Below are 144179 nucleotides of genomic sequence, written 5' to 3' on the forward strand. Positions count from 1 at the left end.
TCATTATTAAATTGATATTGGTAAGTGCTTTGTATCTTAACTATAGGATGATGTCTAAATACTAACTGTTATAAAAAGAACAAGGAGGAACAACAGGACAATTAACTTATAACTGTTTTTTTAAATCACAAAATTTAATTAGACTCCATTTACAAATGTTAATTTCATACAGCAAATGTGACTTAGAGAATGCTGGCACTTATCCAGGTAAGTCTGGAAGTAAAAACCACACTTGCTATTAAGGAATGATCATTTTTAGGTGGTTAGGGCTCTGAATTTTCCAGATCATTCCCATAAACTAGAACCCTGTTAAATTAAATACATTATTTAAAAGTTTTTTGTAATTTTTAAAATTTTTATTTCTTCTTGAAATATAGTTGATTTACAATGTTTCAGGTGTACAGCAAAGTGATTCGGGGATATATATATATATATATATATATATATATATATACACACACACACACACACACACACACATATATATTCCTTTTCAGATTCTTTTCCATTATAGGTTAATACATTACTTTTTAAACACAGGTTGACGTTCCTTTTTTGCTTTTAAAAGTGTCATTCAATAGACATTTACCCTTGATGTTTTAAAATAGTAATTCATTCATCATAAGATTCCAAAAATGGCTATTCATTTGATTTGTATATATAGGTTCTCAGACTTTAAAAACTTAGCTAAATGTACATTTGATAAATATTTTAATATTCCCTGTCATTTTAAGGACCTGAAATTTAAATTCAATAGAAAAGAATTAGAGCTACTTAACTGTAAAGATATTCTATATATTCATTCATTAATTGGACAAATATTTATTGAGCTTCTATTATGTCTGAGGTGCTTGGAAACAGTTAAAAACATGCCATCTTCCTTTATGAAGCTTGCAGACCTGTGGGGAAGATAGTCTCTGAATAACTCATTTCAATGGGTTTCAGAGACTGCCAACTCAGGCAAGTGACTTCTAAACTGTTGTGGAGAGATTATGTGGCCAGGAGTGGCTGGAGGGAGACCAGCTAGGAGGCTCTTGTGGAAGGCTAAGGTGGGGTAACAAAGTGGGTTGCAGGGAGAAAATATTGTTCCTCCTATGTAGATGAATAGACCAATGATGGCTCTCCCTCAGCCCACACATTAGACAGCCCCCGTCAATTGCAGCATCCCAGGTATCTTGAGGAAGGAGCACAGAAGGTGACAGTGGTGCCTTAGTTAATTCGTCCCCTTTCAGTATATTGCAATGTATTGCATTTCTGTATGCTTGGTTGCGTGAATTTACAAACTATATTTTCTGTTTTATCTACTTTAACGTGTCCTCCAAAAATGGACAAAGTAGATTTAAAAGATTCCTCTACAGAAATTTCAGCTGAAAAATAATAATAATTCAAGCCTAAGGAAATAAAAAAAGTAGAGCTGACACTTTCACCCCTAGAGAGAGCTCTTTGGTCAGCCACATTGCAAGGTAAAGCAATGACCATCTAATCAAATGTGATAAGAAGTCCATCAAAACAAGTTCAGAATTATCAAGTAGGGCCCATGGCTCACTTCCATAACCATGAATGATGACCTCCATCTAAGTGTATCTTTGTAGAGTAACAGTGAAAAAATAAATCTTTGTCAATTAGTGGTTAGGATTAAGAACTGAACAGCTTGATTTGATAAGTATAGCCGACAGTACACTGCCTCCATTGGGTCCCCGTGTCTCTGTGAGGTCTCTTTTCCAGTCATGACAGCCATTAAATTCAAGAGTCAAAATTAACCAAATTTGGAACCAGACTCGTGAATTGCTGTATGACAGAGTGTTAGAATAAGATTTTAAAAATAAAGTATATTGAATTAAACTTATCTCACTAAAATGTTAATATTTTAATAATAATTAGAACTATATTTTAGTAATAAAAAATATTAACAAATAAGTGTAAAATACTATTTAATTTTAAGTTTTGTGAATGTTTTTAATGCATATAATAAACAGGACAGTAATACAGGTGTATTACTGACAAGTATATACAAGTACATATTATGTTGCAGAAGTAAAATCAAGATGTTTTTAAGGATGAGGTACGTTATCAATGCCTTTTGAAGAGAACTTTTCCCAGAAGTGTGCTACTAGAGGCTCATACTAGTTATGGCTGTAAGGAGTTAGGAAAAGGAACAAATGCTACGAGTATTTAGAAGGTGGAGTGATAGGACTAGTGATTATTCCTTTGAAAATGCTCACTGGATCATGTCCATCACCGCCTCCCTATTAAAACCCTCAGCATAAAGAGGATAGAACCCAAGCAAGGCTCATGTCTTCTGGGAAGCCTCCTCTGATTCCCAGCCCAGTGCATGTGCCTCTGTTACCCTAGAGAGTCATACTGAGCCCTTTTCCTCACAGCACTTCTCTCCATCTATAAATCGTACATTCACTGGTGAGATCATTGTGGAATGTTGGTCTTTCCAAGCTCCATGAAAGACTCGCAGAATGCCTGGCACTTAGTAAATGTTTGTTCAAAGAATGCATCAATTGGATGTGAAGGGTGAAGGAGACACTAAGATACTCCCCCACCTCTCGCCTGAGCTGCTGTGACCACGATGGTACGGTTTCCCAAGATGGGTTCTATGGGGGAGAGGAGAGTTTGGGTTGGGGGAAGAAAGGATGAGTTCAGTTTTGGACATGTTACATTTGAATCAAAAACTTTGAGTATTTTATCTTAGAAGTACATATGTGCGTGTGTGTGTAGTTAGCTATAAACATATCAATAAATCTCTTATTAAAATTACCCCATTTGTGATTACAAAATAGCATTGGATGTCTAAAATACAACTGAATAAATAGTCCTTCAAAATCAAGCACACTGAAAATTACTGGGTTTTTCCTATTTTAAGAACAATTACTTCGAAAAGAAACATTTTAGTAAAGCGTGTGACTCTACTCAAGTAATGAATAGAGTTCTTCCCCTTTTATTGCTTCCCAGACGGAAGAGAAAAAACGAAGACAAAAACCAACCCTTCCTCCCCAAAGCTACCTTTTCAGCAGAGAAGACAAAAATTATATTTCTGCCCAGCAAGATTTTAGCATCAAATAGCCCCCTCCAACTTCCTGAGATGACCCTGCCCTCGTCCTGGCCTGAACTAGCTCACGCCATGCATCTGTGGCTTCAGATTTTTCTGCCTTCCGATCTTGTCATTCACTTTCTCATTTTCTCATCTATATCCCCACTTCCCTTGATGCCTTTCATCACTTGCTATCACTTTGATTTCTCTCACTCTTGGATGAAGATCCTTTCTCCAGCTATATTGCCTTCGGACATCCAAACTAATAAGAAACCAAAAGTAACCACATCGGATCAGGACTAAGGAACAGTCAGCCCTGTATTCTGTTTCCCACAGTATCTCTAAGGGTTTACAGAGGGTTTATAGGTCTCCCCTAGCCTAGACACCTGAGTATTTACTTTTGATCTGTCATTTATGAATTTATGTTATCCTTGCTTTGAATGAATACTTTCAAACATGCTTTTTACCTTTACTTGCCTGATTCCAAAGCCTACGCCCTTACCTTCTGTGCTATTTGTGAACATCTCTGTGCATTATTTTTAGGATGCAGACTCCCAGAAGTGACACCAATGGGATCTAAGTTCTTCCTATTTATTGTCAAATTATTTTCCGGTAATTAGTATTATTATTTATTAAATACCTGAGATAAGTTGTGACTTATTTCAAGTGTTTACACATATTAACAAACATATTTCATATAACTGTATAAGGTAGGTATTGTTTATTTCCATTTTAAAGATGAGGAAACTGAGGCACAGAGAAGTTAAGCAACTCATCAAAGGCCACAGGCCTAGTAGGCTGTGGAGCCAGAATTAGAACTCAGAAAATTTGGCTTCAGAGCCCAAATTTTCTTTTTTTTTTTTTTGCGGTACGCGGGCCTCTCACTGTTGTGGCCTCTCCCGCTGCGGAACACAGGCTCTGGACGTGCAGGCTCAGTGTCCATGGCTCACGGGCCCAGCCGCTCCGTGGCATGTGGGATCTTCCCGGACCGGGACACGAACCCGCGTCCCCTGCACCGGCAGGCGGACTCTCAACCACTGCGCCACCAGGGAAGCCCCGAGCCCACATTCTTAATCACTAAATTGCTACCTCACATAAAGTTGTGCTAACTTACACTGGCACCATTAAAAAGTATAGATGTGACATTCGATTTGGGAACACTTCTACTTTTTAATTAATACATTACTTATGTAGAGCCTAAACTGCACTTTCTCACTTTAACAGTAAGGTTTGGAGTTAACCTGAAGGGCTAACTATTCTCTAATAAATACCTTGTCTCCTTAGTCCCGTAGTAGGAAGGATGGGAGTAGAAGTGTGGGCTTGACAGCTGTTTCAGTATGGAGTGAGCATTAGAGAATACTTTGTGCCTATAAACGTGGGCTTTGAATATTCACTGTCTTGTGCTTATTTCTGCAAAGTGTGCAGAACAGTAACAGATACCATTTATTGTGCACTTATTATGTGCCAAGCATTGTGGTGAATACTCTGGAGACACAGAGTCATTCGATCATCAGATGGGTCTCATTACCTCATTTGGTAACATGCTAGGGAGATCCACTCAAGTTGACCTGCATAACAATGCATACATGTCGGGTAAATTAGACATTAAACTTCTGGGACTGATCACTGGCCCTGGTTCTTTAGTTGAGCTTAAACGAATGAAACTGTATTGCCATATACTCACAATACCTAACAAACCCTAGTCCCTGCTTCCCTAACTGTGACCCTACAAAGCTGACCTGGGCTGAAATCAGAAACGATAGACATTTTTTTACATTTTTTTAAGAAGCCTGCTCTGGGATTTTAATTTAAATTCAGTTTAGAATCAGTGGGAGTTGTTGACCTCCCCAGAGCCAGTTACAAATCTGATGAGGTAGAATGTCCATTGCAACGCTGGAAGAGGTGACAGCAGGCCCTGTCACAGTACTACCAAGGGGGTAGGAAACATGGCACCACGTATCTGCAAAAGGATAGGCCAGACAACTGGGGACTCTTTTCGTTGCAAATTTACTTTTTGCTGTGGCTGCTTTAACTAACTCTTATTGTCAAAATATTGTCATCTATGGATGAGATCCAAGGAACATCAAAGTTGGTAAAAAGGGTTAATCAGGCAAAGAAATGTGATTGCATCAGTCAAAAGAAGCACTAACAATTTTAAAGACCATCTGTTGTTTTAGGGCAGATCCTATAAATAGGAATAAAAGACTGATTTCAAAATAAGTAACTTAGTTTCTAATGAGGCAAGATTTTTTTCAGATGGCTGTACTACTTCTGTCACAAATAGGAAGTGCTCAGGACACTTATTCTGCAATAACCGCACCAATTGACATTTCTATGTTTCATCATTGTCAAAATTCAGACTATAAGCAGTTAAAAAGGAAAACAGCTATACATATTCAGAAGGTAGTTTTGATCCTATTTCAAAATTCATGCACAAGAAATCTACTGGTATTAGACCAGATATATTTAGACAGCTTTGAAAACCCATGGAGGAAAGCACCTTTTCTCTGTAAGCGCACAGCTGTCCTATTGGGCAACCCAGATGGAGAAGAGGTACAACTGGGTGAGTACAGGGTGAAGTGGGGATGAGAGCAGACGGGGCTCAAGTTCAGGCTGAATCTGCTTTGGGAAGTGGTTGATCTTTCTTCACAAAGCTGCCCCTCCTTCCTGGAACCATCCAGAAAGGGCCTATGGAGCTACTAGGAAACTCCCAGGTGACCTGAGGTCATTCAGTTCTCCTTTCACACTAGAGCTTCCTGCTCCCACTTCCCTTTCAGATACAGAATTTTTCTTTTCTCAGTTCCATAGGGCAGTCCACAGTATAACCCATTAAATGTGTCCTGACTACATGAATATCTTTTGGGGAAATCTAGCTACTCAATTGCAAAGGTCCACAGTAACATTAGATACGAACGACAATCCTCTTGGGGCTCAGAAACCTATTACAGAGCAAACTGACTCCTGAGGTCTCTGGCAATAGGGAAGTGGTCCCCATGTGAAGGCAGGGGGGCCTGGGATATGTCCTACCTCTTGGTCCTCCAAAGGCGGCTGTTCCAGCATCAGGGAACATTTTAGAGCCAGGCACAGAAAACTGGCTTTGGCGTCAGCTCTGGATGTAAGACTAGATATGCCAAATTAGAGCTGGATGGACTTGGAATACATTTCTTAACCTCTGAATCAGGGGTTAGGATGGTCTGCAACCTCTTAGGAATGGTGTGAGGATTAAACGAGAGACCATCTGTAACGTGCTTACCGCGTTGCTTGTCTCTCGGGAAGCACACAGTGAAGAGCAGAGTCATCATCACGACACCCCTTTCCCCCATTTGAGACCACAGCAATTGGGCTTAAGTGCTGGGCTACTGAAAGGACCGCTGAAAGGAAGTTTCACCTACCAGCAGTTTTGGAGGAAAAGCCGCACTGCAGTGACCAGGCACTCATCTTGAACACCACCCACACTCTCCTTCCCCGCAATCCTCAATCCTCCCCACGGCAGCTTCTTCACTTCAGCCTCCATGTTGATGTCTACACTTCAGTTCCAGGTTGTCAACTAAAAGCCAGATGAGGGGTGAAGATCTTTGCACACTCAAGGCCCAAGAGTGTCTACTTGCAAATGGTCGTAGCATCATGGTTAAGCCTGACCTTGGACTTTGAATTCAGGCCTGAATGGGAACCACTTCCCTCACGTCCCCTTTCACCACTTACTGTCTTAAGTGAACGTGGCCAACTTAGCCTCTTCAAACCTGCTTTCTTGTTTATACCAACAGGATAATACCGAATTGAGTAGCTGAAAGGATTACATGTAATAATATTTATATGCAAAGTGCTTAGCACAGTAATTGGCAAGGAGTGAAGTCCAACTCATCATTATTGAATCCAATTTTTAAAATGCTACTTAACTGCAGTCTTTGGTGCACAGAAACTAGCAAATAAGTTAAAACTGTAATCAAAAGATAAGCTTGCGATCAGATGCTCTCCAAACACTGGTGAATACACATGATGATAAAAAAGGTAAACATTTCAACTGGCTTATGGAGCTATGCTCACAATCTACCTACTTTGCCTGTTCAGATTTCCTACCTTAGTCATAAGAATTATCTCTGCCAGGCAAGGTGTACGCTACTTATAATTAGTAATTTCATCTTAAATTAGCTTCCTCTAGGAAGGAAGGGGGAGAAGAGTCAACTCTCTGGTGACCTGTAGAATATTACTATGAGCTGGGTCCTACTAACACTCTTTTTTACAAATCGGGAACCATGACTAAAGACGAAAGTTAAGCAGGCAAGGGACGCAGTGTTTGAGGCAGAATTTGATGGCAGGTCTGTCTGAACGAGGCTGCCCGTTATCTTCCCTTCTGTTTGCACCGCCTTTCAGTTTCTCAGGTTTATTCAAGAGCTGGCCTTCAGAGTAGAGTTCTCTGATAGCCATTCTTGAACTAACGAAGACCGTTTTCTGCCACTGGACGGAACGAGGATTTTCGTCAGTTACGAGGAGTTTGGTTGTATTCTCTCCTTTCCAGCGGTGACTAAAAAGCCATAGCCACTCGGTGACAGAGGCTACTCGGTCTGCCCCCTTGAAACGCTCCAGGTAGATTAATTTTTGACAGATGATTCACCTTCCCTTTCCTGTTTTGATGCAACACGGAGACGGAACCGTTCCTGTCAATAAAAGGCTCGAGTTTCCACCTCGCAAATTCGCGCTGTGCTGACAGTCTAATTGGCTGACGCGCAGGTGCGATTTCCTGTCGCCATTTTAAGGAAACACACTCCCCTGCAAGGAAGTGCCCAGTCAGTTCAAAGGGGCTGTGCCTGGAACAAAGAGTGAGCAAAAGAAAGGGAAATGGGCCCAGCTGTCCCAGGCCTCTCCATCCGGCGCCCTCGCTCCCCGCTGGCCCCCGACTTGGAGCGCCGGGCTCCCTGAACCCCGACGCGCCGAGCCCGGAGCGGAATCACGCGGGGCGGGCCAGAGTGCGCCCGCAGTTCAGCAAAACCACCCAATCCCCCAAACAGAGCGCCCCAGAACAGATCTCGGGGAGGGCTGGCGAGGTCTGCGGGTGCTGGATTCGGAAGACAGGAGGTGCCTCCCACTGCGGGTTGCGGACAAAGGGTTTCCAGAGGTGCAGCGTTCCCCGCTGCCCCAGCCGCTTCGGCTTCCTCCCCGCCGACCCCGGCCATTTCGGCGCCTTCCCGGGGGAGCCGACACACCGCTCCCTGTATACCCGCGGCTCCTGCGCAGCTAGCGGCTCGCGGGGCTGCGCGCCGACCAGCCACTCCCACGGCCATCCTCACGCGGCGCCTTTCCCACAATGCAGCTCCCCTCGCTCCCGCGCCCCGGCCCGGCCTTGGCGCTGACCCCAAAAGCGCCCCCCCAGTCCCGCAGGGCGCAGTCCTCCTCTCCTCCTTCCGCGCCCTCCAAGCCGCCCCCACCTCCTCCATCCCCGAGGGCTCTCCAGCCGCCGCCGCAGCTGGGCTCTGGGCTCGCTGCCAGGCCCCAGGGGGGCGTGGGGCAGGTGTCCAGGCTGCGCGCAGCCTCTGCTCCCGGTGCCACTGCCGGCGCGCCCCGCACACGCACGCCCGCAACCCCTCCCTCACTCCTCCCTTCTTCCCGGATGCTCAGTCTCCGCCGGCCGCGGTCGCTGCATCCTCGGCGGGCGGCGACAAGGAGGTAGCGAGGGGCGGCCGCCGGCAGAGGCACCATGTGACGGGCACCGCTGAGTGACACGCAGCTTCGGTTAAAGAGCGGGCGTGCAGGAGGGGAGGCGACGGCACGCTGGACGCGGAGGAATAGCCTGACTTTCCCAGCTAAACCGTCACGAGCCATGGATGCACAGGGGCGACGCGCCCCCCAATAGGAGAATGACTGCGATTCGAGACCCTCGGCGGCCGAGCATGTGGATGTAAGTGCGAGGCTGGCGAGCACCGTGTGGGTGGGGGTTGGTGGTGGGGGGAGATTCTGATGCAATCGGCCCCGAAAGGAGGAGAGACAGGAGAGCGCGGGCTGGGGCAGCCACGCCGCTCCGCCTGAAGGTCGCCGCCCTTCACCTTCCTCGGAAATCCGTCACGCCACGCTGAGCCTCCCTGCCCAGACCTCACTGACGGAGGCCACCTTTCCTCGGCTGAGACAGCCAGACCTTGACACAAAGGACATCGCACGGCCGGGGGAAAATCCCGGAAGGGCGGATACCTTGACGTCTCCTTTTGCTACTTTTCCTTTATTGCCCGAGGTAAGGTGATTTCGCGTTCCCGGGGAGAGCTGAGGCAGCGGCGGCGGGGAGGAAAGGGATGTTTTAGATGTGAGAGGAGGCGGTAATGCAGAAGTCATCCATGCGGCGAGAAAGGAAGGAGTGCGCGGCTGTGCCGGATGCGTTCGGATTTTTCTTTTAGGAAAAGTCCAGATCCCCTGTTCTCCTGACCGGTGCCGGGACCCCTTATTTCACCTTTGCATGGGCTCTGGCTTACTTTTGGAGTCTGTTTTCTTAGGGACAGATTGTGGCACCAGATCTGGTTCAGTCACACGGGGGTTAGGGACCACGAGGGTCTGGAGAGCCCGGCCGAGGTGAGGGCGCGACTGCATACCCGAGGAGTGTTTGAATGCCGGGCAGTTGCGGGGAATTTCCTGTGTCCGCAGGGCCCCGAGGAGGGCATGTGATGTCCTCGGGACTGTGTGTGCGGCCGTCTGGGTCTCGGGGACTGGCCGCGGGTCGGGGAGCGGAGGCGCGGAGCCCGAGTAAACGGAAACACGCTTGCCGGCCCTTCTCGAGCTCTGCCCCGCTCTCAGTATGAATAGGAGTGGGAGGATGCGGGTCGTGGGGTGGAGGTGAGGGGGTGATTGGTAAAGGATGCTGGCAGTGACTCACTGCCCTTTCCCGCCCCAAAGAAGTTCTTTCCCAAATGAAGAAGGAGAGAAAGAGAAGTGCCACTCTGAGAGCTGGGATCCGCTTCAGCTGGCGAACAAAAGGCCACCGCTTGCGCGGGGCGCGAACAGTCCTCGCCTGCACTCCCACCTCCTCCCTCCACCCCCGCATCTCGCTTGCTTCCCTAAACGTTGCCACAAAAGGCCTTTAACCTCGCCGCGGCCGTGCCCGGAGGAAGGTGTTCCTTCGCCCTGGTGCGCGTCCCCGCCCCGCACCGTAATCCGCCTTCCGGAGCATCGGGCTCCTCAGCACCCACTGGGACCTCCAGGTTACAGGGCTGCCTGGGCGCCGCTTCCCTGCGGAATCGCCCGGCCCTGGGTTTGGGCTGAACTGTAGTCAGAGAAGGTACAAGTGCATATGGCGGCAAAAGGAATTTCGCGGTAAGCGCGTCACGGAGTTTCGGGTGCCTTTCACAGGCTGCCTTCGGCTTAGGAAGGTGGTGCTACAATTTTGAGAGACCTTTGTGTCTCACTCTGCGGCGCGGACCCGGTTTTGGTTTGCGGCACTGGTTCTACGGTGAAAACCTAACTGCCACCAGGATCACATACTTCCGCATACGAATCCCTGGTGATGTATTTCATGAGTGAAAAAAGACCCGAGAGCTAGGAAACAGGATTTATTTGCATTTGGAAAGGAATCTGACATCTCTGCCGTGGGTTTAAAAATTTTTAATATAAGGGGGAGGAGAGAATAAATCTATGGTTTGCAGACTGCTGGGCCCAACAAGGCTGTAATTTGTCACCTTGATAGAAGAAACTGTGCAGCAACTCGTGCTTCTTCTGACGTCAGAAGGACAACTGAAATAAAACCTGAGCCAGGCGGCTGGCTGGCCTCATTGTTAAATATCTCTCGCTGGGTGGGTATTCCTGAAATCTATGCAAAACAGCCAAGTCAGGGCTCTGATCCATGGTGGGGCCCCCTGGATTTCGGTTTGGACCCCAATATCAAAATGGCTTTACCCTTCAGAGTTAATTCAGTGTTCACTATGTCACCTTAGGCATCGAGAAACTCACCTAGTTTGGCACGAGGTCTTAACCTTGACGTTTATTCACTTTTTTTTTTCCCTCCAACGTATTCAATGAGTTTTTCCTACTGAGGGTTTATGTGGCAGTTAGCAACTAGCAAGATAAAGTTCCTGCTTCTGTGAGACTTCCATTCTCCTGGGGGAAACAGACAATAAATGTACCTATAAATGAATTTTGGAGATTTGTTCCAGCAATGAAGAAATAAAACAGGATCATGTGATGGGGGAGGGTGCTTGAGACAGATGACCCTCTAGGAGGGCCTGTGTGAGAGGGGACATTTGTCCTGAGACTAAGAGGCCAGGAACCTGGTTATTGCTAGGCTGTCTTTTCCTCCCTCTGGGTGATACTTGAGGGCAAAGACCAGTCTAGTTCATTACTGTTCCCCTAATGCCCAGCACAGAGTAGCTGCTTAATAAATGCCTGTTGCATTGAGACCTTGGCCAAAACATCTTGTTCAGCGCTCCGTGCTACTGTTGACCATCCCTTTCTTTCTGTATCTCATTATTTGTTCCCCTGTTAAGTTGAAACGTCAGAGTCTTTTTCTCCTCTGCTTCTCCTTCTCTCTAACCTTCTCTCCGCTTCTGAGCAGTTACCAGGTGCTGCAAATGCTCCACAAATCTGTTTTTTCATCTCCATTCCCACTGCCCGGGTTCAGGTCTCTGTTATCTGCCCTAGACAGGGCAATTGCAGCGGTCGGTTGGGATACAAGAACGGTGAAACGGACATTGAGGTGCCCCGAAGAAACCAGTGCTCAGGGGAGCAGAGACAAGCACAGCACGTGGTAAAGAGTGAAGTAGCCGGCAAAGGAGGTGTGATGGGCTTCTAGTTGATCTCTGTACCAAGCTCTGCTTCCCTAATTCAATCTCGACACTTCCATGTGATCCGTGTTTTCAAAACTCATTTTTAAAACTCATCTTGCTTCTGAAAACCTTCAGTGGGTTCCAGTTGCCTACAATTTAAGTCTAAATTCCTTAGCTGGGCACTCGGGACCCTCCACAATCCTCACCTCTTTCTCCCAGTTCACCCTGTACCCTTCCTTTCACTTTTCTGCCTCAATATTGATGTTGATTCCAAACTGGAATGCCTACTGAAATGCTATATATTTGTGAAGGCTTAGCCTAAATGCCACTTTTCTACCTCATCAAATGTGTCCACTGATCACCTCACCTTTAAATAAAGATTTATCTTTCACTTTTTGCACCATCATCAGTCCAGGTGATGGAAGGTGGAGGATGAGGACGTACGTACACTTTGAATCAGTCCCAGGTCTCCAGCCTGGGGCCCTTGAGCAAGTTTTGTGTTTTTTTTTTAGCATTTCTGAGCCTCATTTCCCGCCCCACCCCCCATTTGTTAAACGTGGTGGTAGTGGTATGATGAGTTATTCAGAAGGTTTAATGAGGATAATCGTTGTGCAGTGCTTCGTACAATGTTAGCGATCCATATATATTGAATTAAAAGGGACTTCAGGTTTCTCGTCTATCAGAAGAGATGGGGGAAGCTGATCGGGAAAGTTCCCCTTACCTCTAATATTCAATGAATATTTAATCATTTGAAAATACTCTGAAAATAATACCTTAATGGAAACTACCTGAATGTTCTCAGTCCCTGGGAGAATGTGCACCTATGAAAGGTGGTGTGCGGGTTCGTGGAAGGAAGCACATTCCAAATAGCATCATAGGTTTCACAGAAGGACAACTTAGAACACTTACCCTAAATCGAGTCTTTTAAAAACAGTGAGGCGGATGGACCTAGAGTCTGTCATACAGAGTGAAGTAAATCAGAAAGAGAAAAATAAATACCGTATGCTAACACATATATATGGAATCTAAAAAAAAAAAGGTTCTGATGAACCTAGGGGCAGGACAAGAATAAAGATGCAGGCATAGAGAGTGGACTTGAGGACACGGGGAGGCGGAAGGGTAAGATGGGACGCAGTGAGAGAGTGGCATGGACATATATATACACTACCAAATGTAAAATAGATAGCTAGTGGGAAGCAGCTGCATAGCACAGGGAGATCAGCTCGGTGCTTTGTGACCACCTAGAGGGGTGGGATAGGGAGGGTGGGACGGAGACACAAGAGGGAGGGGATATGGGGATATATGTATATGTATAGCTGGAAAAACTAACACAACACTGTAAAACAATTATACTCCAATAAAGATGTTAAAAATAAATAATAAAAAATAAATAAAATAAGGGAAGGGTTAAGTATGATAAGAAAAAAAAAAACATTGTTACACTTATTTCTGGAAGTTGATCGCATTTTATTCATTGGTTTTTCTACTCACCTCCTGTGTGTTAAGGTTACTACTAAGCATAAAGGAGTTCAGTGATAGGGAAGCACCATGGTTTGGGGAAACTTTGCAAGCAGCCATGTTGCAATCAAGGAACTCTGCCTCAGGTGAAGCTACAGTGTGTCTTTGCCAATAACTAGCTGGGTCCACTGAGGCAACTCAGTTAACATTTTTTTTTTTAATTTTTTTTTTTTTGCGGTACGCGGGCCTCTCACTGTTGCGGCCTCCCGCGTTGCGGAGCACAGGCTCCGGATGCGCAGGCTCAGCGGCCATGGCTCACGGGCCCAGCCGCTCCTCGGCATGTGGGATCTTCCCGGACCGGGGCATGAACCCGCGTCCCCTGCATCGGCAGGCGGACTCTCAACCACTGCGCCACCAGGGAAGCCCCAGTTAACATTTTTAATGCCTCGTTTCCTCATCTGTCCAATGCTGATGATAGTGTCCAAGCTGCCAAACTCACAGAGTTGTGAAGGTACAGTGAGAACAGAGGTGAGAACATCCTTGAACAGGTTAAAAGAACCCAAGATGATAGTCATCTGGAGTTAAACACACTGCTAATTGGCAGTTTTAGGAGACGGGTAGAGATTAACGATTCTCAACGTGAGCGTCACATCAGACTCACCTCGAGTCTTTTAAAAGCTACCGATGCCCAGACTCCATTTCCAGAGATTCAGATTTAGTCACCCTGCGGCAGAGCCCAGACATAGGAACTTAAAAAAAAAACAAAAACAAAAACAATAACAACACCAGGGATAATTCTCATACGCAGTGGTTTAGATTTAAAAGCAAGCAAAACAAAAGCAGAAATTAAGTGAAGACTTCCATATATTGTGTGATAAGGTCTTGGTAATGTGAAATTATGAGCCTGACCGGCTTTCCCCCTGACTTGGCAAAGCTCACCAGTTGTTGACATCTTGGAGTCACAGCCTCAGGTTACAGTTTATAACCTGAATTTTCCCAGGCGTAGAAGCCCATCCAGTGATGCAGCCAGGGCCAAATAAAGATTTAATGTGTGGGTCTCAGTTTCCATGTCTTAGGAATGATGAAGATGATTGGAAAAGAAAGAGACAATGGAAAGGAAAAGGAAAGGGAGAGGTTATGGCCCAAGGTCTGGGAGGGGGAGGCTCTGAGTTGGGAGAGCAGCAGGACAGAGCACAGAGGAAAAGCTGGGCTTGGTTTATTGAACCGGTTTTGTTTATGTTGCAAACTGGTGGCTACAGAACCAAATGAAACCTGTGGGTAGATTTTGTGGGACCTCCATGTTCTCTTAAAATTGTTTGGAATTAGTTGTCAACGTTTAAGTACAGTATCAGAATTTCACTTAAAGCCTGGGGATCTCTGGCATTTCTTGAAAAGAAACCAAAAGATCTGTCTTACTTTTACTGAAATAGATGAGACACATGTTCTCCAGTTTCTTGTGCCCAATCTGCTTTGCTTATTCAGCTTACAAACTTGGGCTCCTGCTGCATTTGTTTTTAAACCCTTAGTATTGGATTGGCTAAAAAGTTCGTTCGGGTTTTTCCATACCATCTCACGGAAAAACCTGAATGAACTTTTTGGCCAACCCAATGTAATCTGTAGATCTTAATGTTGGCAGCACATTAGAATCCCCAACAGAGCATTTAAAATATCCATGCTTAGATTCCATCCTAGACCAAGTGAATCAGAAACTAGTGTGCGTTAGGGGGGCAGATTATCACTGTTATTTTTCTAAAGCTCCCAAGGTGATTTCTGTGTGTAGTCAGAACTGAGTACTCCTAGTCTAAGTCACCTATTCAAAAGACTTGTCCACAAGCCCATCTTCTTATCTCTGAAATGAAAGTGATTCATTAAGAAACAGTCTACAGAATCATAAATTCAGAGGATTTTAGAACTGGGAGAGATCTTTCAGAGTGCATCAGTTAATCTGAACTTCAGATTCTGTCTAAGACAAAGGTCCAAAGAGAAGAAAAAACTTGTTCAAGGACTATAACATCATTTGGTATTTAGTTATAGTGTGTTTTATTATATTTTCTCTTTTCAAATAAAGGCATATTTTTTAATGTTTATATTTATAAATGAACCTCCTTACATGCAGTTTGAAAGCACTTTGTGGTGCTTTCAAATTGTCATTATTTCTGTTTTTCCTGGAGTATTTTGTTGGGAGTTAGCTGTCATAACAGCTAGGACTTAAAAAAAATAAACTCCTGTTTATTGTTTTTAGTTCAACAGTAATCCTTGATCACAGATATTACTGTAGCAAAAACATACATGTGCAAAGAAAAAGAATTTCTCAAAGGCTGTAATATGCCAAGCTGTTTTTAAACTCTGTATGTAATTATTTAAATCCATGAATTTTCAGTTGATGAGAAAGATTTTTACTTTTGTGGTATTCACACTGCTCAAAGACACTCACTGTTTTAATTAAATCAAACTTTAGTTTTTGTAATGTAATATACAGTCCGTCCTCCTATATCCAGAGTTACAGATTAACTTCATTAACTTCTAGAGTTTATTAATATTTTCTGACTTTGAGAAATCAGAATAGTTTCAAAACATCTGAATATGGGTAGGTTAACTCCCCAACATCATAGGCTGGGCATGTTGATAACAGACATTTAAAAGATCATCTGGGTGAGTCAAAGATTTTAATGTAAAAAATAAAACTGTAAAAGTTATAGAAGAAAACATGGGAGGGAACTTCTTGGGGGATAAGGAGTGAAGGAGGCTTTTTTCCCTGTAGACTCTTTTGTACTTTATGAACGTTGTACTATGTACATGTATTACCTAGTCAAATATTTTCCAACAAAATGAAATAGTTAAATAAAAAAATTAAAATTAAGAAAATAAAAGATCATCTGGGAACCCGAACAGCCTTGTGGAGCGGTAGGAGCAGGTGCTGGGATACTGTGAATAAGACAGGACGCAGAGGGCAGTCTGTCTAGGGAAGTGAACAGCTCGTCTCTGCCCCGTGCAGAAATGGTCAGTCTTGATCCTCTGGTGAGCTTCCTTTAACATGGGGCTTCTCACCCTCGGCACTCTTGGCATCTGGGGCCAGATAAAGCTTTGTTGTGGGCAGCCACCCTGTGCACTGTGTGGTGTTTAGCAGCATCTCTCGCCACTAGAAGCCTGCGACACCCTCTCACTTCTGACAACAAAAAATTGTCTCCAGGCATGGTCAGATGGGCTCCAAAATGGTCCCCAGTTGAGAACCACTCCTTTAATACAACCCTTTCTCTGAACTTGTAGAAATCATGCCAAGAGTTCTCAAACATTCCAGGCATAGAGGCCAGGATGTTCACGATAAATACCTTCCATTCATATAGTACTTTACAGTTTTAAATGCACTTTCACGTAATTCTCACATGCCCAGATCAAATGTAAAAGAAACGAAGTGGCAGACTTCATGAAAACTGTGCTGTGGGGCTGTATGTGTTGCTTCCTTTAACTTCCCATTTTTGTTATGTTTTCCCGTGAAACTGTGTTTGTGAGGATTGCTGCTGTATTGTCTATAGACAGATTATCATAGCTTGCTTCTTCAATTTAGTCATCACCATTATTGTTAACATATTTACTGTCACCTTTGCTAGGGAGCTAAGAGGGCTATGGTTCCTGTCCTCGAGAAGCTGAAAATGTATAATAATTAGGGAACTGGATAACTCCATAAGGAGATCATGAAAATATATAAGAACTCTTGCTATAAGCCAATGTGTAATCTATACAAAAGCGCTGTAAGAATTCATCACAAGTAAATAATCAATCATGAGCTGGTCATTGGAGGAAGACCTCACAGAGAAGGTTGGCTTGAAATTAAAAAAAAAAAAAAAAAAGCATGCAAGCCAGCAAGATGGGCTTTGAAAGAAATGTTGTACCTAAATGAGCATGAGCTTGATGGGGAAGGGGTTTGCGGGAAGTATGTTAGGACCAAGATGGTGGAAGCAAAGCAGGAAACTGCTGATAAGTAGGTCCATCACAGGAATGGAAGGTTCAGAAGGAACATCGTGGGAGAGAAATTTAAAGAGAGAGGTAAGAGCAATCTGGGCCTTGAATTTGAGGTTCCAGGGATTCAGCTATTAGGAACAGTTATGATTGGCAAGTGGGGGGGGAAGAGGAATGTGCAAGACATGGGTTTTCAGGAAGAACCTGCGTCTTCCTGAAGTGGATAGGGCTCAGTAGGCAGCATGGTGGGAAGCGACTGGCCAGGCTAGGACTGGGGAGCCGGAAGGAACGAGAGGAAGGAAGGGACGGTATGAAAGAATGTTGATAGGACCTGGGGACTGATTAGATATCCGGGTTCCATGTCTGAGTGAGGAGGGGGACGAACATTATCGTGAACAGAAATAGAAAAGCTGATGTGTGAGGTCGGGTGATGTGTTCAGTGAGGCACGTGGAGTTGGAGGTCATGGCAAACATCCACGTGGGGAGGGCCGGCGGGCAGCTGGGGTCTGAAAAGAATTCGTGGAAATTTTTCTGAGCAGGAGGGAACCTGAGAGATTGCCTCTCCCCTGCAGCCTTCTCAGTTTACAGATGAAGAAACACATGCCATGTTAAGTGACGTGATCATTAGCAAGTAGTATTTATGAGGAAGATCCTATTTCAAAACGCAGAGGATTTCTAGTTTTGTAAAATGAAAAGGCCTGGGGGGAAAAAGATATGAAAGATGCCCTTGCAGGGTGGAGCCTGACACTTCAGGCTTGAAACTTACAAAGGAAAGAGCTTGGAGTGTGCAGAGGAAGAAGGGAGGGAGAAGGGCTGCCCACACTGAGGCTGGGAGGAGGACAGGTGCTGGCAAAGGAGGATGCGGCGAGGGGCAAGGTGGTGGAGGTCAGGAAACAGTGACCCTCCTGTGCAGGGAAGTGAAGGGATGGGGACCGAGAAAAGGCCACTTGCCTTGATTAGGAAGAGGTAGCAATAGTAGCAGTGACAGTCACCCTCGCTTACCAGAATCAGGCCGAGCATGGACCCAATTATGGAGTCTTTATAAGGACTCTGTAAGGTGGGTACTACTTTATCTCCATTTTACAGAAGAGGACACTGTGGTAAAGAGAAGTTAACCTACTTGCCCAGGGTCAACACAGCTCCTGAAGGGTGAAGCCCGGATTTGCCAGTGGATCCTGGGTTCAGGGGAATGATGAGGTCAGGGGCAAGTTGTTCAGACTGTTTGCAGTAAAGACAGGAGGGAGAGGTGACAGTTCAAGGTTACTTTCCAGCTATGAGGCTGAGCGTGACTGACAGAAGTCGGGGAAGCCAGTAGAGAGAAAGTGGGAGGCCAGGGCCTAGCAGAGCTGAGACATAAACACTGGATAAGTCATGAGTTGTTTGGGTTTTTTTTACAACTTTATTGGTGTATAATTGCTTTACAATGGTGTGTTAGTTCCTGCTTTATAACAAAGTGAATCAGTTATACATATACATATGTTCCCACATTTCTTCCCTCTTGCATCTCCCTCCCTCCCACCCTCCCTATCCCTCACCTCTAGGTGGTCACAAAGCACCGAGCTGATCTCCCTGTGCTATGTGGCTGCTCCCACTAGCTATCTACTTTACGTTTGGTAGTGTATATATGTCCATGCCACTCTCTCGCTTTGTCACAGCTTACCCTTCCCCCTCCCCATATCCTCAAGTCCATTCTCTAGTAGGTCTGTGTCTTTATTCCTATCTTACCCCTAGGTTCTTCATGACATTTTTTTCCCTTAAATTCCATATATATGTGTTAGCATACGGTATTTGTCTTTGTCTTTCTGACTTACTTCACTCTGTATGACAGACTCTAGGTACATCCACCTCACTACAAATAGCTCAATTTCGTTTCTTTTTATGGCTGAGTAATATTCCACTGTATATATGTGCCACATCTTCTTTATCCATTCATCCGATGATGGACACTTAGGTTGTTTCCATCTCCTTGCTATTGTAAATAGAGGTGCAATGAATATTTTGGTACATGACTCTTTTTGAATTATGGTCTTCTCAGGGTATATGCCCAGTAGTGGGATTGCTGGGTCATATGGTAGTTCTATTTGTAGTTTTTTAAGGAACCTCCATACTGTTCTCCATAGTGGCTGTACCAATTCACATTCCCACCAGCAGTGCAAGAGTGTTCCCTTTTCTCCACACCCTCTCCAGCATTTATTGTTTCTAGATTTTTTGATGATGGCCATTCTGACTGGTGTGAGATGATATCTCATTGTAGTTTTGATTTGCATTTCTCTGATGATTAATGATGTTGAGCATTCTTTCATGTGTTTGTTGGCAGTCTGTATATCTTTTTTGGAGAAATGTCTATTTAGGCCTTCTGCCCATTTTTGGATTCTGTTGTTTGTTTTTTTGTTATTGAGATGCATGAGCTGCTTAAAACTTTTGGAGATTAATCCTTTGTCAGTTGCTTCATTTGCAAATACTTTCTCCCATTCTGAGGGTTGTCTTTTGGTCTTGTTTATGGTTTCCTTTGCTGTGCAAAAGCTTTGAAGTTTCATTAGGTCCCATTTGTTTATTTTTGTTTTTATTTCCATTTCTCAAGGAGGTGGGTCAAAAAGGATCTTGCTGTGATTTATGTCATAGAGTGTTCTGCCTATGTTTTCCTCTAAGAGTTTGATAGTGTCTGGCCTTACATTTAAGTCTTTAATCCATTTTGAGCTTATTTTTGTGTATGGTGTTAGGGAATGATCAAACCTCATACTTTTACATGTACCTGTCCAGTTTTCCCAGTGCCACTTATTGAAGAGGCTGTCCTTTCTCTGCTGTACATTCCTGCCTCCTTTATCAAAGATAAGGTGACCATACGTGCGTGGGGTTATCTCTGGGCTTCTATCCTGTTCCATTGATCTATCTTTCTGTTGTTGTGCCAGTACCATACTGTCTTGATTACTGTAGCTTTGTAGTATAGTCTGAAGTCAGGGAGCCTGATTCCTCCAGCTCCATTTTTCGTTCTCAAGATTGCTTTGGTTATTCGGGGTCTTTTGTGTTTCCAAACAAATGGAGAATTTTTTTGTTCTAGTTCTGTGAAAAATGCCACTGGTAATTTGATAGGGATTGCATTGAATCTGTAGATTGCTTTGGGTAGTAGAGTCATTTTCACAATGTTGATTCTTCCAATCCAAGAACATGGTATATCTCTCCATCTATTTGTATCATCTTTAATTTCTTTCATCAGTGTCTTATAATTTTCTGCATACAGGTCTTTTGTTTCCTTAGGTAGGTTTATTCCTAGATATTTTATTCTTTTTGTTGCAGTGGTAAATGGGAGTGTTTTCTTGATTTCACTTTCAGATTTTTCATCATTAGTGTACAGGAATGTCAGAGATTTCTGTGCATTAATTTTGTATCCTGCTACTTTACCATATTCATTGATTAGCTCTAGTAGTTTTCTGGTAGCATCTTTAGGATTCTCTATGTATAGTATCATGTCATCTGCAAACAGTGACAGCTTTACTTTTTCTTTTCCGATTTGGATTCCTTTTATTTCCTTTTCTTCTCTGATTGCTATGGCTAAAACTTCCAAAGCTATGTTGAATAACAGTGGTGAGAGTGGGCAACCTTGTCTTCTTCCTGATCTTAGTGGAAATGCTTTCAGTTTTTCACCATTGAGGATGATGTTGGCTGTGGGTTTGTCATATATGGCCTTTATTATGTTAAGGAGAGTTCCCTCTATGCCTACTTTCTGCAGGGTTTTTAATCATAAATGGGTGTTGAATTTTGTTGAAAGCTTTCTCTGCATCTATTGAGATGATCATATGTTTTTTCTCCTTCAATTTGTTAATATGGTGTATCACGTTGATTGATTTGCATATATTGTAGAATCCTTGCATTCCTGGAATAAACCCCACTTGATCATGGTGTATGATCCTTTTAATGTGCCATTGAATTCTGTTTGCTAGTATTTTGTTGAGGATTTTTGCATCTATGTTCATCAGTGATATTGGCCTGCAGTTTTCTTTCTCTGTGACATTCTTGTCTGGTTTTGGTATCAGGGTGATGGTGGCCTCGTAGAATGAATTTGGGAGTGTTCCTCCCTCTGCTATATTTTGGAAGAGTTTGAGAAGGATAGGTGTTAGCTCTTCCCTAAATGTTTGATAGAATTCACCTGTGAAGCCATCTGGTCCTGAGCTTTTGTTTGTTGGAAGATTTTTAATCACAGTTTCAATTTCAGTGCTTGTGATTGGCCTGTTCATATTTTCTATTTCTTCCTGATTCAGTCTTGGCAGGTTGTGCATTTCTAAGAATTTGTCCATTTCTTCCAGGTTATCCATTTTATTGGCATAGAGTTGCTTGCAGTAATCTCTCATGATGTTTTGTATTTCTGCAGTGTCAGTTGTTACTTTTCCTTTTTCATTTCTAATTCTATTGATTAGAGTCTTCTCCCTTTTTTTCTTGATGAGTCTGGCTCATGGTTTATCAATTTTATCTTCTCAAAGAACCAGCTTTTAGTTGTATTGATCTTTGCTATTGTTTCCTTCATTTCTTTTTCATTTATTTCTGATCTGATTTTTATGATTTCTTTCCTTCTGCTAACTTTGGGGTTTTGTTGTTCTTTCTCTAATTGCTTTAGGTTGTTTATTCGAGATGTTTCCTGTTTCTTAAGGTAGGATTGTATTGCTATAAACTTCCCTCTTAGAACTGCTTTTGCTGCATCCCATAGGCTTTGGGTCATCGTGTCTCCATTGTCATTTGTTCCCAGGTATTTTTTGATTTCCTCTTTGATTTCTTCAGTGGTCACTTCATTATTAAGTAGTGTATTGTTTAGCCTCCATGTGTTTGTATTTTTTACAGATCTTTTCCTGTAATTGATACCTAGTCTCATAGCATTGTGGTCGGAAAAGATACTTGATGCAATTTCAATTTTCTTAAATTTTCCAAGGCTTGACTTGTGACCCAAGATATGATCTATCCTGGAGAATGTTCCATGAGCACTTGAGAAAAATGTGTCTTCTGTTGTTTTTGGATGGAATGTCCTATAAATATCAATTACGACCATCTTGTTGAATGTATCATTTAAAGCTTGTGTTTCCTTATTTATTTTCATTTTGGATGATCTGTCCATGGGTGAAAGTGGGGTGTTAAAGTCCCCTACTATGAATGTGCTACTGTCAATTTCCCCTTTTATGGCTGTTAGTATTTGCCTTATGTATTGAGGTGCTCCTGTGTTGGGTGCATAAATATTTACAATTATTATATCTTCTTCTTGGATTGATCCCTTGATCATTATGTAGTGTCCTTCTTTGTCTCTTCCAGTAGTCTTTATTTTAAAGTCTATTTTGTCTGATGTGAGAATTGCTACTCCAGCTTTCTTTTGGTTTCCATTTGCATGGAATATCTTTTTCCATCCCCTTACTTTCAGTTTGTATGTGTCTCCAGGTCTGAAGTGGGTCTCTCGTAGAAAGCATATATATGGGTCTTGTTTTTGTATCCATTCAGCCAATCTGTGTCTTTTGGTGGGAGCATTTAGTCCATTTACATTTAAGGTAATTATCAATATGTATGTTCCTATTCCCATTTTCTTAATTGTTTTGGGTTCGTTATTGTAGGTCTTTCCTTCTCTTGTGTTTCTTGCCTAGAGAAGTTCCTTTAGCATTTGTTGTAAAGCTGGTTTGGTGGTGTTGAACTCTCTCAGCTTTTGCTTGTCTGTAAAGGTTTTAATTTCGCCATCAAATCTGAATGAGATCCTTGCTGGGTAGAGTAATCTTGGTTGCAGGTTTTTCTCCTTCATCACTTAAAATATGTCCTGCCACTCCCTTCTGGCTTGTAGAGTTTCTGCTGAAAGATCAGCTGTTAACCTTATGGGGATTCCCTTGTGTGTTATTTGTTGTTTTTCCCTTGCTGCTTTTAATATGCTTTCTTTGTATTTAATTTTTGACAGTTTGATTAATATGTGTCTTGGCGTGTTTCTCCTTGGATTTATCCTGTATGGGACTCTCTGTGCTTCCCGGACTTGATTAACTATTTCCTTTCCCATATTCGGGAAGTTTTCAACTATAATCTCTTCAAATATTTTCTCAGTCCCTTTCTTTTTCTCTTCTTCTTCTGGAACCCCTATAATTCGAATGTTGGTGCGTTTAATGTTGTCCCAGAGGTCTCTGAGACTGTCCTCAGTTCTTTTCATTCTTTTTTCTTTATTCTGCTCTGCAGTAGTTATTTCCACTATTTTATCTTCCAGGTCACTTATCTGTTCTCCTGCCTCAGTTATTCTGCTATTGATCCCATCTAGAGTATTTTTAATTTCATTTATTGTGTTGTTCATCATTGCTTGTTTCATCTTTAGTTCTTCTAGGTCCTTGTTAAATGTTTCTTGCATTTTGTCCATTCTGTTTTCAAGATTTTGGATCATCTTTACTATCATTATTCTGAATTCTTTTTCAGGTAGACTGCCTATTTCCTCTTCATTTGTTAGGTCTGGTGGGTTTTTATCTTGCTTCTTCATCTGCAGTGTGTTTTTCTGTCTTCTCATTTTGCTTTTCTTACTGTGTTTGGGGTCTCCTTTTTGCAGGCTGCAGGTTCGTAGTTCCCGTTGTTTTTGGTGTCTGTCCCCAGTGGCTAAGGTTGGTTCAGTGGGTTGTGTAGGCTTCCTGGTGGAGGGGACTAGTACCTGTGTTCTGGTGGATGAGGCTGGATCTTGTCTCTCTGGTGGGCAGGTCCACATCTGGTGGTGTGTTTTGGGGTGTCTGTGGACTTACTATGATTTTAGGCAGCCTCTCTGCTAATGGGTGGGATTGTGTTCCTGTCTCGCTAGTTGTTTGCATAGGGTGTCCAGCACTGTAGCTTGCTGGTCGTTGAGTGAAGCTGGGTGCTGGTGTTGAGATGGAGATCTCTGGGAGATTTTCACCGTTTGATATTATGTGGAGCTGGGAGGTCTCTTGTGCACCAGTGTCCTGAAGAAGAAAGAAAAAAAGAAAGAGAGAGAGAGAGAGAGAGCGAGAGGGAGGGAGAGAGGGAGGGAGGAAGGAAAGAAAGAAAGAAAGAAGATAAAGTAAAATATAATAAAGTAAGATAAAATAAAATAATTAAAATAAAAAATAATTATTAAGAAAAAAATGTGTTTTTTTTAAAAGAAGAAAAAAAACGGATAGAACCCTAGGACAAATGGTGGAAGCAAAGCTATACAGACAAAATCTCACACAGAAGCATTCACATACACACTCACAAAAAGGAAAAGGGGAAAAAATAATAAATCTTGCTCTCAAAGTCCACCTCAGTTTGGGATGATTCGTTGTCTATTCATGTATTCCACAGATGCAGGGTACATCAAGTTGATTGTGGAGATTTAATCCGCTGCTTCTGAGGCTGCTGGGAGAGATTTCCCTTTCTCTTCTTGGTTCTCACAGCTCCCAGGGCTCAGCTTTGGATTTGGCCCCGCCTCTGCATGTAGGTCGCCGGAGGGCGTCTGTTCTTCGCTCAGACAGGACGGGGTTAAAGGGGCAGCTGCTTCGGGGACTCTGGCTCACTCAGGCCGGAGGGAGAGGGAGGGGCACAGAGTGCGGGCCGGGCTTGCGGCGGCAGAGGCCTGCGTGACGTTGCACCAGCTTGAGGCGCGCCGTGCGTTCTCCTGGGGAAGTTGTTCCTGGATCACGGAACCCTGGCAGTGGCGGGCTGCACAGGCTCCCCGGAAGTGGGGTGTGGAGAGTGACCTGTGCTCGCACACGGGCTTCTTGGTGGCGGCAGCAGCAGCCTTAGCATCTCATGACCGTCTCTGGGGTCCGCGCTTTTAGCGCGGCTTGCGCCTGTCTCTGGAGCTCCTTTAAGCAGCGCTCTTAATCCCCTCTCCTCGCGCACCAGGAAACAAAGAGGGAAAGAAAAGTCTCTTGCCTCTTCGGCAGGTCCAGACTTTTCCCCGGACTCCCTCCCGGCTAGCCGTGGCGCACTAACCCCTTCAGGCTGTGTTCACGCCGCCAGCCCCAGTCCTCTCCCTGCGCTCTGACCGAAGCCCGAGCATCAGCTCCTAGCCCCGCCCGCCCCAGCGGGTGAGCAGACAAGCCTCTTGGGCTGGTGAGTGCCGGTCGGCTCTGATCCTCTGTGCGAGAATCGCTCCGCTTTGCCCTCCGCACCCTGTTGCTGTGCTCTGCTCCGTGGCCCCAAAGCTCCCCCCTCTGCCTCCCGCAGTCTCCGCCCGCGAAGGGGCTTCCTAGTGTGTGGAAACATTTCCTCCTTCACAGCTCCCTCCCACTGGTGCAGGTTCCGTCCCAATCCTTTTGTCTATTCTTTTTTCTTTCACCCTACCCAGGTACGTGGGGGAGTTTCTTGCCTTTTGGGAGGTCTGAGGTCTTCTGCCAGCGTTCAGTAGGTGTTCTTTAGGAGTTGTTCCACATGTAGATGTATTTCTGGTGTATCTGTGGGGAGGAAGGTGATCTCCGCGTCTTACTCTTCCGCCATCTTCCCCTCGTCCCCCAAGTCATGAGTTTTGTGTAAGAAGAGAGAAAACACCTTTTCTTATGAGAGTGCTTACTGGGTCCCAGCCTTTCACTACTGAAGGCCATTCCCCGCCTCCCGAGGACCCCAGGTTTTCAAAGATTATCAATTTTAAGCTTTTATTTTAGTTGAAGTATAACTGATGTGGAATGCAACATCTGGATCTTAAGTATACTGTTCAGTGAGTTTTGACTACAACTTGAAAATATTAATTCACTTCCCACTTTTTTTACTCAAAGATATATAACATTGCCAGTCAGAATCTAGGATTATCACATTAAGGCAATCTTGCCAAAAGCAAGGACTCTTGACATTTTAGTTAACCTGTTTAGCCTGTGTGAGGCTCTTTGAAATACAGTGAAGAGCCCGGTGCGCCAAGGACCTCAAGTGTGTAAATAGGCTCAGTTGGTTATGGGAAGAGATGGCAGGAAGACCAGGACCGTCATTGGCCTTATGCCTAACACATTCTCAAAACCACTCGCCTAGCTGTCATCATTGATTTTCAGGAGCTGAGCTGCGAGAGGTGTGATCTTATTCTTCAGAATAAAAAAAAATAATAGTGATTCATAACAATTTTGAAATTAAGTGTGTGTGACAGGATATTTAATGTCATAAAGGAATTCTTGTTACATTTTAGGTGTGATCGTGATATGGTGATATTGTTTTAAAAATAGATCTGACCTTTTAGAGATATGTGCTGAAATAGTTACAAATGATAGGATATCTGGGATCTTTTGTTAAATAATTCTATGTGATGGTGGGGGTAAAACTTCAACAAGACTGGTCTGAAATGATCCTTGTTGAAGTTGCTACGTGGACACCCATTATTCTATTCTGTCCACTTTTATATGTGTTTAAAATTTTCATAATAAAAAATTTTAGAGGGAGGAAAAAATAAAATTAAGAATATCAGTCAGGGTTTAGCTGTATATTAACAGAGATCCTTCTATGTATGTTAAGCAAAAGGGATTGAATATGGGGAATTAAGGCCTGTAAAATTGTTAGGAAAGATGGCAGACCAGGCTTTAGGCTGGGTCTCTAGGAAGAATCGCCAGGAACACCACCACTCATCTGGCTTTAGGGGCAGCTCTTGTGCCTCCATCAGGAAGCCAGGAAGCCGGTTTCTCATTGTTGGAACATATGCTCCAGGAGCACGTCACTTAGGCTAAATCTGATGATCAGGAATTCATAGCCACAGTTGTTGGCTCCAGTGCTGTCTGTGGCACCTGCTAGAATTGTACCAGCAAAATGGGTGCCTGGACCCCACCACTTTGCTCTCTGATTGGTGGAATCTAAATCTTCTCTAGACCCCTAGCTGCAAAGGAATGTGGGAAATGTAGTTTGCACCTCTCTATCCTCTAGATACAGAACTGGACTAGAAAGACGTGGGAACAAATATTGAGTGGGCCAATCCATCACACAGTGTCTTAGCGATTGAAATTGTATTTTTGTTTATTTATCCCCAAAAGTAATTTTGGACAACGTTTGAGTTATAGTGTATTCTTTGGTTTGGTTTTCTCTCTACAATTTTTTAATCAGCTTTTGCTAAACCAATATAACCTCTTATTACTCAAGAACATGTACCTTGCTCCCTCTGCTGTAGCTAGATTCATCTGAGTGGGTGTTCTGTGCACATTTGGCCTCCATGTCTTTGCCTGTGCTGTTTCCAGTGCAAGGAATGCCTTCCCTACCCCAGTCTAAATCCTACCTATTTTTAGACATAGTTCAAGTCCTAACTCTTTATAAAACCTTACCTCATTTCTGCAGGTTCCAATTTCCTTCCTCCCTCCCCCCACCTCCCTCCCTCCCTTCTTTCCTTCCTTACTTCCTTCTTTCCTTCCCTCCTTCCTTCCTGTATGTACATATGTATGTATGTATGTCTCTGAAATCTTTCTGGACTTATTCTTTGTTCTGTTGTACAGTTTGGTCTCTATCACGCAAATGTTTTATGATACACTGTCATTTTATATGGGAAGGTCTTGCTTGTTTCAGTAGGTTGTAAGCAACGTAAGAAAGACCAAACCAGTTTTCTCTGTGTATCCTCTCCTTTGATGCATATCACCATGAAGAGTAGAGAAGAAGTTTCTGTATTTTACATTGGTACTATTAGTAAAACGTACCAGTAAGCATGGCAAGATAATAATGCTTCTTAAGAATACCTCACAAGATTGCAGTGAAGGATCAGAAATATTCTATTTGTAACCTATTATAAATGTTGGGAGATAGTAATTGTGGTTGGGTTAGCATCAAGATCTTCACATGATGACCCCATTCGGTCTTTTAATTAACTGTATAGTCTGATAATTGCTTCAGTCTTTCAGTGAAACTATAATTCTTTTGTTTCTTAAACTCAACCTGCACTTCCTGTGTCTTTGTCGTTGGCCGTGTTTTCCTTCATTGAAAAGTCTCAGCTCAGGGCCCATCTCCACCTGTCAGTCTCCTGTCTACCAGGCAGTGTGACTGTCTAGCAGTAGTAGGTTGGATGTCAATTTATGACACAGTCAAGCGGTTAAGGAGCATTTGCCGTAATGGTGTAGACCCGTGTTTATGGACATAACTCAGGATAGGAGACCACATCTTGTTAAGTGAAAAAATATGTTTTAAAAACTCTATGGTATGATTTCCATTTTTGTAAATATATACATATTTTTAAAACATTTGTACTCATTCTTTTCATTTAACAGATATTTATCGAGTGCCTACTGTGTGCCAGGCACTATATCTATGTACGTAGAAAAATCCTTGAAGGTTATACTCCAATATATATACAGTGATCATCTCTGCTTGCTGAGATAACAGGTGACTTTTTTCTTTTTATTTGTTCTTTCTTTCATTTGCAAGCTTGTATTTTCGAATTTTTCTACAAAGGCCTGTATTATTTATTAACAAGGAACTAATATACTTTTAAAAAACACGTCTGTTTTTCAGAATACATACTATGTAATATTACATGAAAGACAGACTAAAAACAGTCTAAAATTCCAATGTTAAATAAAAAAGAGAGAGGAGAGAGAGAGCTAGAGAGGAAGAAAGAGAGGAGAGAGAACTAGAGAGGAAGAAAGAAAGGAAAAGAAAAAAAGAAGAAAAGAAGGGAGGAAGCATGTGAAACTCTAACAGTGACCCATTTTGGCTGGTGGGGTTTCTTGTACAATGTTCGCTCTAAAGATTCTACAGTGGGCATATATTAGCTTTAGAACCAGAAAATTTTTGTTTTCTTTTTCAAGAGCCAGTTCAAATGTGATTTTTCTGTGAAGCTGCCTCAGATCCTTTTCAGACTTTTAAAATCCTTTCATCACCTAGCACTCAATGTATACAATAAATTGAATGGATGGTACTTCCTAAGTGTGGCCTCAACCTTAGTGACAGATGTCACTAACTTTGTTAATTTTCCCCATTTTTCCAGTTTTTATTTTCAGGAGTAAGTTAGATTTCAGATAGGTTATTTCACAACAATAAAAATTTATCCTAAATTTAAAAAAAAAGAAAAAAGAAAAGGAGGTTACAATACAGAAAACACACAGAGAGACGAAAGACCATATGAGGACAGATCAAGAAGACAGCTATCTGTAAGCCAAGGAGAGAGGCCTCAGAAGAAATAAAACTTGCCATTAGCTTAATCTTGGACTTCTGGATCTGTGAAAAAATAAATTTCTCTTTAAGCCAAAGGCAAAAATGTATCCTATGTGATTAACTTAGAACTGGCATTTGCCTAATACTGACATAATTTTAGTGGCCAGAACTTACTCTGTTCTTTTTATTCTTTTCCTTTTTGGTCCATTGCACGTGTGTGTGTGTGTGTGTGTGTGTGTGTGTGTAGTATATATTTGTATTCACACACATATATTGATATGAAAGTTCACATTCAAACAGTAGACTCCAGATCTGTTGTTAGTCAACTTTTCCTCTCCTCAGAAATTTTTTGTCTAGTACCCTGTTTCCTACAAGTTTTTAGAGAGAAAAGGACTCCTTAACCCAGATTGGAAACGCCATCCACTGAGTGAACTTTTTTTTTCTTTTTTTTAAGATTTATTTTATTATTTATTTATTTATTTATTTAATTTATTTCTTTGGCTGTGTCGGATCTTAGTTGCGGCACGCAGGATCTTTGTTGAGGCATGTGGGACTGTTCGTTGTGGTGCGCGGGCTCCTCTCTAGTTGTGGCGTGCAGGCTTTCTCTTCTCTAGTTGTGGGGCGCGGGTTCTAGAGCACGTGGGCTCTGTAGTTTGCGGCACGCAGACTCTAGTTGAGGCACGCAAGCTCAGTAGTTGTAGCGCGCAGGCTTAGTTGCCCCGTGGCATGTGGGATCTTAGTTCCCTGACCAGGGATCGAACCCTGTCCCCTGCACTGTAAGGCGTATTCTTTACCACTGGACCACCAGGGAAGTCCCCACTGAGTGAACTTTCTAGCAGCCCTATGGTATCACTTCAGTGGCCTCTGAGGGAGTCATACAGGCAAGAGGCCGTGTGCCAAGACTCCTAGGGGTTACCCAGCCCAGTCCATTTGTGCAGCTTTCTTCACAGGGGGCCAGGGGGTGACAAGGGGGTTTAACCTTTCTGATGCACTTCAACTTTTGCAAAGTAAAGACAGGCTGTAAATGCTGCTGCTGTGTGAAGACACTAAAAGCAATTAGTCATGGCCCAGGCTCCAGCACTACCACCCTAGCTGGAAGAATCAGCCCTGAGCTGCCAGGTTAGCCTTAGACCAGGAGTTCGGGGAGCTCCAATCTCCCATCCTGGCTTCCTGCTTTCCAGGAGAGGCCCTGCCCTGCAGGAAGGGTGAGGCTCCTGGAATCTGAGGTATTAGACAGTATTTATCTTGTGGAAGCTGTAAAGGATCCTGGAACCAGGGAAGATTCATTCTAGACAGGAGACGGTGTGAATGGAAAGGAGTAAGGTGGGCCCTAGCTGTGGGGAAGAGAAGAAGGAAATTCTTTTTTTTTTTTTTTTTTAACATCTTTATTGGAGTATAATTGCTTTACAATGGTGTGTTAGTTTCTGCTTTGTAACAAAGTGAATCAGCTATACATATACATATGTTCCCATATCTCTTCCCTCTTGCGTCTCCCTCCCACCCTCCCTATCCCACCCCTCTAGGTGGTCACAAAGCACCTAGCTGATCTCCCTGTGCTATGCAGCTGCTTCCCACTAGCTATCTGTTTTTTTTTTTTTTTTTTTTAACATCTTTATTGGGGTATAATTGCTTTACAATGGTGTGTTAGTTTCTGCTTTATAACAAAGTGAATCAGCTATACATATACATATGTTCCCATATCTCTTCCCTCTTGCGTCTCCCTCCCACCCTCCCTATCCCACCCCTCTAGGTGGTCACAAAGCACCTAGCTGATCTCCCTGTGCTATGCAGCTGCTTCCCACTAGCTATCTGTTTTACATTTGGTAGTATATATATGTCCATGCCACTCAATCACTTTGTCCCAGCTTACCCTTACCCCTCCCCGTGTCCTCAAGTCCATTCTCTAGTAGGTCTGCGTCTTTATTCCCGTCTTGGCCCTAGGTTGAGAGGAAGGAAATTCTTAAAGAAGTATCATTCTAGGGTACTTTCTAGGGGTCCTGAAGATATTATCAGTTAGCAAAATGCTTCTTCGGATATACTAGGATGCTTAGATGGGCACATTGGAGCTTTGACTCTTAACTAGGTTACAGTTATCTTATGGAATTCCGGATCAGACAAAAATATCAAAACATCATCCAAGATGGAGCATCCATTCGAGGTTAAAAAAAAGATCTCGCTGACATTCTGCTTCATTCCATGATCCCCATTGCCTCCCTGAGATTATCTTAGTGAGGCGCCTATACCGTTACAGGCCTTACTTTTGAAGTTGCATTTACCTCTTAAAAGGGTTCCTGGACCTATTTCCAACGTGTGTGTGTTGTGTGTGTAGGCTTCCCCACACCCGCAATTGTCAACTCAATTCTGACACTGTCCACTGGTAGATAGAATGAGATTCTACGGGTCAAGGGCTCCATGCCACAAGGCTGCCCTTCACTTCAGACACCAGTCACAAGCCCAGGTTATATTGCCTTTGCTCCTGACTGACTGGCCATAGATTAGAGGTTCCCATGACCCCCTCCTTGGGTTCCATTAATTTGCCAGAACAGCTCACAGAACTCAGGAAAACCCATTTACTCACTAGGTGACCCATTTATTCCAAAAGATCTCAGAGGATACAAATCAACAGCCAGATGTAGAGATACACAGGGCGAGGTCCTCAACACAGGAGCTTCAGTCCTTGTGGAGCTGGGTGCCCAGTACGGGGTGGAGTTCTGGGTCCCTAGTATGGATATTCTTTGAACCTCCTCCTTTTTTTGCTTTTTATGGAGGCTTCATTACATAGGCATGATTGATGAACTCATTGGCCACTAGTGATTGATTCAAGATCTGGCCTGTCTCCTCTCCCCGGAAATCACGGGGTGGGGCTAAAAGTTCCAACCCTCTAATCACATGTTTGGCTCCACTGGCAACCAGCCCCCATCCGTAGGTGCTTTCCCAAAGTCACCTCATTAATATACCAAAAGACATTTATCCCCCTCAACACTTAGGAAATTCTAAGGGTTTGGGGACCTGTGAACCAGAAATAGGAACGAAGACCAAATATGTCTTCTTTATAATAAATCACAGTACCATACCTCTGTTGCCACCTGCTTTTTGATTTGTGATGTTGTGTGTCTGAAACTCTTTACCCCCTTATATATTATTGGTGACCACTTAGAAATTTAAATCACAGTCATCCATGTGGGAGGAAATGTGGACTCGGCAAGTCTTTCATTTCTGTGAGGAAATACAGTTTCAGGTGGATTAACCTAAATCCCCTGAGTATGAGTTTTTAATTCCCTAACTCCCTGACATGGAGTGATTTCACTGAAGAGACTGATTTAATCTCTTGCAGTTGATGGATAAACGGTTTGCTAAATTTCAAAACACAGATATGTCCTTTGCTGCTTGACCTCCAGGTTGGGTGGTTGATCCTGCATGATGCCATTTATTGAGGATTTGCATTTTTATTAAACTGGGATTGCTAAATCAGACGTGCTTTTGTGCCTGTTCAGTCTGTACCCAGCTATATGTGTGCCCTGTGGTCTGACACATTAAAATAACCTATTCGCTTTCCTTTTAAACACACTGCTTCATAAAAGGGCATCTCTCTTGCCTACAGATCACATGGCATTCCTATGAACGTGAGCATAAAGATTATGGGACATGACTCATTTTATAGTTAAAAATGGAGGAAGATTTATGAAAGACAGAAAATTTACAGCCTCTATAACTTGACGTACCAAGATTGCTTTAATGCTTTGAATAGCAAAATGTAAAAGTTATGTTATCAGCAAAGCATTTGTGTGTAATAGCTTATGCGTAATCAGTGGTGATATTCGTATGTTTAATTATTTTTCCTTGTGTTGTATTTTAGGGGTGTGAACCTTATATTTTTGCTGCTATCCATTTGTAAATACACTCAGAAAAGGAGGATTCGGACGACAGGTACTTTCTAAACATGCATTTCAAAAGTGGACTCGAATTAACTGAATTGCAAAACATGACAGTGCCCGAAGATGATAACATTAGCAATGATTCCAATGATTTCACCGAGGTAGAAAATGGTCAGATAAATAGGTGAGTATTTTTCCACGAACAGTTTCTCTCCAATGAAAGAAATGTCTCTAAAATATCATTCTGGTTTTCAGTTATTCTCTTGAATTATTCATTACTAAAGTTATGCTCCATTTGAAGATGTAATTTGAATTTCATATGTGACATCTGTTGGGCATCGTCTGCAACAGCAGATGAAGCAAATAGGAAAGTAATTTATTCATCCTTTCAAATCTTTCAATTGAGTCTAATAAAAATGTATAAATACATTGGACCACAACCAGCCCGAACTTTTCAAAAGCTCTGTGTTTATGAATCAGACCAACTGTTGGAATTTCACTGCGTGCCATATCTGAATGTGTACTACAGTCATCTGGCCTTGCACACATGTTAATCAAGGAATGGTCAAAGTCGCATTTGTCAATGTTCCCATGTTAAAATGACAAATACGTCACTACAAGCATCGTTTGTAATATGGATTTTAAGTAATAATAACACAGAGCCAAATGGCTCTATGAGAAATAGTAGATGAAACAGTTCATGAAACGGAGATATAGTACATGAAAGAGAAAGAAAAGAAGAGATACAGTGAGTGAGGGGAGGTAGGGGGCGGGTCGGAAGAATGCTGGCCTGGCAGCTCTCACCCTTAGCTGTGACCTCAGCAAGTCCTTCCAACCCTTGGGTCCTGTGTTTCTTAAGTTACAAGAGTAGGACCAAATATCTTTTTTTTTTTTTTTTTTTTTTAATGATTTGGGGCATTCTCTGACCTTCTGATTTTATCTTTTAATTATTTTAAAAAATGTATTTTATTGAAATATAGTTGACTTACATTGTGTTATTTTCTGGTGTATAGCAAAGTGATTCAGTTATCCATATATATATATATTCTTTTTCATATTCTTTTCCATTATGGTTTATCACAGGATATTGAATGTAGTTCCCTGTGCTATACAGTAGGACCTTGTTGTTTATCCATTCTATATATAATAGTTTGCATCTGCTAACCCCAAACTCTCAATCCATCCCTCCCACACCCCCTTCCCACTGGCAACCACGTGTCTGTGAGTCTGTTTCTGTGTCGTAGATAAGTTCATTTGTGTCATATTTTAGATTCCACATGTAAGTGATATCGTATGGAATTTATCTTTCTCTTTCCGACTTACTTCACTTAGTGTGATAATCTCTCTAGGTCCATCCATGTTGCTGCAAATTCTGACCTTCTGATTTTACAGCCAGCTTATATGGATCCCTTAGCAGGAAGCTTTCCAGCTTGGGAGTTAGTTGTGAGGTTTGTTTGAAGCCTAAGGCCTCCTAAAAGGCTGGGAGGAGAGAGTGGAATATACGGGGACTACTTACTAGAACACCAGCCATGCTACGCTTGCGGGAGCGGGGTCAAAAGGAAATTGGGAGGAAGATGAAAACATTATGTCAGCTAACCAGGCATCTTCACAGAAATCATTTCTGATAATCTGCTCTGCATTCTGATACAATGTGTAATTGACTGGGCTGCCATCATTTACAGACACTCAGAAGTTTCAGCCCTGCCCCTCCTCCTTGTACTCTTCCTTATGTATTCTCAGAGGTTAAGTCTCCAACCCAAATACTTCCTCGTTGCCATCCAAGTATCATTCACCATGTGATACTTCTTATTGTTGAACTCAAGTTTGCTTCTTTCACCTTTTCCGTGTAATTTTTTTTTTTTTCTTTTTTTGTGGTACGCGGGCCTCTCACTGTTGTGGCCTCTCCCATTGCGGAGCACAGGCTCCGGACGCGCAGCCTCAGCGGCCATGGCTCACGGGCCCAGCCGCTCCGCGGCATGTGGGATCTTCCCGGACCGGGGCACGAACCCGTGTCCCCTGCATCGGCAGGCGGACTCTCAACCACCTTTCTGTGTAATTATTAAGAATAACTACCATTTCTTGAGTGCCAGGTGTGATTACATATATTACCACTTATCCTTATAACATCATTCAATGTATTCTTTTGCAAATAAGGAAAATTTAAAAATTCAGTGTACCATAAGAAAATGGAGGCTCAGAGAAATAAAATAACTTGCTCAAGGGCACACACAGGTCTGTCTGAAATCCCTGTCTTTCCTCTCTGTCCTGCTGCCTCTGATTAAACTGCTTGGGCGTGAATGAGAAAGATAGTCTCTACTGTCAATTAAACTCTGCTAAACTCTACCAGTGCTATTTTCTGCTCTGGGCCCCTGGGGTGTTCTGTAGTCACTGCTGACCTGCAGTTAACGGTGGTGGATGGGATTCCAGCTATTTCACAATTAGCACATTTTAGGTTTATAACAAAGCTTCATTCCCAAAGCAGTGTAAACCTTGAGGACCTTAAAATGAGAGTCTTTTATAATATTCAGCTTAAGATCTGAACTTGATATTTAAAAGTTTTACTAAGAAAAAGTATTGTTTGGGAGGTGATAACCTCTTGCGGTAGGGGGAGGCACCCCTTCTCGCCCCTTGGGGTGCCTGCCAGGGGAGCTCACTTCCCCAGAGACCATGACTAAGACATGGACTGTACAGCCTTCTGTTTTTTGGAATTTGGTTCCACTGTCACAAGTGTGGTGTGATGCGTTTATTGCTTTATTTTATCTCTCCTCTTTCATTGACATGGTTTATGAATTTTGCTTCATTTCTGGCTCTAGAACAATGAAAATTTAAAAACAACATATTACAGCATGAAGCCAAAAAGGTAAATAAAAATCAAAGAAGACACCCACACACACACACACACACACCCGTGATTTCTGCAAAGCTACACCTAATACTTCTGACTCTTCTGTTAGCTTTTTCACATTGGTGGGAGGAAGGTAAGCCCAATTATATGAATCTAGGAAAACCATCTCCCAAAACAGTGAACTTCTAGGTAACAGTGCCTTTTTTTAGGAAGCTAGAGAAAATGTTGAAAACAAATGTTGACTTCTCATTAGCTGGCATATAACTGATAGCTTTGCCTGGAAACTCCCTACTAGGATACCTTAAGAATCATTTTATTAAGTTTAGTTAAAAATAGAGTAGAGGGGCTTCCCTGGTGGCGCAGTGGTTGAGAGTCCGCCTGCCGATTCAGGAGACACGGGTTCGTGCCCCGGTCCGGGAAGATCCCACATGCCGCGGAGCAGCTGGGCCCGTGAGCCATGGCCGCTGAGCCTGCGCGTCCGGAGCCTGTGCTCCGCAACGGGAGAGGCCACAGCAGTGAGAGGCCCGCGTACCACAAAAAAGAAAAAAAATAGAGTAGAGCCATTTGGGCATTAGGACACCTGCTCTTATTCCAGTTCAGTTGTCTTATTTCATGCCCTAATTTGTGGGTTGTAGTCACAGAAACCTATACCTGGAAGAGCAAAGCCTTTTTTTTTTTTTTTAACATCTTTGTTGGAGTATAATTGCTTTACAAAGCAAAGCCTTTTGAAATGTCCACTGGGCCAGTACTGCTGACATTTAATGTGCATGTGAAACACCTGGAAACCTTGTCAACATGCAGGTTCTGACTCAGTAGCTCTGGTACCGGGCCTGAGATTCTAATTTCTCACAAGCTTCCAGGTGATGCCCTTACAGCTGGTCCATGGACCACATTTTGAGTAATGAGCTCTAGACATTCTTCTAGACGTGGGCTTCTTGAGAGAAGGACCCATCTTAATCATTTTTATATCTCTTGTACCTTGTAATGATATGGTAATAGTGCCTGGAGCAGGGCAGGCATTACAAAGTATTTGTTAAATGAAAGAAAGAGACAGAGACAGACAGAGAGAGCAGTTAAGTGCATGGTTTGGATTTCAACTTATATTGAATCCTGGCTCCATCCATAGGTCTTGTGTGATCTTGTACTTTAAGCCTTAGTTCCATCCCTGTAACACAGGGATAAAAATAATACCTGACCTCCTGGGATTGTTGGGGAATATTAAATGCAATGCTGTTTGTAGGTTAAGGACTCAGGCTGTACCATCAGCCCGCTTAGGTTCAAATCCTGGCTCAGCAATTTAGTTATAATGTAACTTTGGTCAAGTTACTTAATTTTTCCAAAATGGAGCTAAAAATAGTACTAATCACATGCAATTATTGTGAAAAGAGATGAGAAAACTCATGTAAAGCACTTGACACGGTGTCTGGCAAGAGTAAGTCTTTTAGTACGAGGCAAGTCTCTAACAGTAAACGTGCAATCCTCTTTCTTTGGCAAGCACTTCTTTCTTCTGCACCCAAGGACTAATAATACTGTTTTAGGTTTGGGATGATTGTTGGTTATAGTTATCTTAAAGTCGTTGAAATATTAATAGATTATCCTAGCTGTAGCCAGGCAAATATTCACATATTTTAATATTTATCTACTGTTGCCCTAATCTCCATGAATAGTTATTGTTGTTATGACCCAGGAAGCTTCTAACAAAATTTGAGAGTCTTTCATTAAGGTATTTCTTAATGAGGAACTCTTGTCACTACACCTTACATCAGCCTTTTTTTTTCCTTGGTCCCCGTATGTCTTCCGGAGTTCATGAACTACATTTGTATCATCGGGAGGACCCTTGAAAAGTTACCCCTTCTCTTCTTCTAATGTCTTTTCTATACCTTAGGGAAGAAGATACCATAACTTCTTCGCATATTCAGTTTTCATTTCAGAAAATTCTTCCCTGGCTTTAATTGCTCCTGCTACAACGAAAATCTGTTTTCTCCTATTTTGGGTAGAGTTTATCCACCAGATAAGGCTTTTCTCACCTCTCAGTCTTCTCTTTAAATGCCTATTTCTTTAATTCTTTCATGTTTTCCAGTCTCTCAGTTACATGCTTCTTTCCTCCTTTTCTCTTTTCCTTTTTTATAGACTGTTAGTTTCAGGGAAAGAGCTAGGAAAGGTCATTTAAGTTCAACCACTCATCTCTTTTGTGTTATAAATCTTCCAATGGAACACTGTAACCTAGTGAGAACCTGATTGGTAGAGATTAAAATAGGAAGATTATCTTCCCATTGTACAACCCATCCTTAACTGGATTGTTGTTGATTGATTTTTGGCTTCAAATAACTGCTCTATATTGCTTGTCTCCCTTCACACTACCTCAGTGTAACGCCTACATCCTTTTTAAGGCTTTGTCTGTTGAAGGTCAGCATGACAGCCACTGTAGATTTTTGTTTTGTTTTGTTCACAGAACAATTGGCTACCTAAGAGTTGATCAGATTCTGCTTTATGGGTACAGAACGACCCACTGAAAATGCTTTTTTAATCATACTTTTATCATTCCCAAGACCTCATGTCAAAGGCACCTTCTCCAATAGTGCATTTTTAAGTCAATAAAGAGGTCTTTGCCAGAGGTCAGTGCTTTTTAACATGAAATTGCATTTTTAAAATGGTGAGATAACAGAAACTTGTGGTAAGCTGCTTGACCTAGTTATTATAAATGGACTTTTCCATTACAAAAAAAAAAAGTTTGGTTTTATTTTGTTTTAAAAAAAAGTTTGCAGAAATACAAAGCAAAGATCGAAAGGCAGAAGAAAAAGTTGAAATACCGTAAAGAGAATACAGAGGCTTTATCTGAGTACTCTGTTCTTACTGAGCGAGATTTCCCTGCAGCCTAAGCTACTCCCTAGTTCCTCAATGGAAGAGGCGCATTTGGTTTACGGAGGGTTCCTCTGAGTTGCTAACACATGAGCAGGTACATAGAAGGAGGAGCTAAGGGAGTGAGAACATGACACCACCACTCTGGATGCCAGATGAGCTTAGTGCCACAGTCTGTGCTACAGAAAAATCGTAAATAGATCAGAGTCCGAAAACTGCGTTCAAACCAGAACATCAGCAGACTCATGGAGGCTGAGGGTTGTGAACGGGCAGGAAGGCATTGGCAGAGAGGAGGATGGAGGGTCTCTTGAGGGGAGGGTGGATTCCTAGCGGTACTTGTTTCTCAGCCTCTATTCTCAGAATGCCCTGGTCTTATCTTGATCCTCACCGCCTCTTGGGAAGACCATTTGGAAGAGCAGGGGGAGCTAAGACTGAACAGTGAGGCAAAATCAAATTCAGCAGTACCTGGAATTTGCAGGGCGAGCAGTTTGGACTCGAAACTTTTTCAGTGGGAGCACCAGTGAAGATTTTTGGGAAAACCTATTATGTCTTGCTGTAGAAAGTAGACAGAAAGAGGCAGAATCGGGAAGCACTCAAAGCACTACGTGTTTTAATGTGCTTTTTCATGGTTACTAATCACAACAGCTCTGCAGGTCACTTGCATTATTCTCATCCTGCAGACACGCTGCCGCAGAGAGCTGGCAAGCATGCAGGGGCCTCTTCTTCCTCCCCTTCCGTTGCAGTGTTTGACCCTGTTGAATGCCCCTGCATCCAGGTGCCTTTGATCCGGTTCTTCTCTATCAGTCTTCTGCCGCAAGTCTGGGGAGCATTGGCAGGCCAGGAACTTAGATCTGCCATAATAGGAGGTTTACTGGTGTTTGGTTTAGTTTATTTGAAAACGTTCGGGGCTTTCCCCTTAATTTAAAAACGATGGAGATTCTCTTTGAAAAGCAAGTCTCTCTGCAAGAAAGGCAAACAGGGGACCTTCTGGATAATGATTTGGTAGACTTGAGTTGATTGTTAAAATTAGCCTGATTGTATACAGTCTTTTATTTAACAGCCACACTAAATATGAGTCAATTTCAGTTTGGGAAGTCCAGCACCCCCATTTCCTTGGGCCGCCTGGGTGAAAAAGAAGGCTGCTCTCCCGGTCCCTCTCCAGCCAGATCTGTAAACCTCAGTTCTTGGGAAAGATTTAAAATGTTAAGGGCAAAAGAAGAGCCAAGGTTAGAGAACTGCCAGATGGGTCTCCAAAGACACAGCTTTCATTATGTCATTCTCTTGCTAAGACCCTGCAATGCTGTTTCTCAGGCCTCGGCCCTTTAGTTTCCTCGGGCTAATCCCACCCAGTAATGGTTTTTCCTTCTCTGGCTTCCTTATCTCATCTCCATTTTGCATGGCCTGATGTTCCTATTCTGGTGTTAGCTGGTCTGGTCTCTCCTCAGCTGGAATGTCAGGCCCTGGGTTTAAGGAGACCAAGGTTTTCTTCACTTCCTTTTCATCTCTGACAGTCACTGGACAGGTCCTAGGCAAAGGCAGATGCGGAAGGAAATAAACCGCAGGCTGCGCCGCTCATACCAGGTGGTGGCCTCAGGGCAAGTTCATAGTATCTATGTTGCCTGGCTTTGGTTTCTCCTGGCGAAATAATGCAGACCCGAAGAATATGGATTAAAGATGTAAACGGTAGACAAATAAAACCAACATTAATGATATATATCTTTCATTAAAACATGGTTTATGGTGAAATATAGCCTCATTAGAAAAAAGCATCATATGAGGGCTTCCCTGGTGGCGCAGTGGTTGAGAGTCCGCCTGCCGATGCAGGGGACACGGGTTCGTGCCCCGGTCCGGGAGGATCCCACATGCCGCGGAGCGGCTGGGCCCGTGAGCCATGGCCGCTGAGCCTGCGCGTCCAGAGCCTGTGCTCCGCAACGGGAGAGGCCACAACAGTGAGAGGCCCGCGTACCGCAAAAAAAAAAAAGCATATGAAAATATAATGTATAGTTTAAAGATATATGCCTCTTTAAGATAGTCCAATTCAAGTGGCTTTATATTTATTAGTGGAAAACGCACTGATTATTTCTTACTTAGACCAGATAATAAAATTTCCAGAAGGAGAGCCGAAAAGCACCCCTAACATGTCTTAACTAATACATGTAGCAGTTTGCTTATGAATAGACTTTTCTTTGACAATAGCACTTAAAGTTCTGATATTAATCCCGAATGTATTTGCTGGTCCTTAGAGCATTCTGAATTCCTCCTTCTGTATATTTGTGTATACTGTACTCCATTCACCCTGTCTGAACCTTTCCCACGTGTTGCTCTTCCTCTGTGCCTGGAGCTGTACTGATGTTTTACATGTACTCTCATTTAATTCTCCCAGTAACACTATGAGATAATATAATAGCGTCGTTCCCGTTTCACAGATCAGGAAACTGGGGTAGCATACTCAGGCCCTCAGAGCAAGTGAGAATTTGAACTCACGTTCTGAAGCCCATGCTTGCTTTAAGCCCTACTAGCTCTGCCTCTAACCATGGACCATATGCCCTGCTTCCTCCACCATAACTTCCTGTGGGCTACTGCTGCATCACTTATTACACACCCCCATATCTCCCACATTGCCTGGTCTAGTGACTTGCATATAAGCAGGTGCTGAAAGAATGTGTGATGGGAAAAGAGTTGTTTTCCTTTTTGCTGGGGGGAGGGAATTCCTATGTAATAACTTTGTGCTCCAGGAATGTGAGCTCAGAAGGAATCCTGCCTCCAATATTCTTTTAAATACCAGCTTTATAGTATTCTTGACATCATCTAATTTTCCATTAGAGAACAATCTAGAGAACAATCTATAGTACTCTTGACATCATCTAATTTTCCATTAGAGAACAATTTGCATTGCATATAATGTTTTAATTTATTAGTATTAAAATGATTCAAAATCTATAGCTCTTTTTGACTTATGGTTGTCTTTCATTTCCTCTCAAGATGAGCACCTGCTGTTTGCATTGTTTTGTGCTAAGTAGAGTGAGGGATATAAAAAGGAATGAGGCAAGGTGTCTGCCCTTGGAGCACGTTTAGTTTATTTGGTAAAACAAGAATGTGGACAACGAACACTGGCAAAAAAAAAACCAAAACAAAACAAAAATGAGGTAGGGAGAGTGGTTGAATAGGACTATAAACTCTTAAGTAACTGGTTGATAACTTTTTATGTGTGATGTTTTGGTAAGTAATAAATCATTTAGTCGTGATGTTAAATTTTCAAGTCATTATCATGAAATTAAATCATAATACGTCTCTTTACAGCAAGTTTATTTCCGATCGTGAAAGTAGAAGGAGTCTCACGAACAGCCATTTGGAAAAAAAGAAATGTGATGACTATGTAAGTGTCATTATAATAAAGTTTGCTTATTTTTTAAAATTACATAAATTGTGACAGATGTTCAGTTCATCCAGCATAGTACCAAAAACATAGCTATTTATTCACCGGGTTATTCCTCGGAGCCTATGTATTTTCTCCTGAAACCCATTTTTAAAAAGTAACTAGACCACTAAGAAAGGATTCCTCGAACTTCATTTCCCTGTTGGTTCCTGATAGTGCTTTCTTTAAAGGCTTTGGCATGATGATCTGTCTTGAGGACTCTTTTGCTTAATGTGTCTCTGTTCAGATTCCAGGAACAACCTCCTTGGGCATGTCTGTTTTTAACCTAAGCAACGCCATTATGGGCAGTGGGATTTTGGGACTCGCCTTCGCCCTGGCAAATACCGGAATCCTACTTTTTCTGTGAGTGTTGACACTGCCGTACCTTTCATTTAAAAAACTGTATTTTCTGTATGTTTCTGTTCATACACAGAAGACATTGGAAATACTTCGAAATAGTTCTTATTTCTTTCTGTGTTTTACTAACTTGGCTAAGTTACAGTGCATCCTTCTATATTGTTTGTTTTGAATGATTTTCCAGGAAGCACCTCATGTTTATAAGAAAGTAAAAGGAGAAAATCTTTTCATTAATCAAAAATACCAAAATAAGCACTGGCAAAAAGGATAAAAGATTTGAAAATAGCACTTTTTGTATTTTTGGACTCTAGACTTGTCACTTTAAATCTCAGCTATCAATAAATGGTGAAAATATTGAGGTGTTCAATCCATCCAGTCACCACTTTGGTATTGGATAGCTGTGGAACACGTACTATATCCAAAGGTAACTGCAAATTCGTTTGTAAGAAATATTCAAGAAGCATAGACGTTTTCAGTGTTTTAGAGATGAGAAATTATTCTGTACTTTCCCCCTGAGATTCAGTGAAAAGAAAACGGGCAATTTTCTTCTGAAATAAGTTCATCTCAAACTGTTGAATGAGATTTTCTGCAAATGTACACAGGGCTTAATTTCAGTTGGAATGAGATGAAGACAGATCATACAATTTATACCAGGAAAATTCCCACCCAGCCTGATTTCTCAGACCTCAAAGGAGTAACAAGTGGTGCTTTCACCCCCTGACGACACTCACGCTCTTTGCTGGGCTTGCCCAGTAGTCCTCATTGCCAGATCCATCATTTCCTTGGAAGCAGTGACCAAGATGTCTTCTAATCCTGCAAGTTGTGTTTATTCCTTTAAAAAGACTTAGAAGACTGTGATGGAAGTGCATTGCTACCCATTCCACTACTCAAGCATCAGAAATGCCCATCCAGGCTGCACCATATTGGTCCACAGCACTAGGGATTAATATTCATACTTTTGTGTGTAAACCCACTAGAGGTATCCATCCTAGAATCAGAACAACTCTGTGTAGGACAGTGAATCTAATACATTACCTTCCTCTTGTCAACCTAACCAGTAAACCCAACTGTAGCCTCCTCGCTTTATTGCCCCGGCTGGATCTTTCTAGGTGGTCTTTCTGTTTACGTATGCCATGAGCCAAGTGGCAGGTTTTAGGGTAAAATGACAGGAGTTGGATAAAATATTTCTGTGGTGATACTTTTTTTGTATATGTGAAATTCTGACCCTGTGACGATACCATAGATGGAGTTTGAGTAGCTACACTTGTGAAATTCAGTGCATTGACATGAAACATCTGACTGCTAATCTCAACTCCTCTTCTGAATTGGCTGTATAGTCCAGCAAGTTACTTAGCTATTCTGAGCTTCAATTCCCTACCCTTTGAAACAAGGAAATTGCACTAGAAAAATCTCAGAACTCTGTTAACCTCCAAAACCCTATGGTCTGTGACAATGTTCAGTCATTCCAAAGCCGGAAATATGTTTGGTTTGGACATGTGTTTTACACTGATTGCTTTCTTTTTAATTATTGTAATATATCAAGTAGTTATATGTTAACACAGGATAAAGAGTCGTTTCTTTGGTGATGATAACAAGAACAACTCTTGTGGCTCTTACTCTATGCCAGAAACTGCTCAGAGTGTTTTTGTTTTGTTTTGTTTTGTTTTTTTGCGGTACGCGGGCCTCTCACTGCCGTGGCCTCTCCCGTTGCGGAGCACAGGCTCCGGACGCGCAGGCTCAGCGGCCACGGCTCACGGCCCAGCCGCTCCGCGGCATGTGGGATCTTCCTGGACCGGGGCACGAACCCGCACCCCCTGCATCAGCAGGCGGACTCCCAACCACTGCGCCACCAAGGAAGCCCTCTTCATCTTTTTTATGTAGCCAGGGCTTTTGTTTTTATTTTGTCTTTTCTGGACACTTGCCAAATCTCTTTGTTCCCAGTGTTTCTCAATGCTGTGTCTTGCTGTGTGCCTTTTTTCCTCCATTGTGTCAGGCAGCTGGTACATCTTTTCTTTTAGAAATTCATGGTCTTCAGTTCTGGGACATTTTCTTACATTGTTGTGTTGATGAATTCCTTCCTTCTCTTTCTCTTTTCTCTCTTTCTGGAACTGTTACCAAGATTTTGGACCTTCTGGACTAGCCCTCTAACTCTTTATTCTTTCCTTTATTTTCATTTCTAAAGTTTTTCACTATACTCTCTGGAATATGCCACCAATTTTTTTCCAACTCTTTACTGAATGTTTTATTTCTCTTATTATTTTTTTATTTACAGGGGCTTTTAAACTTTCTTTGAATGTTCCCTTTTTATATTATTTTGTTTCTGTTTTACAATTCCATTGTTTTCTCTGACGATTCTAGTAATGGTTTTTCTCTGTTATGGAAAATTTCAGACATCAAGTAGAGAGTCTAAAATATCCCTGTATTCCCTTTATCTCATGACCATGCTTGTTTAGTCAGCCCCTCACCCAGATTGTCTTGAAGCAAATCCCAGCCATCACATCGTTTCATCTGTAAATATTTCAGTGTACTTCTCTAATATATAAGGACTGTAAAAACATAACCATGATATGCCATACCCAGAAAATTAACCACAGTTCCTTATATCATCAAATACCCAAACAATATTTAAATTGCTCTGCTTACCTTATTTTTCAAAAGCAATTGGATTGTTTAAATCAGTACTCAAATAAGGTCCATATACTACAATTGGTTGTTATGTGGTTTAAGTCTCTTTCACTCTATAGGTTCCCCCATATTCTATTGTTCTTTTCTGCACAGTTTATTTGTTGAAGAAACTGGACCATTTGTCGTATTGTGTTTCCCATAATCTGAGTTCTGCTGATTGTATCCCTGTGATGCAAGTTGATTTTTCTGTTTGTTTTGGACTCTTTCATTTTAGAATTTTTCCTTAGATGTCAGGTTGCCCTTCTCTGTCTGCTGTATTCAAGAATTGCAGGGGGTGGACTGGAACAAGGCTAATTGGAGCCTGGTACACATGAGTGGGGTTTGTCGGAAATAGCTTCACTAGAGGTGCTGTCAGTAGCCCTTTCCTTGGGGAACCAGCCGTGTCAGTTTCTTCTTGGCTGTTCAGATCACTCAGGGAAGATCTTCCAGTCACCTGCCTGTAGGGTCTGGGCACTGCTGCCATCTTTATGGGAACCAAGTTGGGGGAAAGGGCTTGGGTGAATATCTCTGTGCACGTGTCCACCCAATCCTAGTTTTCATTACAGAACCCCTCCCTCACAAGTTGTGCTGAGTCCCTCACTCGGAGACTTACATTTTATACTTTTCAGAGAATATATTTTCTGTATATTTATTTATCTTTTGCCAAGATGGGAGAGGAACAGTCACTCTGCTTTACAGAGTAGGTGCCTGGTCTGGGGAATCTAGCTATTTCTTGAAAGAAGTTCAACAGATCCTCTTTATTTTAGTTCATCCTGTCCATTGTTCCCTACTTCCAGTAATGCCACCAGGGCCTTTTGGGAATTCTGTGGTGTAAATTGGATTGGTCTTGGCTTTCTCCACTGCCAATTTAAGACTCAGCTCTGTCCACTTTCCAGCTTCTGAATTTTTGTTACTATCGTCTCTTCTCTCCTGTTCTTACTATCCTAGCAGTTTTATGCCTTAAGAAATCGCTTTACTGGATTATTGGGACCAGGGGAGCAGGAGTAAATTCTTGTTTTCAACCTACCATTCCTGGAATTTGGTTGATTTTTAGTTATACTGGTTCAGGGATAAGTGATCTCTTATCTCATGACTCCTCAGTTTCTGATTGAGACAAAGAATTGGGTAAAGGTGACTTTTAGAGTTGCCGGAAGATTTCCTCTGGGTAAAACTCTCATAGGTTGTTTGGTTCTTTGCAAGACGCATGAATAGCAAGCACAACACACCAAACCTTCAGGTTAAAGCTCATGAAGGTAGTTGTATAGAGACCCCAACTTACAAGTTTTTCACAGAATGCAGAGCTCTCCTACCTCAGAACAAGGGCTCACTCTGTGTTATAAAACCAGCTGTTCCCACAACTGCTCACGCCAAGAAGCAGTTGGCAGGAAGAAGACAATTCATCTGGTACAGGGCCCCGTTCCAGACTCATATTGGCCAAGGCAGAGAAATAGCCCAAGGCTGTCCAGGCTTCTTTAGAAAAGCAGCTGGGAAGGCTCCTCTGTGTCTCACTGAGGCTGGGTGCTGGGCTCTTCATTGGAGTCATCTGGAAACTTGCTGGGGTGATTTCTTTTTGCTGGATGAGTTTGGGGCTCATTTTTGGGGCCTGACTATGATGGCTGTCATTCCTGTTTAACACACGTCTGATTCAGTTCGATTCAGTGAATTCAGCCCTATTATGAGAATGCTGTGAGGTTTTGTGTTATCCTAAATCCTGAGGCCTTATAATTGCATCGGAGGAACCGGAAGTATGCTAGTGGTGAATCTCAGTGGACAGTTGTTCTAAAGGTATATGTTCTCTGTTGGCAGTAAAATGGGGCTGTTCCCTGAGGCAGCAGTTTGGGGATGTGCTGAGGCACGGGTAAGGGTAAAATGCACCTATTGAATTGAGTTTTCCTGAGTGGGATCCAAGGGAAAGGCAAAGGGTGCTGAAGAAATCTCTTTCCCCTGCGTCCTCCTCTTCTATTGCTACTCTTTTCCCACAGCTTCCCCATAACTCCATCATAGCAAAAGTGGGAATTAAAAGTAAATATTGGGCTTCCCTGGTGGCGCAGTGGTTGAGAGTCCGCCTGCTGATGTAGGGGACACGGGTTCGTGCCCTGGTCCGGGAAGTTCCCACATGCCGCGGAGCGGCTGGGCCCGTGAGCCATGGCCGCTGAGCCTGCGCGTCCGGAGCCTGTGCTCCGCAACGGGAGAGGCCACGGCGGTGAGAGGCCCGCGTACCGCAAAAAAAAAAAAAAAAAAGTAAATATTAGCACAGAAGAATGATGGCTTTTGTTTTGTTTATTTCACATTACCATCTCCCCAAATAGGAAAGTTACATTTTCTAAAGATTCCTATTAAACGCATACATGTTATAGAGAATTGATCTCTGAAGAGCATGTGACCTCCTCACTGTGCTAGGTAAATGAGAGGTTTATTACACCGTATGGAATCTGATAAAGTAATAGATGCTTTATATTTTCCCATAACTTCTTAGCATGTATCATTATTATTTATTTAATCATGTAACCTTTAAGGTTAAAACCATGAGAGTGTAATTCATGACATTGCTGGGAGCTCAAAGAGATGTCATAGTTTATCATAAACACTGAGTTTGTAAACAATCTGTTTGAAATGATCATTGTGAAACAGCGTTACAGTCTGAATGAAACAATCGTTTAAATTTTATTTTGGTTGATTATAATTCCTGCCTTTTTCTGGTGTCTTGCATTGTCTTTCTCACTGGGGTAGTGGTTGTGAGAATAAAAAAGATAATGTATCTAAAAGCACACTTTGAAAAGTGGCACGCAAGAAGACATTTATTAGTTAGTACAACCCTATAGGGCTGCTATAAGAAACTGAGTGAGCGTGTGTGTGTGTGTGTGTGTGTGTGTGTGTGTGTGTGTGTGTGTGAGAGAGAGAGAGAGAGAGAGAGAGAGAGGGAGAGAGAGAGGGAGAGAAAGGGAGAGAGAGAGGGAGAGAGAGGGAGAGAGAGAGAGAGAGACGGAGATGGAGAGAGTACCAGCAGTGCCTGGTACATAGTAACACTATGTACTAAGTGTTTGTTAAAGTATTAATTAGGTAGTTACCAAATAATAGTTAACATTTATTGAATGGTAACTATGTATACCATGTTATCTCATCTAATCCCCACCAGCAACACTATGAAGTAAATGTTAGCCCCATTTTACAGATGAAGTAACTGAGGCTTAATAACAACTTAGAAAATAGGGGAGCCAGGGTTCCATGTTCCATCCAGGATTTCTTGAGTCTAGAACCTGAGTGATCTAAGACACTATACTGCCTTTTAGTGATGCCTTCAGAAGCCAAACTTACATTATTAATGTACTTCTTGAGACAAATTTTATTCTTATCAATGGATACTTGCAAGTTAATCCTTTAGCTCTTTAAAATCACCTTGTAAAATCAGTCAGTGTTCCTGAACTATTTTACGACTGTTCCACCAAGAACCGTCACCTTTATTGTAATGAAAATAGTTCAGCAATACCAAGGGTACGAAATTGTGTATCAGGGGTGGCCGTGTTCCTGGTCACAGCAAGTACGATACATGCCTCTAGTATATTGTGAAACCAGTAAACTTTTTGAACTGCTTCATGTTTGTCATATCTGTGCCTGACTTTGCCTCATGTGCTGTTTAAGATTTCCCACTGCCCTTGAACTTAATTCCTTCCAGGGCTTTAACTAAACTTTTTGTAATTAAGGATTGAAAACCAAGAAATAGCAAAGTCAAATAACACCAAGTTCGTTATTAGGGAATTGGTTAAACAACCATAGTAGTTCCATAAAATGGAATGTTAGACTACTATTTAAAGGAGTAAGATAGACTTACATGTACTGGTATTGAAAAATTAAAAACAAACTGAATATTGGGTGGAAGTGAGGATGGGGGTAGGTTGCGTAATATGTGCGTATATTACACAGACTGTTTGGGAGGGTAAACAAGACAACTGTTGACAGTGGCTACCTCTGGAGGGTGACACGCGGTCTGGGGGTGGAGTGGGAGTGGAAAGTTTATACTCTTTAAAGTATCTTTCTACCATGTGCTTTAGGGAAAGAAACTAGTTGAGAAAACTGTTTTTTAGAGAACTTCAAATCACTGCGATAAGATTTTTCCTCTTTCTCTTTCCTGCAAAAAACTTGAGAAAAAAATATTTTCGGTGTCACTATTTAGACCACAAGAGCTAAAATGAGCAATCAGTACAGTGCCACCTGCTCCAAACTGCACTTTCACCACACTTGCCTGCAGACTGCCTTTGCATCAGCTACACCAGCCTCCCTCTCTTCTGTAGGGGCCGCCGGCACCGTGCCCATCACCTTGGCCCTTCTGCCCGCCCCCCTTCCATGCCGTCCCTGTGCTTCTGAATCCTGCCGGTCCCGTGAGACCCAGGTCCGATGCCATCTCCAAAAGTGTTTCTCTGATCCTCCCAGGTGGAAGGAAAGATCTCCCTTCCTTCTCTTTTTGGTGTAGCCTTTATCTTTCTAATAGCAGGTATTACTTCCATTATTTAGGCGTATATATTTTTGTTCCCTATTGAACACTGAGCCCTACAAGGGCACGATTAACGTCTTCCTTGTCTCTCTCCCCACGACAGGATCTAGAACAGTGGTTGCCTATAGCTGATTCTCAATAAAGTTTCCCTGAAATGAAAGAATATGTAAAAATTAGCATAGCCTTACATAGTCTTACAAGGCTTTAGGGCAAACAATGGCTCTCATAATTTTGCAAACTTAGCAGAGGGAAAACATCAACTCTGAGGTTTAGTTCACCTTCAGATTTAAAGTAGGCTCTGGAGATGTAATGAAACTTAAAGAAGTTTAGGAAGGGACTCACCACCCATTTATTACTTTCCTGGGAATGCCTCCTTCATTTGAAAATTCAAAATGGTTAGAGACTGTTAAGGAATACTGTACGAGGTTAGCGCTGCATTGCTAAAAGGGCGTTTGTTGCTAAATTGCTGTTTGCAAAAAGGACAGTAATTGTCATTGTCAGTTTATAGCAATTACCTTCACTTTGTGGTGGATTGTTTGTTCCAGGTGTAGGTGAATTCTTCTCCCTCTCAGTATTTACCTTTGTGACCATTATCACTTACCATTATCCTACCACCAAAAAGATGCAACATTGTATTGTCTACAATCACAGTGTTTACAAACAAATCAGTAAATAGCCATGCCGGTAAAGATAAAAATATAAAATGAGGACTCTATAAACAAAGATCAGACTACCAGGTGCCTTCTCTCTTTAAATTCTGTGTTTTACAATTCAGCCTGCATAAGGGGTAGGCAGAAACGGAATTAGAACAGACCCATCAACACATTGCCCTAAGTCCTGTTCAGATATTATAGTTATTTGATCGTTACTATCGTGTCACAAAAATGAGCTTCTTGTTCCTTCAAGAGGTTTGCAGTCTCAGATAACTGCCTCAGCATAGCTCTCTGGAGTTTCTAAATCATTTTCAGCAAATTCTACCAAATTGGAGTGAGATTGCAGTGTACCTTTGCAAATACTCTGTATGTTCTCGAACTGTCATTGCTCTGTTACTTTCCATATATTCCCAAAAGTTTGAATCACACCCACCAAGGTGATAATTTTGCTTTTAGCAGTAACAAAGATGGTTTGTGTGATATCTCTCAAGTCATTCCTGGTAAATGTTGTCTTCTCTGTGGGCCCCTAAGCAGGCAATTCTTTGCCTCCTAAGGAAAGACCAAATTGGATTTTGTGATATCAAAACAGGGCGATGAAGAGGAAGTCAATAGGAAACGCTGCTCTTCTGATGATCCGAGGAGGTCCCTGGGTGGAGGCACACTCACCTTACGTCTTACGTCAGTCACTTGTTTTCAAAATTCTTTGAGTTATAGTCTCCGTTCCTTAGAAATGATTTGAAGAGAAAGTTGTTGTCCTTCAGCTGGCAGCAAAAATCATTGGCATCAGAGTCTCTTGTTTGGGAACAATAATACTGGAAGGGGAGCAATGCACATTCAGGCTTGCCAGCATTAGAAATACATGTAGAAAGGACAGCGGCAGTGCCATTGAACTCTATTGAAATTCACTGGATGAAGAACTTTTCAGAAATGGGCAAATAGGAAAGGGGGAAGGGGTGTTGTGCTGAAAATGAGTGCCTGTTTTGTAAACAGAGTTGGCAAGTGTAGGCGATGGGTCCCACCCACTGTTTTTAGAAGTTGAGCAGTTATGCTTAGTTGATGAGTCATCTGATATGTGTCTGATAAGGGGGGTTCCAAGAAATCGATTCTCTTGGCCCCAGAGACGTAGGAGTGTGGTGTGTGTGTGGTGTGTGTGTGTGTGTGTGCGAGTGTGCGAGAGCGTGTACACTGAGCTCACTCAGTCCTGCCTGTGCTGTGTTGCATCGGGTGCCCCGGCACTACCCAAGGACAGCAGCGTGGCCCCCATTTTGGGGCCCCGTGTTTTTCTTAGTCTGCAAGAGGCAACTTAACTAAACGGTCTAAGGTTTTAACAGTACTGTTCACGGCCATGATGTGTAGAATGCCTTTAACATTTACTCTTCCGGGTTACAGTAGGACAGATGTGTACCTGCACAGTTGATCCAAATTAGTCCAGAAGTTTGGATTTCCCAGAGTAGCTTGAACTTTTCTTACTCACAGAGTGGTAGTTGGTTTAGTAGATTAGAAAACTGCCCTGATGTGGGCCAGTTAGTTTTGCTTTGTTCCGTGGCCACACGCTTCACCTTTCATCAGGCACATGGTATTAATGATCTACATCTGTATCAGGGTCGGCAGACTACAGCCCAAAAACCAAAGCCACCTGCAGCCTCTGTTGGTATGGCTTTTACTTTTTTAAAGGGTTAAAAAAAGAAGATAGGGGCTTCCCTGGTGGCGCAGTGGTTGGGAGTCCGCCTGCCGATGCAGGGGACGCGGGTTCGTGCCCCGGTCCGGGAAGATCCCACATGCCGCGGAGGGGCTGGGCCCGTGGGCCATGGCCACTGAGCCTGCGCGTCTGGAGCCTGTGCTCCGCAACGGGAGAGGCCACAGCAGTGAGAGGCCCGCGAACCGCAAAAAAAAAGATAGTTATAAAGTATACATTGTTTCGTGGAATCTTTATAACAACCCTATTTATCATCCCCATTTTACAGATAAAGAAGCTAAGATTCACAGAGGCTGAGTAACTTGCCCAGGATGACACCAGTTGGGTGTGGGATGGGGGAAGGGAGGGCAACGAAGGTGTATTCCTCTTAACCCTCCCATCTCTCCTTAAATGTGCGTTGTTACCATGGAAACAGAGTTGCAAAGTGTGAATGGAGCCCGTAATCCATCATTCCTACTGGAATGGAAGTCCAAAATGCCCACCAAGTACAGCATGTTCCTTTACCGAATGGTTATATGGAATTTTTGTCACTCAGGAGTCACAACTTTAGAGTGTGATAAAGGGGGCATCGTTTTGAAAGGTAAGGATCTAGGTTTGAGGAGAAGAGAAACCAGTGATCCTTGTGGAATGGAAGAAGAGGAAGGAAACCGTGTCTAGAGTTATAAATGGAGTGCCCACAAAACCGATAGCCTTCTACCAAGGACTGTAGGTAAAAACAGGAAGTGGTGGTGGCATCTGGTTTTCTTTCTTGCTGGTACAACTTCCTCATTTAAACTCAGCCCTCCTCCTAACTTTCTTAACTTCTCAAAGCATCAACTAAACTGATAAATTCTATTTCTCTCCGCAAATCTCTTTTAAACACTTCTTTCTCTTTAGGATTGTATTAGATATTATTTGGTTTGGTCACCAGCGATGCATATTCCTTTCCTCAGACAAAACAAAATATCTAATCAATAGTGAGGCTAGTTTAAGAGAAACTTTGCAGCACAGAAGTTCGATTTGCCTACACGGAAAGAAATGGAATTGTACAAATAATTGATCCTCACCTGTTCCCTGCCCAGGCTTTAAAAACCATCCCTTTCATTCTCTAGTTCAATTTGTAAATATTACAAATAATCACATGCTACTAGATCCTAGTGTGCTGGTCCTCTGACCCTCAGAATGTTGAAATTTAATTAGGATGTAGTGACTAAGAAGTCTACTTTGGGTCTGAATAATTAGATGTTTCTGCTCCTTTCCATAAGCATTTCTTGAGCTCCTTAAATGAAATAGGGACTATATTAATTAGCTTGGGGCTTAAACAAATGCACACACCCCAAAAAGGGTTTGGAATAATAATACTTTTCATTTGAAAGTTTCCTTTATTTTTCATTTTAATAGTGTTATTGCAAAAGTAAGATAATCATTAAAGACCGTTTTGAAAATGCATAAAATAAAGTATCAAGAAATCACCCAAAGTCTTACTGTTAAAACAAGCTCTGTTAACATTTTGGTATATTTTACTCTAAGTTTTTTGTCTTCTGCTTGGGTCTTGCTTTTTACACTGGCATCCTTCCGTGCACATTTGACTTTGGCAGACAACAGAGCACGGTGGGTAAGGACTCGAGTCAGATTAGCAGGGTTTGAGGGCTCTGATGCTCACTTTGTGACCTTGGACAAAATACTCAACCTCTCTGAACTTCAGTTTCCTTATCTGTAAGGTAGACAGTAATAGTACTACTTACAAGTGAAATATTGCAAAGTGCTTAGTGTGGGCCCAACCTAGTGAATACGCTTAAATTTATAATTAGTGGTGATCAATAAAGTGTTTTATTAATTATACTGAATTCTCATTGAAGTAAATGAAAGCTCTAGGTGTACATTTGTATGTAAAATATAATTTTGAATTTGTCAAAATATTTATAACTTCCCCATGAATTAGAGTCTCAGAACAGCTTGTCCCGCCTCCTAATTTTCAGACGTGTCTTCTTCCATCTAAGCTCTTGTTAAATAAACTTTCTCTGTGTGCCCTTTCCTCTCCACGTAAGCCTCTCCCACTGGCACCCCACAGGAACAAGGCTGCACCACCTACCTGCATGTACCTTCCAAACACCCTGCTTCGGACTGCAGCCTCCTCTACTTCCCTCCAAGGGCTCCCCCTTGGATACTCCCACTGTGCCTGGCCTTAAATGTCATTGAGGACCTCTGTACTTCCTTCCCTGTCCAGCTTAGATGCCACGGTCCTTCACTTAAACCCCTTCAGGTCTTCCCCATACCTGAAATTCCCTTCCTCCACTGGTGCTCTGTCACACTGGCCCGGAAAAGCCCTGAATCTGAGCTCTCTCATCGTACAGATGGGTGACACTTTAACTTCATCCTCGGTGAGCTCTCCAGCCCTTCCCTCATCCCCCACTGGCACTCTCTTCAACAGTGTTTTTAAATCTTTATTCACTTCATAGAGATATTTCTCATAGGAAGAATGGGGGTGGAATGGAAGAGCAGCAGAGTGAGCGGAGATCAGAGGTGAATGAGAAAGTGAGGAGGAAAGTGCAGCAGGGCAGAGACAGCCTGGAAATGTGGAAGAAAGGAAGGAGGTAGAAGAGAGCTTGGGAGAGACCCGCACCCCAGGGAAGGACTGGAGAAAGATGATTGGCCAGAAAACAGAATGTTTCCTGCCATTGGTCCAATTCCCTTGTCCTGGGGTTTTACATTTTCTTGTAGATGATGAGCATCTATGTCTGTGAGTTTAGGAGTGAGGGGCTGTGGTTTGCTGGGAGATGATGTTAGATAAAAGCAGGACAAGCAACAAAGACCACTTTTCGTCCAGCAGGGTAGTTTTTATGTGGGCTCTTCTAATCATGAAGATGGTAAAAGTTTTATATTTTTTAATCAAATAATTCATTTATTCATCAAATATTTATTGGTACATTTTATGTGCCAGACACCCTCCCAGGCACTGAGGATATCAAAGAATATAGAAGCAAAGGTACTTGCGTGATTAAATAACATTAGAACGTTAGGATACTTTTCAATTCAAGAAGGATTTTGTGGGCACCAAGGGGCGGAGCATGGGTGCTCCGGCCCTGCCTCGGGTGCCAGCACGCATCTGCAGAGCCCTATGGCTCAGAGACACCCGCGAGCACAGGCTGAGCATGGTGGGAGCGGCGGCCACGTGAAGCCTCATCGTAGAGATGCTGCTGAGACCAGCCTGTCCTAAATGACTTGGTCTGTCTTGGTCTCAGAGAAAAACACCAGCTTGTCAGTCGGTTCTTGGGCAGGGGATCTCCAGAACTCAAAGGAAGGTTGTGTAATTTTCTGGTGAGAAAAAGAAGAGGAACTACAGTAACAATTCACGTAGTAATTGCTTACTTGGATGGAGTGCCTCCCATGTGATAAGAATGAATTGCTCATCCCTCCTTTCTAGCTCTTTCTTCTTTGATTTTTTTTAAATTCATTAATTTATTTATTTATTTATGGCCGAGTTGGGTCTTTGTTGCTGCGTGCGGGCTTTCTCTAGTTGCGGTGAGCGTGGGTTACTCTTCGTTGTGGTGCACAGGCTTCTCATTGCGGTGGCTTCTCTTGAATCGGAACACCGGCTCTAGGCGCGTGGGCTTCAGCAGTTGTGGCACGTGGGCCCAGTAGTTGTGGCTTGCAGGCTCTAGAGTGCAGGCTCAGTAGTTGTGGCGCACGGGCTTCGTTCCTCCGCGGCATGGGGGATCTTCCCGGACCAGGGCTCAAACCCATGCCCCCCGCATTGGCAGGCGGATTCTTAACCACTGCGCCACCAGGGAAGCCCTCTTCTTTGATCTTGACCCTCTCGCAGTTTCTGCCTTCTCAGATGAACAGCTCCAACTAGCTTGGAATGTTATTAATGAATTCTTCCCCTTGGACCTTCTCCCAGGAGGATGCAGTGGCCCTGTGTTCCTAGAGGAGCACCACTCACCAGCGTAGACCTGACTCATCCCTGCTGTGGGCTCCGGGGCCACTGGAGCTCTGCTGAGATGCCTGTGCCCACCCTTGGTTACCGATGTTCCATTTTCTTCTCAAAGCAGAACTAAAAAGAGACAAGAAATTAACAGAAGCCTGGCTTTTTCCTAAGAACCTGCAGAAAGAGCTGTGCCCTAAGGTTGGGAGTGCAGGTGGAGGACAGATAAGCTAAAAGTAGGCCCCAGATCCACTTTGCTAGGCCCAGCTCAGCTCCTTGTTTGGGCTGAACTGACCACAAAAAGGAAGATTATAGCTGTGCTCTTAGGATTTGGGATGGAGGGCTTGGCCTAGGGATTCACAGGGTTTCAGCCTATCTCAACCAGGTGTCAGGGTCTCCCAAACGATCTCAGGCCTTGCCCTTGTGGCTCCACCCATGGCACCCTGTCAACCAAGACCATTTATTTGGAAAACCCAGCCCCTCCCAGTTAGACGTTGACCCCATTGCTCCTTGCTGAGTTGTATTGTTGATTTGTAGTTCAGGGGTACAAAATCAGTTGGTAATTAAACTGTTACTTGAAGTCACCAGCCTGAAATGCAGTCAGCTGGTGAGAAATAAAACAAGCATCTCTGGACATTACTTAAAAAAAAAAAAAAAAAAACTTTTATACTTTCAGCCACGTTTAGAAGAGGAAGGATTATATAGTGTGGTGAGCCTCGGGTCCCTTTTGGAAGGAAAGACATGGCAGTGTGGGGAAGAGTGTGGAGTTGAAAATACTTAAAAATATATATATCCTGGTGAGGTAAGTAATGCTCTACTACCCTTAGGAAGTCGACCAAAGGAAGCAGACAGGACTCGCTCTCACACTGAGCGCCGGTCAGGGACTCACAGGAATGGTAATGGTTCCGCTGTAAATGCTTCCCTTCAGTGCAGTCTTACCTGGACAGCGGTGGGATCCGTGTCGCAGGTATTCACGCTGAATACCTGCAGGCGGCATGGCGGGCAGTGTGGTGGTGCTGGTTCGGAGGTTGTGAGAAACAGAAACACTGAGATGGATATGCGGGGGGGACCAGAGCTGGCTGCCTCCCATCCCGCCTGCTCCAAGCCGGTCCACGGACCGGCAGCATCAACACTGCCTGCGAGCTCGGGAGGAATACAGAACCTCAGGTCCCATCCCAGACCTACAGAATGACAATCTTCATTTTAACAAGATCCTAAGGAGATACGTATATACACATTGAAATTTGAGAATAGCTGCTTTGAACTCTGGCAAAGGAGAGGACAGGAGGAGTCATGCTGGGAGGGTTGGTAAGGGTTCTCTCTTTTTTGAGAGGAGCGGGTCCTGGAAGAGCTGAAAGCCCTCACCTGCGTGGCAGCCTTGAACACCCCCATCTGAGCTATTTCTGGATCCGCAGCAGTGACGGCTGCTTCATCTTCACCTCTTTCAAGGACTCTGACGCTCGGTTGAAGGATGTCGTATGATTTCTCGTTATATAGCTGGGCTGTTAAAAGATAGTCTCATCGCCCTTAAAGTGCTGGGAGGTTCGGTTTTTTTCTTTTTTTTTTGAGATATAATTTATAAAATTTCCCCATTTAAAGGATAAGATTTGATGAGTTTACCCAAATAGAGTTGTGGAATCACCACCACAACCGTGGCATAGAACATTTCAGTCTCCTTAAGTGTGTTGGTTCCATTTATTGTCACAGCTTTCCATTTCATTAGCATAAAATACTTTAAAAAATGAAATTTTCAATAACATTGTCCATATAATCTTTGGGTAAATTATAGAAGAACAGGAATCATAGTCCTATCAATATGATTCAAAACGATGACAGATAAATGTTTTTAAGATAGATGTTTAGATGTTCGTTGTTTTAATGTGTGAGTCAAAATTTTCTTGCAGCAAATAGAGTAAAAATATCTAGGAAGATTTAAGAAATCATGGAGGGACTTCCCTGGTGGCACAGTGGTTAACAATCTGCCTGCCAATGCAGGGGACACGGGTTCGAGCCCTGGTCCGGGAAGATCCCACATGCCGCGGAGCAGCTAAGCCCGTGGACCACAACTACTGAGCCTGCGTTCTAGAGCCTTCGAGCCACAACTACTGAAGCCCGTGCACCTAGAGCACATGCTCTACAACAGGAGAAGCCACTGCAGTGAGAAGCCCTCACACCGCAACAAAGAGTAGCCTCCACTCACTGCAACTAGAGAAAGCCCGCAAGCAGCAATGAAGACCCAAACTCAGCCAAAAACAAATAAATAATTTTTTTAAAAAAGCATATGAATTAAAAAAGAAAAATCATGGCGTATTGCCAGAGGACTGGAAATGGGCCAATTTCATCCCAGCTTTCAAAAGTAGTAAAAAGTGTATCCCAAACATTATTCTAGAGCAGATTATTAAATAGCTTATTTACATGCAATTACTGCAGAAAACACTGCTCCCTGGGGGCAAATAAGGTTTTCCTCAATAGTCGTGCTCACCTAACTTCATCTTTTGAGATAAGAGTGAACTGGTATAATAAGAACCTGCTGTATAAATAAATTAATTAAAGTTAAAAATTCAAAAAAAAAATTCTTTTTCAGAAAATAAAAGAAAGAGTGAACTGGTAGGTCACCAAACTGGCTTAAGCAGAGTGTACCTTGATTTTAGCAAGATATTTGGCATCTCACGTGGCTTACAAATGAGATTCTAATCTTTGTAAATTCACTTATACTTAGCCAAGAGTCCGCTGTGTGCTATGTTTGGTATTGGAAGTAAACAGGTAAGTAGGACAGGCCATGACTGTGGATTAAACCATCGTGGCCTGTCCTACAGTCTAGTGGTGAAGAAACATAATAAAGCAATAGAACAAAAAGATACCTCTGGCTGCTGGATGGAGGATGGATCAGAGGGGTCAAGAAAAGGGAAACAGGTTATCACAGTTGCCCAGAAATTAAAGATGACAGTGGCTTGGATTAGAGTAGTGGCTGTGGAGATGGAAAAAAAAGCGTATGGATTTGGGATATATTTTAGAGGCGGAAATGATAGGACATTTGCTAGTGAATTAGAGATGAGCAATGAGTGAGTAGATGAGAAGTCAGGGATGACCTCCAGGTGTCTGGCTGGAGCAGTTGGCCGGACAGTGGGCCATTTTCCAGATGGGCTTGTTCCGTTCAGAAAGAACCAGTGACTTGGATGAAGGCAGACTCAAGATAGGAAGCTGGATGAGGTAGTTGATACATAAGTAAAAAGGATAACAATTTAAAAAATATCACAAGACTGGAACGATAAAAGGTAATGAAAATAAGTGCAGAGCCTTATACTTGGCTTAAAAAAAAAAAAAAGAAGTGCACAGGATGGAACCAGGAAGACTGGCCTAACAGCAGTTCCCCCAGAAGCTCAACAAGAATGAAAAGTGTGACTTGCTTCCATAAAAATGAAAAACAAATAGTTTGCCTTAAAAGAAGCAGGATGACTCCTGGGCATATACCCAGAGAAAACCGTAATTCAAAAAGACACATGCAGGACTTCCCTGGTGGCGCAGTGGTTGAGAGTCTGCCTGCCGATGCAGGGGACACGGGTTCGTGCCCCAGTCCGGGAGGATCCCACATGCCGTGGAGCGCCTGGGCCTGTGAGCCGTGGCCGCTGAGCCTGCGCATCCGGAGCCTATTCTCCGCAATGGGAGAGGCCACAACAGTGAGAGGCCCGCGTACCGCAAAAAAAAAAAAAAAAAAAAAAAAAAAACACATGCACCCCAGTGTTCACTGCAGCACTATTTACAGTAGCCAGGTCACGGAAGCAACCTAAATGCGCATCGACAGACGAATGGATAAAGAAGATATGATACATATATACAATGGAATATTACTCAGCCATAAAAAGGAACGAAATTGGGTCATTTGTAGAGACGTGGATGGACATAGAGGCTGTCATACAGAGTGAAATAAGTCAGAAAGAGAAAAATAAATATCGTATATTAACGCATATATGTGGAATCTAGAAAAACGGTACAGATGAACCAGTTCGCAAGGCAGAAATAGAGACACAGATGTAGAGAACAAACATATGGACACCAAGTGGGGAAAGCAGGAGTAGGGGAGTGGGGTGGAATGAATTGGGAGATTGGGATTGACATATATACACTAATATGTATAAAATAGAAAACTAATAACTAATAGATAACTAACCTGCTGTATAAAAAAATTAAAGCAAAAAAAAAAAAGACATACAGATGGCCAAGAGGCACATGAAAAGATGCTCAACATTACTAATAAAAAGCATTAAAAAAAGAAAAAGCAGGATGTCCAACTCAAATTAATAATCTTACTGTGCTTTGCACGGTCTGGATCAAAACTAATGTGAGAGCATTGTGCTTGGCTCACAGCCGTTAAAAAGGATGGATGAGAAACTGGACCACGACTGAGCTGTAAACAGCTGAACACTCCATCACAGAATGAACAGCTGAAAGTACTGGAGAAGTTAAAGTCAAAGAGCACCATCTTAAAATGAGCACCGTCAGATGGACCTTTAGGTGGAGGAGGGGTTAGATTTCAAGTAGATTCAAGTAGGTCCAGAGGGTAAAATAAGGACCCAAGATAAACATAGCAGCAGAAGTTTCAGCTCAGCCTCAGTTCCAGTGCACAGCACTTTCCAGAAGCAGGATGGGTTGCATATGTGTCCCCTGACAGAAGACTTTGCAGACCTGGATGCCTATGTGTTGGCACAGAGCATAGAGGTTTCCCATCCTGCCTGAAAAGCTGGGCAGAGTAGTCTCTGAAGGTCTCTCCCCAGTCCAGGAGCCTAGAATTCTGTTTCCTAACCAGCCTCTTTCTTCTCAGGGGACACAAAATCTGTTGGAATGTCCCTGCACCACGTTTTTCAAAGTATCGCTGACACATGAGGTTTCTCAAAATCCCTGAACACGTTCTTCGCGACACTATCTCTCCCGCCACTGCTTCCCCAGGGCCCGTGTTCAGTCATATGTTCTAGGTCCCCTTCTCTTCAAGGCTGAACATCAGTCTGAACTATTAATACCTTGACAACTCAGTTGCCTGTTGTTGAGGTTTGGTTCCCATTGAAACATGCCTTTTTCAGTGAGCAGCTTTTGCCCCAACCATATGGAAACTTGGTCAATGGTTAGCTGTGTGAAAGCTTACATGATACCCAGATGAAATGAAAAAAATGAAGCACTTCTGTTCCTCTTGGCACAGGAATACCAGCTTATGTTTCTCCTCCAGGAAACCAAACTATATGTACAAATATTTACTTGTGTAAATAGGGGCACAGTCATGCTCAAGATAGAAGAAATGTTCAAATAAGTCCTTAGTCTCACGAGTCATTCTCCCTGCTCTTTCTTTCAGATGTCAGCTCCGACTGGATCCTCTTAAACTATTCTAGGATCTGTGATAACCAATTCGATATTTTATTGCTTCTTTCTAAGAATCTAAATAGGGAGATATACTTTTCTAAATTTTAATTCCATTAATGCTAGATTCTGTTATAGGCTAAAGCAGTGATAAGAATTTTACATACAGAAGTTGCCTTTTAGTGACCTGATAGAAAAAGGTTTTTGCTTTATATTAGTTTTCAGTCTTGGAAGGGAAGGTCTATATGTTGGGAGGGATGGAGAAAAGGGTCTCCAGGGATTGGCCGTCAGACTTACTATGGGTCGTTTGGCCGGGGGTGCGGTGTGATGTCTCTCAGACATGAGAGCAAGGGGCTTGTCATCGCTGTGGAAGGATCTCATTTTGCTGTTGTTAAGTTTGGGGAAGAAGATAGGTGAGCTCCCTGCTAAAATCTTCCCTGATCAACACTTTTCTCCCACTTGGAAAAGAAAAAGAGGTGAAACGAGTTTATGAAGAAATCCTTTCTCTTTTGCCGAAGGCCACAGGCCAGCTGAGCATCATCTACAGAGAAGTCCACCCAAAAGAATGGCTCAGAGCCGTATGTGCAAGCACATGTGGTCCCAGAGCTACCAGCTGGGGGAACAGATGTTTCCGTAGAATGTTTCTTTTGCTACTGAGGACCCAGTTCTCCCTGGCTGAGGGCCTTTGGTTACCCATTAGGTAGATGTTAGTAATTATCCCTCCTACAACGTACATATTTTGAAAGATCATACTCTTTACTCATTAGCCTGGGGCCCAGTGGTAATATGTCCTCTCCTCCCCAGGTCAGTCCCAGGAGAGCCAATTCAGCAGAGGACAGGGTCACTTCAGAAGATCCCATGGCTAATCCTCAAATTGCATCCATTCTATCCCCAGTTGGTAGCCCAGGATCTTCTGTGCCACAGAAATCCCCTGTGGCCTGTCACAGGCGCTTGTGGAAGTTGCCACTTAGGGTTCAGTATCAACATGAGTGAACTGAGTGAAACTCAAGGCTTGCTTCCTTAACATAAATATTATCTTATAAGATGAAGGAAAAATCATACCACAGATGTGTCCTGTCTCTTACTCTCCGGCAGAGCATAGCAAATCATGTTCCGTTACAGATCTCAGAACTGCTGGATTGCTTAATAAATGCTAGCTCTCAGTTTTTCGTGTCCCTTAACCAGAATAGGTAATAAGGGACTTACCCTCTTATTCACCCTCTTACTCAGGGATCTGAGTCAATATATGTCCGAATGTACGTCTTTACAATCATATCTTAACCTAAATTCCCCTTTATTAGCCGGTCAGTTGGACTTTCACCTGAAGTGTTAGGTTTTCCATTCTTCCTCCCATAGATTTTCCATTCTTTCTCCCAGTGTTTGTTTTACTTCTGCCGAGCCCTGTCACTCTTTTATGGTTTCTGGCCAGTCTCTGGCAGTCCCTCTGCTCTGCCCTTGGCTGTCTGTCCTCCCCCGTTTATTTCCGCATGGTTGAAACAGAGGAGAAACAAAATGCCGCGAGACGAGAAAGCTAAGAAGCAGTGTTTCTGCCTGGGGCAAGGGAAGGTACCTGAGGAGGTGACATCTGAGCAGTGGTTCAGCAGGCGTGCGGAGTGGGGGAAGGGCTGGGAAGAGGCCCACGCAGAGAGAATTGCACAAGGGGCCAAGCACCGCTCAGCAGTACTTGCTAGAAAAAGAATTGCCTTCATTACTCAAACATGGAATCAATTGCAGTAATGCATTGTTCCTGGGACATATTTCCCTACATCAGGAAGTGAGCGGTCTTATCTAGGGGACTGGAATTTAGTTCTTTAAATAAATAAGCTTTGTTTGCAATTCTTAGGTCTGTTTTAACCAAATGATTCAGAAACAATCTATACCATCTCCCACATCATTCTAACTGTGCTTTTTCTCGAGGAAGGTTTGATAATGAGTCAGATGTACTAAAACAAAAACATGAGTTTGTCGTTCAACAAAGTCTTTTCATTCCGCTTGGTTGTCAAACTTTTCCCATCCGTTAAGAGAGGGAAACTTATTATTATTTTAAGAGGAACTGGGTGCAAAAAAAAAGTGAATTATCTCAGTGGTCTAATGTATAGATTCAAAGATAGCCATAAAGTAATTAGGTGAAAAGAACCTAGACACTGTTTGGCCTTCTGTTATAGGCGACGGATGGGAGACATCAAGCAAGGTGCCCACAGTCACGTGGTCCTGGACCTAAGGGTCACTGCGAGCCTTTCCCTCAACATCCCCACTCACCCCACTCCCACCCTCACGCCCCTCTCTCACGCTTCCTCACGGGGGTGTCACAGCAAGTGTACCATAGACCACAAAAGCTTTCTTTCACAATGTTGTTTTAAAGTGGCCTCAACTGAAATGATCCCAGAAAGCTATTTCTGTTTACGCTTAGGATTACAAAGCATTTGAATTCTTGGAGTTACATTCTCATGAGGAGTTCTTTACTTGGTAGAACGTTTTCATTGAGGATGTTAAGGAGGGTGTGACTTCCAGTATCTGGATCCTGTCAATGAATAGCGTTAACCGTATAACATCTAAATCAGCCTTGGCCTTTCTGTTGGTTTGGCCAAAAAGTTTATTCGGGTTTTTCTGTAACGCGTTATGCAAAACCTGAACGAACTTTTTGGCCAAACCCAATGCAGTATGAGGTCAGGGTCTGTGTTCTTTATAGTTATCACAAGACTTATTTTCTTTGCCTTAGGATACTTTTGACTTCAGTCACACTGCTGTCTATATATTCAATCAACCTTCTGTTGATCTGTTCAAAGGAAACAGGTAAGCTGATAGCACGTCTAGTTTTGTAAAGCCAGGGTAATTGATTCTCATGGTGATACGGTGAACAAATGATACTCTCCCTGTTCAGCAACTTGATTATTAAAGAAAAACAGTACTTTGACCTGTCGTCACTGGAAGACCTGTAGAGGAATTTACCTGGAGAAGTAGATAGAGCAACATACAAGTTAACTTGTTATCAACAATGAGCAAATAACATTGCCATTTAGAGAGAACCCTCAATTACACCTGCTTTTCTAGTTTAAGATGACTTCATTTTAAAGGCCTCGGCTTTTTCCTTAGGTCTTTATAAAATTAGACCAAGGATCCCATGTTTTTATATCATAGCCTCCAAGGTTTCAAAAGGAAACAGAGCTTTCATTCCCTTTCGTGCATATTCCAAGGAGAAAACGTGATTCCCAGTGCAATGCGGGAATGAGCGTGCTGTGAAAAGACTTCAGGTTCTCTGGGCAGTGTAATACCTGAAGTGTTTATTTTCTGTTCCTGGGACACTGGATTATGTTTGTAATACTTTGACTTTTACTTTAGCTAAAACCACATTGGCCGACTATTACTGTATGTAGATGACTCCGTTTAACTGGAACGTTTTCTAATAAACTGCAGGTCTAACCGTTGTCTAGTTTAAACACCAGTCTTATGAGAGAATAAACAAAAGTTTAATTGTAGTCTGACTCATATTGCTTCCTGTGAACCTTTTGAAAAACGTGAGCTGAACTGTTACAAAGAAATATAAACCCATCTTCTTAAATGAATGGTTTAACATTTTAGTATTTATTGAGATGAGCTGGTTGAACACTTTCGAATTTTGCTATGGCCAGATTATTCTCTTGACAGAGTTGTCTGCGTCCCTCTTTTGTGAGCTGCAAATCCCTGAACTAAATTTTATCAAAGGTCAGAATTCCGACATTGTGGTTATTACGTGTTTCTAAGCTTGTTACTGTATTTAGGACCCATGAGGCATTGTTGGAATATTACTAAGATAATTCCTTGTTAGCCTGATCAGTTCAGGTAATTCATTCAAAAGGAACTTTTCTTCCCAAGCATCAGGATTTTTATTTTTAAATCAAATTTTTATTTTAATGATACACACCAGACCTGAGAATAAGATCAGAGTGGGAACTTCCGCCCCAGTAACGTAGGGAGACTTTTGAGACAGTAAAACAAATAAGTCTTATGACCTCATCGTTTATTTACAGTGCTTTTGTAGCCAACCTGAAAAAGAAAAAATCGTGGTCATGTCTGACATTTAAAAATGTCAAGGGGTTGTTTTGTAATGAGAATGCCTTAACCCTTGCAAAGCCAAGAAGGCTATTTGTGTGATTTTTGATAAAGACACAATAACTTGGGGAATCGTCCATAGAATGATGAAATCTTGGCTATTTTGAACATAGGGAACTCTGTCATTTCTTCTGTTCTCAACTGTGGTTTTTAAACAGGCTGCATGGTTTATGAAAAGCTGGGAGAACAGGTCTTTGGCACCACAGGGAAACTTGTCATCTTTGGAGCCACCTCCCTACAGAACACTGGAGGTAAAAAGATCGTGTTTTTCTATACATTAATGTTGTGAACATTATTATTTCTTTCTAATCCTGGTGGTTGGGTGGCCACATGAATTTTAACATAATTCAAGAGTATCGTTCTCATTGCTAAAATGGCGCTTGGGAAGTCCAGCAGACGCAGTAGTCGCTTAACAACCAAGGATACTGGGACAGTGTCTACAGCTGTCTTTGTGTCTTATTGAAGGTTAGTCTAGGAACAGGCTGGTGACCTTTTATATAGCTTGCAACGTGAGCCTCAGTATCCTCTTTCTAAAAATGTTCTCATTTTCCTCTAGCAATGCTGAGCTACCTCTTCATAGTAAAAAATGAACTACCCTCTGCCATAAAGTTTCTAATGGGAAAGGAAGAGACATTTTCGTAAGTTATAGACCGTTGTTTGTGAGATAACTAAAATGCTTTTAATTGAAATGTGGGCTAACCAACGTTTTTGTTTTATGAAGACTGCAGAAACAAAGTTTCCCCTAGGCTGTTTTTTCTTGGTTTGTTGTTTCTGGGGGCATATAAATGAAGGAAGCAGGCAGAGCCATTTGAATCTGAGCATTTAAAAGGTAGAGGCATCGGTCATGCTGTAAACGCTAGGTGCTGCAACTTCCCAAGAGCTTGAAATCTACATCCAGTTTCTATGAAGTAGAACAGATGTGGAGTATTTTTGAGGCAGAAGTGGAACAAGCAAGATTAAGACCGGAGTCTCTTCCTTAAAGAAGGGACAGAGCATTTGGGGAGCAGAACTGACGCGAGCCAGCCTCATTAAAGATGCAGCTAACCTTGGAAAATGTTGCAGCTGTGTTTAGTACATCCTGTGTTTTGACTACCTCTTGTTTAACAGTTCTTGTCAGTCTTAGTTTCTCTGTTTTCTTTCAAGGGAGAATCGTAGAAACCAGAGTTCCTAGTGTTCTTTCATCAGGATTCAAGGTCAAATACAAGGGATTAGGGAGAAAGCAATGGCTACCTGTGGTGACTTGTTTTTCGATGATATTAGCCAAGCAAAACAGAAAGGAACTTTCTCTTTAAATAATTGATAAGAGAAGTTGTAATCTGACAGAACGTAATGTGTGCATTCAGCTTTGAAACGATGTAAATAATTCAGAGGAAAGGCATGCTTAGCCAGTGGGAGTGAGGGGGGAAGCAGTATCTCTTCTTCTGTTGCCTGGGGAGAGAGATGATAGTAAGTGACTAGTGGTTGGGTCAAAGTGGTTGGATAAAACCTGAATAATGATAAAAGTTAATGGTAAACATTGGTAATAGTTAACAAAGTTTAAATACTGTGAATTTTTATGTGTGAGGAAAGAAAAGTCACTTTCTAAGAAAATGTGACCCAACTGCTTACATGCCTTTCAGAGCCTGGTACGTGGATGGCCGCCTTCTGGTGGTGGTAGTTACCTTTGGCATAATTCTCCCTCTGTGTCTCTTGAAGAACTTAGGTAAGAGCTTGCTTTTCTCATAGTCTCTACAATACCCAGGTGAATCAGAAACCTAATAAAAACGAACAACTTTGCCCTCGGCTTTCACTTGTAGGGTAAAGATTAAATGAGTGATAAATTACAAGTATTAATCAGGCTTGACTTTAACATGGGATAAAAACACTGGTTGGTATGTGACTTCCTAAGCAATCCCTCTACTAAGTCGTGGAGGGAAGAAGGGAGGTCCTGGGACCAGCAACAGACAGTGCTCTGTCCAAAAGCACAAAGTCCAGGAAATGGAATTCTCCTCATACAAGGTCTTACATACTCTGATTATTTAGATGAGCAGAATTTCACATCTGATATCAAAACAGAAAGTTACTTATATTTTTACTCCAAAGTATTATGAATCACTCTTAAAATTATCAGAGTCTAACCAGTCTCAATTATTTGCTTCATTGAAGGGAGAGAGAGAAGCAAAAAGTCAAAAGTGGTAGATAATCACTAAGTCATATACATTTGGTTTTGACATTTTTGTGTGTGTGTATTTGGAGACCAGGGTCCCTGATGTTATGGACATTTCGTGTGTGGAATAATGCAGCCAGACTGCCGTCCAGTCCAGAGCCTCTGAAATGCATTTCCTTTAATTCTGGGCTCATTCAAGGCAGACATTTAACGTTCTTCCCAAAATGATTGCTAACCATAGTTTTTTGTTTTGTATGAAAAATGCCAAACCTCTGTAGCTGTTCTGTGAGACCTATAAGTAGATTGTTTTTTAAGCTACTTAATTATCTGGTTTCTGAGTCTGTGTTTAAGCTTTTCTGTGTATATACATGTAGCTCTTTTCAGTGCTAGTGGAGAAGGGCTCTTCTCCCCCAGGGGTGAGAATAGTGCAGCCCCCAGAGACCACTGAACTCTGCCTTGCTGGAGATTATGGTGCTTGGAGATCTACCACGCATTCCAAGGGGAGCAAGGTGGAGATCCTCAGGTGTTCAGTTTCTCCCTAGAAAGCACTTCCTCTCCACTGCTTTTATACAATATGTGCATAATCAAGAATTACTGAATGGTTCAAGGAGTAAATGGGATTTGGCCATAGGGATCCATCCGAGTACAGCAACAGAGACCTATGGCCAAATTTGGGAAGGTCTTTTCCCCTGGATTCTGGGAATCTGTGTTCTCTATCTAGTGTGTCAGGAAGAACTGGAATCAAAACACATAATGCTATAATGTTTTAATTTCAAGTCACCATTTTTGCCAAGTAAGGTAGCACTATCAAATAATCTTGTATTAATACTAGCATGTATGAATACTAGTGGAACCCCAAACTATGCTTGAAAGAATGCATTGAAAGAGGTGACGGATGAAATCATAATAATTCTTTAAACTTTTTTTTTTAGGCTATCTTGGCTATACTAGTGGATTTTCCTTGAGCTGTATGGTTTTTTTCCTAATTGTGGTAAGTGCTGATTGAAATGGTTGGCTTGGTTTTGCTGTAGTATGATGCTATGTAATAATTATGCATTATTTGACTTTATGTGATAACGTCTGATTGTTTCTCCTTTATTTTTTAATACTAGGTTATATACAAGAAATTTCAAATTCCCTGCATTGTTACAGAGCTAAATTCAACAATAAGTGCTAATTCAACAAATGCTGACATGTGTACGCCAAAATATGTTACCTTCAATTCAAAGGTAAGTTTCTTATCCTTTAAATATAAAAACGAGTGTTTCTACTAAGGGCATTTGTATTTCTCAGACTTCTTTTGGTTAAACTGTCTTTGATGTGTTTGTTCTCAAAAGAACACTGTATCACTGCTTCCCACTGCCACAATCCATTTAGGGACCTTGGAGAAATATACAAATTGTATATTTCATTCTCCCTTTTACCCAGTTTATGTGTAGGACAGCCTTAAGTATTCCCTGTGAAAACCTCTTTCTGGATAATTGTCTCAGCTCTGTTATTCCTTGTAGATCTTTTAAAACAGATTAATAACTAACACACTTAGCCCACTGCTTCTTATCTTGTGGTGACAGAAAGGAACACCTCAGACTTCCCCAGCAAGTACAGTTGAAATACAGACGCCACCACAAATTGGCACTTAAGGAACCTTCATGTGACATATTGGAAATGATGGACTAGGGAACCAGTCAGGCTTGGATTTGAATCCTCAAGCAAATTATCAACCCCATTTGTAAAATAACTGTTCTATTCTGTATCTTACAGGGTTTTGTTAGAATGTGCCTGGTACAGTGCTTGGGCAAAATTAGAGCATGAGAAATGTTACTTTTCCCTCCTTCTCTGCCAACTTCTTTTTGCATAAGAAGTTACTATATTGAATTTGGGAGTTTTAAAAAACCTTATCTAAGAAAACGAATTTAGCTCGTTCTCTCTCTCTCGCTGTCTTTTAACTCTCAAGGATACAGCCAAAGCAGTGAAGTGATTTTCTTTTTAGAAAGTAACTTTCTTTTTAGATGCCGTATTTAAGTCTGATTGATGCGCCCTGTATAGTGCAAAGAGCAGTAAAACGGAGGTGGAAGTTCTGGGCGTGTTGCCTAGCCTGTCTTGGAGGGAGTCAGGAGAACAGCACTGGTCTGCCTCAGGGTTGCTGTGGGGATTCAGTGAAATAATATAGGAAAGTGCTATGTAACCGGCTAGCGCCACATAAGTACGGGGTGACGCAGTGCCTGGAGGTTGTAAAATACACTATGGGTGAGCCCAGCTCTAGAACCCCTCTCTGCCAAGTGCCTAATGTCTCAAGCTAGATAAGCTCTCTTAGAGAAGCTGCACCTATTTCGATACCAAAGCTCTCCTAATAACCAAATAATCCAGGGATTCTGAAGGGCTGTCAGATGAAAAGACGGCTCAGAAAGACTGGAGCTGTACAATTTTTATGGTAAAAATGCCTTTCCGTAACATTTATATATTTTCTTTCAAATAGACCGTGTACGCTTTACCAACAATTGCATTCGCATTTGTCTGCCACCCGTCTGTCCTGCCAATTTACAGCGAGCTTAAAGAGTAAGAGATGTGTTTAATTTTTTTGCAAACTGAGTCATTTTAGGGCCCCTCATTAATAGGCAAGTACTGTATTTAAAATAAATGGACTCGTATGATGAACCCCCGCTGACTCATCACCCAGCTTCAACATTTACTTTCTGCCATTCTCAAGCAAGAAAAATCACAAACCTACAGTGTATTTTGGCCGTAAATGTATAAAGTGGCTTACTCTATGGGCTTTTTCTTGTTAATTTGGTTTTTCAAATTCTATATTACTCAAGAGAGTTCACGTATTTGTGTTGCTTTATGTTACTTATGATTATTTTGCAAGTGGATAATAATAATCTTCATACCCATCTGTGAGCCACTAAATACACTGCATCTGATTTGCCTTTTGGTTTACTTGGAAAAGGCTGGTAAATCAGGCAGGAAGAAATTAATGTTAAGACCACAAACTGGACAAAAGAATATTGTTGTTCATTTCAAACTATTACAATGATTATATGGATTTGTTTTTGACTGCTGTTAGAGAAAACGAAAGCCCTGCTTAGAAATTCCCTCATGGGTTCTCTTTTTAGCCTATTGTTATCAAACTTTCCACATAAAAATAGTCATCATGGCATAGTGTCTTTTTTTTGAGGTAACTGGTTTACAGCTTATATAGGTTTCACGTGTACAACCTAATATTTCTCCTTCAGTATACATCACATCCTGCTCACCACCAAAAATTTAGTTTCCATCCATCACCATACAGTTGATCCCCTTTACGCATTTTGTCCTCCCCCAGCCCCTTCCCCTCTGGTAACCACTACTCTATTCTCTGTAGCTACCTCCTTGGTTAGTTTTATTCCTAGGTATTTTATTCTTTTTGTTGCAACTGTAAATGGATTGTTTTCTTAATTTCTCTTTCTGCTAGCTCATCTTTAGCATACAGAAACATGGCAGATTTTTGTATGTTGACTTTGTACCCTGCAACTTTACTGTACTTGTTTATTATTTCTAATAGTTTTTTGGTGGAGTCTTCAGGGTTTTCAATATATAAAATCGTGTCACCTGCAAATAGGGACAGCTTTCCAATTTGGATGCCTTTTATTTCGTTTTCTTCCCTAATTGCTCTGGCTAGGACTTTCGATACTAGGTTGAATAAGAGTGGTGAGAGTGGGCACACTTGTCCTCTTCCTCATTTTAGAGAGATAACTTCCAGTTTTTCATCATTGAGAATGATGTTAGCTGTGGGTTTGTCATATATGGCCTTTATTATGTTGAGGTAGGTTCCTTCTGTACCCACTTCATTGAGTTTTTATCGTAAGTGGGTGTTTTGTTAATGTGGTATATATATCACATTGATTGATTTGAGAATGTTGAACTATCCTTGCATCCCTGGAATAAATTCCACTTGATCACAGTGTATGATCCTTTTGATGTATTGTTGTATTCAGTTTGCTAGTATTTTGTTGAGGATTTTTTGCATCTATGTTCATCAGAGATATTGGCCAGCAATTTTTTTGTGTGTCGTCTTTGTCTGGTTTTGGTATCATGGTGATGTTGACCTCATAAAATGTTAGGAGGCATTCCCTCCTCTTCAAAATTTTGGAAGAGTTTGAGAAGGATAGGTATTAAATCTTCTTTAAATGTTTGGTAGAATTCACCAGGGAAGCCCTCTGGTCCTGGAGACTTGTTTTTTGGGAGGTTTTTGATTACTGTTTCAATCTCTGTACTAGTGATCAGTCTATTCAGATTTTCTATTTCTTTATGACTCAGTCTTGGAAGGTTATATGATTCTAAACATTTGTCCATTTCTTCTAGGTTGCCCAATTTGTTGGCATATAGCTTTCATAATATTCTCTTGTAATCCTTTGTATTTCTGTGGTATCCATTGTTATTTATCCTCTTTTGTTTCTGATTTTATTTATCAGGGCCTTCTGTCTTTTTTTCTTAGTGAGTCTAGCTAAAGGCTTGTCACTTTTCTTCATCTTTTCAAAGAATCGGCTCTTAGTTTCATCGATCTTTTCTATTGTCTCTTTAGTTTCTATTTCATTTATTTCCACTCTGATCTTTGTTTCCTTCCTTTGGACTTTGTTTGTTCTTCTTTTTCTAGTTCCTCTAGGTGTCAGGTTAGATTGTTTATTTGAGATTTTTCTTGTTTCTTGAAGTAGGCATCATGGTATAGTCTTAAACTCAGAAAGATATACAATATAGCTATCTGTTTCCATTTTGAAACAAAAATAAAGATGATGTTATTTAGCATTGAATTCACTCATTATTCTTCCTCTTTCATATTTAATTGATATATGAGTAAACTTTGAAGTATCGGTGTTTACATCTACCTATCTATGTGTTCATCAGGCTTACTTTATGACCTTATATTTAGGGTGTTTAAATACGTCTTTGGCATCTTTTAAATTTAATAGTTCAGCTTTTAGTTTGTAATTTCCTCACATGGGTACTTCTCAATTTTTCTCATTTTCCATACTCCCTTTTATGACACACTCAAATGTTGTGACTGTTGGTGGTCGACTGTTGGGTACAAGTCTTGTGGATTAATTGTTTGGGCAGTTAAAGAAACTTAGAGGTTCATGCAAACTCCCAGAGTAAACTTGACCTAAGAGAGAAAGAGAGAGCCCTTCATTATCCCAGCTGTGAGCTCTTAGGCACTCATTGCTCTGGAGACAAACAGGCTTCCCTGGGGCTATTCAGTGGGAAAACCGGAACTTAAATAGCAGCTTTAGCAACTGAACACCGAGGTCAAGTTGTAGCTCTGCCCCGAGGTGAGAGAACAGCTTTGGAATTTATCCTGCCTTTTTCCTGTGCATGCTGAGTATAGAGATAGTATCAAGCAAATGTTAAAAAATACTCTTTGCTCTACAGATGAGAACTCGATATTCTTTCAAAAGAATGGGGAAGAACATTCAAGGGATTGTTCATTACGTGGCTGTCTCTCTCACAATACCCATTCGGTGTAAAAGAAGTTGTTATAAACTGGCATATTTGCTGGGGGTAATTTCAGGTGGTCAGGTCAGCCCCAGCCTGATAGAAAGTTAAGTTCTATTCTTCAGTGTTAACACTGGTGCTTACATTCAGTAATGTGGTTTTTAATTTTTCAAATTCCTTTATCTTTGTTTTTAGTCGATCACAGAAAAAGATGCAGATGGTCTCAAATATCTCCTTTTTCGCCATGTTTGTTATGTATTTCTTGACTGCCATTTTTGGCTACTTGACATTCTATGGTAAGTACCTTCTGTCCGTACATAAATATAGGTATTAGTAAGTAAATTAGTAAAAATCGATATCAAAATAACTTTTAATATGATAGCCCAAAAAGTGACAAATCTGTCCATTGACTTGGCTGATCTTTTCTTCTACTTAAAGCAAATGGCAGTCGTTCCTCTACATATTCATGCAGACTGCACAACAGAATAATTACGGAAACAGTATACTGTAATTTTTTCTCCTAATACTGTCCTTAAAAGAAATTGCATTTTATAAGCACGCCACCTTTACCGAAGAAAGTTTAAAACTATAATCAGAGAAGGCTTTCCTAATTGCTGTTGAGAACTGGGTCAGATTCCATTAATAGAAAAGAGAGACAGATTTTGAAAGTGAGAAAGAGTAGAGTGCTACACTCATGACACTCTGCATTAATTAAAAATAAAGCACCTGGGGCTTCCCTGGTGACGCAGTGGTTGAGAGTCCGCCTGCCGATGCAGGGGACGCGGGTTTGTGCCCCGGTCCGGGAAGATCTCACGTGCCGCGGAGCGGCTGGGCCCGTGAGCCATGGCCGCTGAGCCTGCACGTCCAGAGCCTGTGCTCCGCGACGGGAGAGGCCACAACAGTGAGAGGCCCGCGTACCGCAAAAAATAAATAAATAAATAAAAATAAAGCACCTGATCCTTCAGCTGCACGTGGAGCCTTGCAACGATTTGAAGCAGTGACATAGAAAGTTAAAAGAAATGAAATCTGAAAAAGAACAAGAACAAGGTTTCATTTGTAACTTTTATTGATCCTGTATGAATAGTTTACCTTCTTTTACTACTTCTTCATCCTCTTCTATTCCAATCATCCTGCAGCTTTATTTAACATCTTTCATTATCATTATAATTTGGGGCCTAATATAAATTTAAATACATAAATTTCACATTCTCTATTAAATAATATTTCTTGGGGGCATTTTTTCATAAACACAAATGTCTCAAAATTTAAACACATTTAGAGATGATCAGTTCATCCTAGAGAGGAAGGGAAGCACCAAGTCCTAACCACTGAACCGCCAGGGAATTCCCTTATTAACATTCTCACAAGCGATAGAGAATAGCATTGTCTAGTGAGTCCATAAATACCACATTTAATTTCTGCATAAAGATGGTGTTCTTAAGTTTCCTGCAGAGTTGTAGGGATTAGGGTGGGTAAAGGGAGGGGGAGAGAGAGAGAGAGTGCCTAAGGTTAGCTGAATGGTCTCACTGCAACCTTGTTTAAGCTATGATTTTTCTTGGCAAATCCATTTTTTTCCCACATAGAATAGAATACCAAACCCTTTCATACTCTTAGGTCAAAGAAAAACCTCAGCTATTTTTAGACGGCTGTGAATTTTGAATCAAGGAAGTTAGAACTAAGGAGATTTTTATTATATCCTAGGGCCCTTTTTCTAAAATTGAGACCAATCTCTGGCCCTGACTAGAATTGGAATTCCACACCCTGAACCTTGAGAAGGGAGGGAAACTATCTTTCGTCAAAGGAGTGAGCATTTTCCAGTTGGAGATAAGATGGCAGAGTAGAAGGACTTGAGCTCACCTCTTCTCACGAGCATCCCCAAATCACAACTAACTGCTCAAAAGTCATTGATAAAAAAGACACGAGTGAGCATTCTTGCTGTCAGTGGCTGCCATTCTAGCTTTGGTTCTCTTTGAAATGACACTTCCTAAAGTTCAGAGTTGAGAAACAGTTCAAAGTGGCGTATAAGCTAAGTACTTTTTTTATGAGGAAAACATACCTGGAAGAGAAGGATGATGAACTTCACCATGGTGAAGTTCCATGGGTACCTCTGCCGCTCGGACATTGAGTTATAAGAGGAGAGTTTGAGAGTGGCCCCGTGGGGCCTGCAGTCCACTTAGCGAGAGTGAAGCTGTTCTGTGTTGTTTGATGAGTGGCACCAAGTCGGGGAGAATCTAGATGAAGAAGGGCTTTGTGCTTCAACCGTATGGTACTTCTACCCCCAACTTACTCTTGGGTTTAGTGTGGTGTAAGTTAAGCTCCCCACTTGGTGTAACTTCTTCTAGTGATTACTGTACATTCCTTTTTGCTACAGGTACGTGTGGACAGGTGGCGCCCATCTCACACAGGGGATTTTTCTTTTCAACTTTATAAATTGTGAATAGACACTTCGATACCCAGAACATTGCTTTCCTTGCCCTTTAGTTTACAGATTCTTTGTGGCTCAGAAAACCCGTCATTCCGTGATGTGCCTTTGTCTTGTTTTAACACCCTCTTACGTTTCCCTCGTTTTAGAAAATGTGCATTCGGACCTCCTCCACAAGTATCAGAGTAAAGATGACATCCTCATCCTGACCGTGCGGCTGGCTGTCATTGTCGCCGTCATCCTCACGGTGCCGGTGTTATTTTTCACGGTGAGTAAAAGGCCTCAGTGCAACCTGAGAAAAGCTGAGGTCTCCTTGCAGAGCAAGCCTGCTGCAGGGAACTCTCCTGCATCATAGAAACTGCATCAAGAAAGGATCCCAAAGCTCTTTGCAAAAAAAGTGGGATCAGTGAGTTAGGGTAACCTTCTGATGGAATGAATCTTCGTTCTAATTTATCTGTCCCTCTTCTTTACAGAGAAATGTAGATAGACTGTTTGAATCCCAGTCATCCATGACAGGGGAATATAGAAGAACCGTAAAAGAACACTCAGTCATAGATAAAACAGAAACTATCCCCCTGTTTTATTCGTAAAGAAAAAGACTTCCCATCTTAAGTCAAGCCCCCCCGCTTCCCAAACTGTTAAAGCTATCTATAAACTCACTAGGTGTGACAAAACATGTCCCAAATGCCTGTGCACCAATCTTTCAGTCACTGCCGAGAAATGTGAAAGGCAGCGTGCTGTGGGCATTACGGAATTTTTTGTTTTCTTTCCCTGCAGGTTCGTTCTTCTTTATTTGAACTGGCTAAGAAAACAAAGTTTAATTTATGTCGTCATGTCTTGGTGACCTTCATACTGCTGGTTATTATCAACTTGTTGGTGATCTTCATACCCTCCATGAAGGATATTTTTGGAGTCGTAGGTACGGCTTTCTGACTTTCTGCTTATTCTATTTACAATAGCTGTTTAGAAACCTGAAGTTTCACGATAACAACCTCAAACTTTGTTTTTCCTTACTTTTCAGGAGTTACGTCTGCTAATATGCTTATTTTCATCCTTCCTTCGTCTCTTTATTTAAAAATCACAAGCCAAGATGGAGATAAAGGAGCTCAACAAATTTGGGTACGTCTCATGCCAGCCACTCTCATTTTTCTGATTAGTTTTTCACTGAAATATATCAAATACATAGTCCATCTCCACCAACTAATACTACTTTTAGGGATCTCAAAAGTAGGCAGCAGTCCTAGTGTTTGCCCATTTGGGAAATTTAAAATATCAGAATTTTCTCCATTCCCTCAAAATATTTTCAGGTTTTGCTCTTTTGTGCCTTATTTTGCTCTGCGAGGGCAGGGCCAGCTGAAAGATTAGACGTTTATCGTCCTGTGTCTCTGTAGGGTAATGCCTTGTCTTTAGCAAGACCTGAAGTGGAAAGGGGCTCAAAGATTTTATGCAGTCTGCTGTTTCGGTACAATTCCTAGTCCTGTAACTCCGTGCTACAGCCCAGGGAACCTGCAATGCCTTAATTTAAATGGCTGAGTTAGCGTAAAGAGTCTTTTTTATGATTTGACAGAAATGCTTTGGAGCAGCAGACCTGGATTCAGAAACTACCTTTCTATATTGGGATTCTTGTTTCCAGGTCTGGTGAAGTTCAAGGGCATCTTGAAGGTGGTGCACTTGGAGACAGTGAGGGAAGCAGGGGTGAAGTGGCTGCTACATGAGTACCTTCTGGAGCACCATTATGTTTGGCTTCGGAGAAGGCTTCTCAGCCGCCCTCCCAGATAGTGTAAGCACTCCGATCCACATGTTACCTGAGTCAACAGACCCGGATGAGAGACATAGGCATGGGGGATCATCGCTGTGCATTTAGGAGAAGCAGCGTTGATGCTGGTAGAGCATCTGCTTCCCCAGCAGGTTTATCCCTAAAGCCATAAACCCTCAGTCCTTCTAGATCCGACCAGTGGGGACTTCATGAGGACACAGAGGAAGAGCAGTCACTCTGACACAGCAGTAACGTAAACTAAGATTAAGTTTGACAGTGATGGAGACCTATTGCCCGTGAATTCTCTGGGCCTCTCCAACCCTGCTCCCGTTTCAAAACTGCTAGGAGGATCTACCAAATAGCATTAGACGAGGGATCCAGTCCATGTGGGGACCCAGTGGGAGTTACACCAGACCGGTGATGGTGAGCCTGTGTGCAACCCTCCCCTTCCCCTTCCCTTACCTCTGTCTCCCCATCCAGACTCTAGTCTAGCCCCCCTGGCTCTCATGTTGCTTCATCCTTCTCCCTGAATTTCAGCTCTCATTGGAAACTCTCAAGGCCAAGCAGTTTACAATCTCGAGTTCTCCAGATTCTAGAGTTAGGAACCTGCCCCCTGTGGCCTTCATCAACCCTTGAAATAACTTCATTTTGGACACCCATTTCCTATGTTCACTCGATCAAATCTACTTTTCTTTTTGATATCCTTTTAACACCTTTTTAAACAGAAATGTCTGCCCGCCAGCGATAACCTAGGTTGGTTGGTAAAGAGTAATGAAATGACCTGTATGTTTTCTAAGCCCATTCTTTTTTTCGGTTGTCGTCTTAGTCTGAAAGAAGCTGTGAGGATACCGTCAGCTGTAGAACAGATTCACTCTGAGGTGACTCCGAAGTCAAAGCACAGAATGCAGAGGATGGTTCTGATAGCTGGTTTTTCTTAGTTTCCCATCCCTGGAGAATCAGATGCACACAGTTTTAGAAAGATTCTCACAGTTCGGCAATAGTTGTAACAAACTCCAGATACAGAGGGACTCAAAAAGAGCGGGAAAAGCAGATCTGTTTTTTCCCTGGTATGTGTGGGAAATGTTTGCTTCCCTGAAAATAACCGTTGCCTTTCTGTCACTCCAGGCTGCCCTTTTCTTGGGTCTGGGGGTGGTGTTTTCCCTGGTCAGCATTCCCTTGGTTATCTACGACTGGGCCTGCTCATCAGGTGGTGATGAGGGCCACTGAGACCAGATGGAGAAGGAAACGGTCAAGTTACCACTCATCAGCAAGCCCTCACCGTCTCATCCTTTGCAAGTTTACCGAAGCAAACAGAAATTTACAAGATACACAATGGAATAACACTTTGGTAACAAAACAGAGACCTGTTTCTATCATGGTTCATGTCCCTCCAAGATCGGGGATCAATTTTAAGGATTATGGATTTCTTTTGTTCCAAATTGCACGCAATCATATTTTCCAGTACTTTTCACAATCGGTTATTTTTCACTCTCCTAACTGTTTTCTGTGATGTCATCGTCTCTTAGAACTTGGAAGACATGATCACACGTTTATTTATTACACATCCAGATCCTGACATAATTTTCCTACTGATGTTCAGCTTATAATATCTGTACCTTTTTAGAAAAGAAAAGAATCTTGAATTGTATATATTTATTTTGCTTTACAGAAAAAAAAATTGTTTCGTAAATAATTTGCCTATTTTGGTTAACATAGCACATAGGGATATCATATGAGAGTCACAGGGGCACACCCTTGCTGGATCAGAGGATGCCCAATATTTGAGGCAGCTCTGATCACCTGGCAGCCGAGCTTCTGCAGCCCATGGCCTCGCTGGCACTGCATCCCACTCTGTGCAGAGATATTCTCTGGCGACTGTTCTCAGCTGGGAAGGGGATGGGAATGATTCTTACCTTGGTAAACATACTAACCTACACATCTGGGTAATCTAGCAAATGAAGTTTTGTTTCCCCCTTGACGATTTCTGTCAGAGTTACCCTAAGCTGCGTCAATTTCTATTGGGGAAGACCCATGATACCTTTGTAACAAATTGAGAAGCAAGAGTCCTACAAAAAGATTGTCCAAAATGCCTAAGGAAATAGTCCTCGGGTGCAGGTAGCCTTCAGCCCTGCGTCGGTATTGTTGAAGGGGGAAAAGCATTTTCTTAAATTACAAACCCAGCAGCTTTTACTCATGTCCACCAGCTTTTTGCACAGAGAATCACGTGTATCTAACCAAGGATGATCTAGGATAAGTAACTCCTGTTTTATATTGGGTACCTTAGGGGGGTCTTTAAAAGACTTGTTTTATATCTATAAATTTAGGTTATTACAAATATAAGATTTTTGTACCTTAAATAAGCCTCATTCCTATTTCTTCTCCATTAACCATCCATCCAGTCTTGAAAAAAGAAAACGAGCCCTCAGAGATGGTCTTTGAGAAGAACACGTGATGAAATCACTGTGTACCTTTCTTCCCCCAGATGGGGACTTTGGCGTCTGTGCTCTCTCTCTTCTCGCCCCTAGTCAAGGGTGGGCCGTTACTGCCCGCCTGACGTGAACCACACAGGAGGACAGAGTTGCCTCACACTCTTACCCCAGCCCCTCTCCTAAAGCAAGTGAAGGAAACTACAGAGAGGCTGAAAAAAGAAGAGAGTTTGGGACAAGGTAGCTTGGAAAGGCGTGGGAGACAGTATAGAAACCCAGCACCGCATTCCGCCTGAGCTGGGCCATCACCTATGATTGGATTATCCGTATCACACGGTGAGAAGTGTGTGTACCCTGTGAGCTGGTCACTTGAAACAGGACTTGTGTTTTATCTGCATCCTAGTTGAATTCCACAGACACGTAAGTTCACCAAGCACAGATTTCTTTTCCAGAGGTAAGTGGCCTCTGACCGCAGACTCTTGGCAGAGTTTCCAGGCACTTAGCTCTGGGCTCTGTTCCTCCCTCACGGAGACCCCCAGAGGCCTCCACACTTACCGGGAGTAACACGGAAATGTCCCCTTCCCTTTACAGACTAATGTCCCATAGGGAGCGCAGGCATCAGAGCGCTTTCTCGTGATCCTCTTGCGGGAAAAGGAAAAGTTATTTCCTGCATTTCTTAGTGGGATCATCATAGCTTTTACCATTATGCTCCAGAATTACATGCACATTAGGTCAGAGTTCAGGTGTTGAGATATGAGTACCTACCTATGTATGACTTCCTAACCTAGTAAAATCCACAGCCCTCTCTGTCCTTCTCAGCGGTGTCTTCCATGTTAGATGAGCAGGAGAGAAACTCAACAAAACAAGTTGGCTGGCCCTTTGAGCTGTCCAGGGCACCAAATAATGACATAGCCAGAGAGTGGATGACCCTCCATTAAATAAACTACAAATGTAGCCTGCAAGCTATATTATGCTGCTTTCTATTTTCGTCATTAATTTATAACAATTCATTTTATGCCCACAGAGTCCATTTAGAAGGTAATCATTAGCTCTTGGAATGTGTAGTGATATTTTTGGATGTCTGGATTTTACGTGTCAGGACAAGGGATTTTTATTATTATTTAAAATATACTTATTTAGAGGAGGCACATTGCTGTGAATGTCTGTGATACTACAGGTTTTTTAAACCTTCTTTGTAATGTTTATCTAAGTTTATTGTTGACTGAATATAGTAGACCCTACTGTAATTTGTCAAATATCATGGACTAATTACATCATTTGTGTGGGATTAGCTGTAAAGTGTACCTGCCCTTATTCTTCTTATTCAGAACAGTGAACCGGTAGCCAAAAATACGTGTACCACAGATGTTAGGTAGAATTTAAATAACACAGTCAAGTGCTGTAGAAGCTTTTCTGCTAAATGAGTAGACTAACGAATAGTATACCTTAGCCTTTGGGAGCAGCACGTTTTCCTTTGGTAGATAGGATCTCAGCGCTAGTGAACAGTGCCAGCTTCGTACTTTGGATCATGAACTGTTCTCTGGTTATAATAACACAGCACACTGTAAATCCCTAGTTTCCTTCATGTTACTTACTGGAAGTGGGGTTGCAAAGTATATACAGGAAAGAAGTCCAGTCTTGTTAACCACGGGCAGCCCCCAGTTTGTAAGCAGACCAGTTGTAAAACTGTCAGTTGTTTGCAACCTGGAATGCGTTTTCCTTTAGAAACCAGGTTATACATGATGGCTAGGCCCCCCCCAGACCAGCTAGAGAAAACGATCTAAGCCCATAGTTTAGCTGAAATAGGATAATATAACAAGATTGCTAAAGAACCTACACACTAAATATAATATTGTTTCTAGGGGGTATTTGCCAAGAATCCCTCACTCGTTGTTACTGGAATCTGGATTGCCCACTCCAGTCACACACCACCAATTAGAGGTGCCCAGAGTGGCCTGAAGGTAGGTCTCCAGCAAAGGAGGGGGACCAAGTTCAGGGCCACCAGAGACCTCGTGGTAGGAGGAGGGTTACGGAGGATGAAGGGTCCTCCTGTGGGCCGTAAACCGCCAGGGACGTTCTCCGCTGCTACCCTTTCTTTTCTCTGGGGTCTCAGGCGTGGCCTGCCTGTTTCTATTTGTAGGACCTCTTACTCCTGGAGTTCGTCTCCTTCCCTCCCGCTACCAAAAAGGATGCCACGGCATATCTTCTCCCACATGCCAGTCATAGAAGCCAGCACACAGCACTTTTAATGGGTTTAGTGCTAGTAAACCATGGTTTAACTGCCCAGTAATCAAATGGGGGTAAAAAAGCTCTCTACCCACTTTTCCTTTTTTACATTTGCAGACCCTGTTGAGACAGGCATCCGTGGGTCATGGCCGTGGGGCTTGGGGTGGACAAAGGGCTGTGGTAAGGTGTCACGGTATTTCAGAGGACACCTCAGACAGTTACCCCAGAATTGGCTTCTTTCTGGAGTTGGCGTCAAGCCTCCAAGCCAGTGGTTCTCAAAGTGGGGAATCCCCAGACCAGAAGCATCAGCATCACCTGGGAACTCATTGGAATGCACATTCTCAGGCCCCACCCCAGACCCAGTAAAATCAGAAACTCTCAGGGTGGAGGCCCAGCAAAGCATGTTGTAAAAAGCCCTGCCGGGGAGCCAGTTTGTCTCTCCTTTTCCTCTTCATTAGTCCTGCCCATAATTCTCTGAGGGTGGTTCCTAGGACTCACGGACAAGAAGTGGGAAGCAGGACTTAGGGAGGGGAGGAAGGGGCCTCGTCTCAGCCCCCTTCCCACTGGAAATGCTGGTACAGGTGCACCTTTGTAAGCGGGGCTCGCGGAGCCTGACACACCGTAAGGTTACAGTTACGGCAGCTGTGAAGAAATAAAAGTGAGGTGTTTGGGCTTTGGGTGGTTTGTTTTTTTTTTTTTCTTTTTTGAAAGACATTAAATGATATACCGTTTGTAAATGCAACCTCAGAGGAAATACGGAATTCGTGTCAGGAGTAAGTTCTCCAGAATGTTTGGATTCAGTGTATGGCGATCAAGCCCGTCCTCCCTTTAAAGTGAATTCTCTGCCGAAAGTGCCGCACTGCGAGAGGGGCTACGAACCGCTCCGAAAAGATTAGCGCTCAGCTCGGTTTCAGCGGCTCAGAGTGCTGGACAGCACGTTTTGTTGGGGTGGGCGTGGGGCAGAGGTCAGTGAAATGATCAGATCCATGATTTTATGCCTTAGTGCAAAAGCCATCAATCAGTTCCCCTCTTTATCAGTGTAAGTGGCACGAGGCTTAGAAAGGGTGTAAACTTTAAGAATGTTTAATTCCTCCGTTCCAGTTCACAGTAAACTTCTAGCCCCTTTCAAAATAAAGACGATTGAGACTGCATCATTTAACGATGTTAATGAATGTTTCCTTAGAGATGGCAGATCTGAGAATCTTTTAGCAGAATACACTGCCTCTAAAATACACACGGTGAATTATTTATAGTTATCTAAGGCTTTCAGGTACAAATTGGGGATGGCGTGGCTGACAACTGAAAAATACCACTAAATCTTAAAGGGAAAGTTCTTGAAAAACATGTAAAATTCACAAGGCTCAGATCTTCTTTAGGATTTTCTTGGAGGAAGGACTGTGAAACTGGGCCCATGTGCATGCAGGCTTGAATTTGTGCTTTTAAAAGGAAGAATCTATGCAGTTGAGGCTTATTGTAAGAAATACTTCATTTGTATGTAAATATATTGTAAATAAATAGGAGGCTGTATATTTTTGCAGTTGTTGATCCACATTGAAATAGAAGTCACTAGTGTCTGCATATCAAGAATGTTTTCATAGATATTAGCGGTTTTGTTTGGGAATTAGAAAAATTTACATTCTCTCCCAGGTAACATAGTTCTGTCAATGTAAACTTGGAACCTACAAGTCTTACTTAATTGTTTAGAGAGAGAAATGTCTGAGAAATAGTTTCGTTGATTTCTTATACTGGTGTTATGATCAGTTATTTCAAAGCTAGTCCTCTGAGATACAAATAAGGAACATTTTAGACCCAAATTATTGCCATATAGAAATAGATGTACCCAAAGTAACGAGTTGTTTCTTCATAATGCTGTTTCACCGTTAACACTACACAGCATTTATGAAAACAGAAGTTAGGGAGGAGAACGGTTTTGGGGTTTTTTTTTTTTTCAAAATTGAATTGCTGCATTTCCCAAACTTTGGGATCTCTGAAAGGGGGGAAAGACCTGAATATTAGCTATGAGCACAAATATGAAAGAAAGAAAAAAAACCTATTATTTTATCAAGCTTTTGCAAGTCTTGCATGATTGCCTTTTCTTTTCAGTGTCAACGCCAACGTAGACTGTGTTAAGTCACTTTTTCCCAAAACACTTGAATCTTGATCGTTGGTATGTAATCCGCTCACTAGAGTTCAGTGTATTTTAGACTTCATCTAAGTCCAGTGCGTGTAGCACACCACTGTTTTATTAATGTAAAAACCTTGTAAATGAATTTCAGATGGATGATTTAAGTGAGTCACAAGTCACAAAACTTTGCCATTCATGGTTGATCAAACACATATTTCCCCCCCCCCCCAGGATGTGGTGTAAATAAAGACATGTAAGAAGTTCTGTTCTATAACTGCTCTGTTAACATAGTTTTTAAACATTAAAAATGTGGAATAAAAGTATTTATGAATTTTTGTCTTCATTCTTCTGGGGTGCAGTACTAAAGAGGGAGGTATTTAGGTACTTACGCACTATTTGGGATTGTTGGAGACGGATTTGACACGTTTGTCAGTGTTCTGGGACACCGAGAGTTCATGGAAGATTATATTCAGGTGCCCAAACTTTAAAAATTACTTCCGACAGAAATCTATCTGATCTGAAGCACATTACATCTTTTCCATCCTTCGTTATCAGAGTAGGCTGAGCGTAATATTTTCTTCTTAAACTCAGGTTCATCTTTATGAATATCAGTTTCTGTGCCATCTTGTGGGAGGGACTCTAGTCTTCCTCTACCCACACTGCAACCACCCATAAAACAGGAAATCCTATCGACACTTCCGTTTCTCCAGGAACTATTGAAGGGAAATCTCCTGCAGCCTCATTTCCATGTCCATCACTGGCTCCTCCCCATGATCTTAGGAAAGTTTTATCAGACCAAGATGGCAGGATGACCATAGTCTGGTATCCAAATTCCTCTGTGGACAGGGTTAGTGCATGAACGACCTGGGCCTTCATGGTATGACTGGCTGTGAGGCTGCTCTCGACTCTCCCTGGGCTGCCCAGGAGACAGCCCGTTCTGCAGGGCCACCTTGGTGCCCGTGTGGATCTCATGGTGGAAATTTGGGGCCTAGGAGTCCAAGCTGTGGACACCGATCTGACTTCTTTAGCAAGAAGGCTGATACTTTTATCCTTATGTGCCTCCTGTTTCTATTTCTTAATTCATCAAAACCCCAGGGACGGGCTTCCCTGGTGGCGCAGTGGTTGAGAGTCCGCCTGCCGATGCAGGGGACACGGGTTCGTGCCCCGGTCCGGGAAGATCCCACATACCGCGGAGCGGCTGGGCCCGTGAGCTATGGCCGCTGAGCCTGCGCGTCCGGAGACTGTGCTCTGCGGTGGGAGGGGCCACAGCAGTGAGGGGCCCGCGTAACGCCAAAAAAAAAAAAAAAAACCCAGGGACAAATGGTGTGTGTCGTCATCACTTTCCAACCCAAGCAGTTGTAAAAGTGCATACGTGCAAAAGGCTTGAGAATATGAGCAGGTTTTGTTATAAATCAGAAGGTCTGGTCCTGCTGTGGTTTTGATGGTTCTGGCTTCCACTGCAGTTCCATGCGTGTCTGCTAATACTGTTCTCTTCTGCCCTATTTTACACATAATTGTCTGGGTCTGTGTTATTCTACCCCACCAAAATGGAATAAACTATGGACTTACTGATTACTTTGCAACTCAGAAAACCTGCTCGCTTACCTTCTAGATTTATAATTCGGTTCTGTCGGGTTAGCCCAGTCTGGAAGGGGTTGATGAGGCCCAAATAACGGAGCCAATTTTTGGTATGCCAATGCTTTATCTTTCATTAGTTTAAATTTTAGACTAATCGAAATTGGCAGGACACTCTGTTCTTTGGTAGGGTTACTGCAACATCATAATAACCTGCCAAATTATCAAAATGTATTATAAAGCAGTAACACTTAAAACAGATTTATACTGAAATAAATAGATCATAATAGAGAACACAAATAACATGAGAAAAGTGGCCTTTCAAATTAATGAGGAAAATACGGGTTACTCAATAAATGGTGGAAAGATGACTAGCTTTTTGAAGATGATAAAGCTATATCCTTGTATTGCCCCTTATATCTAAAAAAAGCTCATATATATTAAAGACTTTAAAACACACAGGTAAATATGTCTATTTTTTTACAAATGTAGAAATACGACTCATACAAAGTGTGTCAAAATATTTATCTAGTTCATTATTTTTTGTTTTGTTTTAAATTTATTTATTTTTTTGTCTGCATTGGGTCTTAGTTGCTGCGCGCGGGCTTTCTCTAGTTGCGGTGAGACGGGGCTACTCTTCATTGCAGTGCATGGGCTTCTCATTGCGGTGGCTTGTCTTGTTGCACAGCACAGGCTCTAGGCGCACGGGCTTCAGTAGTTGTGGCTCACGGGCTGTAGAACGCAGGCTCAGTAGTTGTGGCGCACGGGCTTAGTTGCTTCGCGGCATGTGGGATCTTCCCGGACCAGGGCTCGAACCCGTGTCCCCTGCATTGGCAGGTGGGTTCTTAACCACTGCGCCACCAGGGAAGCCCTAGTTCGTTATTAATAAAGGAACAATTAAGATGTTTTAAAATGGTTCAAAGGAGAATTCAAAGAACACACACATATATGAGCAATCAGGGATGCTGAAATGAATTTAACTAATAGATGAAAAACTGGCCTTCTCCACAGAGGGAAATCAATTACATCTCCATCAGACAGAATTCATTTGCTTCTCTGGGCAATAATCATTTCTGTCTCTATCAGTTTTCTACAATTTACCGGGTTATAAAATAGCTCAAAGGCAAAAAAAAAAAAGAAAGCAATATTCATTTAGAATCAGATAACTCAGAAGGGACGACTAGTATTACATAGGTAGTAAACCCAATAATTTTTTTTGCTCCTTTCAAATTTTCAAATGCTTTCCAATTTTCCTAATAACTTTCTGCTTTTTGACCATAAAAGTCTCAAAGGTTATTCTTGGTTATTAAAAACAAAAGGCTGGCCTCATTAGGTTTGGCCTGATAATTTGCATAGGTGCAGCAGGTGTTAATTAACCACACAGGCTTTCTTGGGTTTGCTTGGCAAATCCGGAGACATGCAATATTGAACAGCTAATTGGAGCACAGAATTGCACTTTTAAAAGTCTCTGTTATTTGCCAGCTCAAGGCTAGGAAAGCAAGCCCAAGAAACCCCACCGTATTTCACCTGTGCTGTCTAGAAATTTGGATGAATTCCTCTCCATTTGAGTTCCCCCCAAATTTGCTAAGGATCCTGCCCTTCCAGGAAGTGCCCTTTCTTACCATCTCTAAGGATGGTACTAGGCCAGCGTTCCTGGGATGGTTTTGTAGGCATTGGCTTTATAAGTAAAATCAACCTTTGTTCCTTAGAGGTGTTTGATTAAATGAGTATCATTCACAAACATGATATTACAAGGAATTGATACACAATTTTTCCAACTATATACTGGTAGAAAGGAAACTATGCAAATAACTCTATTGCTGTGAAAAAGTAAAGGAACTCAGAGCTTTTTAATTTGGAGGCAGAGGGAAGCTGAATGAGTTTACCTTCACTTTACAAAAGCAGAGTCCACTGAGTTGTAGATTAAAGACGGCTTAAGAAGAAAGAGAAATGGCCTCCTTATATATCCAGAAAATAAGAGTATTAAAACAGCCTCAACACAACCACAGTAAGATTGCCCTCATCATCTCCTTCCATTCCTTGTAATTTTGCTCTGCTGGATCTTGGGTTAATGCTCTGCTTTCATAAAGTTGTCTGCTTCTGGACTAAAAGCGGTCGTGTAAATCCACACTCATTCCACAGGTACAGCTTGAAAGTTGTCTAAGTAATGTCAGCTCAGAAGCTCGTACCCAGGAGTCTATTCTTTGAAGTGTTTAATAGTTTAATGCACTTGGCACACTCCTTTTCCACGAATCGCTGGGCCTGTGTGTCTTTGCTAAAGAGCCAGATTTGGGCCTGTAGCTTATAACAGGGCCTCAGGCAAGTTTCAAGGAGAAATAGAAGAGGCTATTTGATAATGAGATGGAAAGGCTGTGGTTCATTTACTAGGTAACTAATGGTTTCCACTCTATCATAGGTATCCTTCCAGGTAACCTTGAAGAGCTGTGTAGTATTCCACTGAAAGGGCACCCAGTAATCATTTTTACCTATTTCAAAGCCTTTCACAGTTTTCCTATCACTGTCTGTATATCTGTATCTCATATATATAATATCTTAGAGAGGGGAAGGCCTTTCTTCGTACAAAAATACAGAAGTCACAAAGGAAGTAATTGATCTATAAAATTGTGCAACTCCCTATGACTTACAAAAGTGCCAAAGGGCAAAAAACCCAAAAGTCCAAATGAGAGACAAAACTAACATTTGCTACACATGGGTTGCAACTGGTATGACCTGACTCTCAAATTTGAGGTCGAAATTATTCAAAGTATTCCCTTGGTCATATTACCAGGTTGCCCCATGTCTCTTTCTTGATACTCCCTCCCCTCCAAATTGTCCAAGAACCCTCGAGGCATTTGGCTCCAGAAGTGCTTGCTTCCAAACTCCAGGCAAAAGAGAAACTTACTGGTGAATTTAATCAGTTCATAGCAGGCTTCCTTCCCACTGCAGTGCAGCTTCTGTTGCTACCACACGGTGTCACTGTTGAACACTGGCTCTGAACAGTTTGTTAATCTGTGTCTACTGTTAACAGCGGTGCCCTCACAGGTCCACAACTCCACCAGGGCTGAAGCCACCATGGAGGAAGGGCAACTAATCCACACAGTGCTATGGAGACTGCCACCTTGGGAACCCAAGCAAGGTAGAGCTGTTTGCCACAAGCTTGTTCCCAACTCACGCCCTCCAGGCTGTCTGGCTTAGGCAGGGCTCCAATTATAGCTGCACACTGTATCAGAGCCAACGCTCACCCCTTCCCCCACCCATGGGCACTGAAACCTGATATTGATGCCAGGTCTTCACTCCGGATGTCCCTCATGGTGAGTTTCCCTTTGGGGAATCAATGGGAGAGGTTCTAAAAGTAGTAAAACTCAAAACAGAATGTATTGGGTAGGAGAATTAATACTATCTTTGTGGTGCCTCTGCAAATTTGCCTGACTCTTTCCAACAGTCATTGTTTCAATACCCCAAGCGATGTTTGGCTTTGGACAGTCACATTAAACCACAAAAATGTTTCTGGTACAGTCTTCCCTTGAGGAAATGCCTGTCTGTTTGACTCCTACTTAGAACTTTATAGAGGCCATTCCACTGACTTTCTTGTTCGAAAGTTACTAAACTGTATTCACAAAGAAGCATCTAGAAGCATCTTAAAGTTCTGCCTACCCAGTCCTTGGCTACATAGCATAGAGCTCATCTCCTTAACTAGTCAAAAGCTTTTAAAAATCACTAAGAAAAATATTTAAATCCCAACAGAAAAATGGGCCACAAAAATGTAAAAAGGAGCTGCAAGAAAGAGAAATAAACACTTGAAACGATGTTCAATCTAATCATCTAACTCATAAGTAAATAAATCTAATGTAGAACATTTATATACCTTTTAAAATTTTACTTTCATATCAGAAATGATTAAAACTGTTGCTATTATAGTTCTGGTAAGGATGTAAGAAACAGCCAGTTTCATATGCAGCTGGTGAGAGTATAAACTGTTGCAATTTTTTTGGCAATATCTATTAATATTGTAAATGCTCTTCACTTTTGCCCGTCGATTCCATGCCTGTGAACTTTTCTAACCCACAAGAAGTAACAGAAATAAATGAACAACATACTGCCAGATTCTCATCATGTCTCTTCATCTCAATTCATATCCCTGTCTCTCTTTTTTTACTGTTTCTTCTGTCCTTTGGGCTGTTTCTTCATCTCTTCTCTTTTCTTAATGAACTCTTGAACAGTCCTTATGTCAACACCAACCCCCCAAGTAAACCCAGCCCCAATCCCTATTTTCCATATTCAGGCTCCCAGTTAGCCCAGCTTCAATCACAGATAGAAATTAGAGACATTTCTCCATCTTATGCATCAGAACATTTTAACTGGTAGATTCTTTTTTTTTTTTTTTTTTTTTTTTTTTTTTTTTTTTTCTTTACGCGGGCCTCTCACTGTTGTGGCCTCTCCCGTTGCAGAGCACAGGCTCTGGACGCGCAGGCTCAGCGGCCATGGCTCACGGGCCCAGCCGCTCCGCGGCATGTGGGATCTTCCCGGACCGGGGAACGAACCCGTGTCCCCTGCATCGGCAGGCGGACTCTCAACCACTGCGCCACCAGGGAAGCCCTAACTGGTAGATTCTTGTTCAACGACAGCTTGGTTCTTCACAGCTAGTTCCAAAATGGTGATGGGTCGGTTTTATATATTTTATGAATTTAAGACAGCTTTAAAAAAGAAACATGCCAGAGTATTTCTTCAGGCCAATTCCATCATAATCTCTAGTGGCACAGCCAGAGATATTTTAAAAATTATCCAAAACTTAGAAATAAGACAGGGAGAAGACACAATATTGAACTGGGACATTATTTAGCAGTGCCACCCATGGATTATTTAATCATCTAGAGGAAGTACTTCTGTTTGATATGCTGTGTACTACTGACTAAAGTCCCAGATTTTGTGATAAATCTGTAAGTTGTAATATTACAACATACATAATTACATATTGTAATAGTTAAATGTAATGTGTAATTATATATTTATATATGTAATTTGTAATATGTATTGATAATTGCATAATTACATATGAAATATGTAATATTTATATACAATATGTAAATATTACAAATTATAATTTTTAAATATCACACATTTAATGTTAATTTATAGATTTTTGTCTGTTAGAGATGCAAATGATTTCTTCCCAGTAGAAATATAACCTCAAAAGCTGTGTATTTAATTTAGCAAACTTATTCTATCATTCCTTTTTAAATGCTGATAAAAAACCAATTCCTCAAAATGCCCTTTAAACTGGTTTTACTAACTTAGTTCAGATTGGCTGTGTATTACCTTCAGCTTATTATTTTTATTAAGAAAATTCTAGGATGTGAAATTCCTATCACTTTTTTGATATTTTATGTTGCCATATTCGCTGTTCCCCTAAGCAAAGATAATTTTTTATCTTTGATTCTCAGCCTCTTATTCATAATATGAACACTCTGGACACAAATTAATTTTTGATACTTTTTTGTGGGCAAAATTTTTGATGCTTTTTTTTTTTGCAGACAAATACTACAAGTCCAATTTTTAAACATATTATGCAGAGCAAACAAAACACATCTGAGAGCAGGATGGGTCCCTGACCACTAGCTGGTACCTTTTTCCTTAGGCAGTTGGAAACACACTAGGTCTGTATGACAAAAATAAACTCAAAATGGATTAAAGACCTAAATGTAAAGCCAGACACCATAAAACTCTTAGAGGAAAACATAGGCAGAACACTCTTTGATATAAATTGCAGCAATATCTTTTTTTGACCCACCTCCCAGAGTAATGAGAATAAAAACAAAAATAAACAAATGGGACCTAATTAAACTTAAAAGCTTTTGCACAGCAAAGGAAACCATAAACAAGATGAAAAGACAACCCTCAGAATGGGAGAAAATATTTGCCAATGAAGCAACTGACAAAGGATTAATCTACAAAATATACAAATAGCCCATACAGCTCAATATTAAAAAAGCAAACAACCCAATCAAAAAATGGGCAGAAGACCTAAATAGACATTTCTCCAGAGACATACAGATGGCCAACAAACACATGGAAAGATGCTCAACATCACTAATTATTAGAGAAATGCAAATCAAAACTACAATGAGGTATCACCTCACTCTGTTCAGAATGGCCATCATCAAAATATCTTCAAACAATAAATGCTGGAGAGGGTGTGGAGAAAAGGGAACCCTCGTGCATTGTTGGTGAGAATGTAAATTGATGCAGCCACTCTGGAGAACAGTGTGGAGATTCCTTAAAAAACTAAAAATAGAACTACCATATGACCCAGCAATCCCACTACCGGCCATATACCCTGAGAAAACCATAATTTAAAAAGATACATGCACCCCAAAGTTCATTTACAATAGCCAGGTCATGGAAGCAACCTAAATGTCCATCAACAGAGGAATGGATAAAGAAGATATAGTACATATATACAATGGAATATTACTCAGCCATAGAAAGGAACAAAATTAGGTCATTTGTAGAGACATGGATGGACCTAGAGACTGTCATACAGAGTGAAGTAAGTCAAAAAGAAAAACAAATATCGTATATTAACGCATATATGTGGAATCTGAAAAAACTGGTATAGACGATCTTATTTACAAAGAAGAAATAGAGACACAGACATAGAGAACAAATGAGTGGATACCAAGGGGGAAGGGGGGGATGGGATGAATTGGGAGATTGGGATTGACATATATACATTATTGATACTACATATAAAATAGATAACTAATGAGAACCTACTGTATAGCACAGGGAACTCTACTCAGTGCTCTGTGGTGACCTAAATGAGAAGGAAATCCAAAAAGAGGGGATATATGTATACATATAGCTGATTCACTTTGCTGTACAGTATAGATTAGCACAATACTGTAAAGCAACTATACTCCAATTAAAAAAAAAAAAAAAACCTAGGTCTGTACGACTGGCTTAAGGCTTGGAAATTGGGCATCAGAGGAAGTAGTATGTACTGTCCCTACTTGTTGAAAAGATGGCTCTTCTAAGTTGTTTAGAAGCAGTCTTATCCACCTGGGGAAGCAGCTTACCTGCTTACCTGGGGAAGCACTTTTCAAACATGGAAGTTTATGTTTGTAGTAAAGGTGTATTTTCCTGTTGAAAAGCGTGATGGTTTGGAAGAGCACGAAGGAAAGTGTGAAATCTACTTTTCATTCGTAGTTTTCGAAGACCCCTTTGGCAAACAATGTCCTTACTCCCGGATCTTGTCTCTTAGAGATTTTCGGTGGAGCCCACTCTGTGATCCATATGCCTAAGAATTTATCATTGCTCCACTTCACACAGCACGTGACCAGTGACTGACAGGGGTGACGTATAACAGCTTGGTAAGCTTGCGGGATGAGATGCGTGGCGTAGAGGTGTGCAGTTTTCCTTCAGACACTCGTGATCTGATCCTGCACAATTCCTTGCCTGGCTCCTTCCCTTCCCAGGCCCACTCCCTGACCCCCTGAGGGTTCTTCATAGGAACACTTCTTAATAAAGCACTTTTACACAAATTCTGTCTCAGAATTTGCTTCTGGGGAGCTCAACCTTCAACACTAAGTTTGCCTCAGGCCACACTGTGTAAAATAAATGATCTGAGCTTCTAGAGCTTCCTGACAAATCACAGTCCTGGGGGTCTTGTTTTGTTTTTTGTTCTTTGTGTGGGAGGGGCATCAGGCCCTAGCTAAATCCTGGGGACATTTTCCCCTCACTCAAAATCAAAACACAATACTCCTGGAATAAAATGTCCTTATCGATTTTCCAAGGTTTCTTTTCTTTGAATAGGGTAGCCACAAAACAAACCGCACGGAAAAGCACATTTTGTCAGCAGGGTCCAAGCAAATGAGGACAGGATTTCCAAGCACTCTCAAAAATTCCACTCAGTTGCCCGCTCAGACTTCTCTGGAAACTCTCCAGGCCACGTCCTCTTTTCAAATAATGCTCTCAGGGGACACACTGCGGTGTTTCCGTGTGTTACGCGGAGTGAATGGCAAATACTGTACTACCTTCAAACTGAAATGGCCAACTAAATATTCTTCAAGTCATAGGTTCATAAATCCTATCATTGTCACTGTTCAGAATCCTCCAATGGCTTCCCATATTACTCTCAGAAAAAGCTAAAGTCCTTCTCTACATGATCTTCTCATGATCTTTTTGTCCCTCCACCTTCACCCCAATCTGGCCTTCTTGTTCCTTAAACATATCAAGCATGTTCTGACCTCAGGGCCTTTGCACTTGCTGTTCCTTCTGTTATTGCACTCTTCCCATAGTTATCCACATGGCAGTTATCCTCTTTGCCTTCAGGTCTCTTCTGAAGTGTCACCTTATCCCTCAGACATTCTCTGACCATTCTATTAAAAAAAATAGCAACTCACCTAACACTCATAGGCTCACTCCCTATATCCCTTATCTTACTTTGATTTTGTTGGTAGAACTCTTGTCTCCAACTGAAATGCTTTACTTTGCTTGTTTATTTGTTTATGATCTGTCTATCCCTATCTGGAATGTAATTCCATGAGGTGAGGGTCTATGTCCATTTTGTTCACTGCTGTATCCCCAGCAATTGGAACAGGGTAGGTGTTCAATAAATATGTGTTGAATGAGTGAATGAATAAATGAATGTGTTTACATTAAGTCATTTTCTTCCTTAAACTGTAATAATCAGATGCAGCGTTCAATATCATGTTCCCAGATTTGTTTTCCTCCCCCTTTACAAATTTTTTTAACTTAATTTAAAATATTTTTCTTTATAAGTATTTTAAAAATTATAAGCCCCTCCTCACAAGTCAAACATGGTAGAGATGTATGAAGAAGTGGTTAATAATCTTCTCTTATAATCCCACTCCCTGAGGCAGCCACAATTAAAACCTTTTTTCCTTATGCTCATACAGATCTGTATAGGCGTAGGGCTGACTTGTCTTTAGACTACTGGACTAATACTGAACATCAGAAATATAACTTTCAGTATGGTGCTTATACCATGGTGGCAGGAATTTTAAAATCAGATGGTCTAGATTCAAATGTATTGGCTTTGCAAACTCAGACATGTTACTTAATATGTGCCAAAAGGTCTATGGTTATTTAATTTTATTTTAATTTTTTTTTAATTTTAATTTTATATTTAATTTTATTTAATTTTAACAGAAATTACCAAATTACTTTCTAAATTATTGGTAATAATCCATGCACCCACAAATAATATATATCTGCCCCTTTTCTGCATCTTTACCAGAACTGGATACTGGGACTCTTTTAAAGTTTTGCCAAATGGTAATCAAGAAATGGGATCTTGTTTTTATTTTAAATTTCTAAACTATTAATAAAATTAAACTATTAAATAAATTAAAAATAAATAAATTTTATTTATTTATTAAATTAAACTATTAAATTTCTAAACTATTAATAAAATTGATCATTTTTTCCATTTCCTTTCCTATAAAATACCTGTTCATATTCTTTATTCCTTGTTAAATAGGATTTTTTCAAAATCAGTTTGTGTAAAAAGGACAAAAGAACGTTTTATTACGTGTGTTATAAAATATTTACTTTTTCCCAGTCTCTCATGTTTGTTTTGGGACTTTGGGATATACTGAAGCCTTTTATTTTCTGCTTTCAGACAGTCAAATATAGTTCTTTTTACTGTATGGTTTTAGGTTTTTCTGTATTTCTAGTCTTTATAAAGAAATTCTCTCTTGGTACCAAGTAATAAAAATATCTTCTTAAATTTCATTGAATGTGTTTATTATTTTATTTATAATATTTAAGGTCTTCAATCCATGTGAAGTATATTTGTGTGTATGTGGGAGGTAGGGGTACAACTTTTCTTAAAGATGAATGGATAATTAAGTCAGCACCATTTATTATACAAACCATTCTTTGTCCATTTATTTATTAAGTTCTCAAGTAGATCTTGATCTGTTTCTGGGCTTTCTATTCTTCCTGTCAGTTTTTCTAGTCCTGTGCTAAAACCATCTGAATTACAGTTGTCTTATGTTTTTATTGTTATTTTTTGTCTTCAAAATGTTTTCAATTTACTTACTGCATTTTCTTTTTTCAACTTTACTGAGGTATAATAGACAAATAAAATCATAAGATAGTTAAAGTGTAATATCGTGATGAGTTGACACATATATACATTGTGGAAGGATTCCTCCCATCTGGTTAATGAACACCCCATCACCTCACATATTTATCCTTTTGTGCATGTGAGGGTGAACAGTTAAATTCTACTCTCAGCAAATTTCAGTTACACAACATAGTGCTAACCACTATAGTCACAGTCATTTCATGCTTTCATAATTGGTAAGGCAAGCCGCCCTCAACCGTTCTTTCAAAAATTTTAGTTACTTTCAGATATTTAATCTTGTATCTTGATTCTAAAATAAATTTTCCCAGGTTTTTCCTGCTGGAAGTCAGGTTGGAATGGCAGTAACTTCACCTTATTTATTTGGGAATAATAGACTTTAAAATACTGAGTCTTTCTCCCATCCAAAACAAAACTATCTCTCAATTTATGTAGATTCCATTTTACATCTTTCAGAAAGATTTGACAGTCACTTCGTATAGGTTTTATACCTTCCTTTTAAAATTTATTCCTAAGAATTTTATAGTTTTTGTCACTATTATAAACTGATCTCTAGTTCTAGAGGGGACCAGAGTAGTAACCAGGGTACTGACTGGAACTTAGGAACCAGGATGAGACATAAGCCAGTGCCATCAATTGAGGCTCAAGTGGGCGGAGCAACAGGAGGCCCAGCTTAGCGATAACACTAAGTGGTGGTCTGGGAAGAGCTCCTGAGCCCAGGGGATCTGGCCTCTTAGTCACTTGACCTCCCCACCTTCAATGATTTTGTTTTTCACCCTACCCCAGCCACTCACTCACATCATAATAGCTAGACCTTGTCATTATCAATAACTGCAACTCCTCCATAATCTCAATTCCATGCATCCCACTATTTGACCACCGCCTCCTACCTTTACCTCCTATCATCACTCCTTCTGTTACCTGAGTGGCAGGTATCTTTCACCCTCACCAGATGGCGATTGCTTTGTATTCTCACTGTCCCTCATGCCCTTCATGTCCTCTCTCCCTTCTTTACCCATGTAAGTCCCACAGGCAACAATTATAATGACTCTCTTGTGTATTGGTTTGACTTACTTGCTCTTTCTTACTTCAGTGTACTCATCTAGCAAAAGCACAACTCTGGTCTGGCCGCATATCCTTCTCTGATCTACTCTCCATCCTTCTTCCCTCTGCTCTGTGCACTAAGAGCTGCCCTTTATAGATGCTTCAGCATGGCTTCCTTACCCTTTAGCTACCAGTTAGCAATGAGAGGCACTGGCAAGAGAGTGGAGGGCAGGAGAAAGAGAGGTAGGGGTATTAATTCCCTGCTCCCTTCCTGTCAGTCTGCAGCTCAGCATTGGCTGAGTTTCTCTAAGGCCACAGTTCCAGATTGACAAGCTCTTTTCCTGCAGCCGTACCACTCACGGGGTTCTGATGACCACGCCTCCTCTTGCCCTTTCAGCCTTGGGGAAGCAATGGCTCCCTGCTGCTGCTATAACCCTAGGATGCCTCATTATCCTTGTTGGTTCTCTTAAAGTTGCCCACACCTTGGAAGACTGTCCCTCCGTTAAACTGTCTTCAATCAACTCCTCTTGAGAGTCAGTTCACTTTTCTCCCTAGGTTAAATCCAACTGAAAATCTACTCTGTGCCTGCACCTGTATATGTAGCTCAATACGACTGGAGAAAAACCACACGCTCTTGACAAATTGCACGTTAAATTTATGACCAGGAACCACAACTGGGCCCCTACTGGCCACAGATGAGCATACCATTTATAACAAGTTCACTCATTCTCCCACTCTCAAACAACTTTTTCACACATTTTCTCTTCTGAAAGCCCAAAACCTCATCCTCCTCTCTAATCTCAAGAGATGACTTTATTTCCTGCTTCACTGAGAAAATTGAAGCATCAGAAGAGAACTTCCCTAAACTTCATCACACCATCTCATGTACCCACCAATCAGCCTCATCTCCCATATGCTCAGCTTTCCTGCCTGTTACCGTAGGTGAACCATCTGTACTCTCTACAAAGCCAGTCTCTGTACTTGTGGACGGGACCTCCACTCTCTCATCTAATCAAGGACATTGCTCTAGCAGTTTTCCTTTGTCTCTCCCGTAGTATTGATCCTCTTTCTCTTTGTTGGGTCATTCTCATAGTCATACAGGCATGTTTATATCTCTACCATTTCAAAATCAGCCATAAAAACACCTCTCTTATGGAGATTCCTTAAAAGAACTAAAAATAGAACTACCATATGACCCAGCAATCCCATTCCTGGGCATATACCCAAAGAAAAACATCCTTTGAAAAGATACATGCAGGGCTTCCCTGGTGGCGCAATGGTTGAGAATTTGCCTGCCAATGCAGGGGACACAGGTTTGAGCCCTGGCCCAGGAAGATCCCACATGCCGCCGAACAACTAAGCCCCTGTGCCACAACTACTGAGCCTCCACTCTAGAGCTTGTGTGCCACAACTACTAAGTCTGCATGCCTAGAGCCCATGCTCCACAACAAGAGAAGCCACTGCAACGAGAAGCCCGCACACCGCAATGAGGAGTAGCCCCTGCTCGCCGCAACCAGAGAAAGCCCCGTGCACAGCAACAAAGACCCAAGGCAGCCAAAAATAAAAAAAATAAAATAAAAAATGTTTTAAAAAAAGAAAAGATACATGCACCCCATTGTTCATTGCAGCAATATTTACAGTAGCCAGGACATGGAAGCAACCTAAATGTCCATCAACAGAGGAATGGATAAAGAAGATGTGGTCCATATATACAATGGAGTACTACTCAGCCATAAAAAGGAATGAAATAATGTCATTTGCAGCAATATGGATGGATATAAAGATTGTCATACTGAGTGAAGTAAGTCAGACACAGAAAGACAAATATCATATGATGTTGCTTTTATATGGAATCTTAAAAAAAAGGTACAAATTACAAAACAGAAGTAGAGTCATGAATGTAGAAAACAAACTTATGGTCACCAGGGGGTAAGGGGTGGGAGGGATAAATTGGGAGATTGAGACTGACTTATATACACTACTATATATAAAATAGATAACTAATAAGAACCTGCTGTATGGCACACGGAACTCTACTCGATACTCTGTAATGGCCTATATGGGAAAAGAATCTTAAAAAAATAGGAGTGGATAGAAGCTAACACAACACTGTAAATCAACTATATTCCAATAAAAATTTAAACAAAACTAAACACCTCTCTTAACTCCTCATTAGCAACTGCCTCTTTTCCTTTCCATTTGTATCAAGATTCTTAGAAATAATTGTCTATATTTACTGTCCCCAGTTACTTTCCTTTTATTCCACTTGAACCTGCTTCAGTCAGGCTTTACCTCCATTACTCCACCAAAATTGCTTTTGTCAGGGTCACCAATATTAATCCCAATGGTCAAACCTCAGACCTTAACCTGTCAGCAGCCTGACTTGTCTCCTTCTCCCTAATACTCTCCAGCATAACACGTTCTCATAGTTTTCATACTACCTCTCTCATTGCTTCTTCTCAGTTTCTTTTGCTGTTTGCTTCTCTTAACTTATCCTCTTAATTTTGGAGTACCCCAGGGATCAGAGTTTGAACCTCTTCTTCATTTACATCTTGATAACCTCAAGCAGTCCCATGTCTTTAAATAAAATCTATATGTTGATGATTCCCATATTTTATATCTCTCTTGAATTCCAAGCTCATCTACTCAAGTGTCTACCCAACATCTCTACTTGGATGTCTGGCATTTACAAAACAAACTGCTTGATTTCCCCTTATTCCCTAAACTTGTTCCATCCACAGCCCGCCCTCTCTCCCTCAGTTGATATCAACTCCCATCTCCTAGTAGATCAGACAAAAATGTTGAAGTTATTGCTGACTTTCTCCATTATTACCTCTTATTTTATCTCCTTCTATTATATTGTTTGTTCAATCTGTTCCAGTTACACTGGCTTCCTGACTGCTCTTTGAGCCTGCAAGTCACACCTCTGTCATAGGGTCTTTGCTCTTTGTAGCTCTTCCCACAAATATCCTCTGGCTAACTCACTCCCATCCTTTCAATCCTTGCACAGTTCTCACTTTCTTAATAAGCCTTACCCTGACCATTCTGTGTAATACCGCAACTTCACACACACACACACACACACACACACACACACACACACACACACATCCCTTGCTCTACTTTTTCATTTTCTCATAGCAATTACTGCCTTAATAATGTTTATTGTTTGTTGACTGTCTCCCCTGCTGGAATATAAGCTTTGCAAGGTCAGGGATCTTTCAAGTGTGTTCACTGATGTATCCCAAGTGCTTAGAACAATGCCTGGTACATAGTAGGCGCTCAAATATCGAGTAGCACTCAAATGTTATTGAATGAATGGAAGGTGATTTAAATATTAAATTCTGCTGGCTTGAGGTAGGAATCTAAATCTGTTTGCACCCTGCTAATCTCAAAAAAATGGGGTCATGAAATGGGCCAGGTCAGAGATTATAGGTGGAGTCTACCTCGAAGCACCTGGATAGGGGAGTCTTGTCAAAGCAGAGAGGTAGGTGTAGAGAAAGGGCAAAAAAGCCAGCAGCTTCACTCAATCTTGGAGCAGTGTAAGGCTCAACTGAAGGTCCTTTGTCAGGGCTGGTTGGAGTTTGGAGTGTTCTACGCAATCTGGATGGGAAGAAAGTAAGAAAGGTCAAAGGTTTATTCATGGACATGACTAAAGAAAGGCTTTACTAATGATGAAATAAGCATCTCAGAATACATTTGTAGAAGATATCAATAAGTCTAGAAACCATAGATGTGTGTGTGTATGTAGAGTGTTGTTGTTGCTCCCTACCTTTTCCTGAGTGTAGTTTTTATAACCCAGAAGGAATGAAACAATATGCAAGCCCCAGCCCAAAAATGGGTTCCAAAGTTTCTCTGTTCAGGCTTGTCTGCCCAACCACTATGAAGTTTCACTATCTGAAGAGATGCTGTATTAGCATCTGCCAACATTAGTCTCTCCTTGTATGGCTTAATTGTCTTTCAAAGTATGATCTCTGGACTACCTGAATGAGAATAGTTGGGTGTCTTTTAAAAATGTAAATTTCTGAGTCCTCCCAAGATCTATTAAGCCATGTGTATGGTCAGGAGTCTGCATACTCACTAAGCTCCCTAGAGAATTCTGATGCATACTAAAGTTTGAAAACCGCTACCATAGGTGAAGGGACTTACTTTGCCCTAGTTTAATTTGTCTGTACTACTTCACCTTTTATTCTGTGTCTCATCCTTTAAATTTCACTCTTTAGAAACATAAAAGGAAGATTTTTTTTCTGAAAATAATACATATTCAGGACTGATTAAGAAGTCATGGATGGGATTTCCTTGGTTCAACAATTTCTGTGACCCATTTTATTCTACTTCACTTACTTTTAGGTATGGTATAAGAATCACCAATCCATGTCCTAACCAGGCATACAAATTGTCCTTTTCTCCTGGTTAAGCCTTTGCTGAACTTTTAACCTGCCTGCTTCCAACTCCAGACCAATAATTCCTTCAAATTTAAGGATCGCCTCTGGAGATAATGGACAGTTTCACACCAATATAGGGACACAGCAGAACTTAAAGCTAAAATATGACTCAATATCAATTAACTCGAGACCAAACCATATTAGGCAGACTATTATCTATAACATCACCCATTATTTAATGGAACAATGCATTAATGAACTGCAGTCCTTGGCCATGCTTCCCTCTGTCGACCAACAAACACAGAAGGCTACAAATAAAACAGTTTATTGGGGATCTTAAGAATTGCAATTTGGGAGGCACAGATTTGGATAAAACCTAAAGCATATTCTAGGGAAGAGTAAGAGTGTGGGGCTTATAAAGCTAAGAGCCATGAGGCTGTACTCTGACACAGAAAGGAAATATTTCTCTTTAAGGGATAGGCTATTATGAGTTATTTAGGGTAAGGGTCTGATAAGTATCTTGAGTTTTTGGAACATTGTTTTGGATGCCTATGTTAAGACAATAAGTGTTCAAAATCAGGTTCCACCCAGGCTAAGATATGCATAAGTCACATGTCCTCAGTGGTCTCCCAGCCACATATTAGGGAGCTCTCTTAGCAATACTGACTCCATTTTTATTTTCCTTTCACATTTCCCCCTTTTGATTAAGATCTTTCTTTAGAAAGCATTGATGATCAACCATTTGGTTATTTGGCATCGGCATCTACTTCCCAGCACTGAGAAGTCTCATTCCCAGAGAGTCATATCCCACGGAGGACAGAAAAAGGTGGTTGTGTGAGAGGTATGCTGTTAGAGACTTTATGGCCACATTTGAACAACAAGGAGCCATCTAGGAAGTGAGTCTTAGACAGCATTCAAAATAGGAGAAGTTCATGATTCTTCATTAGGAGGAATCTTATAGGAGTGGTTAATCATCTCCAGACATTGAGCTATCATTATTCCTGTGGAAGGCATCTTAGTACAACAACAAGAAATACAAAGTATCAACATTTTAAAAACAACAAAGAGTGAACAAGTTAGAATTATGATTAGTATAATTAGTTGCAATCCAGATCTCCATAAGGCACCAAGTCCAGAGGGGAGCCAACTGAAAAAGATTTCTAAATGTCAGGTTCAAAGCATCTTTTGCAGTTTGAAATGTCTCTGATGATGTCATCGGGTATTTAGGTAAACTCTCTGAATTTCTCATACAGCAACAGTCATGAAGATTGTCTATACATGAGCAGTTACAGTGATTTCTCTGAGGTTTTTATCAAGTTGTCCAATTTTAGCTTGCATGGCTTCAGGAAAAGGGCAATTTTAGTTCTCAATGATTCTAAGGAGGAAAACTGGAAACATTAGTATGGAGAGTCATAGCCACATATTGGAGGAAACTAGAAGGATTTAGGACCTGGTTCAGTTTACAGGTAAATACCAAAATCTCAAAGACAATTAACAGCCCTAAAATCTAACACCCACAAATGTATATTACTGAAACATAAGTTTTCTCTCAAAACCAACCCTAATTTCTACCGAAAGTAGTCAAATTAAGACTTATTTGCTTCCAAAATAAGTTTGTTTTCAATAAACTTGGCCTGATTATTTACATAAGTGTAATAAGAACAGCGATTGATCTTATAGGCTCTTTTAAATCTGCTTTGTTGGAACTTTTCTTAAAGAATCTTAGCTTGAATTTTTAATAGTCTCTTGAGGCCAGGAAAGCCAGTCCAAGTACTTTCCATCAGACTTTGTCTGCAATACCTATAGACTTGGATGAATTACCCTCTTCTTGAGGTACTCCAAATATCTTGAGGTTCCTGTACCTGCCAGGAAATGAGCATCCTTATTCACCTGGTTAGGATGCTGGGAATCTTGCAGGCAAGGTACCAGGCTGCTTTTCCAAGGGGCTTTATTGGCTCCATAAAGTCAATCTTGCATGATCATATCTGAGTTTATGTATACTCAAAGTCAAAGCCTTGGTAATATAGCCAACGTTTCTAATCACGTCCTATTATACGGAGAATGGATTCCTATTGAACTTATGCAAATAACTACATTGCCATGAAAAGAAGAATACTTACTAAGAGTTTCTGAATTCTGGAGGGATCAGGTAGGGAGAAAGAGATAAATGTTTCATCTTCATTTACAAAGGTATACTTTATCAAATCGCTGCAAATCATAGATAGTTTGAGAGAAAAATTTCCTTAAATCTGGAAAAGCAAAACATAAAAGAGCCAGCAATGTTTAAAACAAAGTCATTATAATTAGTTCTTGACATTGACCTTTTGTTAGCAGTTTTATGAAGCCATTAGTTTTTCCATTAGGCATCTATAATTTTTTACCCATTTCAGTGGTATGATCCAAAAGTTGTCAGAAACCTGTATTTGTCAAAAAATCCTTTCTACGAATTTCCTTGAAGATGAAGCATTTTTGCAAAAACATCAGAGTAAAACAACAACTGCCTACAAATGCTAAAAGACCTAAAATGGCATGGTTAAAGATCTGGTTACAATGCAATTAACAAGAAAATTTGATTATTTCTATGGCATACAACATTTAAAAATAATAACTAGAATTATGACTGATATTATACCAGGACACATCAGACTTTTAGGAATTTCACATAGTTTCTGAAACACTTATATACCTTTACAGACACAACATAAAGAAGGCTTAGTATTATTTCTTATTTGACAATGCTTCTCATGTAATTTAACATATCAAATAAGCCTAATTAGCTTAAAATCTCCCTTTCCATAAAGAGAGAGCAATCTTTTTTTTTTTTTAACATCTTTATTGGGGTATAATTGCTTCACAATGATGTGTTAGTTTCTGCTTTATAACAAAGTGAATCAGTTATACATATACATATGCTCCCATATCTCTTCCCTCTTGCGTCTCCCTCCCTCCCACCCCCTCCCTATCCCAGCCCTCTAGGTGGTCACAAAGCACCGAGCTGATCTTGCTGTGCTATGCGGCTGCTTCGCACTAGCTATCTACCTTACGTTTGGTAGTGTATATATGTCCGTGCCTCTGAGAGGGCAATCTTTGAGATATTTCAAGAGCCCGCTGAAACATCTCACATTTCAAAGTTAGTTCTAAGTCAAAAAGACTTCATTTAGAATTTGATTTGGGGACGTTTGTCAAAAATATCAAAAGTTTTTTAAACACTTGGGCAAATAGGATCATAGATCACTGTGAAACAATGCTTAGTAATCCTTTTAACCAATAACAATTAAAGACCTCATAGGCAAATACAGAAAGTGCAAAATACAGTTCTGAGGAAATCTTAGCTCTTTTAATATCCAGAGGACAAGGTTTACTTAAGTATTCAAAGACCTGATAAAGAACATAGAATATAAGAGATTAACTTGACAAGACATAAAACCTCTGTTGTTTCTTTTTTTTTTTTTAAGGTGGATTACTTGAAGGCAAACAAAACAAAACAAAAGACAAAACAAACAAACAAAACCTTTCATAATCTTTTATTATCAAAAGCAGGCCAATAGAAAAAAAACAGAGAGAAAAACCAAATTTAAATTTTGTACCAGCTTACTTTCGATTTTAAAACTCATTTGCTTAATTAAATTTATTCCAATTTTAGCAAGTTCTGACCACACATAAAATTCCTTTCTAAAGATTCCTTTTTTTTTTTTTAACAAACCTTTTACAACTTCTATGGCCATTTTATTTGTCCCTTGTTTTCTTTCCCATTTAGAAACTACCAGCTTTGGGACAAATTCACTTTCTTTTCCCTTAACAAAATGCATTTCCATTCCTTATACCTTTAAAAAAATTTCCTTGCATGGAAGGAAATTTAATTCTAGTAGTTTTAATTACATATATTAATTTGGATTCTTAATTCTTTGAAATCTTAATTTTTTAGTGAAAATAAAGGAGTAAACAATTGTGAACTGTATTAACATTTGGAGGCTTGGCGAATTTACAAATGCATTTTATAATTTTTAGAACCATATGCTACTTCATAATACAATCTTTCAATAACACACAAGGTATACATATTAACTAATAGACCCAGGCACAGTCTTTCTGTAATAAGAGGTCAAAATTAGGTAACCTTAGACTTGTTTAGCAATTAATATTTCAGTATTTTATCTTATTTGGAAATGACCTAGACATTCAAAGAATTCCCATCATTTAACTTAACAAAACTCTGAAGTTTCAAGTTACCAAAAAGATTTGGGGAAACTATTTTTAAGTAGACATACGATAAAACATAATTATTGTTAAAGAGTTCACCTAAAACTCTTATCACATTTACATTTAATTTGCCTATGATAATTCATCATACCAAGTTATTTTTCTTGCAGACAAATTTTATTACAGATAATGTAAACTTATTTGACTTTTAGTAAACCTAGGTACAATAAAAGTATTATACTTAATGTTGATAATTCTGAAGACATATTTGTGTTAATTAAACCAACAAACTTAAACTGGCTTTAACACCAAATATTTTCCCAGATGACATGAATCTGAAATTCATTTGGGTTAGTTCCTATTACATTTCTGAGAGTTTTATATAGGCACTTGCTTTTTTAAGCCAATTAAATAAAGCTCTTTCACAAATTAATTTTGGCAATGCCATCCAGAGGTTAAAAATACCATATCTATAATGTACATACATAGATATACATGCATACAGGTAGGCATAAAGATCTCATAGTTTTCATTTTAAAACTTTCGTCATCAATCAGGTATAATATAAAACTTATCAGCTTATAATAACAATTGGAATAAATTAAGTCTACTCACTCAGGTAGCGAAAGTCTTTTACTATTTTTGGAGAAGACTTTTAAGATCTGTATTGGCCCTTGACAAGAAATTTAAGGAAGCTGTTTGGGCAAGAGAGTCCTTTTAGCATTTTGCGTTTAAAAAGGCTTCTTCTCCTCCTTTTTTTTTTTTCAGTCTTAGAAATTGAAGATGGTCTAGATAAGAGTTCCCAGAGAGGTTACAATAGTTTTGAAATAAATAAGGGAGGTCTGGGGATCGATGAAAAGGAATGGGTGGAATTTGAACTGCCTGTAGGGCTGTGTTTCCAGTTTTGCAAAGATTTGTGAGCTATAACTTCAATGCCATCATAGGCTAATCCACCCATCCAACTACATCACACGTGGTTTTAGAAGATGCTGTCATTACGGGGGGTGAGAGGTGGAGGCAGCATGGCTGGCCTTCTGCAGGAACTCAATCTCCATTTTTTTTTTTTTTTTTTTTTTTTTTTGCAGTACGCGGGGCTCTCACTGCTGTGGCCCCTCCCGTTGTGGAGCACAGGCTCCGACGCGCAGGCTCAGCGGCCGTGACTCACGGGCCCCGCCGCTCCGCGGCATGTGGGATCTTCGGGGACCGGTGCACGAACCCGCGTTCCCTGCATCGGCAGGTGGACTCTCAACCACTGCGCCACCAGGGAAGCCCTCAATCTGCATTTTATAAAAAGGAGGTTCAGAGAAAGATGGAGGAGAAGGAGAGGGGGCTGGAGAGAGAGAGAGCTCTCAGAAGCCTCAGAGGATTCTTCCAGTTTGGAAATCCTTTGAGATACTTGTAAGTTAGTTTCTCTAAGGAAGCAATAGTGGATTAATTATTATGTTTGGAGGCCTCAAAATACCAATTGACATATACTTCCCATTCTTGTTTTAACCTTTTGCTAATTGACTACACAAATAGACTAATTTTGGAATTTCAAAGGAGCCCCAAGTCGCCAATTTAACTGTAAATCATTCCAGGTAATCATAGCCCAGCAAGACAAATATTTGCGGGAGGAGGGCCCATAGTTCTTGTACATAAAACCATCAGAAGTTCCAGGAGGATGCTGCTCTGTAACCTTACCCTTAAAGAGTAAACCTCCCATTATTCTAAGAGTAATTACTCACCAGAACAGAAGCTTGCAATAGAGGCACTCCAATGAACTAGAACCTCTACCAAGACAGGAGTTTTTGGTACAGCAGGACTCACCACCATGACCTGGGACCACCCGGGGGAAAATAGAGTACAACGGACTCTTGTAGGTACCTTATTTGAATCTGTGATGGTGCTGGCGGGGATGGTGTAGGTCACTCTGTATCCCATTTGTCTGACACTATTTAATGTTGACCAAGAAACATAAAGGCGGCAAATAAGAAAAGAGTTTATTTGGGTCTTAATAACTGCAGTTTGGGAGACACTGATTCAGGTAAAACTGAAAGAGTATTCTGAAGAGAAAGAGTCAGGGGCTTCTAAAGAAAAAAGCCATGGAGGTCATTTTTTGTCACAAGAAAGGGAATATTTGTCCTTAACGGATAGACTGTCATGAGTTATTTTAGGGTAAGGGTCTGATATGTATCTTGAGTTTCTGGACCACTACGTAGATGTTCTGGATGTCTGCATTAAGACAATAAGTGGTCAAAATGTCAGATTCCATTTGTACTGAGATGTGCATAAGTCACATGTCCTCAGTGGCCTGCAGGCTCCACTTTAGGGGGCTCTCTTAGCGATACTGTCTCCATTCTGATTTTCTGTTCACACCTTGCAACCCACTGACTAAGCAGTAAACAGGTATAAGGTCATATCATAAGGAAGTTCCTCCAAAAGCTATAACTAAATTTGATTTTAACAAATAATTAGATAATCTTAATATTTTCCAGAATATGTCTTAAAGAGAGGTTCAGTAGAGGGAATTTAGGTAATAGAATTCCTATCATTCCAGCTCCTCTCTAAAATAAAGTGATTCAGCTGTCAAGGAAGGGGTCTTCGAAGGAAGCTCTTTTTGCCCAGTTCATCTCTCTTATCATTGAAGCTAACGAGAATTCAGCAGACACTGAGATAATTCTATACAGACCCTTTTTTGGTAGTGGATTATCTCACTTTCTAAACAATATCCCAGCTACCTCTGACAATCAAGCAGAATTCCAAAACCCTTCCGGAGAACAGGAAAATTTCAACGCACCTGTGTCTTCAGAACTCATTTGCTTTTAGAAGGAAGAGCTCTCTTTAACATCATTTTAGAAAGGCCAGGAAAATTTCAACGCACCTGTGTCTTCAGAACTCATTTGCTTTTAGAAGGAAGAGCTCTCTTTAACATCATTTTAGAAAGGCATGCTGAAATGTTTGTCATTTTGGAATTTCTATTTATTCTGTTTTCGATTTTTAGTTTTGAGTTCTCAAAATAGTATTGTAAAAATGGCTACTTGTCCAGTTTTCCTGAATTTGGGTGGGGGAGTGACTACTTTGGAAATGTATTAAATCTAGACTAGAACCTCACAACACCATTTACTACAGAGGAATTTGGTAAGGAGGGTCCATCTTATATGTCAAGTGGGTGAAGGGAAGCATTTACTGACAAAGGAGGCTGTCCTCTTAAGGAAGTTTCACCTACACACCAGTGCTACGGCACCGCCTGTAAGCAAAACCTTAGATCAAACCTCCACATAAAAGGAGAATAAGACGGGAAATATGTCTTCCATCCTGTCCAAAGAGGCATCCAGCATGCCCTGCCTTTTAGGGAACCGCCTTGGCCTCCCTTTTGGAGAGTGGTCCTTAGGTGGTTGGGATAGAGGCAAAGTTCCTTTCCTGTGGTGAATGGGCCTGAGCAAAACTGCTCATTAGTGCCGCCCACCACCAGGTGAGGCATCAAGAAAAAGCTGTCTCTTGGAGAGACTTTGGTGCCCTAAGCAGAGCAAAGACGCCCTTACAAGCACTGATGCCATGTCTGATTGCGAGCAAAGCTAGACTACGGTGTGTGTGTGTGCGCGCACATATAATGCCTGGTCCTCTCTTCCAGGATTCTCCCACATGACCCAAGGACAAATGGCTTGTCTAGGAGAAAGTATAATCTTTCTCAGTCTCAGTTTTCTTGACCATAACATGGGAATAATAATAGTCACCCCATAGAGTGGTTATGGAGGAATAAATGGGGCACCACATTATAAATCGCTTAGCACAGTAAGTCTGGAATACAGGTTATCCATTATCATGATGATGATCTTACTTGTGGGCCCATATCCCATGTTTCCTCTGAGCTGACAACAGAAACGGACAAGAAAACTCTACTCAGCAAGTACAGAATCACTGTTTATACCAGGTTTGAGTGTAAAAACCAAAAGAATGTTGTAGTTAAAGAGAGTCCAAATGTAACCATAGCTCTTCTGAATTCCCAAAGGGGATACTCAAGGTGGAGCTGTCACAGAGAGTTTGTGACTAGACCATTGTGTAAAAGCCAAACAAACTGCGTGCTTTAGAGAGGAGTTCTTTTCACAAGAGCAATTGGCAGAGACTGATACAGTCAAGAGGCGAAGCAGGGTAGATTCTCACCAGGAAAGTGTGCTGGTAGCAGAGACCCCTGGCAGAGGGCATGGAGCGTTATGCTAGGACGGCAGATTTGTGGGCTGCTGCGCCACATAAGTAGGGCCAGCGGGGCAAAAGCTCACCAGGAAAAACTAACGGCAGTGGAAGTATAAGAACACCAGTTCCCAAGAAGCATGAAAGATCACGTGTGCTGTGGGACAGCTGGTTCCTTCAGTGTCTGAGATCATCGTCAGATTCAATCTTTTTCTGTAATAATATGTCACCTCCATTACTTTGCAGATTCCAGGGTGAGATAATATGGAAAGTACTAGATGCTGCGCAAATGGCCCCTTATATATAAGTAGAAGTTAGGCGTATGGTAATTAGTTTGCTGTAACTAAAACTGTGAGCCCATCAGCATCACGTCAGTCTGGTACCTCATGGCATTAGACGCCTGAGCTATTTTATTTTATTAACTGTCTTCGGCAGCTACCCAATAATACCTAGAATGAAGCAGTCCCTTGCCCCCCACCCAGCCTCTGCCCTGCTCCCATGTAGCCTATTAAACTTGTTGAGCTGGAAATCTTCCTCACCTTCAGTCAAACTTTCCTTAATTGGGCAATCTATTTGTGTATTTCCAGTCCTGACAAAAGAGAAATGCCGTTTTGGCTTTTCCGGAGCATGCCCTAAAGACTGCAATTCATTTATCTGAGTTCTTGCTTCTTAGTTACACATACGTAACAGCAAAGAAACAGGTTCAGCTAGGTGTACGTGTACTCTTCTTCATACTTCATCTTTCTTGCCTTTTCAGCAAACAGAGGTTTAAAATCATCAGTTTAAATAAGAAAACACTCGATGCTGAAATGTTTACCCGTTTATTCACCTCAGGGTCATTCAGACTTATGATTGAAACAATAGCCAAAAATCACTTTATGAGTGATTATATCTGCACAAAGACATCCTTTATTTAAAAGAATATTATTTAGTCATAAAAAGAATGAAATAATGCCATTTGCAGCAACATGGATGGACCTGGAGATTATCATACTAAGTGAAGTAAGTCATACACAGAAAGACAAATACCATATGATATCACTTATATGTGGAATCTAAAAAGAGATACAAATGAACTTATTTACAAAACAGAAATAAACTCACAGACATAGAAAACAAATTTATGGTTACCCAGGGGGAAGGGGGAGGGTGGGATAAATTAGGAGCTTGGGATTAACAGATACACACAACTATATATAAAATAGCTAGACACCAAGGGTTTACTGTATAGCACAGGGAACTATATTCACTATCTTGTGATAACATATAATGGGAAAGAATCTGAAATATGTGTGTGTGTGTGTATGTGTGTGTGTGTTTGTGTGTGTGTAACTGAATTACTTTCCTGTACACCTGAAAGTAACACAACATTGTAAATCAACTATACTTCAATAAAAAATTTAAAAGTTAAAAAATAAAAAGAATTCAAGTAAGACATTATTGGTGAAGTGATCTGAATAATTAGTTACACAAGTATGTTTACAATGGAGGGCTTTTTTCACCTTTTGTTCCCACATGGTAGGTGCTCTTTAAGGATTTGAAGTCGATTTGCAGCACTAGGGGTAGTTGGTTCCCAAACATCTACGTATATGTTGACCCAGGATCTAATTTTCATTGGTCAGGGAAAAAACTGAGAAAATTAAGGATACTATAGTGAGTTTTTCATATATTTGAAATTATTCCATTTAAAGGACTGACCTTTGTTCTAAGATTTTTGGTCTTCTTTGTATTTCCTTACTTCTTTTAGTTTTAATTGGACTTGTTCATGAAATTCACATTCTGGGAACCACTGCTGGGATGTCCAACAGTATGAGAACCGCTGCCGGCTTTGGGTCCATAACAATCTAGCTGAAAATGGCCCCAGATGGTGTCTAGTCTCTCCCGGTCTATTAAATCTACTCCCTCCCCCAATCTGGACCATCACTAGGTGCCTCCATTTTAAAATATGGGAAACCTTAACCCAAACTCATCCTTTATTTGAACCTAAGAAGAGTGAGTGAGTGCTGGGTAAATCACGCTGAATCCTGTATGACAGAATAATCCCTGAAGAATAAAAATGGGGGGAAACACACATTCTCTCCTCTCTAAAAAACAATGATCACCCACGTAAGCAATGCATAGGCAGGTGGCACCATGTTGATTCGGCCAGACAATTTGGCACTCGTGAAGAAAACATTTTGGCAAAAAATTATTTTAATCAAGAAGTAAACTACAGACTTCCAATCGTAGCTGAGGTCGCCCATTATAACCTACCTGAAAGTGCTCTGGAAGGAAATCTCTCTATCCATTGCGTTGTAGTATTTTCGATACTCATTGGAACTCTTAACACTAAGCCTCAACGTGAGCACCTGTAACGCAGCACATCTTGGGCTGAACTGGCTGGGAAAATGTATTCCCTAGAGAAAGGAAGAGCATGAGACTCCTCGAAGGAGCAAGACCCCGTTGGGGACTCTGACTGGGACTCCAGCCCACATGGATTTCAGAGCCTTTGAAGTGTTCATGTTTCTACCCATTTTGTATCATTGAGGAAAAAAAACCCAAAAACCTCTCTCTTTATAGAAGATATTTTCAGATTGAAACTTTAGATAACTCCAAGTTCTTTTACACTGAGGACAAGATACATATAAAACTGTCATTTTGGGCCTCCCTGGTGGCGCAGTGGTTGAGAGTCCGCCTGCCGATGCGGGGGACACGGGTTCGTGCCCAGGTCCGGGAAGATCCCACATGCCGCCGAGCGGTTAGGCCCGTGAGCCATGGTCGCTGAGCCTGCGCATCCGGAGCCTGTGCTCCGCAACGGGAGAGGCCACAACAGTGACAGGCCCGTGTACCACAAACAAAAACAAAAAACTGTCACTTTGATGAAGTCCTAGGAAAAAGTTAATGTAATTTTATAATCTTATCTGAGTATCAACAGCCATGCCTTATGCCCTCTCTTCCATAACCAGTTATCCACTCTAGTTACACAGTAATCTTCTCAGTGATTCTTTTGGCTAGGCTTTATACCATAAGGGAAGCAGTGCTTCTGAATTTGACACACAGAAAATCTTGGTGCTAGGAATTCTAAGGAATTGAAAGCAGTGATTATAAAACAGAAGTCCGGGCAAGAGCTCGTGTCAGTCTCCTCTTCCTCTACCTTATGTTCTCCTATTTCCTACTACCCTCCTCCGTACACACCTAGGGTCTGAGGAGGCATCATTTAATGTGATGAATAATGGATTTTGAGTAGCTCTTTGATGCTCACAATGTATGTTCACTTTCCTGATATATTTTATCACACAGAACACATGCTGCAGATATTCTTACTATCCTTAACTTATTGATGAAGAAACTGAGGTTCAAAAATGGGTCGCAACACCAAGAAATGTGGCAGAACTGGAAGTCAGATATCAGTTTTCTTAACTTCCTATCCTGTGTCTTAAGTAGCACTTGAGGCTAAAGAAGTAACTGTAGAGAGTCAGAGGAAAGAATCTCAACAGTTTGGTTAAACATTCTTTCTTTTTATTCCTCGAGATTTGTAATTCCCCAAGTTCCTAAAACATGGTTAAAAAGAAAAAAACTGAAAACAAAGAATACAACCTGAGAATAGCAGAGACCTCCCATCCAATTCTCCCCTTCTCTAGGGAGGTTAAGCGAAGAGCAGGAAGGAGACAGTGGACAAGCCAGTAAGACTCTGAAAGATACAGGGAGGTATAGAAAAACAGTGGTATTAACCCACAAGCTAAATCAGTGAAGCTGTGCCTTGGGCCTGGAGAAGCAGGCCAAGAAACCAAGAAGAGTGCCCTCTAAGGGTTAGAGAATCTACATGAGGAAAAAACCCAATGACCAGTACCAACCTGCATCCCTGAACATCTTGCCACTCCCACAGAGACAGTGTTTGAACAGAACAGACAAACTTACTGATTCTCAAAAGATGAAACAACTAAGACTCTGCAAACATTTGGGGAAAACTAACACCTTGAAACAAAGACCAAATTCAAAAAATAAAATATCTTGAACAGAGTTGTAAGAGCTTACAAGTTTTTAGAATACACATAAAAATATCTCTGGAAAGATGTAAGCTATTATAACTAAAGCATTAACTGAATATTGTAGAAATTAAAAATTTGATCATCAAAATTAAAAGGTCAATTTGGGAGCTAAATAGTAGAAGAGACACATATGAACAGCATTTTGAAATACCAAGCTGACGAATTCTCTCAAAACATAGTGGGAGGGACTTCCCTGGTGGCACTGTGGTTAAGAATCTGCCTGCCAGTGCAGGGGACACAGGTTTAATCCCTGGTCCGGGAAGATCCCACATGCCACAGAGCAACCAAGCCCATGCGCCACAACTACTGAGCCTGTGCCCTAGGGCCCATGTGTGCAACTACTGAGCCCGTGTGCCACAACTACTGAAGCCCGTGCACCTAGAGCCTGTGCTCCACCACAATGGGAAGCCCACGCACCACAACTAGAGAAAGCCCACACAGAGCAACAAAGACCCAACACAGCCAAAGCAAAGAAAACACAAAAAACAGAAAACAAAACAAAACAAAAGAACAAAGAAAAACATAGTGTGAAAGGACAAAGAGAATATGAAAGCAAAATTAAGAAACAAGGACTGACTCTGCGATTCCCAGAGCCATTTGATAGGGGTTCTGGAAAGAGAGAACAGAGAGAATGTGAAAGAGGAGATAAATGAGGAATTAGCAAAACAAAGTTTCTCAGAGAAAGAAGATATTCATGTTGGTATCCACCAGGTTCCAAGTAGCACAAATGAAAAACAGAATTTACATCTAGATCCATCCTTGTGAAATTTCAGAATGAAAAGAATAAAGAGGGAAATCTAAAGGCTTCTAGAGCCTAAAACACAGATGATCTACAAAACAGTGATCATATTAACAACACACCTCATCAATCATACTGAAATCAAGAAGAAATTGGAACAACATCTTCAAAGTTCTGAGGAAAAAATTTGACCCTGAAATTTTAACCTAGCCAAACTATAACTCAAGTGTGAAAGCAAAGACATTTTTGTAAATGTAAGGACTCAAAAAATTTATCAAACATGAATCATCTTGGGAAAAAATTAGTGAAGAATGTACTTTCAAATAAGGAAAAATAAACCCCAAAAGAAGACACAGGTCAGAATGGCCATCATTAAAACGTCTACAAATAACAAATGCTGGATGCTGGAGAGGGTGTGGAGAAAAACGAACTTTCCAACACTGTCGGTGAGAATGTGAATTGGTGCAGCTGCCGTGGAAATCAGTATGGAGGTTCCTTAAAAAACTAAAAATAGAGTTGCCATGTGATCCTGCAATCCCACTCCTGAGCATATAGTTGGAGAAAGCTCTAATTCGAAAAGATACATGCACCCTTATGTTCACAGCAGCACTATTTACAATAGCCAAAACATGGAAGCAACCTAAATGTCCATCGACAGATGAATGGATAAAGGAGTGGTATATCTATACAATGGACTATTACTCAGCATAAAAGGAATGAAATAATGCCATTTGTAGCAACATGGATGGACCTAGAGATTATCGTACTAAGTGAAGTAACTCAAAGACAAATATCATGTGATATCGCTTATATGTGGAATCTAAAAAATGATGCAAATGAACTTATTTACAAAACAGAAACGGACTCACAGATACAGAAAACAAACTTATGGTTACCAAAGTGGATAGCAGGGGCAGGGGGTGAAGAGATGAATTAGGAGTTTGGGATTAACACATACACACTACTACATATAAAATAGACAAACAACAATTTTCTCTTTTATCACTTGTACTTTTGATATTGTATCTAAGAAATCATCACTTAACCCAAAGTCATGAAGATTTACTCCTCTTTCCTTCTAAAAGTTTTATAATTTTGGCTTTTACATTTAGACCTATGATCCACTAGGGTTTATATTCTAAGTGTTGTCACACAAACAGCTTGGGAGTTGAGGAGGGTGCCAGTTAGGTCTTGGTAGGGTAGGGTCATGTGATGCCATTCAGCCGTGGCACATCTGCTTTCTTCCAGCTCTGGTTGGAAAAGATTTGGAAGCTGTGAAAGAAAGTTATGTAGTGACCCGTGGACTAAACCTAATTGTAGTGATTCTTTAATGCAGTGTCTCACTACAAAAGTCATAATACCTTGGGATTTGGGGGACAAGCTCAGTTATAATTCTATAACCCAAGTCTTATTGATTCTTTGCTACAGACCAGTCAGTCTTCTAAGTGATTAAAATTTCTTCTGTAATGTATTGATCTTCAAAGAAAATTAGCTTTCCTTCTGTGTACACATGGAATGAACAAATCATTCTGTACTCCAAAGCAAAACTTTCCTTGGACTCTGAGAGGTAAGTGTGGTGTTTTTTCTCTTCTTTCCCTCTAGAACTCTGCTGCTAACCAGGAGCCTGTCCCTTTGTAGGTTTTTTACTGCCAGATTCTTGGCCTTGATGTTCCCATATATGACCAGTTTGACACCCTTCTATAAAACTCAAGATTGGACATTCCTGAGGAACATTTCACATTGTCAGGATTCTGCCTTATTTTTAACGTATCTCAGATGATAAATTTTTTTCTCTGAACTCTTGAAATCTCTTTTTCTCAAGCCTCATGTGTATTTTATCTATGCCCCACAATCACTTTTTTGGTAATTGGAACTTTGAGATGATGTAACTCCTTTTTCACAAGGTTCCTGCTATATCACCTTAACAAATAGGTTCATTTTTTGCTGGTCAAAATTCAAGCCAGGATAGCCTTCGGAGCCTCCCAAGAGACAAAACTGGTGAGCAAAGGAAGTAAAAAGTACATCCTGGTGGCGCAGTTGTTAGGAATCTGCCTGCCAATGCAGGGGCCATGGGTTCAATCCCTGGTCGGGGAAGATCCCACATGCTGTGGAGCAACTAAGCCTGTGCACCACAACTACTGAGCCTGTGCTCTAGAGCCCGCGAGCCACAACTACTGAGTCCATGTGCCACAGCTACTGAAGCCCGTGCGCCTAGAGCCAGTGCTCCACAAGAGAAGCCACTGTAATGAGAAGCCCGCGCACCACAACAAAGAGTAGCCCCCGCTCGCCACAACTAGAGAAGGCCCGCGCACAGCAATGAAGGCCCAATGAAGCCAAAAATTAGTTAGTTAATTAATTAATTAATTGATTTAGAAAAAAAAAGTACACCCTATTCTCTTCAATTCCGTAATATCATGCCTTCATTTTGGTTTTGTAACCCACAGTGAGAAAGCACTATCTATTCCTTCCATCTGGCTGGTAATTCCTTGGTCTTCTGCCACAATAATTCTACTCCTGTTTCTTTTGATTTGATGCTCACCAAATGTTTTTCCTTGTGCTCTACCCTAAAATTCAATGTTATTCAACAAATATTTACTGAGAATCTACTGTATGCAAAGTACTTCCTGGAAAAAAAAAACCCTCCATATAGATACATTACTTATATTTTTTTTGCCAGGTAATAATTTTCCATTATTGCTTAATGATTGTTTTATCATCCTATAATAGCTCAAATAGCTCAAAAGTAAAACAGATATATCTTGGTTTATATCATTTTATCAGCTTCATTATTTCATGAGTATAACAGTACATATCAATGGCAAATAAATACTTAGTCTATATTCATTTTTTCATAAAAGCATATTGCTACAGTCTACCAAAGGGACTTAGTTGTAGTTGCTTGATCTGCAATCTAATTTGTACAAGTATATGAAAAAGAAAATCAGATAATCCAAAATTTAACTTCTTTTCAAAAAGTCATAAGATATTGGTTATGAACTTGCGTTGTAGTGATTGATTTAGAAGAATTATGACAATGCTGTGTAAACAGAGGATGCATTACTCCTTCACAATATTGTTGATGGCAAAATCATCTTGAATGGTAAATCTATCCATGGGCCTGCTATCCTATTGACTGTACTTCAAATTCTAGAACTTAGATATATTACTTCTCAACATACCTTCAATTTTTACCATTTTAACTAGGTCCTTCCCTTTTGAACAAGGTATGTCACAATCTGCTCAAAGAAGACGACCAAATATACTTTATTCTTTTCTTACTAATCAGTTTTGTCTCTTATGAAGCTCATAAATTCTGACCAAAAAGGGATAGAATATATATCATGAATATGGGCACAATTCAAGAGCAACAGCTTTATTTAAATTAAAAAAAAAAAAAACTTTAGGTACAAAATTATATTAAAACTTTATGGATTGATTGTCTACAATCAAGGCTTCCTCTAAGTGTATAAACATATAATACATGTAATATATTATATGTATGTTTATAATATAAATATATATTTAATATATAATATAAATAATACATATTTTTACAGCATCATTTCTGTGACACTTCTGCTAGAAATGCATTACCTGAATGTAATCATGAGGAAACATCAGACAAAGCCAAACCGAGAAATACTCAACAAAATAATTGGCCCATAACCTTCAAAAGTTTCAAGGTCATGAGAGTCAAGGAAAGACTGAGGAATACTGTTCTGGATTGAAGTCCACAGCTAAATGTAACACACAGTCTTGAACTGGATCCTATAAAGGATGTTACGGTAACGATAGGTAAACTTAGTTCTAATTCTTAGAAACAAAAGTTTCTGCGAATTACGTAAAAGTAACGTACCAGTGTTAATTTCTTGATTTTGAAGAATATATTGTAGTTCTGTAGGAGAATATCCGTTTGTAGGAATTATGCTCTAAAATATTTGGAGTAATGGTGCATCGTGTTGGCAATTTAAGCCAAATTGGGGGGTGGGGAGGTTGGACTTATTTGTATTATTATTATGCAATATATTTCTGATCCTAGCGTATGGGCATGGTGACCGCAGAAAATCACTATTTAGCAGCGTGGCTGGCCCTGTTGGTAGCCTACCCAACTGTCATTTCTTTCTCCCATTCGTTCCTGCTAGTAGAACCCCAATTTCATTGAGATATGAGTCTTTTCTACCTCCAGGAGGTGAATTTTCATTGATCTAAGCCAGTCATGGTTTAAACATGAGCATATGACATGTAATTCTAGCTAATAATACATGATACATGAAAGCAGGTCCGTTGGGGTGGGAATAGTAGTGCTTCAAGGAAAGATTTTCCTTACAAGTAACAAAAGACCCACCGAGTAGAAATGGCTCTTCTTCTTCTATCTGATGAGGTCATGTCTATATGTAACACCTAGAATTACAGCAGTTGTCCTGCAACCATGAGGAGACAAGCCTAAGGAGAACGCCAAGACAGTAAAGATGACAGAGCAAAAAGAGAAAAAAATCTACGTCCTTGAAAATGCCATTGACTGCTAAATGAAGCACCCTGTAATCACCCTATCCCCTTGCTTCTTATGTGAGATAATAGATTTTTGCTTATTTTATATATATATTTGATATATATATTTATATTCATGTTAACATATAATGTATATAATATATATTTATATCTTTATTAATGTCTTTGATTTAAAATCATAGTTATAGATTTAGAAGTGGCCTTAGAGGTCATCTATATTCTAGTCCAACCCTTTCATCTATTTATAAGGAACAGCTTAGACAAGTGAGTCATCTTGCCCAAGGTCAAAGTTAGTAGCTGATGAGATTTTAGATTCCAAGTCTTTGGATTCCTTTCTGAGTACATCATTGTGTCTACTCCTTTAAAAAAAATGAAGATAGTTCAAAAACTTTCAGATCATTTTGACTGAGGGGAGGGACATTGGGTATCAAATTTCCTGACAGGGAATGACTGATTTTCATACAGTGAAAGATTAATTCTATCATTTTAATATGGGCTTCTGCCAGGGACAATTTCCACACCAGAAACAATTTTCTGCCCAGATTCACAGAACTGCTGTAGACTTTTGCAAGAAACACTGGCTTTTATCTAATTTAAGTAAGTATGTGGTGATTGTTTTCCCCTAAGTAACCACAGGTATTCAGAGAACCACATACAGATATTTAGACATTATTTCATATAAAAAACTTTAGAGAAAGAAAGACATTTTCATCTCTTGGGAAGTGACTTTTGAAAACAAAAATATGTAAGCATTTACTTTTCTCTCTTTATGACTTTCATACCGAGGAGGCTAAACTGAGAAAGACAGCAAACTACGACAAAGCGTTATCTAAAGCAAAAGCAGTGCTGCTGGGAGTTATATATTTTGTGGTTTTAACAGTCTGCTTCCCTGTTTGAATTTGAGTAGTGTTGCCATTTTAACCACCTTAAATTTTGCACCTTTTCTACAGGTTTTTATATCTTCATAAATACAGCACTGTGGTTTGCAAAGATAAAGGCATTTTTTGGACATTTTGCTTTTCAGATACAAAGAATGATGACGCACATTTTTAGGTTACTACCCACCATAAATAAATAAATATACTGCTATTTTTTTTTTGCTAAGCACATTGCTGATTAATCAAAGAAATTAATTAATTAATTAAAGAAATCTTATCCATATGGTATTGTTGCTTTAACATCTCAATTTGCAAATAAAAGAGCAATAATAATAATTTACCTCTAAAAAAAATAAAACAGATTTATAGAATGTTTTCTTTCATGAAAACAGCATCACCATCTGGAATCCTACAGCTTGTGCAATGAAAGAATTAAATTACAAGGTTTCGTTTTGTTTTGTTTTAGCTGGTAGAAAAGTAATTTGTCTCTTCCTGAGAGGTTTTACAGGTAAAAATAATGCAGAAATAGCATTTTGTTATCAAGTTAGAAATAGTTGTATTCCTCCCCCCCACCACAAGGCATCCATGTCATTTGTGTTCTACAGAAATCAACTGATTTTAATGGTATCAGACTCTCACATGATTTCTTTTATAGCTAATGTTATTATAAAATTAACATTTCAACAAGGATTAATTGTATATGCTTTCCTGACTATGCATTTTCTCCACAATAGAAAAATACTTTTTTTCTTTAACCTAATATTAAAGAAGCTGAATGTCCCAATTTCTTTGTTTTATTTATTTTTTTATTTTTATTTTATTTTGGCTGTGCTGGGTCTTTGCTGCTGCGCGCGGGCCTTCTCCAGTTGCAGCGAGCGGGGACCACTCTTCGCTGCAGTGCGCGGGCCTCTCGCTGCAGTGGCCTCTCTTTCTTGCGGAGCATGGACTTCTCATTGCAGTGGCTTCTCTTGCTGCGGAGCACGGGGTCCAGGCTCACGGGCTTCAGTAGCTGTGGCTCGCGGACTCAGTAGCTGTGGCTCGTGGGCTCCAGAGAGCAGGCTCAGTAGCTGTGGCACAAGGGCTTAGCTGATCAGCGGCCTGTGGGATCTTCCCGGCCCAGGGCTCAAACCCATGTCCCCTGCATTGGCAGGTGGATTCTTAACCACTGCTCCACCAGGGAAGCCCTGATGTCCCAGTTTCTTACTTTTTTTTTCAAGAGTAGAGGTTAATCAGGTCACATGATGAAAAAAAAAAAAAATGGGACCAGTCCTCAAAAATTGAAAAATTTGTAAAATATTTTTAAACACTATACAAGTGTACAGAATTTATTGTTATCATTATTATAGAAATTCAAGAGACCAATAATAGCATGGCATTTATAAGTATACACATGTGAATCAAATATATCTGTTTAATAGTTTTACTCAACAGTATATAAAATTATGCGAACTTTAAGTTCTTTAAAAATGAAAAACACTATGCAATGTTTGTTAAAATCCCTGCTATTCTCATGAATGGAACAGAGCAGTTGATTCAAGAGTCAAAAATCACGTCCAACACTCTAAACAATCATTTTCTTATATTGTTGTAAGAGGATGTTTTAATCAATGGCTTAATTGACACTGTTTTTTTATAAATCAGCCTTAAAACTGAACACTCCAGTGTTCCATTCAGTTGCCAAAGTCAGTCTCATCCTGCACTGAGCCATGTGCATCCTCTAAAGTGGAGCCAAGAACAATTGTGTTTCCTGGAAAACAAAGGCAAAGATTCTCCAGCTATGTCAAATGAACACCACAGATAAACACACTTTTATTTATTTATTTTTTAACATCTTTATTCGAGTATAATTGCTTACAATGTTGTCTCAGTTTCTGCTGTATAACAAAATGAATCATCTGTATGTATACATATAACCCCATATCCGCTCCCTCTTGCATCTCCCTCCCACTGTCCCTATCCCACCCCTCTAGGTGGTCACAAAGCACTGAGCTGATCTCCCTGTGCTATGCGGCTGCTTCCCACTACCTATTTTACATATGGTAGTTAAACATGATTTTATATCTATTCCCTGTCTCAGTCTTGCATTTCAGTTCTCTAGTCTGTGAATATGATACCAATCAGCTCATTTGACACTCTTTTCTCCTTTACCACTATTTTTTTTTTTTTTTTTTGCGGTACGCGGGCCTGTCGCTGTTGTGGCCTCTCCCGTTGCGGAGCACAGGCTCCGGACGCGCAGGCTCAGCGGCCATGGCTCACGGGCCTAGCCGGTCCGCGATGTGTCGGATCTTCCCGGACCGGGGCACGAACCCGTGTGCCCTGCATCGGCAGGCGGACTCTCAACCACTGCGCCACCAGGGAAGCCCTACCACTATTATTTTAATGACACTTAACCTAGTGCCTAACAGTTACTGAGCACTTACAGAGTACCAGCCTTGCTCTAAGTGTTTCATATGTATTCTTCCATTCTCATTACAATCCTATGAAGTAGGCGCTATAACTTCCCCCATTTTTGAAGATGAGGAAGCTGAGGCCCAGAGTAGTTAAGTGAATTTGCCCAAAGTCACACAACTAGGAAGCGGCGTACCATGGATTCCAACACGGGAAGTCTGGTTTCCAATGCCCTGATTTGAACCCTCGAATGCTGTTTTTCAACCAGTGTATGAGCGTATCACTGCTCTTTGACTTTGGCTACCACTTTACATTTTATTAATTTTAATCCACGCTTATCTTATTCAGAGTAAATATCAAATCAATTTGAAAGCCTTTTTCCATACTTATTAGTATTATTTTTGTCTTCACCAGTTTAGATTGCTCTCTCTTCAAAAGTCATTCAGTATTCAATAACTCTTTAAAGTCAGTTATGTAATTTCTAAAATATTATCTAACTTTTAGAAATCTATGGTTCAATTAGCATTATATATCAAAATTTGTGATGCATATACACCTTGAACAATTCCTCTGCTATAATTTTATTTTACATATATTCTCCCATATGTCCTTAAAGACAAATGTACAAGTATGTTCATTTCATCATTGTAAAAGCAAAAGGTGGGAAACAGTTTAAATGCCCACCCATAGGGGACTGGTTAAGTAAATTATGGCCCATACTTGCAATGGAATACAATAAAGTCATTAAAAAGAATGAGCTAGATCTATATGTATTCATATGGACCTAGGTTCAAGATACATGAGTATTAAAAAAGGTGTAGAAGAGATACTTAGGATACTTCTATATATGTAAAACAAAATATACATATATACCTATATATAAATAGAAAATTTCCAGTAAATGAATCTGGAAGGAGATTGTAGGAACAGACATATCTCAGTGTTCACTCTTCTGCTATATAAATGCTTACTATATTCATATATTATTTTTAAATTAAAACGGAAACTAATGATAGAGAAAGGAAGACTCCATGCGTCTATGAGCAAAGCACTGCATCTGGAGTAAACATTCTTAATTCCCGTCCCTGCCACCAACGAAATTGGCATTTGTTACTGAAGACGGCCATGTACACACACAGTCTTCCTGCCAACCAGGAATTTAAGCAATGTGAGTACACAGGTTTCAAGTAAAAGGAAGGAAAGCACGTCTCACCGGGGTGAATAGAGAAGGTGTAGGGGGTAAGCAGGTTAGAACAGGACCTTGAGGAGTTTCGCTGAGGCAGTATAGGGCTTAGGAGAGTGGATTCTGGACCCGAACTCCCTGGATTCCAGTTTGGCTCCAGCAGTGATTTGCCATGTGACCTTGGGCAAGTTACTTAGCTTTCCTCTCTTCAATTTTCTTATTAATAAATTGGGGATAATAATAGTACCTGTTTCATAGTGTGGTGATAAAATTTAAATGAGTTCATATACATAAAGCAAGTGGAACAGTACGTGTTGTACAAGTCACTCTTCAAGTATTTGCCAAAATTTAAATGAGTTCATATACATAAAGCAAGTGGAACAGTACGTGTTGTACACATCACTATTCAAGTATTTGCTTTTACTATTTAGTTAAACAGAAGAAAGGTAAATTATTTTCAAAAGGAAGTAAGATAATCAATTAAAAATAGGGGGAAATTAAGCTAGAACTCTATTTCATACCTTATGCAAAAATAATCGGCAGGCAGATGAAAGATTTAAATATTAAAAAACAAAATGATAGGGGCTTCCCTGGTGGCGCAGTGGCTGGGAGTCCGCCTGCCGATGCAGGGGACGCGGGTTCGTGACCCGGTTCGGGAGGATCCCACGTGCCGCGGAGCGGCTGGGCCTGCGCGTCCGGAGCCTGTGCTCCGCAACGGGAGAGGCCACGACAGTGAGAGGCCCGCGTACCGCAAAAAAAAAAAAAAAACAAAATGATAAAAGGTATAATAGAAAACATAGGTGCATGAATGTATTATCTTAGTCATGAAAGACACCTTTCTAAATGTGACCCCAAAGAGAATGCTTCAAAAAAATCATAGATTGAACATATTAAAAATTAAACACTTCTTTAACACACACACATACACACAAACTGCTGTAATCGAAGTTCCAAGAAAAACAATGAGGAAATATTTGACCTCCCTAATGATCAAAGAAACGCAAATTAACGACAATGACCGATGCTGCCCATAAATGTGGCAAAACAGGCACTTGTCTACAGTGTCAACCAGAGTAGAAGTTGGAAAGTGTTTTCTGGAAAAAAAATTTGGCACTATGTTTCCAAAACTTTAAAACGCATATATCTTCTGGCCTAACAATTCCACAACTAGGAATTTATCCTAGGAAAATAATCAGACGTGCAGAATCCAAGATAGCAATCCCGAGACACGTTTTTATACCAGTGAAAAATTAGAAGCAACTTAAAATGTCCATCAATAGGAAATTGGGTCAATCCATAACTCATGATACATCCAGAAAAGGAATACCATAAAATTAAATATTTATTAATATGGAAAATGACCAGATTTATTTTAGGCGGAAAAGTCAGGGCATAAAGTAGTATGATTAATATGATCTTTTTTTGTAAAATATATTTTTGGGGGGCTTCCCTGGTGGCGTAGTGGTTGAGAGTCTGCCTGCCGATGCAGGGGACACGGGTTCGTGCCCTGGTCTGGGAAGATCCCACATGCCGCGGAGCAGCTGGGCCTGTGAGCCATGGCCGCTGAGCCTGCACGTCCGGAGCCTGTGCTCCACAACGGGAGAGGCCACAACAGTGAGAGGTCCGCGTACCGCAAAAAAATATATATATATATTTTTTTTGGGGGGGGGGGCATGGGCACAGAAAAAAGTCTGAAAAAATATACATTGTTAAAATGCTAACTGTAAAATTACTAGATAATAAGTTTCCAGGTGATTTTCACTTTATTCTTTATAAATCTCTTCATTGGATGTATTTTTTTACAATGACAAGATATTACCTTTATAGCAATTTTTTTTTAAAACAATACTTTCCCTTGGGGAAATCAAAACAGAAGTAGACATTGAAAGGTGAGTATGACATACCTCTTCCCAACTGCTGTCTTTGGGTCTGTCAGCGATGTTCGTGTGTATTTGGTGGGCAGAAGAGTGAATGCAGAGTAGGGGGGAAAAAATCTATTTTTATTACCAGGGGAAATACTTGATATGAGGACTTAACCTCTCAAGGCTAATTTAAATATAATCATCCTAAGAATTTTTTTTCCCCCACTGAGACTGAGCAGGAGAGGGTTTATAATTTCCTTAATCATCAAGTTTTTTTAAAGGTTGCTGACTGGAACAACGATATTTTTGAACAGCACCATAAATAGGCTCGTGAACTAAACCAGGCAAGGTGAGTTTTTCCTTCAAAGACTTAGCCTCTCCACTCAACAAGCAGCTATTAAGCCCTGACTCTGGGCGGAGCACAGAAGATACTAAGTAAGTACATGAAACATAGTCTCTCTCCTTATAACGTTTGTTTTCTAGCAAAGGGCAGACAGACAAGTAAACATATAACACAGTTAACTCTTATAGATGCTACAGGAAGAGTAACAAACATAGGGGTACAAAGAAAGTCTACCTGGGGAGTGAGTGAAAAAAGCTTCATAATGGGGTAACTCTTGAGCTGGGTCTGGGAGAGGTAAAAATATCTGTCTTCAGTGGGGAAGGGGCTCTTGAAATTAAAGGTCTGGATTTAGATCAAACTCCACCAACTTTGTGATCTTGGGCAAGGTACTTCAGTATTTTCATCTATAAAAGAGGATAATAATAGTACCTAACTCATGGGGCTGTTATGAGGATTAAATGGCTAACGCATGTAAAGAGTTCAGAGCAGTACCTAGCGCAAAGTAAGTGGTCGGTAAGTATTAGCTGTGATTATTGTAACAACTGGTAAGGCAGTCATTGATGGAGTTCAGGACACACTACCACAAAATATGACACCTTGGCATATTGAATATTTCAAGCTGAAGAAGTCTGAGAAAACAGCAGAAACAAGAATGTCACTCTAAACACCCCCCACCCTGTCCTTCTCCCCTGAAACAATCATAAAACCCTCATGTGAGAGGCGCCCTCCCTAAACCTGGAAGAAAGGAGCATCCTTTATCTCAGAAACAAGAAAAAAGGACCTTGAGAAGGCTCCGAACACACAGGCCTTGCTAAGTTTCCCCGGTTTACTATATGTACCTCATACCCCTTGCCCTATTATATTTCTCTACGACTGTCCACACTTCATCAAACCCAGTATTAAAATACTCAGATTGAATTGTTTTTCTTCTGGTCTTCATTTCCTTATGAAGACTCCTGTGTCACGTGAAACTTGTATTAAATAATTCGCATGCGTTTCTCTTGTTAATCTGTCTTTGTCAATTTAATTTTCAGACCCAGCCAAGGACCTTAAGAGGGTTGAGGAAAACTTTTTCTCCCCTACATCATCTTTTACTATCCTTATACATAGTTTTCTTTCTACATATTTTTTCAAATGAACCTAAAATAATTCTATCCACAGAATTCTTGATTCCTACTCAGTCATGCATAGCGTATGTCTCTGGAAGAGATTACAACACACTTGTAACCATAGTTTCCTCTATAGAAGGAAGTAATTTGGAACTTTATACAACTGAATTTTTAACATGTGCATATATTATTTTTAAAAAATAAAAATCTCTTCTGAGTTTTTTTTTAGTAACACCTTAGTATTCTAATTTGAATTGCATTCGTGTATACTGTAGACTGATTTTGCATATTTATTATAAGAATCTGGGGGCTACTGAGCCATTGAAAGGTGGCTAGTGTAGCTGAGGAGTGGAAAACTTCACGAGGGGAGAACATCTGGTCTAGACCTTGAAAGAGGAAGGGGTGTTTTTCTGATGAAGGGGAGTGGTGAGGACATTCCAGAGTTTGTTTGGGAAAGGCAAAGACGTTTGAACAAGCACCGCATGTGAGTGACAGAGCCCCAGGTGTTGGGAATGGGTGGGGTAGAGGAGAGAAGTCCTGGGATGTAAGACAGAATGTGATGGGATGAAACACTATGATTCTTTTTTGCCCATCCAGGGAATTTCAGGATGGACAGAGGGAAAGGCATAACCAGGACAGCCAAAACAAAGCTAAAGTGTAGTCTCTGTGAAGACAAGGACCATACCCGTCCCATTCAGTGCTCTATCCCAAGTTCCTAGGACAGTGCATGAAGGGGCCCCAAGAAGTATTTACTGAATAAATGAATGAATGAATGGAAAGCACACCCAAAACAACAGTAAATATTTCGAGTAAGAAGTAAAAGCAGGGGGCTTCCCTGGTGGCGCAGTGGTTGAGAGTCCGCCTGCCGATGCAGGGGACACGGGTTCGTGCCCCGGTCCGGGAAGATCCCACATGCCGCGGAGCGGCTAGGTCCGTGAGCCATGGCCGCTGAGCCTGCGCGTCCGGAGCCTGTGCTCCGCAACGGGAGAGGCCGCAACAGTGAGAGGCCCGCGTACCGCAAAAAAATAAATAAATAAATAAAATAAAAAAGAAATAAAAGCAGGGACTTCACTGGTGGTCCAGTGGTTAAGACTCCACACTCCCAATGCTAGGGGCCTGGGTTTGATCCCTGGTTACGGAACTAGATCCCACATGCATGCCGCAACTAAAAGATCCCTTATGCCCCAACTAAGACCGGCACAGCCAAATAAATAAATATTTTTTAAAAAGAAAAGAAATAAAACCAAATGATGATTTTGAGTATCTTAAAAAGAAATTAATAATAGCATGATAAATAGGAAAAAGACCGCACAGCAGTCTGTTGCAGTACTAATGATAAAGATGTGAATACCTACTGAATCAAAGAATGCATTTAACGTGGGTCTGAGCGCATTAGGAAAACTTTTTTGAGGGAAACACACCCCCTATCAAGTTTGTACTTGAAAACTAATATTTGAAAATGAGTTATTAAAATGGTGTAACCACAATAATTGAGATGGGGTGGGAAAGCAAAACTGAGGGACTTTAACAATGGTCAAAGATGCAAAACTGGCTAGAGAGAGAGCTGTGGAGCAGCTGCTTAAGGTATCTTATCACCATTGCCAGGATGGAGATAACGGGTAAATGAATGACACGAGGCTGTTTAGTTGGGTGGAAGCAGTTAGGGCGCGGAGTCAGGACACCTGGGCTCCAGTCCCAGCTCTCACACTCACTAGGCAGCCCCTGTTCCCACTCCTCCATCTATAAATGATCCCTAAGTTCCCAGCCAGCTCTGATATTCTGTGATTCTAAATTCATGAAGAGAAAGGAAGAAGTTCCGCAGGCTGGCAATTTAAGGCCAGGACGTCATCCGTTGGCTGCTAAAGTCGTTTAAAGGAAGAACTCTCCATTAAGTCACAAATATTTATCTGTCTTGCAAGGCAGCATGCACCGTCCAATGATAGGAAATTAATGCAGCACAACCCCTGCTCTCAAGAAGCTCACGATTCAGTAAAATTAATGCAGCATAACCCCTGCTCTCAAGAAGCTCACGATTCAGTAAAATAGAGGAAAATAAATATGTAGAAATAAAAATTCAAGGCAGAATGCAGCAAGCACCGTGGAAGAAATACAAAGTGTTACTGAGCATCTGAGAGCCGCTGGGTGAGGCTGCGGCGCAGAGCGCAGTGCGCAGGTGAGAGCGCCGCAGAAAACAGGGCTGTCGAAGCCCGCCCTGCCACCCTTTCTGGAGCCACGCCCACTCAGTTTGCAGACAGCACGGGCCTGCGGAGCTGAGTTCATTCCCAGAGCGAGTGTTGCTTTCAATATAGACAGTTCCCGACCAACAAACAGCTGGACTCCAGAAATTCACTCACTGCTTGGGCGTTGGGTACTCAGAACGCAGACATCATTCCTTCTTGGTGATGAGGCCCTCAGAGCAGCCCATAAAGGCAAACCTGAGCCATAAGGTAACTGAGATACAGTATGGAGACTATTTTGACATCAGTTAACCCTTTATATTCAAACTTGTACAAAATGCGATTCTGAATTTTAAAAACAAGAACACACAATTTCAGAGCACAACAGATTCCCCAGAAAGCAGCTCCTAAGGAAATTGTTCCACTTATGTATTGCTGTGTGATGAAGTACCCCCCTCAAAATGGTGGCTCAAACCAGCAACCGTTGTTATATCATGATTTTGTGGGTTTGAACAGATCTAAAAGAGAGGCTTTCTCCACTTACAAAGTTCCTAATTGAAAACTTTTAATTAAAAATGAGATTTTTCAATTATGTGAGCCATAATAATTGAGGTAAGAGGCAAAAGCAGTATTTTGGAGGGCTCTTGGGTAATTCATCTGTTTCTCGCGGTGTTAATGGAGGTCACTCAGTGGTTAGCTGGAAGATGGTGGATTTGGAGGATACAAGATGGTTCATTCACATGTCTGGCACCTTGGCAGGGATGTCTGGAAGGCTGGATTCAACTGGGACCGTCCACCAGAGCACCAGTGTGCTGCCTTTCCGGATGGTGGTCCCAGGCAGTGGGATTTCTTATACGGCACTCAGGCCTCCAAGAGGCACAAGAGGCCTTAGCCTAAAAAGTCACACATATGTATATGTATAGCTGATTCACTTTGTTATAAAGCAGAAACTAACACACCATTGTAAAGCAATTATACCCCAATAAAGATGTTTAAAAAAAAAAAAAAAAAAAAAGTCACACAACACCATTTAGACACATTTACACCCTATCCTATCGGTTGAGGACTCGCACATCTCCCTAGATTCAGGAGGGAATGTAGATGCTGCCTCTTAATGGAAAGTGGGCCAAATAATTTGACACCTTGTTTTAAAACTGCCAAAGGGATGGAATTCATCGGAGGATAGAGGCACATATACCACAGAGCAAGAATGGGACTGGAAAAGAAAGGTAACAAAAACAAGGATTTGATTCAGGCTTGAAGAATTTCTTCCCAATTTTGGAATAGAAGTTTTATTAATATTCATGTCACATCTTGATTGTGCTAAGCTCCCCCCCCCCCCCCCCAGTTCATAAAGAAACCGCTGTGAGGTCATTTGGGAGCACATAGGAGTTCCCAAGGAGGGTTTTGCCTGCACTTAAGAATCAGTCTGTGTCACCAGTTGCACTGGTCTCTGACATCATTTCATGCAATATTTTTGAGAGAACTTCGAAAATGTTCAAAGGTGCAAAACTACTTAGAGAGATACCACAGAAAATGTATATTTTCGCTATTGCTACGTCTGTTGGCTACTGACAATCCAGGCCAAGGAGCACCGCTGGTCTCAGCCACTCCAAGCTCTGCACGGTGCCTACCGAGACGCAGATTACTGCTCATTGCATTGACTACCTCAATAGCCATCTTCTGAAGATAGCCATCTTCACCATGCTCTGACATCTCTGCAATCTCTTGTAAAGTAAAGAAGATGCACTTTATTCTCTGTTGTAGATCATTTAGAGACTCCCACCATAGAAGGTTGCTTGAACTTCCAAACAGGAGGAATTTTTATTCACACACAGAGATCCAGGATGCTGGAAAAGATAGGATGAGTCCAGAGGCCAAGGCCAGAGCACATACGGAGGAATAACTTCCCTCCATCCCTCGGTCAGTGCTTTTGCTAAGTTTGTCTCAGCATACCAGAGTCCACCTTCTCACAGTATGGCTTCTTTCCTGTCCCTTGACACATTTCAAATGTGGCACACAATCTCACACCAAATATGCTCGAACATGTCTACATTAAATTTTAAACACACTTCCAAGCTCTTCTCCACTCATTTTTTTTTTTTGCATTTTTGAGTGTTTTATTTATATCAAATTGGATAAAATGTGTGTATTTCTCAGACTGAAAAGACATGTCGAGGTAGAAATGTACCTTTCAACTATTCATGGGTACACAAGTACACTGGGGAGATTGTAAAAGTGAAAATTGCGAATCAGTATGTCTGCTAGGCCTGAGTTCTATTTTTTTTTGGGGGGGGGGGATTTTGAGTAATTTTTATTTAAAATTTTTATTTCCTTGTATCTTTTTTTTTTTTACTTCTTTATTAGAGTATAATTGCTTTACAATGGTGTGTTAGTTTCTGCTTTATAACAAAGTGAATCAGCTATACATATACATATATCCCCATATCTCTTCCCTCTTGCGTCTCCCTCCCTCCCACCCTCCCTATCCCACCCCTCTAGGTGGTCACAAAGCACCGAGCTGATCTCCCTGTGCTATGCGGCTGCTTCCCACTAGCTATCTACCTTCCATTTGGTAGTGTACACTCTTTTGGGTGGTGAGGGTAGGTTCTTAAGGAAAGAACTGTTACTTTCTTTCACATTTTAATGTAGCCAAGCCTCAGTCTATTGAGGGGGTTACTCTACCTCTAATTATTACCCTTACAGTTCAGTTTTATAGCTCCTCCTTCACTTATCTGTCTCAACATCTCGACTGTGAACTGCAATAAGGGAGGAGGCTAAGCCAAGTCTCTTGGTCACCAGTACGACCTTATATCCCAGTACCCAGCATGGTCCTGGGCACATGGCAGGTGTCCATAAAATATTTGTGAAAAACTGACAAAGGAGAATTCAAAACAATGCCATGGGTCTATAAAGTAACAAAAGGGTCTCAGTTATTTAAATAACTGTCAACAATCTGTCTTCAATAGTAATCATCATTTAAGAATTCCTTAATAAAAAGACAATGTATCTTACTTAATAAGCATGCAATAAAAGATGACACTATCAGCTGGAACTCCAAACACAACCTCACCAAAATGTAGGGTTTCAATAGTCTGCTCATCTGTGTATCATCTGTGAAATGTCACTGTTCTATACATATAATCAGGGCCCTTCTTGCAAATTTTTTTTTTAATTTGAAATGAAGAAGATAGAGAAACTAATGAAGATCAAGTTTGGTTTTTTTTTAATATTAATTTATGTATTTGGTTGTACCGGGTCTTCGTTGCGGCTCGCAAGGTCCTTAGTTGTGGCATGTGAGCTCTTAGTTGCGTCATGCATGTGGGATCTAGTTCCCTGACCAGGGATCGAACCTGGGCCCTCTGCATTGGGAGCAAGGAGTCTTATCCACTGCACCACCAGGGAAGTCTCAGGAAGATTAAGTTTTTAAAAAGAGGTGTTCAGAAGCAGCCTCATAGCACAGGGAGATCAGCTCGGTGCTTTGTGACCATCTAGAGGGGTGGGATAGGGAGGGTGGGAGGGAGACACAAGAGGGAGGGGATATGGGGATATATATATACTTATAGTTGATTCACTTTGTTATACAGCAGAAACTAACACAACAATGTAAAGCAATTATACTCCAATAAAGATTTAAAAAAATATTAAATGAGGCAAACAAAGGATTAAAGAAAGATAAAAGAGAAAAAAGAAAGAGGTGTTCAAGGTCTCCGGAGAGGAAGGAACATTTCGGGTGTGAAGAGGCATCTATGATTTTTTACTGTAAATGAACAACATGCAAATTTAATGCAAGTTCTATGCAAACCGGAGTCTACTATTCCCAGTAAACAGCCTATATTCCCAGTAAGCAGTAATTCTTTTCTATAACAGGACAGTTGTAGCAAAATAACAACAATAGTAATATTAATCTATGTCAAAATTATAATCAATACGATACTTTTCCAGTGGGACTAGGGGAATGAGACAGTCCCTAAAATGAAGTCCATCAAACAAACGAAAGACAAAATGCATTCATTTTTCTAACTGATGTGTGGGCTTGAGTCTGTGAGCAGGACAGGCAGTTCACACCAGAGCCGAGGTGCCCTGGTTCTGTTCATCTGGGGCCACATGCGCAGGACAACAAGCTTCCTCACAATGGTGTGCCAGTGTTTCCTTACCCGGGCACAGAGATAGAGTGTAGCGATGTCTACCCTGTCCCTGGCCTTCTGCTGGGCTTGTCAACAATGGTGCCACTGGGTACCAGCTCTGAGGCCCCATGGCGCTGAGAAAGGATCACCTCATTTCCTGTGCATGAGAAAATAGTCTGCAGATGTCCACAGACAAGTCACCACCAACCTAGACTGGATTTTGACATGAGCTAGAGATCCCCAAAGTCAGCCTTTCAAAGAGTGCGTGCTGCTTAGATAAGGGTCATTCTTTGAAGGACATATTTGTTAGACGCGTCCAATATAAATGTCTTCCATTTGGTATTTGACCTGATTGGACCTGAAGGGAAAGCCAGGAGACACACAAAAGCCTAAAATTATCTTAGGCCCCCAAAAGAAAATACAACGCTCCATACAAGGGATATTGTATCATACATACAATTATTTGAAAATATTTGGATTGTGCATTCTTTTAAACATTTCCACATGAAACTGGAAATATAGACAAAATTTTATTATGCTGTGAGTTGACAAAGAAAGAGAGGCTGTCTATTCTGCAAGGCAGCTGGATCAACAACCCAGACAGAACTGATGTCAATTCTTTTAAGCCAGCTAGTCAATTCAGCTAAACAATAAGTCATTTAAATAAATGTTTGGTCTGTTTCTCTCTTTTTCAATGAATTAACTGGTTGCTTGATGAAAATGTTCAAAGGGGTTTGATATTTTAACATTAGTAGTTGTGAGTCAGATTCTTTGTTAGCAGGTTTTTAAAAAGGAGAGAAAGAAATCAAAACTGCCTAGCATATATTTTAGGTGCCTCTGTAGGTGAAATACACCACCACCATTTCCCATAAAAAGGTTTGAAAACGTCCCCACACTTTCACCTCAACTGTTCAATTCAGCAGCAATACAGAACAAAATATCTGGTGCTTATGAACAATGTCTCATTTTAGTAAGTGATAAGAAAGGGGATTCAAATAAAACGTATTGCAGGGCAAACCTTTCTTTTCCACAACCAAGTTCCTACCTTGGCCCATAAAGTAGGAGCTTCCTCCCTCCCTCCCCCTTTTCTGTCACCATCCCTGCCCAAGGGAAGAGAAGTGACCTACCCAATTAGGGTGGCTGGGATACCTAGGAAGCAGGAACTGAATGTGCAGGGTGCAGCCTCCATCTCTTTGCCTTTTTCTCTCAGTCTCTCCGTCACTCCGATTGGGCTGACCTTAAGACAAGCACATTCTCTGCTCCAACATGCAGAAAGTGGTCTGCCCCTTGGAGAGAGATTCAAAGCCTGGTATGGTCCAGCCCTGCCAGCAATGGGGTGGGTGAACTCAGTTCAGGGGCAAGGAATTAGGAAGCCCACTTGGCCACAGAGCTATTCTGTGATCCCTAATCAAGTTAGTTAACAATGTAGTTGAGATACTGATCTTTTATCTTACCCTTGATTCCAGACTCAGGAGGGGAAGAAAAGGATGTTATTTATTGCCCCTCCTAGAAAATTCAATACATTTACATTCTAATTGTCTATTGTAATTGATATTTTGATTCTTCATTTGACTTTCTAATTCTGGCATCAGATTAATGCCGAATACAGCAATGGGAAAGCCTGGAATGCCTATCTACAAATACTGATGTGCTGGTAAACATTCACCAACCAGCTTCCCGGGAAGAAAAAGTCCTGGTTTTGATCATTTCTGTGGTGTGCATACTGCTATCATGGCCTATTTCAAGCCGCCAATATCAGTGACATCCCTGCCTAAATGTGGAGAAGAGAGGCTCACAGTGGGCTCTCACAAGCTGGAACTCACAGGCTATTGCATACCACTGTCTATAAAGTACACTGACCTTCTGTTATTTCCCGAAAATTAAACTCCAGGGATTACTGTGCCACTTTTATAAACAAACTACTTTATCATCTATTGGAACTAATAAGTGACTACAATACGCATTATCCAGCTAGCTGTTAAAGAAGAATCACCCACTTCAACACGCAGTTCTTTAGTTGAACCATCCTTCTTTTCTTTCCCATATTGGGTTTTTTTTTTTTTTGCCTTCTCTCCTCTTTCCTCTACAAACCAGACTGTTTGGCTCTCAGTCGTAGCAGCAGAAACAACCCCGTGAAGGACTATTCACAGCAGTTTGAGAGATGTTGATGGCAATGTTCACTAAAATTAAAAGTCAAGACGTATTAAGAGGTATTAACACTTGTGGAATCCCCTAGCTAGGCCCTCCTGAAGTTTGGGGAGAATACAGTGTATTGGAAAGAATGGACTTGCAAGTGAGACAGAGCTGGATGTGAAAGCTACTGCTGACGTTTACTGGCTCTGCCGCCCTGGAAACGTGAGCAGCAACAGGCCTGTAACATTGTCTCCCTTTGTTGAGAAAATGCCCCTGGGAAAGAGAGAAGGAAGATAATCTGGTCAATTTCCTTGCAAATATGTAATCACAGACCTCCGGGCAAACACACTCCCACTGTTCCACAGTGGGAGAATATTTATCTGTGAAATGCTTTGGACAGGATGAACCAGACTGATTACTGTGGTAATCAAAGCTGCAATTTGTGGATTTATGGAATTTTGTTCTCTAAAAATGTCATGTAATCGGTGTAACTACTGGAGTACAAAATGGACTTACTTCATGAAAGGAACGGCTGTCTTCTTCATAAGTGATGTGACTGCACACATCACTTAGAGATCCTTTTTGTTAATGAGGGACAGAACTAGTCCCCGCGTAGCAGGAAATGACCTGGCAGCTGTGTTGGCTGGTCCCACACAGGTTCTCTCCATGTACAAATCCTTTTACTACTCACAGGAAAAAAAAAAAAAAAAAAAGAGGCAGGAGTCAAGTGCATTGCATATTCTGTGACTGTCTCAAAGGGTGAGAGTTTACGAGTTACAGAAGTGGTGGATCTGAGATTTAGAACGACCAATACCAATGCTTTTGGCCATGGTTTTGGAGGGCCTCTACAAATTGTGCCAACTGAGTCTTAATAATAGTGTTAGCGTGTTCAATTAAGCCAGAGGACTGAAAGTAATAAGTGCAGTGAAGGTGCTGTAAAACCAGCCAAACAGATCAGTCTTCTCAAAATACCTGACCAGTAAGATAGGTTTCTCGATCACCATGAGGTTCAAGTTGGAGCTCCCCAGGTAGAGATAATCTTTCCAAAAGGACTTTTGCCACAGAAGAGGCCTGTCTGCAAGGGAAGACTCCAGTCCAGTGTGAAAACATACAGACCACGACTAAAACATATTTATATCCATTAGATGGAGGAAGTTGTCTGAAATCCATTTGTCAGATTTCAAGTAGTCCAGTAGATAGTTTAAAATGTCTGGGAGCAGTACAGACAGGCTTCCCTGGGTTGTACTTCAGACAATTTGGACAAGTGACGTAGGCACTTTTTGCAACATTTTACTGTTTCCCCATCAATATTGATTTATAAAGGCTATCATTTTGCCAGTGGTTTTTTTTTTTTTTTTTTTTCCCCCCGCGGTGCGGGCCTCTCACTGTTGTGGCCTCTCCCGTTGCAGAGCACAGGCTCCGGACGCGTAGGCTCAGCGGCCGTGGCTCACAGGCCCAGCCGCTTCGCAGCATGTGGGATCCTCCCGGACTGGGGCACGAACCTGCGTCCCCTGCATCGGTTGGCGGACTCTCAACCACTGCGCCACCAGGGAAGCCCGCCAGTGGTTTAATGCATGTACAGTGACGAGGAGTGGGGATTTCCGAGTTTCCAGTAGGACTGGGTTTCTATTTGGTCCAAACCAGAGCTTTTGCTTTTTATCAAACCAACAATTGTTAGATTTCCAATCTTGTTTTTCCTTTCATGAGGCCAGATATTAGGCTTCTCTAGATAGTTATTCTAAGTTATCATTTGAGGAAAGATGCCTTTGGACTGACAGAGGGCTGGCTGCTCTTGATTCCTTTAAGGGCAGCGTTCCTTGTGGACATGTCAGCAAGGTGACTTCCCTTAGCTTCCAGAGACTCAAGTTTCAAAGCCCCAGACTCTTAATTTTTTAACTGACGTATAGTTGATTTACAATTTTGTATTAGTTTACGGTGAACAGCAAAGTGATTCAGATATATATATTCTTTTTCAGATTCTTTTCCATTACAGTTTATTACAAATATTAAATAGAGTTCTCTGTGAAGCCCCAGAACCTTAATAATAGCTACTAAGCAGGTAAAAGTATCACATCCAATAATTCCTATAAACTGTCTGATGAAAAAGAGAGAGAAATGTGTACCACTTATGCAAATAAGTGGAATATGTCCACTCTTTTCTGCAAATTCTCTATCCCCCCAATTACGCACAATGGAATGCCAACTGTAAACACACTTTTTCTTCTTCTCTACGAAAAATCCCTGCTCTTTCTGTCTCTGGTCATTGCAGGAGATGCCTCGATATCCACACGCCTGCAATAGATGGTTATGGGGAACCACTTCAGTGTTCAGATCAAGAGAGGTAGCGATGTACAGCACAGAACCTAATAGTCAGAAGGACATTAACTCCTTTCGCTGTAACGGGCTGACACCACCAGCCAGCAGCCGAAGGCAAGGGTGTTGGTGTTGGTCATGTAGCTGAGATCCAGCAGTGAAAGCTGGACACCTCCTCCAGGGAGACCACTATCAACAAGAACATGCCAGCCATTCTCAGCAGCATCTGGCACATGATCCACGAGAACAAGTGAGACAGGAAGACAAGAGTATTGCCATTTTGGAAAAGGATCAGGGAACAGCCTTGGGCAAACAGGCCTTGCAAGCTAAAGAACAAGGGGGAGATGGCAACAGGCTGGCGGGAATCAAAGATTAACTTTATTTCTGTTACACTAACAAGTATACCTAATTGTCACAAGACAAGAAGCTCAACTATCAATTTTAACCTTATCTGTTCCTGTGTTTCTTGCAGAAAATTCTCATGCATTTGCTTCCCCCCACAGAAGCACTCCCTATTTCTGGTAGCCACCATGGACCACCTGCTGATGAACAAAGAAGTTTGACAATTTCTGGAAATATCAGTGATCATGAGACAAACTCTCCCTTTTGTTATAAAAGCAACTTGCCCCTTCTACTTGGAGAGCGGGCACTTTTTTTTTCCTGATTTCTTCCTTGTGCGCAAGCTATCTCTTTTAATAAAAAGCTTTGCTTGCCTAAGAATCTTGTGGAAGTGATATTCACTTCTATGGTATTGCTGCCCAAGAATCTGGAAAGGGCTTGGCAGCACGAGTACCGCTCTCCATCTGCCATGGCCGCCGTCTGCAGAATGGGCACCATCTTTGCAGCCAGAAGCCAGTGATGGGGGAGAGGAGAGGACCCGCCCCACTGAGAGCTCCTGAGACCACTTCCCAACCCCCAAAGCAATAAAGATGTCAGCCAACTTTTCTCAAAAAGAAACAAAGAAAGAACCCTGAAACATATCAAACAGTTTAAAAACTTTTAAACTATTAAAGCAGATTTCCGGATTAAAATTCTTTCTAGTGTGACTAAAATTTTCTGATAATATAGATGGCCTGGTAAAAGTCAAATAAACTTGTTTGCTAAGCATTAACTCAACAAGTATTTATTAAGCACCTCGTACATGCCTGATACCTGCAAGGCCCTGAGAACAGACAGACGAACGAAATAACATGGTCCCTGCTCCTTCATAGAGAGGATGCAGTCTGGTAGAAAAACTGTCTTTAGACACATATCACATAAATAAATTTATTATCACACATCCTATTTAGTGCTGAGAAGAGAAAGTACAGATACTACGAGAGAGTAGACAGGAGGACTATTCTTATATTGGGGTCAGACCTTTAAGGCAAACTTTAAGGACTGAGAGTTTTAAGGACTGAGAGTTTTAACCAAGAGGTAAGTGAGGAAGGTGTGCAGAGGCAAAGAGATTTCAAACAGAAGGAACAGGCATCAGTATTTTTTTTAAGCTCCCCAGTTAATTCTAATGTTCAGACAGGCTGAGAACCACTACAAAGACAGTTTCCTCCTCCTTGATTTCCTCTTCTCTTGGTCTCTGTGCCGCCGTGTTCTGTTTCCTTCAACTTCGCTGGATACTTCTTTTCACCGTTTCTTTTGCTGGTTCTACCTTCTCTATTGATCTCTACATGATAGAGCCCTACAGGATTTGTCTGTGTTCCCTCCTCGCTCTCTCTCTCTTCTCTCCATCAACAATTTCATCCACCCATGGCCTTATATACAATCTATAAGCTGTTAAAAAACAAAATTCAACGGAGTCAATTTTAAAGATCTTATTGGCTTTATGCAATGGTTCACAAATTGGGCAGCATCTAGTCTAGCAGACTGGGCAGATTACTTCACTGGTGCTGATCAGATCATTCCTGATTGACTGGTTTAAGATTCCATTTCTGGGAGAGCCAAAATTGTAATTAAGTGAAATCTCAGCTTGGTGATGTGGGGCTTAGCAAAAGCAACCCCATCTGGGACCCGTTGTCTTGTTTTTAACAATGCTCACAACTGATTCCTTTCTGAGCTCCAGATACAAATATTCAACCATGTTTCAATCTCCACTTGGGTACAGATAGGCACAAACACACCTGACCAATTACACCATGTTTTTGAATGCTCCCTGGGTGATTCTAATATGCAGCCATCATTGAGAAATACTGGCTACCTTGTTGAAAGCTGCTGAAAGTTCAAGTAAAATTCACATCACCAGTGGAAGGTCCTTGGTGGCCCAAGCACCAGCACTTCCACCGGTTGGTGGGGATTAAGCCCAATGGAAGTGAGTTGAAGAGTGAATGAAAGTGAGGAAATTGTGACCAAATACGGAGGTAATTCTTTCCAGAAATTTAGCCGAGGAGATCAGAGATACTGAACGGTCACTAGAGGTGGATTTGGTTTTTCACCTTTGCCTGTTTATAAAATGTGTAGGATTTGCACCGATTCATCCATGAGATAAACTTTTTCATTAAGTATAAGATTCTGGCAAACACTAGGCGCCCAAGAGGAGATGGTGTAGTGCAGTGGGAAAGCCCTGGATTGGTGTTCAGAGGCTCTCCAATCACATCCTGGCTCTGCCACCCTCTGACTATGTGCTCTTGGACAAATTACTTAAATTATCTGAGCCTCAGCTTTTTTCCCTTTAAAACAGTGATAACAACACTTAGCTTACAGGAGGTTGTAAGATTTAATAAAATAACATATGCGAAGAAAGTGTAAAACTGTACAAATCAGCTCTCAAGTTCTCCCGATCCTCTAGTGCCCTCAAGTGGCTTCCTAGATGGCCTAAGACCACACACTAGTGTGCCCCTTCGTGGGCAGCTGAATGCATTTCTGTCATTTCCTGAGCCTCACTTCTACCCCCAAACTTCATTATGGTTTATCCATCCCTTTATCCCCCAGTCTTAAAGCTGGACATACTTGAGCTAGACTAACTGATGCTGAAAATGAGATGTATCAGCATCTCGGATAACATAAATGCATTGCATATGGAATATTCCAAACCTTAATATAAGTGTTGACTAACATGTAAATTTCAAACACCAAAACCAGAAGGGTTGGCTATTGAACCGAGACAATTGTTTAGCACCCCCACAATTACACCATGAAGTGGCATCCCAGGCTCCTAGTTTATCTCACATTTCTTGACTCAATATCTTTTTCCCTATTTAACTCAATTCGCCCAGGGTTGTTCTTTCTGTGACATGGCTCTAAACACATTGCATCACTCCTTGGCTCAAAACCATTTAGAGGCTCTTTTCCTGCACCCTCCTTCAGCTGGCAGAACTCCCCTTGCCAGTGCCCGCATCCACTGGGGTGGATGGGGAGCAGTTAGGGCCAAAGAAAATAATATCACTGTCACTTCTTACCTTTCTATGCAGAGATGACAGAAGAATTCTCTGCCTGAGAATCTGATGACGCTCCAAAAATAAAGACATTTACTTTCTGTGTGTGTGCAGGGATGGCACGGGGAGATTGGGGCAAGCTTTCTCTCACTCATTTTTTATTTGAAATTTTTATTGAGAAAATTGTAGTTTCACATGCAGTTGTAAGAAATAATACAGAGAAATCCTTGATTGTACAGTTTCCATCAATGGTAACATTTTGCAAAACTTTAAAAATAACATCCCAACCAATATATTGACGTTGATACCATCCAACTTTCTTATTCAGGTTAGATTGACCCAGTTTTATTCGTATTCGTTTGTGTTTGCATGTGTGTGTGTGTTAAGTGCTACACGATCACCTATATGGATTTTTATATCCATCATCACAGTCAAGATAGTGAATAGTTCCAACACAAGGATCCCTCGTGCTGTCCTTTTATAATCACATCTACCTTCCTTCCCTCAGACCGCAATCCCTATGACCTTGCAATCACTGACCTGTTCTCCATTTGTAAATGTCTGCTCTCATAAATGTTACGTAAGTGGATGGCACAGCGTGTAACCTTTTGGGTTTGGCGTTTTTTGGCTCAGCGTAATTCCCTGGAGATTCATCCAAGTTGTTGCACGTATCAAGTTGAATCCTTTTTATTGCTTAGAGGTATTCCATGATACGCACATGCCTCAATTTGTTTAACCAGGTATCTGTTAAAGGGCATCTGGGTTGATTCCAGTTTTTAGCTATTACAAATAAAATTGCTATGAACATTTGTGTACAAGTTTCTGTGTAAACATCAGTGTTCATTTTTCTGGGGTAAATGCCCAAGAGTGCAATTGCTACGTTGAACAGTAATTGCATGGCTTGTTTTTTGAGAAACTTCCAAACTGCTTTCCAGAGTGACTGTATTATTTGCATTCCCACCATCAATGTACATGTGATCCACATTTTTCCTTTTAGTTTTCCTTTTAGTCTTTCTTTAGTGCTATCAGAAGGTAGATAGCTCTTTAATCGACCTCACTCATGAAGGTTTCTGATCGAACTCCAAAAGCAAGAGGATGAACAAAAGGAAACTACTGCTCGTCTGGATAATATAATAATAGTAGCCGTCATTTATTGAGTGCTCACTGTATACCAGGCGTTGTGCTAAAGGCTTCCTATGTACAAATCCTTTTACTACTCACAACAGTTACATGGGTAGGTTCTATTATCATCCCCAATCTGGAAGCTGAGACTTAGAAATAGAAGCACTTCATTCATAGTTACACAGCCAGTTAAGTGGCAGAGCTAAGATTTGAACATAGGGCGCTGTGCTCTCAAGTACCACGTTATACTGCCTCCAGTATAATAATGAAAGAAACATCTTTGTTCCCAGAAGCAGCTGTGCAGGTTTCATTGTAGTGAAGACAATGTTTTTCTTTTTAAATATAAATGTAGATTTTACCATCTCTGGGAATTAAAGTATATCCTTGGTGTGTGTGTGTGTGTGTGTGTGTGTGTGTGTGTGTGTGTGTGTGAGATAGAGAGAGAGAGAGAGAGAGAGATTCAACAAGTATGCATTGATTTTTCCTCAAAGGCTGCATGTATCCCCAGCTGATGTCTAGCCTCATCCTCTCCCCCATTCACACACCTCAGGCAATGGGAGAATTAAATACAGCACCCTGGTCCTCATCTGCAACTTAGAGGGACAATTTAGGTCATATGGGAAGAGAATCAAGAAGAATTTACCCATAATATCTCAAAGTAAGTAGAAGGTCCTGGCAAATGTTTTCCCAACTAAGCATGAGCAGGAGGAAAATAAGTAGTACAATGATCATGCAAATATACTAGAGCAAAAAAAAATTAAGAGGAGGGCAGGGCTTCCCTGGTGGCGCAGTGGTTGAGAGTCCGCCTGCCGATGCAGGGGACGCGGGTTCGTGCCCCGGTCCGGGAAGATCCCACATGCCACGGAGCGGCTAGGCCTGTGAGCCATGGCCACTGAGCCTCCGCGTCCAGAGCCTGTGCTCCGCAACGGGAGAGGCCACAACAGTGAGAGGCCCGTGTACAGCTGAAAAAAAAAAGGGGGGGAGGGAGGGCAGATAAGAACAAGCACACAAAAGACAGGTGAAGGACCCAGTCTAAAAGAATATACGACTTAAAAATTAGAAAAAATTCACTGCCAGTGTTTACACTGTAGAAACACATAATAAGATCTTAAAGACAAAATGATAAAACAACAGAGGTGAAAAGGGAAGCAGCTGAGACTATAACTTGAGGACAAAAACAACACCAAGAGAAAACTAATAAATGAGAAAGATCAAAGATCAAATAGGCTGAAAATGGAATTGCAATACTGACAGAGAGGGAAGACTTAGTATAGTAATTGCACATTCAGATAAAAGGATAAAGGATTTGACAATTAGGGAGGAAGAAACAGATGTGAAAGAGAGATAGTGATGATCTTACACAAGGATAATTTGTGTCTCTGGAGTAGAGAAACAAAAAATCAAACAAAAAAATTATTTTGAAAAGAAAATTTCCCTGCAATTAATGAAGAAGTCATTTTGGATATGAAATAGGCAGTTTATGTTCCAGGAAAAACTGTATAGAATAATTAAGACAGATACATAGGCTGGCTGAGTTAATTCCCTTTGGGGATTAAAAGGAAGAGTTACAGGAATCAAGTTACAAAAAACAAGTCACCTACATGGGAGAACAAGATTGGACTGGCTTAGACTCCTCCACAGCATCAATGCCAGAAGAGAATGGGGCTTTGTCTGTAAAGTTCTGAGGGGAAAAAAAGGGTGACTTAAGAATATCCAGACAGTTTTGTTGTTTGACAATAAAGGCACATGTACATAGTCTCAAACATGAAACACCTTAGCAGATACAACCCTTCTTGGGAAAAACTACCAGAGATGAAATCCAGCTATACAAGGAGTGGACATGCTGGAGGAAAGCACCGGTATTATGTAGAGCATTTAAAGGAGGCGGTGTATGTAGCGGGTAGTTCAGGAGTCAGACCACTTGAATTTGCACCTGGCTCTGTCAATTCTCATTTTTGTCCTCACATAAATTATTTAACCTGCCTCAGTTCCCATACCAGTAAGATGAGGATGATAATGTTGTGGTCGGTATCAGATGAAATAATCCATGCAAAGTTCCAGCATAGTACTCAGCCCTAGATGCTGTTACAAAAAAATTAAGGCATATCATTATAAAAACATAATAGCTCCAAAATTTTCAGGCTTTTTATAATGGTTTATAATCTTTTTGTTTCTTAATCTTAAGGACCAATATCTCTGTGATAAAGAAATTTTTTTAAACACTGAACTCTCTAGAAAGGAGGACCAGAAATTGGACCAGAGACTCTCTAGAAACACGATTACCTCTGGGCAAGGACACTGGCTAGATAAGAGATGGTGTACTGGCTTTTCACGAACATGTTGCTTTTGAAATTGGTACCATGTGAATACGTCACCTATTTTATAAAAAGCAACTAAAATTCAAGAAACATTTACCTAAGATTCCGCAACTCCTTCATT

General features: G+C 41.2%; 1 protein-coding gene across 4 annotated transcripts; it reads left to right on the plus strand.

The window, feature by feature from the left end:
• The first annotated feature begins 8653 nt into the window (after positions 1–8653).
• SLC38A1 (solute carrier family 38 member 1) lies at positions 8654–84302 on the plus strand. Of its 4 annotated transcripts, none has more exons than XM_032646637.1 (17): positions 8654–9260; positions 28335–28449; positions 33077–33279; positions 42100–42175; positions 42462–42577; positions 64043–64116; positions 65571–65663; positions 65969–66050; positions 67032–67114; positions 68491–68549; positions 68671–68787; positions 70035–70114; positions 73220–73320; positions 75596–75714; positions 76224–76365; positions 76468–76565; positions 78029–84302. In XM_032646637.1, the coding sequence occupies exons 3-17, from the start codon at positions 33161–33163 to the stop codon at positions 78077–78079; spliced, it is 1410 nt and encodes a 469-aa protein (XP_032502528.1). In that variant the 5' UTR covers positions 8654–9260; positions 28335–28449; positions 33077–33160; the 3' UTR covers positions 78080–84302. The 4 variants fall into 4 exon arrangements, with proteins under 4 accessions (XP_032502528.1, XP_032502525.1, XP_032502526.1 ...); XM_032646634.1 differs by having other exon boundaries at positions 8656–9260; positions 78328–84223; XM_032646635.1 differs by lacking the exon at positions 28335–28449 and having other exon boundaries at positions 8683–9260; positions 78328–84223.
• The last annotated feature ends 59877 nt before the right edge of the window (positions 84303–144179 follow it).

Source organism: Phocoena sinus, chromosome 10 (genome assembly GCF_008692025.1).
Source record: "Phocoena sinus isolate mPhoSin1 chromosome 10, mPhoSin1.pri, whole genome shotgun sequence".
In the NCBI taxonomy this organism is placed as follows: Eukaryota; Metazoa; Chordata; class Mammalia; order Artiodactyla; family Phocoenidae; genus Phocoena; species Phocoena sinus.

Bases quoted from the DNA above. Each gene is read 5' to 3' on its own strand.
- SLC38A1 (XM_032646634.1), top strand. From the start codon at position 33,161: ATGCATTTCAAAAGTGGACTCGAATTAACTGAATTGCAAAACATGACA. The intron at 33,280-42,099 runs GTGAGTATTTTT...GTCTCTTTACAG, and splicing joins GAAAATGGTCAGATAAATAG to CAAGTTTATTTCCGATCGTG. The intron at 76,566-78,327 runs GTACGTCTCATG...CTGTCACTCCAG, and splicing joins AAGGAGCTCAACAAATTTGG to GCTGCCCTTTTCTTGGGTCT.